Source organism: Palaemon carinicauda, chromosome 42 (assembly GCF_036898095.1).
Source record: "Palaemon carinicauda isolate YSFRI2023 chromosome 42, ASM3689809v2, whole genome shotgun sequence".
In the NCBI taxonomy this organism is placed as follows: domain Eukaryota; kingdom Metazoa; phylum Arthropoda; class Malacostraca; order Decapoda; family Palaemonidae; genus Palaemon; species Palaemon carinicauda.
This window is the reverse complement of record NC_090766.1, coordinates 5,616,697-5,758,512: the sequence shown is the minus strand read 5'-3', so window position 1 is coordinate 5,758,512 and position 141,816 is coordinate 5,616,697. Positions and strand designations below refer to the sequence as shown.

Here is a 141,816-nt window from a genome sequence, read left to right as displayed (position 1 = left end):
ATAGCCGTCGTTACACAAGTTAACGAAAATTACATCTTTATTAAATCCTTCACATTCTAATAATTATATCTACCAAAAAAATTGTTTGTTTAACATTAATCAATCTACGAGTTAACGAAACTTCATCATCATCATCTACGCCTATTAACGCAAAACGACATCTAGCGAAAATTACATCATTATCAAATCCTTCACATTCTATCAATTATATCTAATAAATAAATAGGGTTTGTTTACAAATAATTAACCTACGAGTTAACAAAAATTACATCATCATCATCTCCTACGCCTATTGACGCCAAAGGGCCTCTAGCGAAAATTACATCATTATCAAATCCTTCACATTCTATCAATTATATCTAATAAATAAATAGGGTTTGTTTGCCAATAATTAACCTACGAGTTAACGAAAATTACATCATCATCATCTACTCCTACGCCTATTGACGCAAAGGGCCGCTAATGAAAATTACATCATCATCAAATCCTTCATATTCTACCAATTATATCTACCAAAAAATGTGTTTGTTCACTAATAATCAACATACGAGTCCAAACTTATTATTCTGCAAGAGCAAAAAATCTTACGCTTAACTATCAAGAAATAATTAAATAATATTAACATCAGAAAAAACGTAAAGAATCTACTTTTAAAAATAGCCTGGAAGTAAATTATAGATAATAACACTTTATCATTTGATGGTTTGAGATAATGTCACGCTTTATACACAATGGACATTCTCCTTCCCCCAAAAAGACGATGTGAAAATGTTGAAAAGCAATAGTATTTTTCAGGCAATCTACAGTATACTGATAAAACAATCAAGAAGTAAACAACAGCGTTATTTTCACAATAAACACAACAGGAACTGATTAACTAACCCCTAATCATTAAAATAAATTAACATCGAGTTTTAATACAAAACAATGGACATTTCACAGATAAGACCACAGTAAAAAAAATCTCTTCCTCTTGTTGTGTCAAGTTTTTATAGTTGATATAAAAATATTTATTTTAATGTTACTGTACTTAAAATATTCTATTTTTCCTTGTTTCCTTTCCTCGCTGGCTATTTTCCCTGTTGGGGCCACTGGGCTTATAGCATCCTGCTCTTCCAACTAGGGTTGTAGCTTAGCAAGTAATAATATATAATAATAATAATAATAACAATAATAATAATAACAATAATAATAATAAAAATAATAATAATAACAATAATAATAACAACAATAATAACAATAATGATAATAATGATAATAATAATAATAAACAATGAAAAATTCAAACAGTTCCACCATAACCACGGAGGCATAAAACCAAGACTTAATTGAGTTCTTTGTGCACCGTATTTGTTCAGTGAAATCATAAGAACTTCACGCTGAAGATTCAGCACCTCCCCCCCCCCCTCACCCCCCCATCCCAACCACACCAAACAAATTCACCGAAATTAATGTTGTCTTATCAAACAGATGCTTAATATCTTCCGTTTAATTTCGAGAGGCCGAGACAGGTTGCACGAAACCCGGGTTAAAAGAACTTCTTCTAAAAGATCTGTTTTGCTTGGATTTATAAAATTAGGGAGGTCATTATTATTATTATTACTAGCTAAGCTACAACCCAAGTTGGAAAAGCAAGATGCTATAAGCCCAAGGGCTCCAACAGGGAAAAATAGCCCAGTGAGGAAAGGAAATAAGGAAATAAATAAACGTAAGGAACGGAAATAAGGAAATAAATAAACCTAAGAAACGGAAATAAGGAAATAAATAAACCTAAGAAACGGAAATAAGGAAATAAATAAACCTAAGGAACGGAAATAAGGAAATAAATAAAACTAAGGAACAGAAATAAGGAAATAAATAAACGATATAAGTAATGAAAAATTAAAATGAAAATATTTTAAAAACATTAACAACATTAAAAGAGATTTAATTTATAAATTATAAAAGAACTTATGCAAGCCTGTTCAACACAAAAAACATTTGCTGCGAGTTTGAACTTTTGAAGATCTACTGACTCAACTACCCGAATGGAAATGCAGTAGATAGATTTAGTTATGCCAACAGTGCACCTCCTAAGATGCAAGGATAGCACTAACCTCCTACTTTACCCTATAGAAAAAGACGTCAGAAAATTAACTCGAGTCACATAAGATATTATTATTATTATCATTTGCTAAGCTACAACCCTAGTTTGAAAAGCAGAATGCTATAAGCCCAGGGGCCCCAACAGGGAAAATAGCCCAGTGAGGAAAGGAAACAAGGAAAAATATAATATCTTAAGAACAGTAACATTAAAATAAATATTTCCTAAATAAACTATAAAAACTTTAACAAAACAAGAGGAAGAAAAATTAAGATAGAATAGTGTGTACCCTCAAGCAAGAGAACTCCAACCCAAGACATCACTAACATACTGTACGTTACCGTATAGAAAAGACGTCAGAAAATGAATTCGAGTCACATAAGGTATACAATATACAAGATTAATCAGGCCTGTTAACTTATTTTATAGTTATCATCTCTGCAAGGTGTTAAAAGTTTCTTTTGCTTTGCTGGACTGGAAAATTTTATTGATTAAATATTATGAAAATTTTACCAACGGTAAACATCGTGACTGGCCAGAATTTGTCAAAGCTTGGAATAGAGACATCGAGACAGGGATGACAGACGTTTGCGGTAACAAGAATTCATGTTTCTTTTTTTGGCGTTAAAGAGAGAAAAAAAAACTCCCATATATATATATATATATATATATACATATATATATATATATATATATATGTATATATATATATATATATATACACACACACATGCTTAGTACCGTATCCGCTTGCCTTTTACCTTAATCTGGAGCCTTTAATTAAAACGATCAAGGGCGTGTTGCTCAGAACTCGATGCCAAAATAATAGTCACAAATACTAGCATAAACTAAATCGTAAACATAATAAAAACATATATCGTGCAAAATGAATCCCTATGGGTTGATTTTACACTCATCAAAAGTTTCATGCTAATCGCCAAAAATTAAATAAAAAAGGAAACTCAAAATCCTCCAAACATTGAGTAAACATGAAAAACTGTCAAAATCCCCATAAAATTAAGTAAACATAAAACTGTCAAAATTAAGTAAACATGATAACACTGTCAACAGCCTCCCCCCCCCAAAAAAAAACAAAAAAAAAATAAGTAAATAAAAAACTGCCAAAATCCTCCAAAATTAAGTAAACAAGAAAACACTGTCAAAATCTCCCCCCCCCCCACTCCAAAAAAGATAAGTAAATAAAAATCTGCCAAAATCCCCCCCCACCCCAAATTAAGTATACATGAAAAAACTGTCAACCCCGCTCCCCCCAAAAAAGTAAGCAAACATAAAAAACTGTTAAAATCCCCCCCAAAATTAAGTAAACATGAAAAAAACTGTCAAGTAAATGAAGCTCTCACGAGAAAAATGAACATGATTATTGGTTAATCCTAATGGCTTCGACTGCATAGTTTTCTGATATGTAATGGTATTAGCTACACGGGTCTACCATTGCCTTATTGAATTATACATGAAGAATCACTTGATTACCGGTTAATCCAGTTTGAGTCGGATCTGGACTTCCTTCTACCGGGCTTCAATACTTTGGGATTAGGAAAAATCAAACAAACAAACTAATCAGATTGCAAATATGGCTGTGGGCAACATTCTGGATAGCTAAAAACCATCAAATTGAAACGAACTTTAAACCATAGAGGTGAAGAAGAGATGAGGACCAAGACAAGGGCGAGAAAGAATGAACATTATTCTAAAATTTTCTTATAAATAAACGAAGTAAAATAGTATACAGTAGAACCTCCTAAGAAAATAATCTATTCAACACTACTCTATCATATTTCTATTCCTCTTGTTTTGTTAAAGTTTTTATAGTTTATATGGGAAATATTCATTTTAATGTTGTTACTCTTCTTAAAATATTTCTTAAACGAACTTTAAACCATAGAGGTGAAGAAGAGATGAGGACCAAGACAAGGGCGAGAAAGAATAAACTTATTCTAGAATTTTATTGTAAATAAACGAAGTAAAATAGTATACTGTAGAACCTCCTAAGAAAATAATCTATTCAATACTACTCTATCATATTTCTCTTCCTCTAGTTTTGTTAAAGTTTTTATAGTTTATATAGGAAATATTTATTTTAAGTTAATACTCTTCTTAAAATATTTCTTTTACATTTTTCCTTTCCTCACTGGGCTATTTTCCCTGTTGGAGCCCCTGGGCTTATAGCATCCTTGTTTTCAAACAGGGGTTGTAGCTTAGCAAGTAATAATAATAATAATAATAATAATAATACCACGAAGCAATGGGTGAATATCGACACCAGATTCACTATTACAATACTTAATCAATATTGGGAAGGCAGACATCACAATAGTATACACTAATATCCCTTGACCTAAGTGACAACAATCAACTGACATTAAATGTACATATCTAAACTCTCGAAAGTAAGAAGTAAGGAGGAAATCTAAAAAAGTAAAACTACAGATCAGAAAGCAAGTTCTTTAAAGCAACGTTAATACTGAATTACAAAGCAAATAAAATAAGATAATATTAACTTCCTAAATTTATCAAAATCCTAAGAGAGAGTCTGCCAGAGCCTGTACGACTAAAGGAAATCTACTTTATCTTCTACAATAAAAGAAAATTTCGCGTGGCAACTGTCTGTCCGCTTCATTGCAAATCAGCCAACACAAACCAAAAAGTATGGATATTCATGAATAATCCTTCACAAAGAACAACTGTTTCATGCATTTGCCAATCTGCTTTGTGCATTCGCCATGCAAACTTGCCTGACACATCAATGCCATTAATTATAAAGTCAGACTGATAAAGTTTAGAGAAAATGACATAATGACCCCCTACGAAACCCTATCACAGCTGACATTCTATTATCATTATAATTATCATTATTATTATTTGCTAAGCTATAGCCCTAGTTGGTAAAACAGGATGATGTAAGCCCAGGGGGTCCACAGGGAAAATATACCAGTGAGGATAGGAAACAAGGAAAAATAAACTACATAAACTCATCAAAACAAAAGGATGAGAAATAATATAGAAGTGTGACCGAGTGTATATATACCTCCAAATAGCTTAAGTATCACATCATCTTCCCCAAAGTCGATCCTGCTTGTCAAAGACAATTAAACCGAGGCCACTAAACGCGAACTTGGCGAGTTATACACAGCCCACATGCATGCCAACTCACACCTGGCAACACAGGTAGAATTAATCAGAGCGGGCTTGTCAATCACGCAAGGCAGAGTCCGTCCTCAAAACCACTGCATTGCTTTCCCAACATGGACCCTTAGAGTCGTGGCTTTATGCTTTTGTCATTATTATTACTTGCTAAGCTACAACCCTAGTAAGATAAGTAGGATGCTATGAGCCCAGGGGCTCCAAATGGGAAAATAACCCAGTGAGGAAAGGAAACAAAGAAAAATAAAATATTTTAAGAGCAGTAACAGCAATGAAATAAATATTTCCTACATAAACTAACATTATTATTACTTGCTAAGCCACAAACCTAGTAGGAAAAGCAGGATGCTATGAGCCCTGGGGCTCCAAATGGAAAAATAGCCAAGTGAGGAAAGGAAAAATAAAATATCTTAAGAGCAGTAACAGCATTGAAATAAATATTTCCTACATAAACTTAAACAAAACAAGAGGAAGAGAAATGAAATAGAATAGTGTGTCCGAGTATTATTACTTGCTAAGCTACAACCCTAGTAGGAAAAGCAGGATACTATGAGCCCAGGGGCTCCAAATGGGAAAATAGCCCAGTGAGGAAAGGAAACAAGGAAAAATAAAATATCTTAAGAGCAGTAACAGCATTGAAATAAATATTTCCTACATAAACTTAAACAAAACAAGAGGAAGAGAAATGAAATAGAATAGTGTGCCCGAGTATTATTACTTGCTAAGCTACAACCCTAGTAGGAAAAGCAGGATGCTATGAGCCCAGGGGCTCCAAATGGAAAAAAATAGCCCAGTGGAGAAAGGAAACAAGGAAAAATAAAATATTTTAAGAGCAGTAACAGCATTGAAATAAATATTTCCTACATAAAAAAACTATAAAACTTGAACAAAACAAGAAGAAGAGAAATAAAATAGAATAGTGTGCCCGAGTGTACCTTCAAGCAAGAGAACTCTAACCCAAGACAGTTTAAGACCATGGTACAGAGGTTATGGCACTACCCCTGACTAGAGAACAATAGTTTGATTATCTCCCTCTGCATTGATATGCGACGCTTTTCAAGACAAAATTATATATGTTATTTTGACCTCGTAATTCATGTTCAATTAAAATGTCAAATTAAAAAAAAATATCTATTAGAAAAACCTTGTGTATCTCAATGGCTTTATAATAAATAAATCACATTTAAGGGGTGGAGTCAGCCGCAAATGCATAAGGTTAGTGAACAATGAAGTCCCGTCCACAAAAGTCAGGTGAGAACAGACTTTCTTCAAACCGTTCGACGAACATGCTCGACAACCAAATACCCAGTTCACACGTTCGAACATTACGCCAAACACTTGTCTGTCGAACTGCGTTAGACCGTGTAAACCCTTAACAATCGGGAGCGTTGAACAAATTTAGACTACTAAGTCATCATCATCTACTACGCTTATTGACGCAAAGGGCCTCACTAAGTCATACAAAAAGAAAAAAAAATTCTAATGCATAAAACAACTACAATTGTCAAAACAGTAACACCTACAACGAATTATTTTCATACATCTACCAAAGAGATTTCAATGACATAGATATCTTTTTATTTACCAAAAGAGGGGGAGAGTATTTCGCTCAATAGGTCGAACAGTTCAGAGCAGGCCTGAATAAATTCGGAAAGGAATAATCATATTTAGGTGATAAAAAAAAATTAGATGAAAATTGCTATATATATATATATATATATATATATATATATATATAATATTAATTAAACCTCTTAATCGTGCAAACAAACTAACTCAGAATCCGATGAAAAGTCAAGACAGATTTCTGACCAAAACAAGGAGACCTTAAATCGTCAAAAAAATAAATTTCATTAATTAAAAGAAAAAAAAACTAGATTTACATGATTTCCCTCATTTGTTTATTCAACAAAAGAGGGAAGATTATCTCACACAATAGGTCGAACAGTAGAGCGCAGGCTTGAATAAATTCGAAAAGGAATATACCCATTTAAATGATAAAAAAAAGAGATAATTCCTCTATCTAAAAAAATTCAAATACTTTTCATTAAACATCTTATTCTTATAAACAAATAAACTCAGAAACCGATGAAAAGTCAGACAGATTTCTGACCAAAACAATGAGACCTTAAATGGTGCAAAACATGAATGTCATTAATTAACAGAAAAAAAACTAGATTGGTTTATTCAACAAAAGAGGGAAGATTATTTCGCTCAATGAGTCGAACAGTACAGCGCAGGCCCGAATAAATTCATAAAGGATTATTCCCATTTAAATGATAAAAAAAAAAATAGATAATTCCTATATCTAAAAAATATCAAATATTATTAATTGAATCTCTTATTCCTACAAACAAAGTCACTAAGAATCAAATAAAAAGTCAAGATAGGTTTCTGACCAAAACAAGATCTTAAATGGTCCAAAACATAAATATTTTTTTTAAAAAAGAAAAAGTATTATTCCCATGAAACGTTTGTGAATAAAAACATGCCACTCTACCACTAGGAACTAATCTTATGTGTCGTGCACATTATAAACCCCTTGGTCAATCTCGTGAGGCCAATTGGCTATATTGCTAAAATTACTTGTTATTTTCCATGTTTGGTCTATTCATCAACGATCAACAGTCCATTCATTATAAATAACCAAAATTAAATAGGTTACCTGCATTGTAGTATTCATTATAAAACGAAATTAAATAAGTTACCTGCATTGCAATAATCATTATAAATAACCAAAATTAAATAGGTTACCTGCACTGTAATATTCATTATAACCAAAATTAAATAGGTTACCTGCACTGTAATATTCATTATAACCAAAATTAAATAGGTTACCTGCACTGTAATATTCATTATAACCAAAATTAAATAGGTTACCTGCACTGTAATATTCATTATAACCAAAATCAAATAGGTTACCTACATTGTAGTATTCATTATAAATAACCAGAATTAAATAGGTTACCTGCACTGTGGTATTCATTATCAATAACCAAAATTAAATAGGTTACCTGCATTGTAATATTAATTATATATAACCAAAATTAGATAGGTTACCTGCATTGTAATATTCATTATCAATAACCGAAATTAAATAGGTTACCTGCATTGTAGTATTCATTATAAATAACCAAAATTAAATAGGTTACCTGTATTGTAATATTTATTATCAATAACCAAAATTAAATAGGTTACCTGCACTGTAATATTCATTATAACCAAAATCAAATAGGTTACCTACATTGTAGTATTCATTATAAATAACCAGAATTAAATAGGTTACCTGCACTGTGGTATTCATTATCAATAACCAAAATTAAATAGGTTACCTGCATTGTAATATTAATTATATATAACCAAAATTAGATAGGTTACCTGCATTGTAATATTCATTATCAATAACCGAAATTAAATAGGTTACCTGCATTGTAGTATTCATTATAAATAACCAAAATTAAATAGGTTACCTGTATTGTAATATTTATTATCAATAACCAAAATTAAATAGGTTACCTGCATTGTAGTATTCATTATAAATAACCAAAATTAAATAGGTTACCTGTATTGTAATATTTATTATCAATAACCAAAATTAAATAGGTTATCTGCATTGTAATATTCATTATAACCAAAATTAAATAGGTTACCTGCATTGTAGTATTCATTATCAATAACCAAAATTAAATAGGTTACTTAAAATTGAGACGCGTTCAAAATCTATTTAAACATATAAACGAAAATTGAGAAGAGTCGCCAAATAATGTGTCCAAGCCAAAAATATAAACGGGATTAGTGACGTCACCAAATGGTCCCAAGGATGAGATTTGACAGGTGCCACATGATGACGTCACGACAACGCGTGCTGACGTCACGCAATGATCGCTTCGTAAATTAGGCAAGGAGGTCTATTATAGAATGAAATGCATGATTTTGAATAATCTGGGGTATGCTTAAGAGGGGTTTGAAAAGTGTTCATACATATTCGGTGTGTGTGTGTGTGTATATATATATATATATATATATATATATATATATATATATATATATATATATATCTATACATATATATATATATATATATATATATATATATATATATATACACACACACACACACACATATATATATATATATATATATATATATATATATATACCAGCTAAGATTTCGTGTTTTAATCTACATATTTTCCACCAAAAACCTCGAAAGCTAGACCATACTTTATGGCATCAAAATAGTATAAAAAAAACGCAATCCGTTATTCACCGAAACAAATACGAAAAATATGCCACTGTTATTTTTAACTGGCCGGTCTTTTGAAATCATAAATGCTTGTTAAATGGGTTTTTGTTTTATTTTTGGTCTACGTAGACAATATTAGCTCTTTAAAGAACATTATTTTATTTATCCCAACGTCATTTACTGTCTGATTTTTCCCAAAATGATACAGGATTTATGAATTTGAAGGATACGGCCCAGTGCCTACAGGATTTATGAATTTGAAGGATACGGCCCAGTGCCTACAGGATTTATGAATTTGAAGGATACGGCCCAGTGCCTACAGGATTTATGAATTTGAAGGATACGGCCCAGTGCCTACAGGATTTATGAATTTGAAGGATATGGTCCAATGCCGTTGGCGATTTACATTCAACGCCGATGTGCAAATAGGGAAACACCCCCCCCCCCCCTCGCCAGATGTTAGGAAAGTCGAAATAAAGAAGCAGGTTAAAAAAATAGTAGGGGAGAAATGGACGCTGCAAACATACTCAAATAACGCCTGCAGTGTACCGCATCAAGTGCACTGACGGCATTCAACTCTCGTTTTAAATCAAGACAGGAGCCAACCCTTTGTTGTGATCATCGCATTGGAAAGGGCAGAACCTCGCCAGACGAAAAAGCAGCAGCCCCGAACTATTGTCACTCGGTCAAGGTCAATAGAACCATGGTTACCTTAACACACATGACAGTAATGGGGAAACGTTCCCTGTCCAATACAGTGATTTAAATAGCTTGGTTGCAATAAAATGATCACCTGCATCACGCCATGATTTATTGTTAATTTGTTCTCTTCATTTATTTATTTCCTTATTTCCTTTCCTCACTGGGCTATTTTTTCCCTGTTGGAGCCCCTGGGCTTATAGCATCTTGCTTTTCCAACTAGGGTTGTAGCTTGGATAGTAATAATAATAATAATAATGGAAAGTTTAGCCGCAGTGCTAACTGGATGTGCCATCAATCTGAACCTTAAAGATCATAAACACCTGAACAGGTTTGGAGCCTTTGGGGGGGTAAGGGAGGGGGTAAAGGTAAGAAGAGAGGGGGGAGGGGGGGGGATTAAGTAGGTGGGCAGAATGCGGTCAAAGGTTGAATTATCAGCTGACAACGACGACATTGAATAGATGAGAAGCTAAAACTACCTTTCTTCGTTTTCCTACTAAATGTAATGTCGTTATTTCAAGGGATATCCTACAGTGAGAGTTACAAATTAAAGGAGAATAGGATCCAACGTCCAGGAAGGCCATAAATACTGTAATATAGGTCGCATCTAGGGCAAACCTCATGGAACAATTGGTGAGAATTCGAGTGCGTCTGTGTTCGGTGAATATGTTAGGTACAGAGTAAAATCGCGTTCGTTTAATAGAAAACAAAGCGACCACAATTACTTTGCCTTCACCTGTATTAAGACATAGCATGCTATGACCAATACATGGGCCAATGATGATGAAATATTTAAATACTTAACCCGAGGCGCTGAGTTCAAAGTTGCATTTTTTAACTCTTAATAAAAACTTACCTCGTCGGTTGAAGGGGCGAACCCTTACTGCCACTCGTATTTTATCCATGGCAGATTTTTCTTTTTGGCTTTAAGCACGATAAACACTATACATATAAGTGAAGTTACTCCATGATTACAATCTATTTTTGTTTTTTTTTGCGTCTCACGGCACCACGTACGTCCAACCTTCACACTAGTTCATCGCAAACTGACTGACTCACAACATCCGGGGATCTGGATGGTTGCGTTCATTTACCCAATTGACGACGGAGCGATGTTGTACCTCGAGGTTCTGCGATTTGAATTGTTCGAATCTGTTCATATTATTGGACTTATCATTCCACGTAGTCTTTAAAATGTAATATATTAAATTAATTTACATAATTAAATTACATATAATACTCATAGGACTTTATTATATTAAAATATCAAGGAATTTAGTTCATATTATTGGAAAATATCATTCCACGTAGTCTTTAAAATGTAATATATTAAATTAATTCACATAATTAAATTACGTATAAAACTCATAGGACTTTATTATATTAAAATATCAAGGAATTTATTTTATATTAATTGAAAACTTTCCCAAGCATCAGGTGACTGTTCGAATCTATTCATATAATTGGAGAATATAATTCCACGTAGTCTTTAAAATGTAATATATTAAATTAATTTACATAATTAAATTACATATAATACTCATAGAACTTCATTATATTAAAATATCTAAGAATTCATTTCATATTAATTGAAAACTTTCCCAAGCATCAGGTGACACACAACGGAACATCCCATAACACGAACACTAGATGGCAAAAGGTTAGAATTTCCTCATGAACGCGACTCAGGGAACCACTCGTGTCTCCTCCTGGCCGATGTCCCCGCCCCTCAGCTTGAGTTTTCATATCTCGCCAGAAAGATGTTATGGAAAATGACAACTTTCTATCTTAAATTAATAATAATAATAATAATAATAATAATAATAATAATAATAATAATGTTTATTGGACAAAAGATATTTACATTCAAAGATTTACAAAAAGAAAAAAAAGACTCAGTCCAAGCCCATGTGGAGCAGAGCTCTTCGGGCAGTAATACAAGATAATATCATCAATTAAGTAAAAATAAAAAATAAAGTAAATATGGATATAGATATACAAAATGTACGCATACATATACATAATCATATGTATACAAATAGATACATATAAATGAGAATCTTAGCCTAAAAACAAATGGAAATGCATATTTATATGATAAGGAAAGATGGTATATGAAAGCTAATGGTATATACATTGAAACAATTGTAGATATTAAGCAAAAAACTCAGTAAAAGAACTAGTTTTACAAATAAAAAATTATTCTAAACAATGAAACATACTTGCGTTGTGGTTAGGTAGGCAAGTATAAATATTTATTAACAAAGCTTTACATCATCGAACTTCGAAAGCGTTGTGATTTCAGTTCGCTGTAATAAAACCTCTTTCCATAAACGATAAACTTTCTAAAAACAGACGCGTTTTCTACTGAACCTTACAATAGTAATGGGAGCATGATGGACAGCCGGTGTCTTTACATATCATCTTCTATTCATATTATTAGGATACAGTGGAATCCATGTTGAGATTTCATATCCAATTGTGAGCTTGGACGTCAATAAAAGTCGCTTTACTAGAATAAATGGACAATTGATTGTTATAAACATAAACTTTCTAAAAACAAACACGTTTTCTACTGAACCTTACAATAAGTAATCGGAGCATGATGGACAGCCGGTGTCTTTACATATCATCTTCTATTCATATTATTAGGATACAGTGGAATCCATGTTGAGATTTCATATCCAATTGTGTGCTTGGACGTCAATAAAAGTCACTTTACTAACCCTTTCACCCCCAAAGGACGTACCGGTACGTTCTTGCAAAACACTGTTAATTACATATTTTTACATATTTTTGATAATTTTATGAGAAACTTCAGGCATTTTCCAAAAGAATGAGACCAACCTGACCTCTCTAGGACAAAAATTAAGCTTTTTAGAGCAATTTTAAAAAATTATATAGCAAAATGTGCTCGAAATTTAACCTTATGGTGGGGGTAAAAGGGCCGAATCGGACACATCATAATGATGATCCCATATTAATTATTTAACAAGATGAAAAAAGTTTAGTTGTATATTCAATAATTAACTTGTAAAGGACAAATCTTTATTACAGCAATTGCATCAAGTGAAGGCAATAAATGTACACCTATAGAATAGACCTTGTCTTGGTGCAGTATGCATTTGTTCAATAGAACGAAATGAATAAGATTCACCAGTTACTAAATTATAAATACTTTCGTTCATTTATACTTCTCTAATGACTTTTAATTTCTTTTATCTACAATATTCCATTCCGCGGCCGTCATAAGTACATTTTATAAGTGATTTGATATTGTTTATGGTATATTACTCCGCCATTTCTATTGCCCTTTATATTTTACGAAATACGATATAGTAAATATCCAGAAAGCAGTTAAAAGAATTAAGATATTATCTTAACTATCTTCAGAGGCTACGCCAAACCATTTGCAATGTATCATCGAGAACGTAGGCCTATACTTTGTAATTGCTTGCACTAGTTAGGCCTACCGATATTTCACCTACCCATATATTTTTTTTCGACAAGTTATCGTCACATTCCTTTCTATACTTGCTGAAACCCAGCCCTTGTGTACTAATTCAAGTACCTATGTCCATCACCATATATGGAATCCACTCTCACCATCACCAGCCAACTGGAGCCTTATATCGAATTTCTAATTAATTTTCTAAAGAAAAAAGAAAGTATATAGTGAATTACATTTTGAATATCAAAGGAGGTGGTTAGCTAGACATTTGAATCTATATATGATAACCATCAGGCCTACTATTTAGTATACCAATTTGGAAAAAACGAAAAGGAGGAGAAATAGGCCTAGTATGTCAACTTGATGGAAGTAAGACTCCAAAAGTCTGGAATAGAAAACATAAGGAATGAGATCATTTTGACATTTAGTAGTAAAACGAAAGTGTCACTAAGAACTGCAGATTTCCAGATATAATCTCCTTACTGGGTTTGGATATACCAAGGCAAAGAAATGCCTGGCGGAGGAGGGTTGTGAACCCCATGGTAGCAGGAAACTTCTCGGTTGCTCATCACTGTTTAGTAGGAAAACTCAACATGGCAGTTTCACACGTCAGTTTATACCCGGAAATGATCCTAGTTCGTCAATTCATCATCTTTTCCTTTCCCTACTTCATTTGCAATCTGTGGGGACCCATTTTCTTATTAATGTCCATTTATCATCTGTTATTCTCATCATATGTCATGCCCGTGTCCATTTCTTTTTCTTACATGATAGAATATCTTCTACTTAAGTTTTCCCTCGTGTCCATGTTGCTCTCTTTTTTTCTCTGTTATTCTCATCATCATTCTTTCCATAGCTCTTTAAAGAGAGCTGTAACTATCTGTTCTAAGGCTCCAAGTTTCTGATGCATAAGTCCATATTGGTAAGACCATCTGATTAAATACTTTTCTTATAGAAAGTGACATCTTAATTTTCATAATCTCATTTTGTTATTTTAATTTCGGTCTCATGTCCTGGGAAAACACTTGTCTATCCTTATGTACGATTTGTTGTCTATATTTTCACTGAACATTATCTTAGTTCTACGCATATTAATTTTCAGTCCTACAATTCTGCTTTCTTTATTCAAATCTTTCGACTTTTACAATTCCTCCCATGATTCACTAAACTGAACAATGTCATCTGAAAATATTAAGTTATTAAGGTATTCCCCATTAATGCTAATTCCTACATTTCCCCAATCTAAATTCTTATAAACTTCTAGACACGTTGAGTAATTTAGGAGAGATCGGATCTCCCTGTCTAACTCCTCTCTCAATCAGAATTTTCTCAATATCTTCATGTAGTTTAAGATTTCTGTACTTTCAGTGTAGATATCTCTAAGTGTTTTAACATAAGATTACTTTATTCCTTGTCTTTGAAGGGTTTTCATTACTGCTGAGGTTTTGACAGAATCAAAAGCTTTCCCATAGTCTATAAATGCCATACATAGTGGTTTGTTATACTGTACATTGTTGATTTTTTCCATTAGGTGGTTAATTGCATGGATATGGCCTAATATTGAATACCCGCTTTTAGATCCTGCCTGTTCTCATGGTTGATTAAAGTCTAGCTGTCTTTTTATTAGGCCTAAGTAATTCATATATTACTGAGAGTAAACTTACTGTTCAGTAATTTTTCACGTCTTTTGTTTCTCCCTTTTTGTGAATTAGTACAATGATAATTTTTTTTCTATACTGTAGGCATACAGCATTCTTACAGACATTTTGAGTAAACTTCTGCGAGTTTTACTATTATAAAATCTCCTTCATCTATTATTAAATCACTTTGTAGGCCATCTTCTACTCCTTTGACTCTTTTTAATCCTTTATCTACTTCCGCTTCTGTTACTTTTGGTACCAGCTCAGGCATTTTTATTTCTATTGACAAAATTATTTCTTAATACAGATGTTGTAGAGCATTGTACAGAAATCTTATGCAATTTTTATCACTCCATCTCTTTTTGCTGATATTTCCATTTTAATTATTTAAAATATCTGTTGTCGCCCTATTCCAAGTCTTCTTTTCATCAATTTGATGTTTCTTGCAGAGGCAAGGGACAGTGACATTGCCCTATCGAGCAGGACAATGCCCTAGAACCTGACCATACATACATATGATCAGCGCCCAAGCTAGGACCAAGGACGGCCAGGCAATGGCTATTGATGACTCGGCAGATGACCTATAGGCTCCCCCTCCTTAGCTCACAAGGATGGTGAGGTTGCAACGACCAAAGAAACTAACGAGTTTGGGCGGGTCTTAAACCCAAGTCTGGCGTTCACCAGTCAGGGACGTTACCACATCGGCCACCTCAATTTTGGTCTAACTGTGTTTACGAATGGCTTGGATTTTTAGTTTATTGTTTTGGATAGTTCGGCTAATTCCATTTCATCTCTTTTAAATTTACCCTCATTTCCAATCTTCTCTTTATTAGGCTTTTGATAATTTCTGATAGTTTTCTTTGATCTTGTTTAGGAACCTTTTCACCTAACTCTTGTGCTGATTCAAATACAAATTTTTCTAAATTGCTGTTCATTTATTCTTCACTTGTTTCCATTTCATCATGTAGCTGGGAAGTCATTTTGTACTGCTAAACTAAACCCATCAGATTTTTCTCTTATTGCAGGAGTGTTTATTTTTCTTCTTAAAATTAGTTTTTCTCTATCTTTCCTTAGATATAAAAAAAAATTGCTTCTCACCATTCCAAGTTCACTTGATTTTAACTTGTTTAACGTTGTTACGTCTTCAACTAAATAACTTTTTCACTGGATAAAAATTTATTTCGTTTCTCCATTTGGGCTTCTTGTTCCTTTTTATGAAAGGAAAACAAAATTATTTTTCGATTGTTTGTTTTAGCAAATTCTATTCTTGTACCTACTCCAAATTTACCTACTGCTGATTCTCATCTCTTTTGACCTACTTTAGCATTGAAATCCACCAAAAACAAAGGTAAATTGAGTCTTATGCTTTTTTTTTATATATATCTACAAATCTTCATAAAAAGTTTCTATTTCTTCCTCTGTATTGGATATTGTCAGTGCTTACAACTGTCTACTTAACCACAGTTTCCAGTTATTTTTGAACTGTTTATACTAAATTGACATTGTTCATCCCACAAGAGAGTGTAAGAAAGGAGTAAAGTCTCGCATGTGTAGGGGGTTTCAACACGCTCCTTATGAGCCTTTATCTTGGAGCATCAAGCGCATCTCATGCTGCATGCAGTTCAATGTCGACATTACCCGACGGTATTTGCAGTGTCTTACACACCTTTAATTTAACCTAGTTTCCCTCTGAACCCGTTTTCTTCCATCTAGATGTTCTATTTTTTTTTCAACTTTTACCTCACAGCAAAACTACTGGATTTCCCTTAGACTCTGAGTGGCACTAAGGCACTGCAATGACCTGTCTGGACTGTGCATGTGGTCCAAATTTGTAAATCCAATTAATCCTTATTTGTGTGTGAGTAAAGCCACTAATCTTGTGGTATTTTTACTGAACATGGTAGTCATCTGTTTTCCCCAGAGGGTATTTCCATGTGATAAAACACAGCAATCACTACTACATTCATCCGATAGCTGATGAACTGTGGTTGGATACCCTGTGCAGTAAAAATTCCACAAGATTAGTGGCTTTACTCGAACACAAATAATGATTAATTGAATTTACAAATTTAGGCCACATGCACACTGGGTCCAGATTGGCCATTCCAGTGCCTTAGTGCTTCTAAGGGAAACACAGTAGTTGTGTTGTGAAGTAAAAGTTGAAAGAGGTTGAACATCTAAATGGAAGAAAACGGGTTCAGAGGCAAATTAGGTTAAATTAAAGGCATGAAAGAGACACTACAAATACTTTCAGGTAATGACTACATTGAACTGTGAGGTGCACTGCTGGCACGTCCCCCGTTATACAAAAAGACTCATACGCAGCGCGTCAAAGCCCCCTACATATGCAAAACCATTTACTCCTTAATGTACACTCAAGTGATATTGAAAAACCTTTCCCGAAAATTTTTCAAAACCCCTCTCCACCCCTTTCAAGGTCTTTCCATCCTAACTCTTAGCAATTCTGAATTATATACAGTACTTTTATTATTTCATTAATCTACCATTGTCCATTCTTTCCACATGACCGAAACACCTCAAAATTCTCTTTATCCATCTTTTCACCTACCATTTCCCACCCTATGAATTCTTCTCATACCATTATATAATTCACTACTGTGCTACGCATACAATTCGCATATCCAGCTTCAATCGTTTTTCTTTCGCTCACATTCAGCAGCACGTAAACTACAAAGGAAAGAGTAAGTGCGACCTTCTCGAAGAGGATTGTGAGCTCAAAATGTGCCAGGTTAAGTGTTCAGGATGTCAGCCAGATTTCTTTTAATAGCTTATTTTGGTGAATAGTATCACCAATGAGTTGTATGGAAGATACCGAAGGTTGCTTTGCCAGCAACTGTTTGAACTGCAAAGTTAAACAATGCTGGGTATGGTTGGTAGCTGTATGGGTTACCACGAAGAGACCAAATGCTACTTCTACATAAACTTCATGAGCATCAGAAAGGTAAAACCTCTATTTCATCTATTCAAAGGTATTTGCATTAAAAAAATATGGCACTGGGAAGGCCTTTCAGTAACAGGGTTCAACTAGGGAGAACCTGCTAGATATGAGAGCTTGAACAGCAAGTTGGAAGAAAGGAACAGGACACTATTGGAAACGTCTGTAGGACAGGGATTCGAGCCACGCTTAAGCTCAGTAATTTCTAGTAGTGTCTGTAACCTCCCCATCTTTGGGGGAGCCAATAGGTCTACCTGCTGAGTAATCGGTAGCCTTTACCTAACCCTCACTGTTCCTTGCCTCTGCCGGATGATGCCTGAAAACTTTAAATAATTTATTCATTCATTCTGCCGGATGAGTGACCTTTGAACAGAGTTAAGGTAAAAAGCTAAGTAGTGAGTGCAGAGAATAATCTTAACTATTAATTTATTTCTTGTAAAAAGAGCTCTTCAAAGAGAAAATATGACCTGTCACAGACCAATTCTGTAGTACTGCCTCTTTCACTAATACAACAAACGTCTGCATGTTGACATACCCCACATAGGAAGGCATTCACCTCTCCCTTGCATAAACATGAACAAGAACAAAATTTGATACATCTAGCAGAGAATATATGATAAGATTACACTTACCTTCACAGGCCAAGAAGAAAAGAGAATTGGTGCCATAACTCACTTCTTATTTAATTACTATACTGTAGTTTAGTTATAATAGCACTTTACACCAACATACCTTCCAGTGTCCTTTTCCTAACTGAAGTATACTCTTTAGCTTGGAGACTCAACCTTAATTCACTGCTTTCACACACTTAAATCTGACAAAAAATATAACAATATTAGAGAAGATTTAGTATAAAATCATTTCACTCAGTATTCATAATTCAATTAAAACTGCAATAACATAGTTTGTGCAGTTAATGACCAGTGGCGGCTCATAGTTAAATCAGTTAAAAACAATTGTAGCCTTTGTTTTTAATATTGTGTGGCATTAAACAAACAGGCATAAGAAAGTGTATTCATAAACTTGATAGAATCATAAAAGAACATAACCGAACAATTTTTACTTGCCATAACTTAATGTTCGAGATTGATCCATTCATTAAAAAATTCTATTAATTTTTTTGTTTTAATATGAACAAAAAATTCATTATTTTCTCCTTGATCTCTGGATGACAGACAAGTTACAACTCAGGAATGTTTTTCTCCAATAAAAGTGCTGCAAGTGTATTTAAGTCTTTTTCAAGTTCAAGGTATTATAGTTTTTTCAAGTTCAAGGTATTATAATTTTCCCTCAGTATAATGTATCTCTTAAAGGTTTGTCCTGAAGTGAATGTCCTTCTCTAAAGATTAAAAACAGGATAATCAACTAAAATACCTTTAATATCAATTATAGACATTGCTCGCGAGTGCACACATCAAAACCAAAAGACACGGTCTACCTTCAGGAAAGGGAACTTGTTGCTCCCAATACCGTCTTCTTCCAAATTTGTTGAGAATTGTACGATTACGGAAGTGTAATTTAAGGGCGGAATATTAGCTGGTTGCTCAACTTCAGACTAGGGAGAATGTCAAAAGATGATAAAGTTTACTATATTCTGCTTCCAAGGAATTAAGCCCGAAGGTGTAACCAAGTTGTTACCGGGAACAAGTGTCCAAGAGTTAAAGAAAGCTAAGTTTGCATAACCGTAGACCCTTATGGTGTCAAACAATCACAATCCTACTGGTAAGAACAGAAAAAGAATTACTTAAACTATAGTCCATTTCTTTTAGCGATGCATATTTGCACCGACTCGCGGCGGTGCCCTTTTAGCTCGGAAAAGTTTCCTGATCGCTGATTGGTTAGAATTATCTTGTCCAACCAATCAGCGATCCGGAAACTTTTCCGAGCTAAAAGGGCACCGCTGCGAGTCGGTGCAAATATGCATCGCTAAAAGAAATGGACTATAGATAACAGACAATGGAAGGTCTGTTCCAACCTACAGCTGAAATAGAGTGAATATGTACTCAGTGAGCAAGCAGTGGAACGTTGCTTCCTTGCTCTCGTCCTCCTGGTTAAACCTTGTTAGATAAGTTTAACTGCCATTTACTCCAGCTCTGCTGATATATCTCCTATGTAAATGACCGGGGTTTGTTTTGCGTGATTAACCCTTTTACCCCAAAAAGGACGTACTGGTACGTTTCACAAAACACATCCCTTTACCCCCATGGACGTACCGGTACGTCCCTGCAAAAAAATGCTATTTACAATTTCTTTTTTTATTTTTTTGATAATCTTTTTGTGAAAATTCAGGCATTTTCCAAGAGAATTAGACCAACCTGACCTCTCTATGACAAAAATTAAGGCTGTTAGAGCAATTTGAAAAATATATACTGCAAAATGTGCTTGAATAAAAAATAACCCTTGGGGGTTAAGGGTTGGAAATTTCCAAATAGCCTGGGGGTAAAAGGGTTAAAAATTAATTTCTTTCATGTTTACATAAGGCCTAGGAATACTGCATGGATTATATACAGCCATAAACAAGTTTTTCTTCAGTTTTTACAATTATTATTAAAGTTATTCAACCAGATCACCAAGTTGTTTTTGAACTTTAAGTTGTACACATCATTTGGTTAAAGATCAAATGGAATAAATGAATATGAAGACAGAGAGCAACATGGAGACCAAGAGATCAAGTACTGTCAAGAATTACTTAAGACATTCAAGTTACTTCCATGTAATCATAAAATAAACTAAAAGATCATACCTACAATATAAAAATGATAAGAAAACTATTTACAGTATAAGTTGTCTCCTTTTATTCTTCACTTTCTTTTCAACATAAATTAACAATTCTATATGATACACTCTTTTGTGCCAAAAAATATATACATATTGTACAAAAACTTGAAATCTATACATGTACTTTAATCAGTGTTCTGAAACTAACACTGTAATCAAAACATAGAACTGGTATTAAAAATCTAGTTTATGAAAAAAGTATACATTTTCATACCATTAAACTCAAGGACAAAGACATTGCAATCATGCAAGTACAGCTAAAACAAGTATAAAAGTCGCTGTTCCTTTCCCTCCTTCAGTAGGATGAAAAATCTAAAACTCTGTAAAAGCAGTAATATTTCACATTATTCACATTTACCATGCTGGTCATAGACAAAAAATAAATAGTGTACTGTAACGACAGAGTCCCAATGATATAACCTTGTAAAAGATATACAGAACCTCACTTGAGAGAGAGAGAGAGAGAGAGAGAGAGAGAGAGAGAGAGAGAGAGAGAGAGAGAGAGAGAGAGAGAGAGAGAGAGAGGAGACTAAGCCGAAAGAGAGAGGAGTAGAGAAAGAGGAAGTAGAGAAAGAGGTGAGAGAGAGAGAGAGAGAGAGAGAGAGAGAGAGAGAGAGAGAGAGAGAGAGAGAGAGAGAGAGAGAACTAAGCCGAAAGAGAGGAGTAGAGGAATAGAGAGAGAGAGAGAGAGAGAGAGAGAGAGAGAGAGAGAGAGAGAGAGCATTATTGTTATCAATTAAAGCTATTAGTGATCATAAATCATGAAGTTGGTGAGAATCATAATTCTTAAAGGCGAGTAAATGGAAACCAAATTACAGCATATTTCATGTTTAACATACAAAAGTTGTGCCTTCAAAAAAAAAAAACTTCAACTTATCAGATAAGTGACATCACAGTAAAAATAATAAAAATCTGCTGTAAATCATATATGAAAACAAAGATCTCTTCCACACGGACAATAGCCTCTCCGTTTAAAAACATAACAAACTGTATAAAAACCCTTTCATATTTAGGTCCCCAAATAAACCTCAGGAAAAAGTTATTGTATAAGGGTTACAATTACCTAGAAATATTTTCCAACATGAAAGGCAATTAAAAATTAAATAATGAGCAATTGTTAAGTTATATACTGCTTCAAGGCATGATTAACTTAAGGGGTAAGGTAATACAATACCCCTGAATCCTGAAATAACTTTATGATCAGCTTTCAATTCAGCAAACCTAAATGCGTCTTACAGAAGAAATGCAGTGTGCACTACTCCCGTAATACTGTATGTGCAAATTCAGTTCCACACAAACACAGTTTACCATTTCAATCTTTAAAACAATCCAGGTACAGTATATTATTTCCCATTGTTGATTTCATGCATCAACCATTGATCTACTAAGAGATACACCAGGCCATCTCTTAGTAGATCAATTATTCTTAAGCATTTATTGTGCATGACCATGTTCTTTATCTGTTGGAGGTGTGTTTGAAGACTGGTTAACAAGTGGGCCCAAAGAGCCCACAATGTCTGGTATGGGAAACTAAAAGGAATAGAAGAAGTCATGTGGACATGAAAAATTTGGAGATAATTTGTATTTTTCCTAACCCCTCATAAATAACGTTTTGTATTCCAACTACAGAACAAATAGAAACTTAAAAGTGCTTCATACTTCACAAAATCTTAAGAACCCCATTATAAAATTTTATCCTTTTCAGTAACAAAAAGTATACATTGCCTGTAAGATTACCCAAGATTCATGCCATCTATACTGACATTTCGAAGAATAAAAAATAAAATATCAATATCTCATTTTGACACCACTAAAATCCATCAATATTTAAAAATCTGTGAGAGAAATTTGCCATTAGAATGCCTATCTTTCCTCAAATATGTACTGCTCAGTAAAAATATATTTCTATGATTTTTTCTTTTTCCATGTAGGGCCTGTAAGGGGAAATCATTACTTAAAGAATACGCATTTAAGTTAGTTGAAAGAAGCACTACTATAGCATAGAGTACTGTACAATATGAGGTTTGCTACCTTAAACAAATTCACATAAAAATGGGGCACTGCTGTATATAGAGAGTAGATTGAGTCTAATAGACCAACCTCTCCTGAGGAACATATTATAACAAGAGATAAAAACTGTGCATTTCTTGAATCACCGAAGAAATTTACACAAGATACAAAAATTTGTACAAGTCCCAAAGTCAATTAAAATCATATACTGTATCATAACAACGAAGGCTAACCAAAATAATTATTGAGCTGATCGTCTGTCTACATCTCTCCTGTATACACTAAGTTTACCACCAATAAATACAGCAACCATTTCTGGGATTTCATCTTTGCTCCTAGTAACAGTTTCTTGTACTTTCTCTTTCACTAAGTTCTGTATTCTTTGTAAAATATATTTCTTTCTCCTTTTTCTTCGTTTCTTGTTAGCTGTTGACACTTTTTTATTATTATTCTCTTGATACAAATGTTTTAGAGACCTCTCACTGGGAATCTGAAATGGATGACTTATGGGGATTCCATCAGGCAATTCTACACAATCTACTTCAGTTTCCTCACTGAGGCTTTCCTGGTCTTTTGTCTTCCGCATTTCTGAAATGGCCTTCATCATGGCGAATGTAGGCCTCACATAAAACTTTCCATTGGCACCAATTTTTATTTTTGTGAGTAAATCCTTTTTGGTTTCTTCACTACCGGAGTCTTTTGGGGTTCTCTCCCTCTCACTGCTGCCACCAATTCTCACTTTTGTGAGTACTTCCTTTTTCGTTTTTTCACTCGAGTCTTTTGGAGTTCTCTCCCTCTCACTGCTATCACTCACATTGCTAGCTTTTGGGGTTCTCTCCCTCTCACTGCTATCACCCCCATTGCTAGCCACATTTAACTTTGGCATTTGAGATGTGCTTGGTTGTTGGGTACCAGATCCACTAACTACTGACCCATTTTGGGATTTTACTGTGCTGTTTGGAATAACGTTCACTCTTAGAACCTTCATCACAGGACCATTTGGAGTTTCATTTTTAATGACTATGAGTTTTTCTTGCATATTACTAACTTTGTTTGAGCTACCTACATCTTTAAACACGCTGCGAGTACCATCTTCTATAGGTGCATAGCTGCTACGTAAAGCAGGAGGAATAATGACATTGGAGTTTGTGACAGAAGGCATTTGACAGTCGATAAAAGAGGAACTCTTTAATGATGTCGTGGATGAAGACGCTATGCAGTTAATATTTGTACTGGACAATGATGATGATGATGATGATGATGATGATGGTAATGATGATGATGATGTTGGTATTGAATGGCAAAATGAAGGCTTTTCTATAGAGGTATTGCTTGGCATTGTATGCTTTTGGATTGGATAATGCAACAAATTTGCATTCCCTAAGGCATCTTTACTAAGGTTGGATTTACTGCAAATATGTTTTTGATTCAGGATATTGTTTGCAGGGACAGTGCTAGTACATAATTCTTTAGGTATCTTGGGGGCAGAGAACAGCTTTTCAGATGATTGAATAAATGGTTTATGTAAAGGAGGAGACATAAATTTTGTGTGTGTTCCAACAGGTAGTTTGGGCTGAGAGAGCGCTACTCTCTTTTTCACTGGCTCAGCAAGAATGCACGGAGAAGATGCCATTTTCGCCCAACTTTCTTGTTCTAGTTCTGAAGGGGATTCTAAATTGAGAGTGGAGTCCAATTTTCTCTTGAAACGCATCTGTGGTTTCTTAAATAACCTACTATCAGAATCAGCACTATCCATTCTTAAAACATCTCTGTCTAACATTCTCCTTTTCCTGGAGAAGGCTTCCCGGTCAGTCTCGCTCTCTTCACCGGACCCATCGTAGAAGCTTGTGTTTAGATCAACATTGCTATGAGAGAATCTAGGCTTTCCAATGCTAAGGGCAAACTTCTTCGTTGATGATGAAAACAATCTGTCGCTCATAGAGGTTTCTGAATCGTAATTCTCATCTTCATCTGAAGAGGATGATGAACAGGTTTCAGATGATGAGTCGTAACACAAAAAACTTAGGTTTTTTGCATCCAAAACCTTTTCAATACCACTGTCTTCCGCAGTTGGAGACATTAATAACTTATGCTGTGGACTCGATTTGGTACAACCAAACTTGCTACCAACCTCAAAGGTGAAAGGCATAGAGGATCTATCAGGACTCCCAAGATGTTTTTCATTCAGAGTTATTTTATCCAATTGTTCCAGTGGAGTTTTAGATAGTGTGTTACAATTAACCTTCAGGTCTTCGCATAATTTAAAATTAGTTTTCTTTGATCCAAAATAAAAATTGATATTCTCTGGGGGTTTCTCTGACCAACAATTTTCATCAAACTCTACGAATCCCTTTGCATTAGGACTAAAACAGCTGGAATCATGAACAACAGAATTATCCAGTATGCCACACATTAGATTATAATTATCAATACCAGACAAATCTTTACCAACACCAGTTTTATTATAAAATGAACATCTATCCTCTGTCCCCAGCTCTCGATTAACATTCCTGTCCTCGAGCTTCTTGTCTTTTACGACTTCTTTATGACTAGCTTCTTTAGATGTACCGAGAGGTAGTAAGCAGGGAGGCTCCGATGTGTAGCTTGACGGGGCCAAAATGCCGACTTTAGAATCTCCTCTTAACTCTGGAATATCTTCATTCTGACCAATAGGTTTAGTACTCCTGCTCTTTTCAGTTATTGATTTCTCATTTGGCATTATGATTTGAATTTCATCATCAGAATCTATAGAGATGAAAGGAGTATCAAGCATATTAGCAGGGGTGCTGGCTTTACTATTGCAAGAATTTCCACTTGTCCCATCAGTGTCAGCATACAAAGTTGAGGTAGGCTCTTGCTTAATTCTAAGGAGATTGTCTCTCAAAACCCCATCTTTCTCACAACCATCCTGGTTCCTTAATGCATCGGTACTATTTTGACCAACTCTCAAATTCTTGGCTGACAAGTTGACACCTGAGGGCACCTTTTCCTTCATAGGATTACTAATAACATCCTTTTCTCTATTTAGTACTATGTCACTAGATATTTTGTCTTCAATTAAGCCAGAAGGAGAAGGGGAAAGAGAAGAAATATCTTGAATACTAGGAATTGCTTGATGTAATGACTGAGTTACGGAAGTTGTAGAAGCAGCTTCTGCGGATGGAATTCTTCCTTTGCTAGTAGTTGTGTGCATACCACTTTGAGGAACTGCGCCGCTGGTGGATTTTATACTACAAGAAACATTTAAAACTGGTACATTGGTGGGTGAATTAACAGTTGTCACAGTACTGGACACAGATGATTGATCAGGTACAGAGGCACACACAGAAGAAGCACTGCTACCACACGTCGATGCTCTGGCAACGGAGGTCGACGTAGAAGAACAAGCAGTCTCACCAAAGAAGAGTGAGCTTGATAAATGTTCCCCAAAAGTGGAACTTGGATTTTCAGTTGTGGGACACTGAAAGAACTCCTCTTGGAAATCTAAGGATTCTAAAAGGGTATTGAAGTAGTCGCTAGCTTGGCCTCTTATCTTTCTCTCTTCACTACGACTAAGACGTCTTTCTGGAACGTCAGTATCAATCTTTTCTTTCTTCACCATGACAGGTTTACTTTCCTCATGTCTCATCCAACTTCGAATGTTGGGAGAACTTGAACTCGCAAAATCTAACATTAAATTGTCTGTTTCATGCAAATTACTAAGGTTTAACTCAAATGAGGTATCTAAATGGGAATCACATCCATGTTCGGTTCCCTTCGTGGGTGACAGTTCACTACAATGTACGGTATCTATATCTAACAAAGACTCAGATAGTGGAAGATCTAAAAGTTCCATGCTCTTATCTCTCACATGTATTTTGCTTTCATCACCACTTAATTTACTATCGCCAACACTGGTACTTGTTAAAGTATTAATTTCTGGTCTTTTATTGTTAGAACTCTCTCTTTCTCCTATCATCTGACTACTTGGCAAGTCACCTTTGATGTTTTCTTCTGCCTTTGTTTTATCTATGCATGAATTATCTTTCATCTGACCACTTGAGATATCTACATTTTCTTCTACCTTTACCTCTACTATGTGTGAGTTATCAATTAAATCACTCCTACTGGGAATGCAACTTGTTAAAGCACCATCACAACTCTTCAAAGTTTGCTTCCCCGTTTCATCTTTTTTTAAATGTTTTTCTAGACCTTTTTCACTCGGGGAGCTTTCCCTATCATAAACCTCAGAGTTTTCTTCCGTGTGTGAACACTTCAATCTTTGCAAACTAGAACTATCTTCAGTATTACTAGCACTACTATCACTATAAGGAACTAACACTTTTACAACTGAATCTATTTCACTATCTCTAGTTGCACAACTTTCACTTGAACTATCACCAGAATTACTGTTGTCAGACTCTGAATCACTATTTTCGCGCTCTAACCTATCATAACCATCTTTCGAACAAGATTCCGAACCTTTCGGAGAAGACTGACCTACGTTGCAAGTACTAGGGTTAAGGCACTCCCCGTCCAAAGTGTCGGTAACAGATGATGATGCGCCAGTCTTCTTACTCTCAAGACGCACAGCATTTTTCTTTGAATCCTCAGGCAGCCTGGAGGAATCCCCTTTCGGTGTTTCTTCATTATTTGGGATGGATGTTTTGCTTTCCTTCTGGGAACTGGGGGTATCCCTTCGTCCTTGAACCACAATTTCAATGGACAATTCTTCTAGATATAATTCCGGCACCGACCATGGATCTTCAACAAATGACCCTGAAGAGATACAAAAAGAGGGTAGATGAATTAAAATAACATTTGTAACATTATGTTCAGTACTTACATAGTAACATTGTGGATGCTTAGAGACCAAATTTGTGACATGGAAGATGTAAATATCAGAGACAAAATTATGTCAAACATTTTCATACGAAGATATATTTTGGAGCAGCGAAGGATGATTAACGGAGAACGATATACAAAATTTTTGGAATTAAACAGAAGTAAGATGTATGAAATATGGAATTCACTGTGAGTTAAGATGTTTTGCAACCTTAATATTATTTATGTAGCATAATATAAACAATATTGTAACTGTATCTGTACAATCTGTCTTGCTAATAAAAAAAAAAAAAAAAAAAAAAAAAAAAAATTAAAATACATCATAGAAATATCAAAAGGTAAGTAATTGAAAAGATCACATCTACCACTACTGTACAATTCTGGTGGTATTCAAAAAAATATTAACAGTGAGGAAAAATTCTACACAAATGGACAGACCCTATAATATTTCAAGAAATATTTTTACCTATGACCAAATACTGGACAGACCCTATAATATTTCAAGAAATATTTTTACCTATGACCAAATACTGGACAGACCCTATAATATTTCAAGAAATATTTTTACCTATGACCAAATACTGGACAGACCCTATAATATTTCAAGAAATATTTTTACCTATGACCAAATACTGGACAGACCCTATAATATTTCAAGAAATATTTTTTACCTATGACCAGATACTTTACACTGACTCAAGAAACTCGTTCGATGATTATTTTCTGATCATACAACTTTGCTCATTATGGGTAGCTTCTTCACTGAGCTTGACTCATTTGGGCTGGTTAACCTCTTCCCTTTTAAACCCAAGGAAAGGTTAAATTTCGAGCACATTTTCCTATATATATATTTTTTCTAATTGCTCTAACAGCCTTAATTTTTGTCATAGAGAGGTCAGGTTGGTCTCATTCTTTTGGAAAATGCCTGAAGTTTCTCATAATGTTATCAAAAAAATGCAAATACATGTAAATAAGTGTTTTGCAAGAATGTACCGGTGCGTCCTTTGGGGGTGAAAGGGTTAATAAACTTCACAACTCTTGGTTTAACAAAAAATACAAATAACTCTATCCTTGATTTGTTTAAATACTTATTTAATTTTACTGCAGTAATTTAGAGTTTCAAAGAAATGCAAGACTGGGTGCAAAGGCCTCTCTGAGATCAGTGGTTCTTAATTTTTTCTTTGCCTTATGCCTACCTCAGCACTATGCACAGATTCTGTGGCCTCTTGCCCAAATTTGCTTTTTTTAAGTGTTGCATACGCCTACAATTATATATTTCTTTGGTTTTCATACACTGTAGTATACGTCACCATAACAGAAAACTTTCAGAAAAAAAAAATTAAAATATAATGAAATTATATCATATAACCAAACCTTATTCTCCTGTATCTTTAAGATGACTATTAGTTAAGACAAAAGGCGCAGCAGTTTAATGGGATTGGATTTATTAATTTGGGCTACAAAGTCCAACACTAGGGGATGAGAGGGCTTTCAGCATCCCAGTGCAACTGAGGAAAACCTCACACCTGCAATAGGATGTAAAGGTTAAAGCAGTTGGACAGCAAAACAGAAGGGACGCAGGAACGGAGGTATGTTGTAGTTGATAGCTAAAAAGTGTATACAGCTGAATATCCAAAAAGATGCTGAAAATACTTACAAAAAAAAATAATGCTTAGTGTACCACTTGAGGTGCACTGATGGTATTAGGACCCTACAGGGCACCTTACTTCAAGAGCCCATTTTTTTAGATACCAAGTTTCTCATTCCAACTAGCCGTGGAAAGAATCAAATTGTCACTCTAATTATCTTTCTTCCTTTATGCTCTTCTATACTTCAACTCAGCCCTTCCATTTCACCCATTGCTTTGAAAAGTAAGTTGAAAATTATGTTCAACATTACTTTTAAAGAAAAAATTAATCGACATTCTATTTTCAAACCAACACAAACAAAATTAGTTTGGCATGACGTTCCTCACTGTCTAAAAAACATCAAATAAAAACAGCAGCAAACATAACAAGGATATGAACTTGGTGAATTTCAACAATACAACAACTTCAAATAGCAATTATTACGAAACCAGAGCTAAAACTGCAGCTTTCTAACTGTTAGCGATTATGGGATACTGTATACTGTGTGTGCTCCAACAACAATAAACCAAAATAACTTGAATTTATCACAGCTCCATCAACCATATACAGTACTGTATAGTGTTAACCTGGAGATCAAACGCTCGTTACAAAACCGATTCAATTTTCTGCATAAGGAATTGAAATAGCAATTACTGGTTCCCTACCCAAGGACGCTATTATTGTGGGTAATTTTTACATGAAGTTCACAAGCTTAAAATACAACGCAGTACATAAAAGCACACCACCAATTAATAAACTTATAATCAATTGAATAAATCAATATTAAACCTTACTTTACCTGTAGTGAGGGAAAAGGTCATGAAGAGGGGAAGTGGTGTTTGCCACTTGGAAGGGATGATCCCCCTACATAAACATTTTGGGTAACTATCCTTTTGGGGTCTTTTCTATTTTATGACTTTTTTCCGGCACAAAGTGCGATTCACTTTATGGCCTTTTCACAAATAACTGATCAAGAGAGGTTTGTTCCTGCTCCCCTTGTTTCTGAAATGACTAGATGCACTGCCTTATTTAGATGATATTTTTCAACAAGGCTGTGTAACTCGGCCCATTTTGACAAAAATTTCTTTAATCAGTAAACTAAGTACAGGAGCCCTTCCTTCCTCCTCCTCTGAAAATAAATCCCTTTGGCTATCAGGTACTGCTCATCATGAAGATACTGGAGCTTCTCTGTTTTTAGTGCTGTGCCATGGTCCACCACCAAATCAATATCTAAGCCCATGGACTTGCCAGAAGTTTCAATGTTCTTAACCACAGGCTGAGGCTCAAAGCTTTCAAAGTCACTCTCTGCTACACAGTCTGATCCCAATTTCCTCCAGGCAGAGTTCCTTGTTTTGGAAGACACTTCAACTCAAGCTTCCTCAATGAAGCTCAGAGCATGAAAAATGCTGAAGTAGTTCTTCCAAAAGTTTTCAGGGCTGTGTTAGCCTACTGGAAATGTCCATGACTGGTGATCTACTGGACTGGGGTTCGAATCACGATTAAGCTCGATAGTTTCTTGTAATGTCTGCAACCTCACCATCCTTGTAAGCAAAAGATGGAAGGATGGGAGCTTGGGGGAACCTATAGGTCTACCTGCTGAGTCATCAGCAGCCATTACCTGGTCCCAGTTTGGGTGAAAAGGGGGCTTGGGTGCTGATCATATGGATATATGGTCAGTCTCTAGGGCATTGTCATTATCCCTTGCCTCTGCCATTCATGAGTGACCTTTAACCTGTGTATTAAAGGTGACCTTAAAACACCTTTGGAAACAGGCTTTACTATAGTTACAAAGTTGAAATTTAACTATTGGTACATGGGCGGCATGAGGAGTTGTATTGAGGTCAGGAAACCTCTGACAACCAATTCTCAAATTTGGGAGGACAAGACGGTGCAATGTCTATGGCAAAGGCTGTAAGTGGTCTGTTTCTCCTGGAGACTTTTCTTCACACGGCCCAAAAACTCCATGCATCCACTCTAAGGAGATATGCCTAGTTACCTTGGCATTACTATTGGACCTCAACATCACCTTCGTAGTTAATTATCCCAGGGTTTTCGGGAGGGTAAATAAGTTGGGGCCTTACCCAAATTAATTACCCCAGGGTTTTCGGGATGGTAAACAAGTTGGGGCTTTACCCTAAATTAATTATCCTAGGGTTTTGGGATGGTAAACATGTTGGGGCTTTACCCAAATTGATTATCCCAGGGCTTTTGGGATGGTAAACAAGTTGGAGGTTTACCCTAAATTAATTATCCCACGCAGTCTAACAGAGTAAAAGAGTTAGCCTAATCTTCCTTAGGTTAACCTCAGGAAAAGCTTTCTCTTTCTCTGGGTGATGTAAGTCCACTTTGCATTTTCTACCAAAAGAGGATCATTCTGTCAGTTAAAAACTTGTTGGGGATTACAGCCCTTTGCATTTCCCCCAAACATATTTCTTAACAGTTGCATTGTTTGAACTGGCACTAAGAATGCCATTTTTCTTTAGAAATTTATCAAACCAAGCTACGCTAGCTCTAAAAATGTTAACTAAAATCTGAATAATTATTTTTTCTGGTATGTTTTTAATGATCTCTGAATGTATTTGCTTCGCTTTTTCATATACGATTGTCTGAATCACTTATCATCCTTTAAACTGCTTTTCACTAGCCCACATCGAGGACAATTTCTCAACTTCCTCGACGGTCTTCTTTGCTCAAATAGAAATTAAACTCCCACTGCTCCTTTATTGCTTTAAATTATGCATAGTCTATTTCCATACAATACAGTATACAGTACCACACTCTTTAGAAAATGTTGGATACTTCTTGCTGCTTTTTTATTTATCTTTCTCGAATTCCATAGCACCTTCCTTCTTGGCTCACCACTCCTACAACTAACCTTTTTAAGAGCCATTGGGTGTAGATAAACATTACTAGAATAAAAGAAATTAGCAAAAATGTTAATGGAAAGATATACTTTACGGGTTTAAACAGGGTAATTTGCCTGTCTCAAAAACTGTATTTTACCTTGGCTAAAATACAAATTTCTTTTCCATCTCATTAGCAATTTCTCTCTATCTCTTTTTTTTTTTCTACGAAGTATTACTGTACAAGCCCATATCCGTGGTTCGGAACGTTCCTTAATTCTAAAATCTTTTGCTACCAGAAGTTGACAAATGGGCCAATCCACTACTGTTCTTGAATATTCACAACTGCTAACAGCTGTCTTTAAATCAACAATTCAGCTTATCCCCTCCAATCATTCACTAAATAATTAAAAGATAATTATCCTTCTTTACTGTACATTTATCTGCACTCATTCTAGTGTTTTCAATCTCTTGCATTATTTAGCTCGTTCCATAATTTTTCTCCAATTTTGGTGTTGGGTTCTTAGTTTTTAATGCTACTGAATAAGATATTACCTGGTTACAGCCTTGAGGTATGCATTCATTTTCTTTATTGTACTGAAAATGAAGGGAAAGCTGCCCATCCTTATTTCTTTATGATATTTTTGGATATTTTCTCAATTAGCTAGTATAACCAATACATTACTTTAATGCAATTTGACTTTTCTTGAAAGTGTAACAATTACATCTATAGCATTTACTGTCCGGAATTGTTACTAACATTTTTCATTCCACGCTATTATAGTAATATTCAATAATCCCTTTATATATGACAGCAGCCTCATTCTGTGACCTTTCATTGTCCTATGTTTGGGTACTAGCATGAGTTTTGGCTATGCCTCAGAAACATTTTATACTCTTTTAATATAGTGTGACAGGCGAGGTGGGATTCAATTTCCAACATTCACCTACGCTTCTGTAGGTGTGTGGTTGTCCCCTTCTTCAGGAGTAGAATTGATTTCATAAAAACCACCTGCAGTATGCTGAAAGCAAGCAATACTGATTTCCCTGAGGGGCATGGATGTCTTTACATCCCCCAACGGTTGTTGAGAACTGAAAAAATCTTGACTACATGGGTGGCTGGAGATGGTGAGTACTGCTTCAGGAGGAATGACCTTGGTGCGCTGAAACCAGGTGAACGCATCTCTACTGGTGAAGGGCATGAGCCTCACTGTGGCAGTGTGGACAAAAATGTAGAGGTTGGTATTGGTCATCGTTGGAAGATACGGAAAAGAAAGCAGTAAGGTGGGAGGTGGGCTGGGTGTTCGAGGCACTCCGAATGTCACCAACGTGATGGGAGTGGAGGAAGAGTTAATATAAAGGCAGCTTCCAAACAACCAACTTTATTCAGACAACAAGCATTTATGGGCTGCCACGGGGTCACGTAAGGATGACAATTTCATGTTCAAAGTAAACAGTTTTTGTTGATAAGGTTGGCAGTGGCATAAAAAATAGACAACATAACTACGGAATATTAAGTTTACATTAGCTTGTTGCAGTCAACGACTTTTTTTATGTGAAGTCTGATGTCAGTTGTAGAATTGAAGGAAATGTAGATAAGGCATCTTTTGCATTTGCATGCGTGTTGCTTGCTGTGCCTACATTACAATAACCTGTCATTTCTTAACAGGAACTTTCTGCTCTTGTGCAGCACCTGTTTGTCAGACATCAAGTAAAAAGTGATTGCTGGACCAGTGAGTGTGCTTTACCAAGGGATATAAGATGAGACATTCCTGAAATACTACAGCTTGATGTGTCAGGTTCATTCGCTTGTGGATCACCAAGAGAGTTGTCTTAAGCAGTAATGGCCATGGACTTTCTAGTCTTCCTTATGATGTACAACAACATGCTTTGGCCACTTTGTTTATCAGATGCTATGACTGCCCACTCCTGGTTTGCTAGTCATCCTGATTACTCAACCCCTACCTGCTCAACTTCCACTAAAAACTGGAGATTTTTGCACTGGGTCCATTTGATAAAGAAAACTGTTTTCTTTAATGCTGCATTTACTTCAGCAAAAATAGGCAATTGATGTACCCAACAAGCTGCAGTGACCACAACTTTAAATGTGACTGTACCATAACTCAGGCTTGAAGATATTCCACTCTGCCAATCACCCAGTGAAGTTTAACATTGCCGGACGACCTAAAACAGTAACATCTGAGCTGCTATGCGGGATCTAGAAGAACGTTATGTTCTACGTGAAAACTTAACACTGGAGGTTATACCTTTAATCTAGAGGAGTGTAAGTAGAGATGCCTGCACTTGATCATGCTGTCTTCATCAATCACTTCAAGTCCTCTTCTTGAAAGAGCCGTGGTTGCTTCCCTTTGTCGAGACCAATCCTATGATTGTGACCAAGACCATCAGTAGGATAATGCCTACCTCAAAATCAATGATTATTGACATTACCCCGACTATTGAAATGAGTATCACTACTTACTATAATTTAAAAAATAGTAACGGCATGAAATCAACTACAAACGCAGATCTTGACAGCAATCAATTAAGCGAAACTAACAAATAGATGGTTACATACAATTCAGGACTTGACTGGATCTACTACTTCAGGATGTTAAGGCCAACAAGCATCTCCTACCATAGTATCCCGAGACTCACTGAAAGAAACCACTGAAGAGCATTTGTAACCCAAACACATTTTGTCCCCATACCCTGATACTTACTAGACCATTACTTCAAAGATGGAAAGAAAATGTGTACTTACTTTTTCTCATCAAGGTTTCAGCAGAGACACTGAGACAGACAAACAGAACACACTCACCATTACTAGAGATTCATAGCCCTAATGGTTACTAAATATTTGTATGGCCTTTGTGGATTTTGAGAGGAATTCAATTACTGTAGTCTTTATTCAGACACAAAAGACACCAATGATGTTAGCTGAGGTGTACTCTTTAATCGGACAAAGGATTCTGCTGTGCTCTTCAAGCGCAAGGATGAAGATTCTTTGAGGGAAACCAGGGAAATGCAGGATGATATTCCTAAAATGGTCGTGTGACATCTTAAAGATTGAGACCAAGAAACCCAAAAATCAGCAGCAACTTCAGAACTTGTGAATAAATCTTTCAAAGATAATCCTATAACTAAAATTTTGAACAAAGAAAAACATCCACTACCTCTGAACCCTGTTCAAAGGTCAAACCAACTACAATTTTGTAATTACAAATGCTACATTTCAAGGCTTCTGTCAAGGTATGGGTTTACCATCCTCAAATTTATCTGTCGAGGGACAGACTAGAGTAAAGAGGTGGCACTAAAGATTCCTCAACATCATGACTATCCAATTTTTAACATACTGATGAAGATAAACACTGTCTTGAGTGAGCCTATGTTGCCACTGGGGAGAGGGTATTTGGGAAAACTCTCAGTAACGCCATGTTCCCCTTACACACTAACTGTAAAAACTTTCTACAGATTGAGTGAATAGGAATATGAAAGTACACGACCTGCAGACCAAGTGAACCCATAACAACACCGATATCTAAAATTAAATCTATCCTTATTGACTACTATACAAACTCCACGGTAGCCATGAAGATGAAAGACTATAGGAGAAAATTGAACGGACCTTAGTCACTAATCTTTGGTGTTAAGAGGAGGAAACAGTAAAGGTCCAGTGAGTCTGGGATCACCTCATTTGCCTCTTTCAGTAACACGGCTGGTGATTGACATATGTTCTAAGGTGATAAGGAGTCTTCCTAGCTATAGTAGGATTAGAAAGAGCATTTCCTGACTTGGAAGTTGCATTGGTGGTCTTGTAGGTTCAATTCCTTTCCAATTGTTTGGCCGATTCAGGACTGATAAAAAGATCCAAGGATAGGATATACATAGTTCAGAGATACTCAAGAGCAGAATGCCTTTTATTCAGCTTGTTTGCTTAGTATAACATCAGTTGAATATTGAAGATAGAGGTTTATCCAAAGAGAAAATGATCCTGTAAGCCTCAGTGGCTTTTGCTAATGCATGTTCATAATATCATATTGCCATTCTTATCAGTTGGTTTCCCTAAACAACCGATCTTAATAAAAAACAGCAGGGATCAAAAGAGGCAGGACTGGATGACATGAAAGCAGGCCAATCGTTAGCAAATAACCTTAGTTGCAATGGAGAGGTAATGAAGAGCCTTGGATAGTGTAAAATTTCCAACAAAAAACTATCTACAAAGAAAAACTTGTAAAAAGAAAACCAAATAATGAATGGATTGAGAACTACAGCAAAGATAATATTACCAAAATACAGGGGGTAAAGTATTATAAGGTGGCCCAACAATATAATTGAAAAACATAACCTATGAATCTGAGTGTTCCTGGGAAGAACAATGATGTTGGGTCGTCAACTGTTGTACTAAAAGTGTGGGGATATGTACAGTACTCCAAAACAACTGTAGCACTGCTTTTCCAGCTACTGTTTTAGCTTGGCTATCAATAATAAATAATAACAGAACTAATATGAGTTCAAAGTAATGGCTTCTATATTCTGATTAAATTGCATATGGTGTTACTAGGTTTTCCATGTAATAAGGCAATACAGTACTGTATATGATTAAAGGGGTTGTAAGAAATATTAAATTTCTTGCAAATAAAAAAATCCTTTTTTCAAGCAAACCAATCAATCATATATGCCTTCTTTTACATCCAGATAACATGAAAAAATCTGTAAGGTTACTGATAGGAACCTGTCCAGATAGCAGATGCATTGTGAGACAACACTTCTTGTTTAGATTGGATTAAAATCATGAAATATGGGCCTTGGGACCTGGCTCTAAGGGCAGGGAGGCCATCCTATCCCTAGGTGAAATTAGGAGAGTCCTGCCACTGCACAAGAAATAAAAGCTAAAAACAGACTGTAATACAAGATAGAAATGAAGCAATAACATAGGTAAAGTAGGTTAAAATTCCAACTGCGTGCAGCTTAGTAATGCCCAAGGTGCACTGATGGACTATGGCACAACAGGATCTACTGTCTTTTGAACAAATTATTATTAGTCATTGAAGGCCCTGAATGGAGACACACACGAGACATATATTTGTGTGAAAAGAAATCAAATAACTGTTAAATACTCTAAAGCAGTTACAAATAAACTCAAATGTGGAAGGAAAAAATATTCAATATTTCTAAACTCTTCAACACCTACATGATTGAGAGTTAAACAATAAATATCTAAATCAGAGGGTGGTAGTGTTTAAAATCAAGCATATAAAGAAATATAAAATAATTAATATACATAAGTGTCTACCTGGAATAAAAGGGATGATAATTCAACTTGTAGTGATTTATTTTATTATAACTGTATCAGTAGGGGATTCAGCGTTATGAAGCTTCATCTGTGGTGGATAACGGGGGAGGGTGGGCTGTGGCACCCTAGCAGTACCAGCTAAACTCGGTTGAGTCCCTTGTCAGGCTGGGAGGAACGTAGAGAGGAGAGGTCCCCTTTTTTTTTGTTTCATGTGTTTGATGTCGGCTAACCCCCAAAATTGGGGGGAAGTGCCTTGGTATATGCATGTATGTAGCGAGAGAGAGAGAGAGAGAGAGAGAGAGAGAGAGAGAGAGAGAGAATATTCATGCAGTGTAGGTAGTTGGTTGGGACAAGCATAAACATTTTTAATACTTTCTTAATAGGGAAAATATTGCTCATCTTTGTCTGAAATACGATATTGTGAAATTAGGTTTATGATTTAAGAAATATGATTAAGCCTTACATAGTCAGAAGTGAACCAGGTTGGGAAGCAAACGCAAGGTCGAGACTTAGTAAGCTAAGGATTCGGATGTCTATGAGGTGGGGGTTGCAAGTGGCATTGTCCTCCATTAACCCTTTTACCCCCAGGCTCTGGAAATTTCCAACTCTTAACCCCCAGGGGGTTATTTTTTTCCCAGCACATTTTGCAGTATATTTTTTTTTTAAATTGCTCTAACAGCGTTAATTTTCACCATAGAGGTCAGGATGGTCTCATTCTTTTGGAAAATGCCTGAAATTTCTCATAAAGTTATCAATATGCAAAAAAAAAAAATGTAAATAGCAGTTTTTTGCAAGGGCGTACCAGTATGTCCATGGGGGTAAAGGGATGAGTTTTGTGAAACGTACCAGTACGTCCATTGGGGGTAAAAGGGTTAAGTTAGGCTAGGTGGGGAACCTTAGGTTAGATGATGTTCTTGCGTTAGTTTCCCTATTATTATTATTTTTTTTTTTAGTCCATAGCTTTTGGAGTTTTTAAACAGGTAAAATTTGAAAAATGTGACTTTCCCCCAATTATTTGCATCAGAAAGGTACATATAAATATGCAAGAAACACTTCTTACCTTCTCCACTACATATATTGTGCTATAGTAAATAATTATCAGTGGCGGATCGTGGTAAGTACTGTGGAACTGCAGCAACCCCCTATTTTTATTTGACATTATTAATAACATTCAATATAGTGATTTCTTTAATTCCTTCTTTACACTTGTATAATATATGATTCTTGAGCTTAATGTCAGTAGCAATCCTGCTCTTTTAGGAAAAAGAATTACAGAATCTTTGTATGGAACTGTGCACTTCACAGAGTCAACAGCGTGGTGTTAAGCTGTTTTGCGTATACGCACAGAAAACTTTTTTTACTCAACAGGTGTTAGGCTAGAAAACTGTGACCTATATTAAAAAATTTGATAAAATGTAGAATTAGATTACTATCCTACTACCAGCTACCTATATTCTATTTGATTCATTGCAAAGACAGTGACAGAAAGCTCAACAATAGACTAACATAAATATAAAACACAAATCTTAACATGTAAAGCTGATAACAGAACATCAGTTGATACCAATAGAAAAAATCTATTAAGCACAAAAAAAATGGATGCAAGCAAAAATCAAACCAAAATAAAAATCAGGAGACACAACCACAATCATTAATTTTTTCACATCAGCTATATCCTCGATGCGATTAGACTCCCCTGTCTTGTGGACTATTCACATTTACTTTTTCATCTATGCCTTTGTCTTATACTTCATGTCCCTTCTTTATAACTTCATTTCCAATACTTTTTTGACCAAATGTTACTCACCCATTATCACATGAACAAACCAATGGTAAATATAATTCAAATTCATTAATGGATTGTACTTGATATGTGCACCTTTCAAGCAAGAAATAACACAGGGTCTGGAGAAAAGTACTCTATTCCAGTTCCACTAATGCCTCAAGGATAAGCAAACAGCTTGTTGACAATTTTTCTGTTTTACCAGTTGAGGGGAATCCCAATTGCCTCTAAGATAGATGTGCTGAGAAACCACTTTTCAAAATAGCCTAATTGCTTGGCTAGTGTGTATTCCTCCCATTAACCCTTTTACCCCCAAAGGACGTACTGGTACGTTTCACAAAAGCCATCCCTTTACCCCCATGGACGTACCGGTACGTCCTTGCAAAAAAATGCTATAAAAATTTATTTTTCATATTTTTTTATGATTTTTAGAGAAAATTCAGGCATTTTCCAAGAGAATGAGACCAACCTGACCTCTCTATGACAAAAATTAAGGCTGTTAGAGCAATTTAAAAAAAATATACTGCAAAATGTGCTGGGATAAAAATAACCCCCTGGGGGTTAAGGGTTGGAAATTTCCAAATACCCCGGGGGTAAAAGGGTTAATTCTAAAGGCGGGTTTATATGATCGAAAGGTTCATCGAACGCGGTTCGACAGACAAGTGTTTGAAGTGATGTTCGAACGTGTGAACGGGGTATTCGGTTGTTGAACACGCTCCTAAAACAGTTCAAAGAAAGTCTGTTCTCGCTACACTTTTGTGGGCGGCCCTTCATTGTCCACAAACCTCATGCATTTGTGGCTGACTCCACCTCTTCGAACCGTTTGCCAAGCAGGTTCGTCGACCGGGATCGACGAACCGTTTGATCGTGTAAACCAGTGGTTCCCAACCTGGGGGAAATTTGAAGCTTCCAGGGGGGAAATAATCACACTACCTACTAATTAAAACAAGCCGAAAATGTCCTCATAGTACGTGCGGCAATTTGTTGTTAGCCATTCAATTGTGATATGATCATATCATTTTCACTGACATGATATTCAAGGGGAGAATTGGAGTGTCATGCCCATTTCTGAGGCAGGCGAGTGGGCATGAGGGCTGGGCGGGGCATGAAGGGGGAAATCTGGAGGGTTGAACTGGGTGCAAGGGGAAATGACAGAAAAAAGGTTGAGAACCACTGGTGTAAACCATGCTTTAGAAACAAAAACATTACTCTTTGCACTCCGAGGTATTTACATCCCGGGATTAAGTTTAATCTCACTGACCAACTGAGTGATTCTTTACAAAAAGTACAGTAATAGTTTCTACTTTACTATATTAAATCATAAATTTGTCCCTCAAGGAAAGAAACTTTTGGTAATGAGCAGCGGGCATTCATAAACCTCGTTATAATTTAAACAGCTTTCTATTGAATGCATGTTATCAATGTAAGGTAATTGATTAAAAGGTAATACCATTCAACTGGATCACTCAAGCTACATTTTGTTTACGTTACATACATTGAGATGCTCTAGGCTATTCCTGATGATTTTTAAATCGTGGTTCGTTAAAGAATCGTAGAAACAAAGTGAGGCAGACTGTTTCATACTCTTGTTCCATAACTTTCAGACATCCTTGGTAGGATTAGAAATAAGGGCTTGTAACATTGATTGACATCCAAAATAAGACCCAGAGCAAGCAGTGACACTACATTGAGATTAAATAGAATCTTCGTTGGAAGTTAGAGCAGTGTTGCCATTAGCAGGAAGGCCTTAGATTAACCCTTTTACCCCCAAAGGATGTACTGGTACGTTTCACAAAAGCCATCCCTTTACCCCCGTGGACGTACCGGTTAAGTCCTTGCAAAAAAATGCTATGAAATTTTTTTTATTTTCATATTTTTTATAATGTTTTGAGAAAATTCAGGCATTTTCCAAGAGAATGAGAACAACCTGACCTCTCTATGACAAAAATTAAACCTATTAGAGCAATTTAAAAAAAATATACTGCAAAATGTGCTGGGAAAAAAATAACCCCCTGGGGGTTAAGGGTTGGAAATTTCCAAACAGCCTGGGGGTAAAAGGGTTAAGTGCTAATTTCCACTTTTTATGAGGTAAATTGATCCTAACTTTGATATTAAATACAGTTGTTACACCTGTTTACAGAAATCAACCATAATGAACTGCACCCATCTATTTCCTTAAATTCTATACCTTATATATACATATAATTTATCCTTCTACTAAACAAGGACACCAACCTTTTATGTGGAATTAATGTCAACATTATCACCCTTAGTGTATTTCTATTTTATAGAATCACAGCAATATGCAAACAATCTTTACTCACACAAACTCCGCCAAAGGATGAGCATTCCCGTGGTTTCTAAAGTCTATCAAAACCATTCTGTATTTGCAGGAACAAACTTAGAATCTTCTTGATTACACTAAATTGCATTTCCAAACTTAAAATCTTAGGACGTACCTCAAATATGGGATAGCCAGAGGAATCCCCAACACTTTTATATGGGACGACGTGGTTCAGAGTAACTGTGACCCGAATATTATAAACTTCACTAGCTTCATTGGCCAAGGAAAAACCATGCCTTTAATTTAGTTACTAGAAAGCTTAACTATAGTCCATTTCTTTTATCGAGGCAGATTTGCACCGACTCGCAGCGGTGCCCTTTTAACTCGGAAAATTTTCCTGATCGCTGATTGGTTAGAATTATCTCGTCCAACCAATCAGCGATCAGGAAACTTTTCCGAGCTAAAAGGGCACCGCTGCGAGTCGGTGCAAATCTGCATCGCTAAAAGAAATTGACTATAGTTACCATAATACAGTAGTAAAGAACACAACAATTGTAAATCAAAGTCTGAATGCACCACAAACTTCATCTTGAAAATTATTTACAAAACTGTCAAGAATTTAGAGAAAAAGGTTTATTCATACAAATAATTCAATTTAGTATTATCTCATTGCCAGGCATTGAACATTACAAGACGTAATTAATCCCAAAGGGTTTGTAAGTAAATAAAAGTGGGGCAAAAAAGTGTACCAGACCTTTTTTCTTTTTTTGCCTGGGATGTGGCACCTTAACTATTTAGGGTTCAACAGAAATCATTGCAAGCTTTTTCCAAGCTGCATCAAAAGCCAGTTTTTTCATAGACACAAAACTACTAATATTGTACACATACTGTATACGAGCCAGTTCTAAAAATATGATATACGTGCGAGAAGGTAAAAATGCCATTCAAAATCACTATAAAATTTAATGGGTTTGTTTATTCTCATTCACATATTTTTCACAGATAGTACTCTATTAAATATGAGCTTCTGAAAAATAAGAGCTTAAGACAATTATTATGAAGGCCATTACAGATTATATATTGGCAAATATACCATACTCATGGTTCAGGAATAAAATTATAAAACAATATGCACAGTAGAACATTTGACAATTTTAAATACTAATATCTTCCTATATGGTATAAAGGGGTCCCTCACTGAAAAATTATTTGCTAACATAATGAGTACATATGCGTGTAACATAAACATTCCTAGATGGAACAGAAAACTACAAAATTTTACCCTAATACTAGTGAAATGAGACATCGAAATTAGTGTTATGACAAACAAAACCTAATAAATTACCTGACATACCCCAAACACAATCTAAAATATATATAAAAAATGTATTCCTGCAATACAAACCAAAGAATTTACCTTAGTCTTCCCTCAGACATATTCCAAAAAGAAACATCCCTCTCCCCTAATCGGGTATAGATCCATGAAAACATTGCCCTTTAGAGGTGGTTACTTAATTGTCTGGACTGAGTAAAACTACAGGCATGGGTGGCCATGGCCCTTTGGCATACCAATCAGTTAATAATAGCCTAGCAAGCTTTTTTTAGGGGGATAGTCTTCTTGCTACAAGTACAAGCAATTGTGCAAGTGTATGCCACAGGAAAACACAAGACTCCGAGTAATGAGGGATTTTGACGAAGGAAAAATCTATTTCTGGGGAGAGACCTGTGATGCCCGGTGAAAAGGGTCCTTCTTTACACTTTTCTGATATAAATCTTCCAAATATACCAGAGAAAGATAAAAGCATGGAATGCAGAGGTTAGCGCCCCTGATGTATACACGACACCCACAAGGTGCTCGCGCGAGGGTAGTAACCTCTGCATTCCATGCTTTTATCTTTCTCTGGTATATTTGGAAGATTTATATCAGAAAAGTGTAAAGAAGGACCCTTTTCACCGGCCGTCACAGGTCGACCCAGAAAATGGTTTATCAAGGTAGCCGATCATTGTTAGTTGAATCAATATTAGAAAGTGGCCAAATTGATGTTTACCAAATACCTCCCAGGCTAAAATAAGAAGCCTATTATCCTGCAGGAAAGGGAAATGTATATGAAGATGAACAGATATCAAAGATATATCCCCATTTTCTGTGGGCTGAAAACCTTGCCCTACAGAAAACAGAAAATGAAGTAAAAAATTAGTTAAATTTATCTAACAAGGAAAGCAATGTTGACAGACTACAATAGTCTAAAGAGAAGCTAAGTAGCTCAACCCGATAATCAATGTCGGGATTTCCCAATGGATAAAGTACACTATAAATTAACTAATGTTAGTTAACGGTCAGAGCAAAATAACTACACTAGATAAGTGATTAGGTATGAAAAAATGCAAAAGTAATTAGAAATATTTGCAAACACAATGAAAGTAAGTGATTAGCAAAGTAGCCTCGTTTTCAATTACAGTACAGCAAAATTAAACCTACTCAGAGGAAAAGCAATGAGAAAACACAGTCCCATGATGATATAGAAAATAAGGATAGAGTGACTATTCAAAAAAATATATACTTTCAGAAACTGACAACAGAGTTAAAACACACTTATAGCACTGCTGTCCATTGATCAAATCAATAAGGAATAAAGAAAGGAAATATAGATTCTAGGGGAAAAATTAACATCAGCCAATACCACACGATGTAAAATGGAATTGGACTGAAAATTGCCAGAAAAAAATAAGAGTAAATGGGAGAGAAATTTAGAGAATGTATTGAAATATGGAGAGAAAAACAAAATTTCTATCAAGCAAAAGGAGTGAAGCAATTGGACATTCAAGGAGAGAAGCAATCAACCCTAGGGGAGGCACTGATTTCCATGAATGCATACCAGACAATGTGCAAGAAATTGTTTTCAGAGCATCTCGGGGAGCTACTGACAGCAAGGAAAGCTACACAGTAGTTTGCAATAAACCTTATCTAAAAGTGAAGCCATGTATCATCATATGGTAAAACCATTCAAAAAATTTCTATAGTAATTTCATCACTTACTAGCCACACATTTGTGGTTATATGAAATATTTCTATTTAGTTAAAAGCTATTTTATAAAGAGTTAAATATGAATGATATCCATTGCAGTTTTCATAAAAGAAAGAAAACTGTAAAATGTTTCACTGGCTACATATAGCACCTTGAAAACTTAATGAATCGTGCACTCTCGTTTTACACTCAAGTGCCTGGGAAACTTCAGCTGGCTTTTCCTCGTAAACAATAAAAAAAAAAATTACCCATATTTACCTTTCTCCAAAATCTAGCTGTTGACTGAAGGCAATCAATATGACTCAGGCAGCTTTCATCCACAAATAGATTTTGTCAAGTAATTTTAAATTCAGAAAACTTAAAATACCAATGAAAAATTTCCAAAATAACAACACCAAACTTAATCATTGAGGATTAACAAAAACATCTTGAACTAAAAACTTCCTTGCCGAGTACTGAAAAACACGAGCAGCAACTTTCTTTAAAGGCCTTGAATGATAAATCTTCATTTTATATGAAAGAAAATCCACCTCTAAATTTTGGATATATATCAAATAAAACACCTCACATTTCTACTTAAAACTCTTTGTCTGCTGTAGTCTATCAGTATTCAACTTTCGTGGTAATGTTACAGGATGGTTTGAGTGTTGAATTTCTCTTTACAACTTCCTAAATCCAAATAGAATTCTAAATGCCTTACAACCAAAAAGTTGAAACACCAATAATCACATAAAAAAGAAAAACCTTTAAGTTAAATAAAATTCAATGCTGATCAATCATAAAGTCTAGTCATCTCTAACACAATGATGGTAAGTGATTCTTGCCCATAAACATATGCTACATTACCTCAGCTAACTTAGTCACATCAGACATTCAAATGAAAAAGAGGAGGAATTATCACATTTGTAACAGAAGTCTCCTTTCTAAAAAACAAAATACCGAGTAAATCAATGGAATAAAAAATACTACATCCAAGCTATTTCCACGGATAATCTCAACCCTCTTATGGCAATTGCCATTCAAACTGGCATAGCATACTCAGCTCAATCTGTTACCAAAATGGATGAAGTATGGTAAGAAAGAGAGATAGAGAGTGAGAGATGGTGCTCTCTTGATGGCTGAGTCATATGATGTGTTGCCACTGCTGCTGAATTGCAGCAGCTTAAGCCTTGTGTTCATGTCTGCTTCACCTTTCTTGTCTCCTTTACAGAGTGAAACTGTATTTCACTGAAAGGAGTGAAAGCAATTCAATCAGGATGACACTCTCCATTCTCCTTGCATCTTTTTAATACACTTTTTAAGCCATTAAATCTAGTTATTTCTTACGCCTACTTATAAACTTTACATAGCCTCTTCCAAAAGGTAAAAAAAACTATTACAGTACATATAATTAGAAATCATACAAATAAATTCATAGCATACAAACCAATGAGTTCCAGGTGGTTGTACTGTCAAATTAGCCATTTAAACTGATTACTGAGTTTGTGCATAAATTTGAACAGCATTCAAAATTATAAATGTTTTTACCACAGCTCTTCTCTCAAAGGGGTTAGACGTAATACAATGAATATTTTGTGGGTGTTAACCAACCTGTTTTGTAGCAACCAGCCACTATGTGCAACAGAAAAGAAATAACAAACATATGTTGTGAGGCTAAATATGTGCATTCAATGGGATTCCCACTTTACTACTTATATAATCTCTGTATTTCATGACTTAGCCCATTTCTACTGTCTATTTGGATATGACAAATTTGTATTTTTCCTGGCATACAAACACAACACTATTCATACTGGGTATATTGTTTTCGGCTAAGCTGAACTAGCCATGACAATTTTAGTGAGGGATGACTACTGCACCTGCTAGTTAGCGGGTGAAGGTGGGGTAGCCCGGCTACCCGTTCACTCACATGCGTAGGTTGAGTAACCACTTTGCTTACTGGCAGGATTTCTGGGGGACAGGATGGCAGGCCAATGTGTATAAATAGTGTTGTGTTTATGTGCTAGGAAAAAATACAAATTATTACAAATTTGTCATTTGTTCCAGCACAAACACAAACACTTCCTCTATTTATATTGGGTAGACTCACTCTTAGGAAGGAGGAAGTACTTTACCAATTGGCTTTAGTATTGTCCAGGGGTTTCTTAAGTAGGGGGAATCCTACCCTCGCTAAATTTCGTGCTATGCCCTATAGGAGCAAGCTCTCTTAGCTACCCGCAGAAGTTTGTGTTCGTGAAACTAGCAACACGGCTGGTCTTTAACGTAGGAACCCCAATACAAACCCGAGGTTGCTTAGACTTTACCCAATACCCTCCCTTGAAAAGGTGTTGGGGACACAGGAAAGTATTATTTCTATAGTGTACTTAGGATACACAAGAAAAATGAATCTTACCTGCAGAGAGGAAGGGTCAGCTTGTGCTGAGGGACCACGATGCTCTTTTCCCCAAGAGGGAGAAGGTGAAAAGGAAGGAACCAGTCATTCTACTCATTCACACCAGACTAACCTGGGTAACCATAGCCCTTAGACCTCTGCTACTTGTCCAACAAGGAGCTTGAGGTGTTTTAGACCATTTGTTGTGCAGCCATCAGAGGACCTATGGGAAACATGTCCAGGTTCCCGTGGGTTACATCTTGTGGGTAGTGGGTGGTGTACGTTGTTTGACATTTCCACAAGTCTGCTTGCAATACCTACGCCATGGAGTAGTTCTTTTTGAATAGCAGGGACAGTTCAATGCCCATGACATTATGAGCTCTGGTTCGCTTGGTAGGAGGAGGGTATGGATTGAGGGCGAACTCAATAGTTTTCGTTATCTAGGAGGAAATAGATTCTTAGCGACCCTCCTCTTGACCTTCCCCGTGTTGACAAATAGTGCCTGTACACGGGGTCGAGCTACTGCTGTTCTTTTACTGTAACACCTCAGACACCTTACTGGACAAAGTAACAGTCTGGATGTTCGGTTACAGAATGAAGACTCACTATCCTAAATGCAACGAACCTAAGGTCCAGCACACCCAGATTTTGAATCTTTGCAATAAACAGGGACGTAATTGAGAATTACTTCCCCCCATCTCTGAGTGGGAGATGTCAGAGGATAGACCATGGAGTTTGCAGACTCTTTTGGTCGAGGCCAAGGCGAGTAGAAACACAGTCTTCCATGTGATGTGGCGATCTGTTGCCTGGTGTAATGATTCATAAGGTGGGGCATTCAGAGGCTAAGGGACCTGAACCACGTTCCAAGGAGGAGGTCTAAGTTCCAACTGGGGACAAGTAATATCATTACTCCGTATCAGTAAAGAAAGTTCCAACAAGGCAGAAATATTTACTCCTTTCGGTTTAAAGGCGAGACTCAAGGCTGAGCGGTAGCCTTTGACTGCCGAAACCGAGAGAAGCATTTTTTCCCAAAGGTGTAAAAGAACTGCGTTATGGTTGGAATAGTGGCATCGCAAGGAGAGAAACCCCTTCCACGACACCAACCACAAAACACTGACCACTTTGCTTGGTAGACTGACGCTGTTGAGTGTCTGAGGTGTCAGGCCATCCTTTCTGCAACTCATTGCGAAAAGCCTCTCTGTATGAAGGACAGTCTCCAAGCGAGAAGGCGAAGTGAAGCTAAGGTTCTGTGGCAGATGTTTGCGTGTGGTTGTTTGAGTAGATCGGGTCATGGAGGGAGTTCTCTTGGGGTCTCCGTGAGGAGTTGTGGAAGGTCCGGAAACTATTCGACCACAAGTATCTGCATATAAAAATGTAATTTTTCTTATACAGCGCAGTTATAAACCGTATGAATTAAACATGTATTGAGAATGTGTCGCTGATTTACTGTATGACGAACAAAAGCGGACAGCATTCCGGAAGCCATTCGGGGGTAAAAAAAATTGAAACAGGTACTCACAGCATAATGAAAATGACCATGATTATTAAGTATTAAAGTAAACGGAGGAGATAAAAATGGCTTAGCAGCTCAGTGTAGTATAGCATTATGAAAAGATGTCTCCATTTACAAGTGATGAAGGTAAAAAGGCCGAGGCTTGCCGACAAAAAAATCAAGATGAAACGAAAGATAACCCTGATGTGTTAACCTTCAGCTTATTTGTTATAGACCAAAAGGAGAATGGGAATATCAGCATTTGGATCTACTCTCACACACATACACATATATACATAGAAATATAGAAAAACTATCTACATCACAGGGTGCGGTTCTGTTTAAATAAAATAAGATTCTATCAATAGGAAAGTACAGTAATGCAGTACAAAATTAATTGGTTCTGTAGTGGCTTTCGTACAATGATTTTTTCATTTAGTAAGTCACCTTTTACATGTAAATAGCACAATTTGTTCCAAGTCCTACAAAAACAACACATTAAATTTTTATATGGATAAACTCTACTAAACACAATGTAATACAAAAATTTGGATCATTCAATAATAACCTAACTGTTAATAATCTCGATAGTAAATGTATAATTTGAACAGATAATACAACAATGCAATTATAAATGGAAAATACATTAACAACAATCGGGAACCTTACCTTTGGAGTGAGGCGATGTCCGACAAACAGCAGAAATCATAAGCAGATAACGTAAACACTTAACTTTACAAAACACATTAATAAATGGCAGAAAACTTTAACACCACTTTACGAAACACATTAACAAATGGCAGAAAATATTAAAACTTAGCTTTACGATAAATAAAAAAAAACATTCTCTCATTTTCTAATTTTTTTACTTTGTTTTATATTTTCTAAATTTAATGATTTTCTTCCTCTCTGCAACTTTTCTTTCGTTTTGGATTACTTTCAGCTTCCTCTTTGGCTACCTACTAGTATCGAAGGCCTCTATAATAAAAAAAAAACAAGGAAGCTTGTTTCTGCATGTTTCTTAAAATGACTCAGGCAAACGCCATTAACCTGCTCAAGAAGATGACCTGTGAAAACTTTTTTTGGGTGTGTTTTTTCTGCAAGAGCCACCATTTTATGGTAACCAGCTAGACACTCCATAATTTATGCCATTGTCAGGGGGTCATCCTCGTCCTCGTTGCCAAAGAACAATTCCTGAACTTTGCTCAGTTGCATGGCCTCCAACTCCTTCGGGTTGTCCGTCATAAGTTCCTCTTAGTGCTCCTCGAGAAGCTCATCAATGACGTCCTCATCAACTTCCAGACCCATGGACATCCCGAGTCTAACAATCTCGGCAACCCTAGATTGAACAACAGGTTCAGGATCATCAACTTTTTTTACCTGCTTCGGTTTGGCCTACATTGAAGCCCTAGAAATCCCTTGCAGAGACGGCATCAGGCCACAGCTTCTTAGACGCAGAGTTCAAGGTGCGCCTCAAAACCTCCTGCCAAGCTGTATCGATGAGTCTGTGGCATTTGCACAGAGTGCAAGGGTAAGACTGTCCTTTATAGGCGTATGTCCAGGTAACTTCTTTCCTTCCGCTGTGATGTATGTGCGACGAGACTTTTCCTTCCGAAAAAGCCAGGTTTTGTCACAGTTGAAGACTTGCTGAGGACTGTAGCCTTCCTGGAGTCAACTCATTGAACGTCTTAGCAAAGGCTTTGGCCGCTTTCGTGTCCAAGATGGCCGCCTCCCAATGCCGCACCATCGAATGAACGCCAGATCGTCTCCTAAATTTTTCAAACCACCCCTGAGAAGCCTTCATCTCTGGGGTGCCCACTTCGACGTCCCTTCTGCGTCGTCTTCGGCCTGAGCACGCATAATACAGTATCACTGAGAATGGCGCTAGCCTTCTGGCAGATTATAGTCTTGGTGATAGTGTCTCCAGTGATTTCTTTGTCCTTAATCCAAATTAGCGGCAGTCTCTCCATCTCATCATGGACATGGCTCCTCTTGCTAGAGAAAACAATCACGCCCTTCGGTGTTGCTGCTTTGATGACTTCCTTCCGTTTAGGGATGGTTCCTATCGTAGACGGATTTCGGTCACATTCCTTAGCGATCACACTTAACCGCATGCCAGCCTCGTACTTCTTGACAATCTCAAGCTTTGTCTCCATAGAAGGTATCCTCTTCTTCTTTCCCTGCACATCAGCAACTTTCTTGGGACCCATGGCTAATAACGTACGACTTGAATAACGCAACATGATAAAATTCAGTACATAAAAACACAAAAGCAAAATCACAAACACGAATTCAATCTAAACAACAGCGCTGGCGAAACAAAGAGCGAGGCACGCCGCTACGTAGATGCATGATGGAATAGATGCCGACCAATAGGAGAGTAGGATCGTATGGTAGTAACTAGCATCTGAGTAAGGAGATAACCCATGGGAGCGCGGGAGGATGGCGGCGAGTTTACGGCTGGCGGCGCCCTAATTTTAAAATTAGCCTAGGCGGTCGGGCGAATCATGTACCGTGACGCATTTCGTACCATGAAATTTTTTTTGTAATATGAGTGGCAAATTCTTAGCATCTCATTTCGCAGATTGAAAATTTTTTAAGCAGAAGCTTTCGTATTGAGAGGTATCACTGTACAGGTAACTATTAATATATGATAATACAAAAGGATAAAAAGTTGAAAGCTACTGAGAAATAAACTAGCAGCCATTTTCTACTCCCATCTGCTAATTCCCCTCAGTTTTTTATAGCAACTTTGGTTAACTTTATCCAATCGCTATTGGTTTGCAAATTATACGCTACGTATTTGGAATGCATTCTTATAATTTGCAATATGCATGTGGTAGGTACGCTAAACATTCAGTATACATACACGATACATACACTCCCATTCCGCTTTCAACACGCAATTACCTGTGAGTTGCGGATAAAAGCTGAACATAGAGAATAACAATGGACCTATTAGGTATGAATAATGCATACACTATATTGTGAATATATTAAAAACTCCCAACCACAACAACAAATTTTCGCAGTTCAAATATCTCGGAGCAGAAGAAACACCCAGTGCAGATGCATTGGGAACACGTGAAGGTTGGGCAATTGATTCCAGCATGAATCACAAATACAGAGTATGTTTGGCAAATGCCAGCCAATATCATGAACAATTGTCATAATTCACCAGCAAAGCCTGTGGGACAGGACCTTAAGGAAGGTGACAGAGCACCTCTTACAAGGATCATGTCTACAACGGTTAACAACTGGAACTTCATTCGTGGTGGACAGGGGACCACACGAGGAAAATTGGGTAAAGGCTATGGCGCCCGTTTCCTATCCCAAACCTGAAAAGAAGAATGATCTGAAACAAAAGGTCTTTGACATTTCGTAGAAAGTGTAAATTTTTGAAGCATTATGAACAGTAGGCAATGTACTAGCTTGCGTACGTTATGGTAAAATAACAGGTTTGTATTAATCACAAATACAGAGTATGTTTGGCAAATGCCAACCAATTTCATGAACAATTGTTGTAATTCACCAGCAAAGCCTGTGGGACAGGACCTTAAGGAAGGTGACAGAGCACCTCTTACAAGGACCATGTCTACAACGTTTAACAACTGGAAGTTCATCGGTGGTGGACAGGAGACCACGCGAGGAAAATTGGGTAAAGGCTATGGCGCCCATTTCCTATCCCAACCCTGAAAAGAAGAATTATCTGAAACAAAAGATCTTTGACATTTCGTAGAAAGTGTAAATTTTTGAAGCATTATGAACAGTAGGCAATGTACTAGCTTGCGTACGTTGTGGTAAAATAACAGGTTTGTCATTCGTATGACAAATGGTTGTTGGATTTAAACGAGGTAGTTATGGTCTGGAGGTATAAGCTACCTGATAGTCCGTCTTAGTTGACAAAGGAACTTATCCATGAAGATTTTCCAATTGCTTACATGTTTGGGCAGTGATAGTACGTTCAGAGCATGAGTCTTTGTGTGACATGACATCACAGCCATTGTGCAGAGGAATAAATTTAGGAAATTTGAAGTGGTGAACTGAAAAACAACGTTCCTTTGGTAAATGGCCTAATGTGCATAATTGAGGTCCACAGCTTATAATTAGTGACTATAATTTTGGAGTCTAAGAATATTTTAGGTTCACAGTATTTTATGTTTTATTCCAGCTGTGGCTAGATTCTGGAATGATCTTCCTAATCTGGCAGTAGAACCTGTTGAACTTCAGAAGTTCAACCCTACTGCAGATGCTTTTATGTCGAACAGGTTGACACAAATCTCTCTTCACAGTTTACATATAACAGATCTATTTTAGCGTTACCAATCTTAAAATATTTTATATTCTTTATCGATTATTCCCATGAATAGCTTATTTATTTCCTTTCCTCACTGGGCTACTTTTCCCTAAAACTAGGGTTTTAGCTTATAAAGTAATAATATAAACATATCTTGCACTGAAAATACAAATAATTATCAGTGAAATTAAGTACTTTGCCTTGTTCAGTCTACAAATTTATCAAACAAAACAACAATCCAAGATAATTGAGAGCATTTGGAAATTAGGGCTCCTAAATAATTTCCCTAAATCTGCAACTGGTAAGGCATCTTCTCTAAATGCACATGTTTATGAACTAAACATGACATGATTTTGATATTCATTTGGATTAAATGTTGTATGCCCGTTAGCTTACGTATAAAAGAGACGCCAGGCAGAATTCTAATTTCTGATTAACGCAATCCCAAAATCACTAAGATATCCATAAGACACAATGAACAAACAACCAAAAAACACTACAGTACTCACCATTAAGACGGTTTCGAAAACTGAGGGTAGTTATGCTGTAAAGAGACGGGGAAAAAAATTAAAATGCATAATTTAATAAGCTATCTTTAAAATAGTAAGAGAAAGACTAGATTGGATTGAGTTTTATTTTTTTAGGCCAGGGAAAGTTACTGATGAGGTCAATCAGGGCCATCGTAAATAGTTAACTCGCTTTAAAAATATAGAGCCTGATTAAAACACAATTTGAGAGAGAGAGAGAGAGAGAGAGAGAGAGAGAGAGAGAGAGAGAGAGAGAGAGAGAGAGAGAGACTCCCCTAAGGTATTTGTACATTTCCTTGACTTTTCTATTCATAATAACTATTTTCTTTATTGTGAGCAAGAAAGGATAGAGGTTATATGAAGTCCAGGTAACATAATATACAAAAGCATTCTCATATTTAAGAATAAAACACTGGCCTACCTACTTTAGTTGTCTTCAATATCATGAAATGATGTTATCAATACTGAAATGTATCACAGAACAACATCTTTACTGCATCACACTACTAGTTCCCTTTTGGGCATAAATTACCAATTTCCTTTCAAGTTATATCAATTCAAATCCCATTCTTTCCAAAGGAACCTGTTTCTTCATATACTGATATATGTTTACTAGTTTACAATTTAATGATTTTCATTTGTAGCCGAGATAAAATACATTACCTCCAATTTCTCTATTAATCAATATCATACAAAAATTAAATATAAGAGCATCTAACTCTAGAATGCTAAGATTCCAGCATGGCAAAAAGGTCATATTACAAACTAGGAATTGGACGATAAATGGGAGTGTCTAGACAGTGGTTCCCAAACTGGGGGAAAATTTGAAGCTTACAGGGGGGAAATAATTACACTACATACTAACTAAAGCAAGCAGAAAATGTCCTCATAGTACGTGCCCTGATATTAATACACTGGTGCAAAAGAAGCAGTCTCACTCTTCTCACTAATTTAATTGTAAAGTAGAAGAGCAAACAAAAGTCCTTTTATTTTTTATTAACCGGCTCTATGGTTACGCTTAGCTGTTATCAACTGCTCTCTATCCAATTTACTCTGTAATTATATGTTTATCAGTATTTTTACACATTTGATAAATAAATTAGTAAAGCTCAAGTGTGTTTTAACTACTCTTCCCCTCATACACATGAAGGGGGAAATCTGGATGGTTGAACCAGGTGCAGGGGGGAAATGACAGAAGAAAAAGTTTGAGGCCCACTGGTCTAGAAGCTATTACAGTAAAAATAAAATTGAAAAATCAAAGATTGAGATGATTTGGACACATAAGTAGGAAAACCAAGGAATTAGACAAGATACATGAATTTGGGCCACAAGGTCCCACACTGGAATTTGGGAGTTCATTCATCACTCATGTGGGGTTAAGGAAAATCATTCCCACACACTCATTATTACGAAGTAAAAGTTTTGAGAAAGGGCATCAAGATGGAAGAGCTGTAGTTGGAACTTCACCAGTTCAAACTTGCAGGGAATGATTTTATGTTGAACAGGCGGACTGAAGTACCTTTCTACAGTTTATATGACAGTTGTGGGGAATGAAAGTGATGGAGAGACAGAAATTGAATGTGTTTGAGATGAAGTGTCTAAGGAGTATGGCTGGTGTATCTCGAGTAGATAGGGTTAGGAACGAAGTCGTGAGGGTGAGAACGGGTGTAAGAAATGAGTTAGCAGCTAGAGTGGATATGAATGTGTTGAGGTGGTTTGGCCATGTTGAAAGGATGGAAAATGGCTATCTGCTAATGAATGCAAGAGTTGATGGGAGAAGTACGAGAGGAAGGCCAAGGTTTGGGTGGATGGATGGAGTGAAGGAAGCTCTGGGTGATAGGAGGATTGATGTGAGCGAGGCAAGAGAGCGTGCTAGAAATAGGAATGAATGGCGAGCGATTGTGACGCAGTTCCGGTAGGCCCTGCTGCTGCCTCCGATGCCTTAGGGGATTCAGCATTATGAAGCTTCATCTGTGGTGGATAATGTGGGAGGGTGGGCTGTGACACCCTAGCAGTACCAGCTGAACTCGGTTGAGTCCCTTGTTAGGCTGGGAGGAACGTAGAGTAGAGGTCCCCTTTTTGTTTTTGTTTCTTTGCTGATGTCGGCTATCCCCCAAAATTGGGGGAAGTGCCTTGGTATATGTATGTATGTACTCATTACTTCTCCTAAATAGGCTATTTCCTTATTTCATTACCTCACTTGGCTCTTTTACCAATTTGGAGCCTTTGGGCTTGTAGCATCCTGATTCTTGAATTAGGATTTTAGCTCAGTTAGCAATAATAAGAATAATTAGTTGAAGGGTAAAAAGTAAGTGCACCTAGAGGTCAAGGGGATGTTGCTAAGACCTTCAAGTAATGCCTACAAGGCACCACTTGAGATGGTAAGACTCAGGAAATCATGGAAAATGGTGATAGATGAAGACATAAATAACAGACTTTCAGGAAGATAGAATACATGGTAGAAAAGAAAGAAAAATCTTGTTCCAAGTTCAAATTAATAAAGGAAAATGTTTTTTTAAAGGTATTAACCCTTTTACCCCCAGGCTATTTGGAAATTTCCAACCCTTAACCCCCCGGGGGTTATTTTTTCCCCAGCACATTTTGCAGTATATTTTTTTTAAATTGCTCTAACAGCCTTAATTTTTGTCATAGAGAGGTCAGGTTGGTCTCATTCTCTTGGAAAATGCCTGAATTTTCTCAAAAAATTATCAAAAATATGAAAAAAAAAAATTTTATAGCATTTTTTTGCAAGAACGTACCGGTACGTCCATGGGGGTAAAGGGATGGCTTTTGTGAAACGTACCAGTACGTCCTTTGGGGGTAAAAGGGTTAATCGAGTAATCCTATCTACAGTATATGCATTCAGCATGCATCGAACAATAAAATATATTAAACATGATCATACTTCCAATTACCATCAAATTATAATCGAACCCTACCATAAACTCTAAGAATCCCTTCCTTTATTATTATACTATGATTTAATCATACTTCCCAAGATGTGCAATAAAATCATCCAAGTGCAAATAAGGTAAGGGCGAATGAAACTTACTTGTGATGATTGTGATGGCGAGCTTCATCCTTTCGAACATAAAACGAAGGGGACTGTAAGACAGATGCCAATCCTTTACTTAGACTTGCACTTCCCGGCGCACTTTCTTCTCTTTTGGCTATTACCCTGCGACGTTTGCTCACTCTTTTGGGATGCACAGGATTGGCATCTTTCGGGGGTCGACCTCTCGGTCTCCCCGATTTTTTGACTGGCGGTGGTTTGACTTGACATAATTCAGAAGCTTTGGTCTGAAGAGAACTATCACTATTGCTTGTAGGCTCCTGAAGTGCACCAGCAGTATTGCTGTTAGTCTTTGCAGATGACTCTGAGGAACTTAAACTTTTGGTTTTGCTGGCAGAGATGGAATCCTCGAACTGACTAGAATTACACAAAGTTCCTGAAGTGGTCGCAGATGGCTTAACATCGTTCTGTTCAGCATCACTACGAGAGCATCTCTTCTCATCTGGCTTTGCATTAGAGGAATCCTCATCATTCATTACCACTGATGGTTGAGTAAAAAGCCTTGGCGATGCAGATGTTGGAGGAATGTTAGTTGCCGGCACAGAAGATCCCGAATTCTCCAACCCACTACCCCGCAACTCTGGTAACTCATTCTGTTTTTCACATGTAACTTTTTTCCCTAAATTAGGAATAGCAGATGGTAGGAGCAACATAGAATTAATCTTAGAAGCAGGATCATCATAACCACTATCATCGCTAACTATAGATGTCGCAGGAGACAGAAAATTAGCCTCGTTAAATGATAGTAAACAATTTTTGGCTGGATCAGAAGCTTTCTCAACAGCGGCAATGCTTCTTTCTGGGTTTCTTTCTGTTATGGCAGCGTCACCATCTACTAAACTGCAGCTACTACTACTCTGACCAGAATCGTTCTTAGGGGAAACTTGTGAAAATGCTGAACTCCTACTTGGAATGTATAACCTATTATTTAGAGAATCTTTAGTTGCTGCACTTTCCGTATCCTTGGCATCAACGTTTGGACTTGGGTCTTTCTTGTTGGATGTCATAGGAGATTCAAAACCCTTCATCCAAGACTCTAATTCGGAGATTACAGGATCAAGTTTCTTGTCCTCACAGACAGAGGGAGCAGTCACAGGGATGCATTCCTTACTTGATTGCTGATCTGTACTTTCCAGATCTAAACTGTCAAGCAACTCGAAAAATGAGGAAAAATTGTTCAGCTCAGATGTTCTTTTATCATCAGAAGGCTTTGGACAAGACACAGGGTTCTTTGCTGCAGTTTTGGGTCTATTATTTATATATCTTTGAAGAAGGTTTTCTACTTCTCGGTCAGTCGCGGAGTCAAACGAACGAGCTGGACTGAATCCAGGACTTCGAACATCACTTTGGATTCCGCTACTACTGCTGCTACTTCGACTCCAATGTTGAATGTGTCCTGAAAAATAAGAAAAACATATAAAAAACAAAATCCTTTAGAATACCATTTACAACCTTCAAATTCTTATTTAGTTTAAGGAAAAGTCAAAGCTAATTAACATTGAATAAAATACTTAAATTAGGGTCTGTAACCCAACACCAAATACAATCCAGTACCTGACATTGAAAACTTGCACATTCAATTCCTTACAAAATAATATGTATTGGCATGGGATATCAGTGTTACTGTTAATGTTCACGGGACCAAATTTTCTTATCAAATTCTAAGATCAATTTAAAATACAATACACTTCCATTGAAGTACCTTGGTATTCATAGGATGAGTTTCTGGCAAAAGCCAAAGAACTGGGATAAAAAAGGTCCTTCAGTGCTAAGACTTACATGGAGGGATATCCTTAAGACAAGAAATGCAACATTTCAAATGATCTTGCCTATGTTTGAAATAAACAACGTATCTTTAATCAACAAAATAAAACGTAACTTTATTCAACAAAAAATTAAGCATTATATAAGTTATTTGATAACATTACTATATTTCAAGAAATATTAAATTCATACAACCACAAACATAAGTTTAGATGGTAAATAAAAAATTGGCCAAATTAACCAATATTTCATTATGATACCTCATAAGATTACATTTTGATTTGATTGAAGGATATAAACATAAATCTTAAAAATCTCAAAATTGTTACAAATATTTAAAGTATCTTGCATTTTTCCCAAATACACAAACCTGCGTCTTTTCATAAAAGTACAATTTAGCTTGGCTGCACCAGCTAGGACAAACATGCATAGAGTACTACCTTGAGCACCACTCATAATCACAAGTATGAAAGAACACAAAGAAAGAAAAGCAAAAAAATGTTAGGCACAACACAGCGTAGAGTGATCATAGCGGATGTCAATTCTATAGGACGACCACGAACAAACAAACGAGAGAGAGAGAGAGAGAGAGAGAGAGAGAGAGAGAGAGAGAGAGAGAGAGAGAGAGAGAGAGAGACTTATATTTAAACCAAATGAGGGAAAGGCCAGTGGTAAAAAATAGAAACTTACTTTGATTTGATGCAGGAAGATAGACTTGACTTATATTACGATTAACAATACAACTCCAAGGTGACACATCTAGGTGAGAATCACAGTCTTCATTGTCACATGTAAGAACAGCTTCGTCATATGAAAATTGAATGGGCCTAATGTGACCCTGTCCACAGTGCTGGCACAAGTACTCGAAACTCTGAAAGGGGGAAAGCAATTTGTTAATAGATTCAACTAAAAAATAGAAAAACTTTCTATAGATATTGAGCAGTAAAAATTATTCTGTACAGTATACAGTACAGTGTACAACACAAATTTTTTTAAATTGCAATACAATCTCTTCCAAAACTGCCATATTTAATAGATCAAGCCTTTCTAAACAAGAGTTTTGCGGCACAATACATCTCTAGGGCGATAGAAAAGCCTTATCCATAATGAAGCAAAAATTACTTGTATTCTGCTTGTACTGAACTTTTGATATCCATAAAAAATCTTTTGCTACCTCAAGTGAAAACTAAAATGACATTGATCCCAATACATAAGCATCATCAGTACTTGTAACAAGCCAAGAATTTCCTGCTAATTGCAATATCATACATATATATACCAAGACACTTCCCTCAATTTCGGGGGGGGGGGGGGGGGGGGGTTAGCCAACATCAACAAATCAAACAAAAATAACAAAATAATAAAAGGGGACCCCTCCTCTCTATGTTCCTCCTAGCCTGATAAGGGACTCAACCGAGTTCAGCTGGTACTGCTAGAGCGCCACAGCCCACCCTCCCACATTATCCACCACAGATGAAGCTTTATAACACTGAATCCCCTACAGCTGGTACCCCCATGGTCATCTAAGATTCTAAGGCACCGGAGGAAGCAGCAGGGCCTACCGGAACTGCGTCACAATCGCTCGCCATTCATTCCTATTCCTAGCACGCTCCCTTGCCTCTCTCAAATCTATCCTCCTATCACCCAGAGCTTTCTTCACTCCATCCATCCACCCAAACCTTGACTTTCAAGTAAGATAGATTCATAGATTAAAGTTTGACAGAAAGACAGTGCAATACACTTGGTGGTAATGGTTCGAGTGGTCCAAAGAAAGTTTCCTTATATAATTTAACAGTTTTGATATGCTTAAAAAAAATGAGAATCCCTACTACTAACTAAAAGGTCACTCCAAGATTATCCCCTACAAAATTAGGCAATCAAATCAACGGATATAAATGGATATCAAGGGCAAGGTTAAGTACCAAGATGTTGCTTCTAAATACCCAAGCCTGTCACTCAATATGCAACTACGGAGTGATCATTACCAAAAACTTTCTCTACCACATTAATGTAACTCTAACATTCTCCACCTTATTTTATCCCTAATATATTTCAAAATGTCATTACAGTATTTCAAAATGAATTGCCCTTTTCTTAGCTATATAAACTTGATATATTTTATATGGATATACTTTCAGTTTAAGATTGCCAGCTTAATTAATTTTGTGGTTTCTGTCAATCAAACAATCAAGCTTGCTAACAAGGTAATAAAATGCCGGTCACAATTTCAGTGCCTTGATAGCAAGCTTGATTAATTGAGCTAGCTAACAAGGCAATAAAATTCCTGCCACAATTCCACTGCTTGTTAGTTAGCGAGCTGGACTGATTAATAGGCTGAAACCCAAAAATCATTCAAGCTTGCCAACAAGGCAATGAAATTGTGACAAGAATTTTCTGGTAGAGGGGTTATCACCCACCATTAACGAGTAGATAAAATGAAGACAGTTTAAAGTAGCTGGTTGACATCGACCCATAATAATACTAAATACTAAATGATAATGAGTGCACAATTATCATCATTCTTTATATGCATATAACACGAAAAGATCTAGCATCTAACTTCCAGCCACCCCTAGAGATACTACCGCTAGAGAGTTATGGGGTTCTTTGACTAGCCAGACAGTATTAAATTGGATTCTTCTCTCTGGTTACAGTTAATTTTACCTTTGCCTACACAAACACTGAATGGTCTAGCCTATTCTTTACAGATTTTCCTCTGTTCTCATACACCTGACAACACTGAGATTACCAAATAATTCTTCTTCACCCAAGGGATTAACTATTACATTTTAATTGTTCAGTGGCTACCTTCCTCTTGGTAAGGGTTGATGAAACTTGAGCTATGGAAGCAGCTCTTCTAGAACACTCCAAAATCCAACCATTGTTCTCTAGTCTTAGGTAGTGCCACAGCCATTGTACCAGTTTTCCACTGTCTTGGGTTAGAGTTCTCTTACTTGAGAGTATACTCGGGAACACTATTCTATCTTATTTCTCTTCCACTTGTTTTGTTCAAGTTTTTCTAGATTATATAAGAAATATAGCATCCTGCTCTTCCAGCTTAGCAAGTAATAATATATGCATGGTATGGTTAAAATTGTAATTATTTTCAGATTTCCCAGATGTTGCAATACAGACCTGAACCTTGTAAACCTAAATGTACATTTTGCATGCAGCGATTGTTGCGATCATCGCTGAGCACTAATTACATTTATTCCTATGTACAACCCACGGCTAATTAGCTGGGGGGAGAGGGGGCAGACGAGCCACCCAGCTTACACACAACGGTGACATGAAATCACTTTTGATTGCAGGTAGGACTTACAGGGGATAGGTGATGGCAGGCCAGTATGAATAAAGAACTCACAGTTTGTATACTGTAGTTAGGAAAGATACAAATTACTTACACTTTTGTCATTTGTTCCAACACCTAAAACAAACCCTTTTGCCCTTTACTATGGAGACTCACCCTTTGGTGGGTGGAAATCCTAACCAACTGTATGATAATTTGACCTGGGTTGTGACTCTGTAAGCATTGGAATTGACCCTGGTTGCAACTAGAGTTAACATTCTTGTGAACACTTTAAGAGATTGAGTAAAGACAGGAACCTCGCACCCCACGCTGGCAAATCATTTCTCATAGAATAACTAAAGCAGGAGCGATCCCAGACTTCCACTTGCTCTTAGCGCATGTGGTGCCATTGACTTCACTCCCTCAAGCGTGATCCCCGCATGCTATAGCTCGTAGCGTGACTTGAAGAAATTGGGAGACATTGTACACGGAACTTTGGATCTACTTCCCTTCTGCTGTTCCCGGGCAGGATATGGCTTCTTGGACGAATCTTTGAACAAGCCAGAACTCCTGCTTCTCGTTTCTGGTCCGGACACTTGTGGTTTCCTTGGTGGAGGAGCCGGTCTGAAGGACCTAGAGCCCACTGAAGGACAAAGTCTTGACTCAACTTCCTTCATCAGTCAACAGCCCTCTCGACGTCTTCTGAACTGAAGAGAGAAGGACCCTCCAATGTTGAGTTCCTAAGTCTCCTCACCTATGACTTCGGAACATACTTCAGACTCACTGCCCAGGGAAGTTAGTTGTCATTTCCGGTATCATGGTCGTCATCCAACTACGAGCTCTCACCCACAGGAGCCCAGGGTGGGTCGTAGTTATCATTGTGATGCCTGGAAGATAAGCTCAATGTCGTAAGAGCCTCCCTCGCCGTTGTTATTACCGTTCATGTCGAAAAACTACGAGCCTTCTTCTAGATCTTGAATGAAGCTCTAAATGTGTGGTTTTTAGGGATGGTCTTTGAATCCTTACTCTCACTAGGGAAAGTAAGGAATTCTATCAGCAGGGAAGATTTTATGTCCTCCCTGCTCCTGGAGGAATCGGAAGCATCCTTCGGTGAAGAAACGGGAAAAGGTCGATCCACTACTGCCGATATAGTGCGTTGTCCTGGGGTGGCAACCTTGACGGAAGACAGGCGGTAGGTTGACATCAGAGAGATCTCGGACCCCAGCTTGTATGGGGATGAAGGGTTTCTCCTAGAAAGGGAGTTCTGTTCTGCCTTCTCCTTTTCTTAGTTGGCATCACCAATGTCATCTCAAGTTGGGAAAAGTCTTGTTGCACTATTTCCGAGGCTCCAAAAGGGTTGTGCAAATTGGATTTGATCGGCGACACAATCATCGGGGGCTGATGTTCCTAATATGTAACTGGAACAGCAGTCCCCCGCCTCGTGTCAGACGGAAGAGAAGAGAATTTCAAAAGGATCGAAGTCTCCAACGGGATACGCGGTGTATTAGTAGAGGCTGCTAGTACCTGTGGGTTTAGCACCGGCCACCTGCCAAGCTAACTGGTCTCACAAAGGTGTTGAACCAGGGGGTGTCTTCAAAGGTCAGCACTGTACAAGTTACCTTACTGGGAAGACCATGGGCTGGAGATGGCCTATGGGGAGTCCATACCTTAGCATCTGTATGGGAGAGAGAGCTCTCTTAGCTGATCTCAAGGGACTGGCATGGTGTCTCACTCTAGTTTGTTAGAGCTAGCTAGAGAACGAGAGTATCTGGGAGAAAGCTTCACTGGATCCCGGGCTGCATTCCTGTGATGTTGCGGGAGGGCGACGGGATGGAAAACTTAGCTCTTCTGGGCGATTGCTCGCTGCTGGGAGGTCGAGTGGTACTGGGTGTTCACACTCCGCTGAGTGGCTGTGCGCTGATGAGTGGTCGTGAACAGCTGCTTAACTACTCGCTCATGGGCGATGTGGAAACACAAACAGGAACTGGATCATGAGCTGACACTGAAGACCTGGAAAAGGAAGTGTCGTGAACATGGGTAGGTGGGCGATCATGCAATGACAGGTATTCGCATTCAGGAAGTCTGGATCGTGAAGAATCACGAGGACCATAGGCGAGGAGTCACGTACTGAAGTGCACCCACAAGCTAGAAACTAGTTGAGCTTTGAAAGGCAATAGTGAGCATGATCTTTGGCATGCGCTGAAGCCGATGGCGAGAAGTTGACTGCTCTCTTGCTGAAACGTAGTGGAGCGCTGGGGCTGGGTCACGTGCTGAACCACTTTGGAACCTGGTAGATGTCTCTGGATCGTGGCGAGCGTTCTTCGTGATCCCCCTGTCTCCGCTGCGAGAAGAGGGTGAAGAGGTGGGGTCTGTGCTTTGATGAAGAAGGAGCGATGGTCTGGACTCCCCGGGGGAGTGACAAGAATTCTTGGACTCTGAAGCAGGAACAAGATGCAGCGAGGTTAGAGCGCATCGAACTGGGGGGGAAGCAACATCAGATGGTGAACCACGGTCGAAGGGGCGAGAGAAAGGCAGTGACAAAGTCGGCCGCCTTCTCAAAGTCCCATGTGACAGAGACTACTCCTTGGAGGACATAACCTAAGGACAGGAAAGGTGATTCTCAAAAGGAACAGGAACATGCCTTGGACTTTGGCCCCCTCCAAAGGCTGACCGAACTCAGAACAAGGAGGAGAGCAGTCGTCGGCGGCTGGAACTGCAGCAGGTGAAGCTGAAGTACTCAGGTCTGGAAAAACTGCGCTGGACACAGATGCAGGGAACTCCCCTGGTACGAAACCTTCAGAGAAAGATTCACGTTCACCTCTGAGGAAGCTGGTGTGTGCTACCTCCCTGCTACCAACTGCAGCAGATCAAATAGGCCTTCCCTTGACAGAGGAGCAACAACATCAAGGGAAGGCCAAATCTGCAACAAGTCATCAACAAAGAAAGACTCTCCTAAAGAGAAGGGCGGCTCTGCTTCGCTACAGGAAGCAGCAACGTCCTTCAAACCTTAGGGTTGTCCTGGGATTAAAGGGTCAACACTTTTACTTGATCGATCCCCAGGGGAGACAGCGAGAAAAAGCTTCTGAAAGAGATTGAGGGGTGAAAGAAGAAGTACGAGGTTTCTTCAACTTTGAGGACTTCTTGCGCCATCTTCCAAATCTCTCCCACTGGAAGGATGACTGCTCCCGATTCCTCACAGGTGCCGTCCTGATTACATGGTCATCCTCAGCAGGCTGGACACAGCGAATAGGGGTAGGTCTCAACCACATACATGAAGGTGCCGCATTTGTGCCCTTCAGGTGTAGGACAAATCCACATGATGACCAGAAGAATGAAAAAGAGAATAATGGCAATCAGTGTGGGTGGTGCAGAGAGACAAAAGCTCACTTTCAACAGAGCCAAAAGTAAAAGTGACGAGACAACACTGGTGTGTGCGTGTGAGAGCAGGGTGACTGGTACTACCCTCCCTATATCCACTATATAACTAGTGGTGGAGTAGTTACACCTCGCTAAAAGTCTTATAGCTAGTCTTCCAGCTTCATCAAAAGTATATTACCTAATAAAGAGAAAGTGTTTGTATCTAGTGTTGGAATAACCTAACATTCCTCACAAACAGAACCTAACATTGGGTCCTTTAACTGGCCAGACAGTACTACATTGAATCCCTCTCTCTGGTTATGGCTTCTTTTTCCTTTGCCTACACATACTCTGATTAGTCTGGCCTATTCTTTCCGCATTCTCCTCTGTCCTCATACACTTAACAACGCTGAGACAATCAAACAATTCTACTTCGCTCAAGGGGTTAACTACTGTACTGTAATTGATAAGGGTTGAAGAGAGACTTTAGTTATGGCAAGCAACTCTTCTAGAAGGACACTCCAAAATTAAACAATTCTTCTCTAGTCTTGGGTAGTGGCATGGCCTCTGTACCATGGTCTTTGGGTAGTTCTCTTGCTCGAGGGTACACTCAGACACATTATTCTATCTTACTTCTCCTCTTCTTGAGTTTTTACATTTTTTAGTTTATAAATGAAAGATTTATATTAATGTTGTTATTGTTCTTGAAATGTTTTATTTGTTCATTACTTCTCTTGTCCTATAGTTTATTTATTTCCTTGTTTCCTTTCCACACTAGGCTATTTTCCCTGTTGGAGCCCCTGGGCTTAAAGCATCCTACTTTACCAACTAGGGTTGAAACTTAGTAAGTAATGATATTAATACGCTACCACACCTTAGACCATTAGACTGTTAATGACAACCTTGAATTAACAATAAGGTAGAGACACAGAGCCATTGTGGGCAGCTACTCCCCGTAAGGACAAATCCTAACTTAGGTTAGGTTATATTCTAGTTCTCATATCCACAGCGAAATATGATCAGTTCAGGCATGAAAATATATCTTGAATCACAAATGGCAGCTATGTCATAATGCTAAGGATAAAATCACAAATTATTAGTAATTTGTATTTTTCCTAACATACTTACCGAACCCCACACGATTTCCCGGCCCTAGGCCCAGGACAACGGCAAGTATGCTCCATCGCACACAAACACAATACCGCTAGACACAGGCACGAAGCGGAAAAAGAATGAGAACACTAATAAGCACAAGCGAAAGCACAAAGGAATTAAAAAGCCAAAGCACAAAGTTAAAGCACTAAGCACGAGGGAGAGCACAACGGACCATGCGGTAACCACGTGGCCACGAGACACAAAGGGTCGCACTGAGATCAGAGGAGCGTCGAGATGATATCACGACGCGACCAGAGAACTTACTGGAGATCACGACCCACGCGCACATGTGGCATACCTCGGGTTTGCCCTCAGGGCACGTATCCTTCCGCTAGGCCTACCATTACAGAAAATGGGAGTAGGGTAAACTACACAAAACTCTGGTCGCTTAAGAGGAGGTTCCAGGTAACTCCTAAGAAAGTGTTTCGAGGTAAGTCTCTGTGTTGGAAAAATGAGAAATTAGAAAAATTAATTCAGGGGTAAATTACCTGTTTGTGATAAAAGTTAAGAGCATTGAGATGATGCGAGTACATGTATCATCATCATATATGCAGGCGGTGTTTGCGTCCATACTCGACAATGTACAGGGAGAGTAAATAGTGTACGTTTGGGTAACATAAGGGAAAAATATATGGTACTCTACTAGTTCATGTACTGTACTTGGAAAGAAATTACTGTAACTCTTCAAATAAACAACCGCTGCTCTGCAATTCCTCCTATCCCTAAAGAGCAACATTCAGTTCAGTTACTGGGCAGAGGGATTTGCCTTTCTATCAGCACATCCTTAGCTTTCTTCTCTATTCCAATTAATTTATTTTCTTCTCTTTTTTTCACATCTGATATATATTCTTTTCTTTTCTCAATTCCTTCTTTCTTATACAGGACGTTTCCTATTATCATCTTCGTATGGCTGGCGTAGTTCTATTATTTTCCTTCTCTTATGGCTACCAGCACTGAGGTAATCCAAGGACCTAACATGTCACCCTAAGCAGGTAAATCATCTTCATATCTACCTTTCATCTCCTAATCCCGCCATCTCCTATGGTAGAATGGCATTCAATTTATAACTCAGTACTGTACTGAAGAACTTTTGGCTTCATTATAGAAGTGCAATATTATCTAGGTCACTGGAACTTGCATAATCTAATAGATATATTGCCAAGTGTACTGTATTTTGAATCCCATATGCTACAGGTGGAAATATCCATTAACGCAGTTATAGATTTTAATAAAAAATCCAGGTTTTACTACTTTAGTCATCTTAGCACATACCAAAAGAGCTTCTTTCCACAATGTAATTTACACAAAAACTGATAGGAGGTGCTATCATCATCCTCGCCTCCTACGCCTATTGACGCAAAGGGCCTCGGTTAGATTTCGCCAGTCTTCTCTATCTTGATCTTTTAATTCAATACTTCTCCATTCATCATCTACAGTACTTTGAGCTTCATAGACCTCAGGCATGTAGGCCTGGGTATTCCAACTCTTCTAGTGCCTTGTGGAGCGCAGCTGAATGCTTGGTGAACTAATCTGTTTTGGGGAGTGCAAAGAGCATGCCCAAACCATCTCCATCTACCCATCATCCTGATCTCATCCACGAATGGCACTCGAGTAATCTCTCTTACAGTTTCATTTCTAATCTTGTCCTGCCATTTAACTCCCAATATCCTTCTGAGGGTTATACCTTGTTCTTTTGTTAACTTTGTATAATTGATAATTACGTCGAAATACTAGCCCACGGGGCTAACGCATGTAGCGTAGTATGTTCAGCTTGCAATAACACAGGAGCAAAGAGATGTTTAATCGCAAGTGAAGTGAGCATTCGGCAGAACAAAACTCATTAAATTATTAGCTAAATTAATTGAGGAGGTATTTATAGTACAACGAACACTACCGCGAACAACTCCGTAGAAAATAGGATGGATAATTACGTTTTCCAAGCGTCCAGAGTCCTAGTAAACAAAAACTCCAGCCTTATGAATGTGTTTCATTGCTAATACTCGATTTTGATATACAGGTAATAAATATTTTTCCCTAATTATGATGACTGGTTGATGCCTGGTGGGAACAACAAAGTTTAAAAGACCTAACTTAACTATCAGGAGCCTTTGTATATCAGCGGCCAGTTCCTCCTATGTACATAGTAAATGAACACCAACTAACCTAAACTACCCCCCCCCCCTAACCTACAAGCATTGTTCTAACCTACTTACCTAGTGGGGTAGGGGGAGGAAGACGCTCTATCACCTGCATTAACACTGCCGAATTCTTTGCCCAGTCGTAATAAATACAGATGTTCCAGCACCCCTCCCCCATACCCCTAACTAGGCCTACCGGGGGGAGGGGGGGAGGGGGGTAGGGCCCCCCAGCGACCCCCCCTTAAAGCCACAGTAATTTTCAGGGCACCACAGAACCTAACAAACCCACCTAACCTAACCTAGGGGCCCTGTACCCCTACCGGGGGGGGGGCTTCGCCCCCCCTGCGACCCCCCCTTATGGCCAAAGTAATTTTCAAGGCACCACAGAACCTAACAAACCCACCTAACCTAACCTAGGGGCCCTGTACCCCTACCGGGGGGGGCTTCGCCCCCCCTGCGACCCCCCCTTAAGGCCACAGTAATTTTCAGGGCACCACAGAACCTAACAAACCCACCTAACCTAACCTAGGGGCCCTGTACCCCTACCGGGGGGGGGGGGGGGCTTCGCCCCCCCTGCGACCCCCCCTTATGGCCACAGTAATTTTCAAGGCACCACAGAACCTAACAAACCCACCTAACCTAACGGCCCTGTACCCCTACCGGGGGGGGGGCTTCGCCCCCCCTGCGACCCCCCCCTTAAACCAGGGGTAAATTTGAATATATATATTTTGTTAAATCACTTCTTACCTTAAACGGAAGATGACGATGAAGATGTGGAAGGTTGTGGTTGACCCTCTTCTGATTCATCAAGTACTGGAATACGTTCAGATTTGGTACAATACCACACATGTCTATCCTCACGAAAATGTAAAGGCGAATCACATTTACCACACTGGACACTTAAAGGTAATACGGAATGCTCCCTTAGAAAACGATTCACTACTTCAGGAGTTCCATTATAATTCCCATGAAATCGGCCGATCACATCAAAATAGGAATAACGACATATTTCACACAACCGTACCGGAGGATCCATGACAGTAAAATGACGTGTGATGAAAATATAGAAACCGGAACTTTTGAAAACCGAAAACAAACGACAATCACGGGTTTCTCCCATAATGAAATAGGGAAAAAAACAAAATAGTATCGTTTACAATGTTATATTGCACGAAAAACAGATCCTTGAAAAAAGACTGAGAGACCAATGAATCGTCCAATAATAACCCTTGAAAAGAACCCAGTAGTATTTTGATTGGAGGAGCGACATTAGTGGGAGGAGCAAATGCGCATTCAAGTAAATATTGTCACATTACGCAATGGGGCGGAGCCAAGTAAGATGAAAACAGACATACAAACGAACAAGAGCTACCTTGCGTGCCCATGGAAAGATATACACTAAACTTAGAAAAAGTCAAGACCTTCAATTCCTGAAATATTTTTTTTCTCTGTAAGTATGCATTAGCGACAATAATGTATTGAGAAGAAGTGTTTTGTTATCACGTGCTTTACTAGGAAAATATATTAATATAATACATTTCCCAATTTGGTTGAATCCAAAACTTTACCATAAAATTTCATTATATATATATATATATATATATATATATATATATATATATATATATATATATATATATACATATACACACCCAGTGGGAACCTGGGGTTTTGGGAGGGGAAAACAGTATATAATGGTAAAACATACCCTTTTCATCACTTTACATAATTTTCTTGGACGTATGACGGCAGAACAAAAACCATTAGAATTAGAGTAAAACATTGTTGCTAGCGTGCGCAGCTCAATATTACCGCTTGTCAATACATACGGACTTTAATGTTCTTATTTTCTAGAGAGCGCACAGCGAAGCAAGAACCATTAGATTTAGGGCAAATCTTTTTGAACAGAAAGTATATTTGTCTGTAGTAAATAATGTGATTTCACTAAATTTGACTTCACTTCAAGTACCAGTTGTAGCGAGTGTGTAGGGGGGAACGAAGCAGTCGAACTGGTTGTTTTGTTTGTTTCCGGTTAAAATGAAGGTCAAATTTGGTTAAATCATGTTATTTACTACAAGAAAACATATTTTCTGTTTGAAATATTTCCCCGTCCGTAAATATAAGTTTGGGGTGTATGCATGATAGCGGCCACCTGTATGTATGATGACAGCTGACTTAGAATTTGGCAGTGATGGGGGGGGGGGAGGGGTTTGCAAGGGGGCGTTAGCCCCACGTTAGGCAAGTAGATTAGGGGGGAAAGTTTACGTTGGTCGACGTCCGTTTTTTAAACATGCTGGAGAAACTGGCCGCTGACATACAAATGCTCTCATAATTATTATCATTACTACTTGCTAAGCTACATCCCTAGTTGGAAAAGCAGAATGCTATGAGCCCAGGGACCCCAACAGGGAAAACAGCCCAATGAGGAAAGGAAACAAGGAAAAATAAAATTTTAAGAGCAGTAACAAAATATTTTTTTTACCTAAAAAAGTCCAAAACACCAAAAAATATATTGAAATCTAGTCTTACTTTCTACAAACCATTTATTGCATCGTTCTCTAACTTCACGAGATCAACAGCCCAACCCAAACGTAGGTGTAATCATAGGTTAAGCTAGAACAAGTCTAGCTATGACATACTGATCTCCACAGATGAGGATAACGCCACAAAATGGGAAAACGGAAACCCTTGTATCATTTTTTGTCTATATTTCGTAGATTTCCAATGACGGTGACGTAATATACATAATGTTTACCATCCTAGGCCTAGTCCCATATCGACAACACATCACTTTAATCTCTAAAACAGCACGAAATTAAACGACAAAATGAGAAAACGGAAACTCTTGTATCATTTTTGGTCTATATTTCGTATATTTTTAATGACAGTGACGTAATATACATAATGTTTACCATCCTAGGCCTAGGCCTATATCGACAACAGATCCCTTTAATCTCTAAAATAGCACGAAATTAAGAGAAACTTACCTTTGGAATAATGTTCGGAGCCATATCCTCCCAGATAAAACCTCAAAGAGGCAGATAATTAACGGAAAAATAGTAATATACATAATGTTTACCATCCTAGGCCTAGGCTTAGTCCCATATCAACAACACATCCCTTTAATCTCTAAAACAGCATGAAATTAAGAGAAACTTACCTTTGGAATAATGTTCGAAGCCATATCCTCCCAGATAAAACCCCAAAGAGGCAGATAATTAACGGAAAAATACAAAAAAAATCCATAAGTTTGGGGTGAGAGTTGCCGGTACCGTAAGATAAGTCGAGGCGCCCCGCCGCTCTCTTCACTCAAGGATTCCTTCACATACAACACTCCTTCTAACCGTTTAAACGCACTTGGGGCCACAAATACGAACGTTTCCTTACCATTGTAGTAATAGGAGGATGTTAAGAAGCTCGTTTCCCACCATAGTGACGCAGGAACAGATCTTTATAATACGTTTTGCCGCCGTTTGCGTTCTATCGCCATATTGGCGTGTGACCCATGCGCTTCTGCAGATCGGCCTTGTCCGAATGCTCGGCGACTTAATATTAAACAAATAAGAGCTATATTAATCAAACCTAGCTAAAATCTATATGAATTATATAGATGAAATTATTTAAAATCAATATAAATATCTAAATGTATGGATAAATTACTTTAAAACAATAAATTCAATTTATTAAAAGGATAATTTCGGAAAGATTGCTGCTCGCCAACTTAATATTAAACAAATAACAGCTATATTAATCAAACCTAGATAAAATCTATATGAATTATATAAATAAAATTATTTAAAACCTATATAAATGTCTAAATGCATGGATGTATTCCTTGAAAACAATAAAATACATTTATTAAAAGGATAATTTCGGAAAGATTGCAGCTTGGCGACTTATTATTAAACAAATAACAGCTATATTAATAAAACCTAGCTAATATATATATGAATTATATAAATAAAATTATTTAAAACCCATATAAATATCTAAATGTATGGATATATTGCTTGAAAATAATAAATTCAATTTATTAAAAGGATAATTTCGGAAAGATTGCAGCGATACGAAATCAAACCTAGCTGAAATATATATGAATTATATAAATAAAATTATTTAAAACCTATATAAACATATAAATGTATAGATAGATTACTTTAAAACAATGAATTAAATTTATTAAAAAGATAATTTCGGAAAGAATGCAGCGATTCGAACACATGTAAACAGTGCAACACAGCTTGGATTGAGCATCTTGGATAAACAAGACCTGGTGAGAGGGATGTTGTTTACACAGAAAATTGCAACCACAGCAAAATTTGGTTGTCTACAGCACATTCCTTTGACCACATGACGTTGGTCGAGTCGAAATTGTCACGGTATCCCATAAGTGAACTCTAAGGGTATGAAGAAAAGATGGTTTTTGGAATTATGGTACCCTAGGCCTATAATTTTATTTTTCCTTGTATAGCTTAACCTAGTCTCATATAAGCAGTCCTTTATGTAGTGTAATTTAGATTGATTCAAGATTGTATTCTTTATGTTAATTTAAATTCAATTACCAAAATCACTAACCAAAAGTAATCATATTTTTGGAATTATACCTTAGGCCTATAATTTTATTTTTCCTTGTATAGTCTAACCTAGCCTCATATAAGCAGTTCTTTATGTAGGGTAATTTAGCTTGATTCAAGCTTGTATTCTATATCTTAATTTAAATTCACTTACCAAAGGTAATCATGTTTTTTGGTATGATACCTTAGGCCTATAATTTTATTTTACCTTGTATATCCTAACCTAGCCTCATATAAACAGTTCTTTATATGGTGTAATTTATCTTGAGTCAAGTTTGAATTCTTTATGTTGGTTTAAATTCACTTAACCAAAGGTAATCATGTTTTTGGAATTATGATACCTTAGGCCTATAATTTTATTTTTCCTTGTATAGCCTAACCTAGCCTCATATAAGCAGTTCTTTGTGTAGTGTAATTTATCTTGAGTCAAGCTTGTATTCTTTATGTTAATTTAAATTCAATTACCAAAAGTAATCATGTTTTTGGAATTATGATACCTTAGGCCTATAATTTTATTTGACCTTGTATAGCCTAACCTAGCCTCATATAAGCAATTCTTTATGTAGGATAATTTAGCTTGATTCAAGCCTGTATTCGTTATGTTAATTTAAATTTATTTACCAAAGGTAATCATTTTTATTCATCAATAAAAACTATTATATTTTAGAAAATTTATTTACAAAGAGTTAACAAAACATTAAAATTTTATTTTTTATTTTCAAACTACAGGCTTTTTACTTATCTAAATAAAGAAATTTTTTTTCATTTATAATATATCAAACTATCCGAATAATATCCAAATTATACGATATTGAATATTATAGCCGACACTATAATTAGTCCTTTATGTAGTGTAATTTAGCTTGAGTCAAGCTTTTATTCTTTATGTTAGTTTAAATTCACTTACCAAAGGTAATCATGTTTTTGGAATTATGATACCTTAGGCCTATAATTTTATTTTTCCTTGTATAGCCTAACCTAGCCTCATATAAGCAGTCCTTTATGTAGTGTAATTTAGCTTGAGTCAAGCTTGTATTCTTTATGTTCATTTAAATTCATTTACCAAATGTAATCATGTTTTTGGAATTAGGCCTATAATTTTATTTTTCCTTGTATAGCCTAACCTAGCCTCATATAAGCAGTTCTTTATGTAGTGTAATTTAGCTTGTATTCGTTATGTTAATTTGAATTTATATACCAAAGGTAATAAATTTTTTTTGGAATTAGGCCTATAATCCAGAATTTTAATTTTATCTTGTATAGCCCAACCTAGCCTCATATAAGCAGTCCTTTATATTGTGTAACTTAGCTTGATTCAAGAATGTATTCTTTAATTTAATTTAAGTTCACTTACCAAAGGTAATCATTGTCGTGGTTTCTGAGCCCAAACCTATGACTAGGTCTATATCGTCTAACTAGCCTTTACGTGCCATCGTCCTTGTTATGCTTATCTTTGGGGGGGAATATAGGGTATTATTATAGTTTACGATGGGAAAACTTCCTTATTGTGTAATTGATTTTATTTATGAGTCGGTACGATAATATGAATCTAGTTTTATGATTTACCAAATATTATGACTTATGTGTTACCTTGGGAAGAGTGAAGCAAGTTGAGAAAAAAACAGAGGGTTGAGACTCGGGGTGTATTTATGGTAGCGGCCACCTGTATGCATGATGACTGCCGGCTAAGATTACTAGTCTTTAAGTAAGTTTGTAAGGACCTGGTTGTAGGTTAGGTCAGGTGGGGAAGTTTAAGATAGATGGTATACTTGTGTACAGGTTTTGCAGAAAAACGTCTTACGAACGATTAGAAAATCTAAAGAAAATTCACATTTTCTATGCATTCAGGAGGCGCTGGCTGCTGATATACAAAAGCTCCAGACTTAGTGTTAATGTAAGCTAAGAATACGGCAGTTGAAGGGGTAGGCAAGGATATGGTTCCTATAGTCAATTTTTTTATTGAGGCATATTTGCACCGACTCGCAGGGGTGCCCCTTTAGCTTGGACAATTTCCTAATAGCTGATTGGTCGGAAGTATTTTTATCCAAATACCATCATTGTTTTCAAATGATTACCAAGTAATGTGAATTGAAACTTATTTATTAATCTAAATTTCTCTCTTAGATATAGGTTTTGTCAATAAATAATATTAAATAAATAGATATATTACAAAGTATCATGATGGTAAATCTAAATTTAATAACAACACCCGCCGAAGTCAAGGACAGGAGCTTGTTTTCAGATGCACGCTGCATAATTTTGTGACTTTTCATATATTTCAACACAAATTGAGACATTTTCAATATTAAACTTACCCGATAATCATGTAGCTGTCAACTCCGTTGCCCGACAGAATTCTACGGGAGGGATACGCCAGCTATCACTATACTAGAAGGGGGTGTACTCACAAGCGCCACCTGTGGCCAGGTACTACAGTACTTGTTGTTGACGCCACCTCACTTTTTCCTCTGTCGTGCTTCCGGCAAGACGTTCTTGGATACGCTTATGATTTTGGAGTATTGTTCACGGTTTGGTGAAGTATTTCTCTAAAATTTGCAGCTATTCGCTATACTGGAAACTTCTATGTTAGCTTAGCTAGCTTTTGGAATTAATTTAATTATTATGGTGACGAAGAGAGTATGAACTCTCTTTCACCTTTAAATGGCCGACCCTTCCCTTAGACGGAAGTGTTGGTGTCTAAGAGAGTATAGACTCTCTTTCTTAATTTTGTTATGGATTTATTTTATATCTCTCCGCCTTTTATAGGCCTCTTCGATTAACTTCCTTTTTTTTTTATAAACTTATTAAAATTAATTTTTATATTTGTTTATATTCGACCTTTCCTAATAGTAGGCGGTCTTTTCTTGGTACCGAAGTTAATTAACATTGAGCCCGTCATTTCGGTTTTACCTGTTAACATATTATGCTATTTTAATGTTTTTGAAAGAATTTCTTTGATAGTCTCGTACTGTTTTCAAAGTTGAACTAACGTTTTGTTTTGTCTCTGCAGTTGTTGACGTTCAGAACGTTCAACTTGCGTTCTATCGTTACGATAGAGAGAGAATTTTCACGGTGTCACGTTGCAGTAAGAGTAACCGTGTCTAGCGTTTTGTTCATTCTTTCTTAACTTAATGGTTTTAATTCTAATAAAGGAACTTTTCATTCTGAGAAATATTTTCCTTTAACAATAATATGTTTTAACGATATATATGATTGGGCTCTTCTCTCAGGTTCTAAGTCAAGAGAGAGAGAGAGAGAGAGAGATAGAGACGGAGGGAGAAAGAGGAGGATAAACGTTTCGTTCAAGCGAGTAACGTTGTTATCGTTTTTGCTCTTCTCCCTAATCTCTTTAGGGGAAGAAGGTAAACGTTTCTAGAGAATTTAAACGTAGTTTATTTGATCTAGTGTTTAGTCTCTTTCCAGCCACTGAATTATTTATCTTTCATTAGATTTTTCTGTTACATTGTAATTCTGTTTTCGCAATTACTAACTTTTGAGAAAGGATAGAATTGCGTGTTTCAGGTACAAACCACTTAAAGTTTCGAGTTCAGTGAAATAAGTGCAAACAGAAAATCAAAAGTGATAAGTGATTAGCGCAAAGTGTCAGTGTTGTGCGTGAGGGTACTTCTGTGCGTGCCAGTCGTCCTCCCAGTCCGGGACCTCTTGCAAGCTCCCAAGCCCAGGGGAGAAGCAATGTCGAAGGGCAAAAGGATTCGGCAGGCCTTGATCGGCGCACAGAAGTATCCTCGGTGGTTGCGGGCGTGTCTTACAGAGACCGTCACTCCCACCCGCAGACGATTGAGCCCTTATTTTGCTCGTCTGCAGAAGAAATTTCGGGGAGAAAACGCTGGTCTCAGGTCTCAAGACCTCTTAAACGTAAAGTCCAGACCTATGCCAGACGTACGAAGTTAGAGTTCTTCAACCCGGATGCAGTCATTGGGTTAGCTCTGACTCTCCGCAGTCATCAGGTGACTGCACACCTCCTAAGAGAGGTAAGGTGATGCCGTAACAGACCTCATCTTCTGTTAAGGCTTTGCCTCAGCAGACCTTAGCGTCTGCCGACCCCAAGATGACTTTGCTGCAGTCCATGCAGTCACAGCTTGCGGTCTTAATGCTTGAGTGTCAGGCTGAGAAGGTTACACCTCCTCCTGCGATCGCTCCGCCTCACCGCAGTCCAGTCTGCCAGGCGTACGATGTTGAGGTTCCTCAGGATACCTTACCGCGTACTGAGTTGCCAGTTACCAGCGGTGTGCAGCAACCTCCGCCTTCCTTAAGGCAACCTCAGCAATGGGAGCAGGAATCTTATGCCTTACTTCCTCCGCTTCCGCTTGCGGTTCCACCAGAGAGGCAACAATCTCTTGAGGTACGACTACCTCTTCCATCAATGAGGCAGCCACCTCAGCACTCGCTGCAGCTTAGGCTAGCTCCTCAGGAACCTCAACTCGCGAGACAAGAACTGCGTTCTGCGCAGCCGCTACATCAACTCTCGCAGCTCACACCTCAGGAACCTTAACTCGTTCCTCAGGAACCTGCTACTGCGCTTCCGCAACCCTTACAGCAAGCGCAACTCTTGAGGCAGCAACCTCATGCTATGAGTCAGCCACCTCAACGCATGCATCTGCCACTTTCTCCTCAACTTGAGAAATTACAAATGACAATAATAACACCTCATTACTTTCATAACTTGCATTTGTAATCATATACATGTATGCCTACACAAACATTATGATAATGGAGGTTATTTGTCTTACTTATATAAAAATATATATGTATTCCTTGCAATATATTTTTAACAATATCGCAAAATATGGCAAAAATATCTTCAAAACAAAAATGAATCATGAGTTATGAATGTAAGGTTAATATTATGTTGATATTAAAACCCCTTGCAAGCATGCATGAAGCACTCTAGCACTGGTCATGGAATTTCTGAGAAATGTTAAACGCCATGCAACACGCTCTGCTTACCTTACAGCATGCTCTACATACAGCATGCTCTGCATACAGCATGCTCTGCATACAGCATGCTCTGCATACAACATGCTCTGCATACAGCATGCTCTGCATTCAGCATGCTCTGCATACAACATGCTCTACATACAGCATGCTCTGCATACAGCATGCTCTGCATACAACATGCTCTGCATACAGCATGCTCTGCATACAGCATGCTCTGCATACAACATGCTCTGCATACCTTACCGCATGCTTCTCAGGCATACATCTTTGGTTGTTGCCAACTCACTAGACTGTCAAGCAGTTTCATAACGTTGCCTTCTAGTCTGCTGCTTTTGCACCATTGAAACCCTCACTGAGAGAACTTAACTTTTCTCGGATATGGTCCCTGTAGATGAGAAAGTGCTTTTCTCCCTCCTTCTGATATTCCCTTGAGGACTCTGTCATTTGGAGAGGAGCCTTTAGCTGCGTAGCCTCCTATGGACTTTTATTTAAGCATAACATGCTTCCAGGGAAGGTAATGGTTCCACTTCAGTCACTAACCCCGTCTGTTACCACACCTGCTCCCTTAGACCTTGAGCTGTGTTGCAAGACATGCAGTCCAAGCTTAGTCCTTGTTAAAGGATTTTTTGTTTACGGAGTCAGTGTGTCACTGGGAAGACGTTCAACAACCAGCAGAAGTGACTTGTTGTGACGCAGTGCGGCAACCTCAGCAACCCGATAAGGAGTTGTCTGTATGACCCAGACAGTCTAGACAGCTTCGGGTTGTCACTGTACTTCCTCGCTTCCCCATGGTTGACAGTTCACAGACTGTGCAGCAGTACCATGATCTTGTGTCCGGCTCCGTCAGACGACTGGCTTTTAAGAGCTCCCACAAGTCGTCGCTGTCTGGAGATTCTCAGATGGACTATGGATTTGACCAAGGAACTGGGCCTCCTGGTCAATTTTGAGGAGTCTCAGCTCATCCCATCCCAGACCATTGTCTCCCTGGGTATGGATCTTCAGAGTCGAGCTTTTCGGGCTTTTCCGTCGGCCCCAAGGATCTTCCAAGCCCTAGAATGCATCCAGAGCATGCTGAGAAGGAACCGATGCTCAGTCAGGTAGTGGATGAGTCTAACAGGGACACTTTCATCGCTGGCCCTGTTCATCGTGTTAGGGAGAATCCTCCTCCCCCCCTTCAGTATCATCTAGCTGCTCACTGGATAAAGGACATGACGCTAGAGACGGTCTCAGTTCCTGTTTCCGAAGAGAGGAGGTCTTCTCTCGCGTGGTGTAAGAACAGCTTTCTTCTCAAGGAAGTCTACCTTTGGCTGTTCAGAAACCCGACCGCCGTCTCCTCTCGGACACATCAGACACGGGCTGGGGTGCGACTTTGGACGGACAGGAATGATCGAGAACATGGAATCAGGAGCAAAGGACACTTCACATCAATTGCAGGAGTTGTTGGCGGTTCTTCTGGCCTTGATAAACTTCAAGTCCCTCCAGCTTAACAAAGTGGTGGAGGTGGACTCTGACAACACCACAGCCCTGGCTTACATCTTCAAGCAGGGAGGGACTCTTTCGTGAAGTTGTTCTAGATCGCAAGGGACCTCCTCATCTGGTCTAAAGATCGAAAGCTCACGCTGGTAACGAGGTTCATTCAGGGCGGTATGAATGTCATGGCAGATCACCTCAGCCGGAAGGGTCAGGTCATCCCCACAGAGTGGACCCTTCACAAGAATGTTTGCAGCAGACTTTGGGCCCTGTGGGGTCAGCCAACCATAGATCTGTTCGCTACCTCGATAACCTAGAGACTCCTATTGTATTGTTCTCCGATTCCAGACCCAGCAGCAGTTCACGTGGATGCTTTTCTGCTGGATTGGTTCCATCTCGACCTGTATGCATTCCCGCCGTTCAAGATTGTCAACAGGGTACTTCAGAAGTTCTCCTCTCGCAAGGGACACGGCTGACGTTGGTTGGCTCCGCTCTGGCCCGCGAGAGAATGGTTCTTAGAGGTACTGCAATGGCTGGTCGACATTCCCAGGACTCTTCCTCTAGGAGTGAACCTTCTACGTCTACCTCACGTAAAGAAGGTACACCCAATCCTCCACGCTCTTCGTCTGACTGCCTTCAGACTTTCGAAAGACTCTCAAGAGCTAGGGGCTTTTCGAAGGAGGCAGCCAGAGCGATTGCCAAAGCAAGGAGAACATCCACTCTCGGAATCTATCAGTCTCAAGGGGAAGTCTTCCGTAGCTGGTACAAGACCAATGCAGTTTCCTCAACCAGTACCACTGTAACCCAGATTGCTGACTTCCTGTTATATCTAAGGAAAGTAAGATCCCTTTCAGCTCCTACGATCAAGGGTTACAGAAGTATGTTGGCAGCGGTTTTCCGCCACAGAGGCTTGGATCTTTCCACCAACAAAGATCTACAGGACCTCCCTAGGTCTTTTGAGACCTCTAAGGAACGTCGGTTGTCCACTCCAGGCTGGAATCTAGACGTGGTCCTAAGGTTCCTTATGTCATCAAGATTTGAACCTCTCCAATCAGCCTCTTTTTAGGACCTCACATTAAAAACTCTTTTCCTCGTGTGCTTGACAACAGCTAAAAGAGTAAGTGAGATCCACGCCTTCAGCAGGATCATTGTTTTCACATCTGAAACGGCTACATGTTCCTTGCAGCTCGGTTTTTGCTAAACGAGCTTCCTTCACGTCCTTGGCCTAAGTCGTTCGAGATCCCAAGCCTGTCCAACTTGGTGGGGAATGAACTGGAGAGAGTACTTTGCCCAGTTAGAGCTCTTAGGTACTATCTAAAAAGGTCTTAACCTTTACGAGGACAATCAGAAGCCTTATAGTGTGCTATCAAGAAACCTTCTTTTCCAAGTTCTAAGAACTCAGTTTCTGACTATTCAGGCTTCTGATTAGAGAAACACATTCTCATCTGAAGGAAGAAGACCTTGCTTTGCTGAAGGTAAGGACACATGAAGTGGGAGCTGTGGCTACTTCTGTGGCCTTCAAACAGAGCCATTCTCTGCAGAGTGTTATGGATGCAACCTATTGGAGAAGCAAGTCAGTGTTCGCATCATTCTATCTCAAAGATGTCCAGTCTCTTTACGAGTACTGCTACACCCTGGGACCATTCGTAGCAACGAATGCAGTAGTAGGCGAGGGCTCAGCCACTACATTCCCATAATCCCATAACCTTTTAACCTTTCTCTTGAATACTTTTTATGGGTTGTACGGTCGGCTAAGAAGCCTTCCACATCCTTGTTGATTTGGCGGGTGGTCAATTCTTTCTTGAGAAGCGCCGAGGTTAAAGGTTGTGATGAGGTCCTTTAGTATGGGTTGCAGCCCTTGATACTTTAGCACCTTTGAGTTGATTCAGCCTTCCAAGAGGAACGCTGCGCTCAGTAAGGAAGACGATCTTATTAAAGGCAGAGTAACGGTTCAAGTCGACTTCCTTACCAGGTACTTATTATTTCATTGTTATTGTGGATAACTGATTATATGAAATACGGGATACTTAGCTATCCTTTAGTCTTGTACACTGGTTTTTCACCCACCCCCCTGGGTGTGAATCAGCTACATGATTATCGGGTAAGTTTAATATTGAAAAATGTTATTTTCATTAGTAAAATAAATTTTTGAATATACTTACCCGATAATCATGATTTAATTGACCCACCCTTCCTCCCCATAGAGAACCAGTGGACCGAGGAAAAAGTGAGGTGGCGTCAACAACAAGTACTGTAGTACCTGGCCACAGGTGGCGCTTGTGAGTACACCCCCTTCTAGTATAGTGATAGCTGGCGTATCCCTCCCGTAGAATTCTGTCGGGCAACGGAGTTGACAGCTACATGATTATCGGGTAAGTATATTCAAAAATTTATTTTACTAATGAAAATAACATAATTATACTAAGAATAAAAGAAAACATGTTAGTATAAACTTACTGTACTTTGAATACCAGAATCTACTAAAAACGTGAAATTGATGAAATTAACTCATGGTGAAAATAGCTGTTCGGTTAAAGCAAGACTCGCGTAGAGTGGGTCCTGGGTAAAACGAGCATTCTACTATCAAACACCAAAGAGGGAATGGAGGGGAGAAATTATGAATTTGTTTAATTGTGATTTTTATGCAATTTATGCAAAACTACAGTATCCTCAACCGAAAAGATTGCTATTATAATTTGATTTTGCTGCATAAGTGTATTTCATATCACCAATCTTACACTTTCTACATGGGCCTGAGAAGTCACTCAGCAGTTCTTTTTTCTATAGATATGAATTAAGCTCCTTATGAAAGGCAACAAATTTCATAATGACATGTATTTTAGGGTTTTTGAGGTTATCGAATATAACCTACTTTTCTTGCATCGCCCAGGTTAAATTTTCAAGTATTGATGTCTAATTGTAAATAAAAAATGCCTTTGAGCAATTGGGGTCCCACTGAGACGTTTCAAATTACCCTCTCGTCTGGCAGTTATTTGAGCAGCTTACTGCTAAGGTAATCAAAATGTCATCTAAAGCGATTTATAGGAACTACGCAAGCATGAGAATCGTGTCAAGGGAATGAGTTCTGCCTGACGCTTGAAATTTTAGTTTTTTTTTTAGAATTAATCATTTAGGTAAGTACATATCCCGAAGTTGTAAAACACTGAACAGTTATTCTAAACATGATTGCGATATGGTTGAGAATAGATGAGTTATGCCGCTCTACCAAACTACAAACCAACCAAACATCATTGCCTAGCCTAAACTATCAAATAGATTATATGATGTACCCAGTCCACTACAAATTACCCACTTTAGGTTAGGTCATATCCCTGTATTTCCCTTGTGAAATAGGGTTTTTCGGGTGCGTATAACTTGGAAAATACAGGTTTCGGTAGTTATTGTCATCAAAATTAAAATGCCTAAAAATACATCAGGAACACCTCTTATGTTCTCCAAGTGGATTATGGGTGTCTCATGCAGGGTAGGCTGAGATGTACACTTATTACTTAGGCCTCTGATTTTCTCTCATATGCTTGTATAACTATTTGTCTGTCCGATGAGAACCGGATAACTTTACCTTTGCAACATTCAGGTAATTTGTTGAATGTTAGTAAGAATATGGCTTCGTAGGTTAGCTTAGTTAAGCAATGGATGCGGAGGCAAAATGTCCCTTGATTAGTAAGGACGTAGCAGTCTAGTTTAGGTTACATGGAAACTATTAATTCTTTAGGTTTATAAGTGCTGGCACATACTTTACCTTAAGTGTTGCTTTTCTGGTCCTATACTGTAGGGGAACCCTGCTCTCTACAGAACCTTAACAGTTATTTGTTCCGTAACTGGAATATAAACCACGCTATTTAATAGGGGTATTACTTTCGGCGTAGCTGAAATGACAAGCCATTAGTTTTTATTGAGGGTTTACTACCCACACCGCTAGTTATGGAGGGGGTAGGGAAGGGTAGCTTGCTACCCCCTCTCACACACCTGTGCTTGAGCTCACTTTGCTCTCGGCTCGGATGGTGGTCGGATGTGTCCGCTCTCATTCTCACCGTCATATTGGCAGCCATTAACGTTTTTTTGTTCTTTCTTTTTCTAGTTACTGTGTACGTGAAGTTGGCCTCTGCGACCATGCGCACCTGCCCTGGTTTTCCCAACTGCCCCTGTGGAACGTTCATGTCGGCGGTCGAGACTGATCCTCACGCCCTTTGTCCTTCTTGTATGGGCCAACGGTGTGATAGTGTCAACAAGCGTAGGTAGTGGTCTGCCTCCCAGTGGGAGAAATTTTCGCGACAACGGAAGAAGAAGTCCAAGCGGGATATTTCTCCTTCGAAGGTTGCTTCAAAGGAAAAAAAAAACCCAAGGTCTCTTCTTCCGTTGCCCAAACCTCCCTCAAAGCTCCCACTCGGACCGTCGAGTAGTAACATCGACCGAATTATTTCTAACCAACCTCGGGTCTCGAGAAATGACGTTGCTTCCCCTAGCGAAGCAGCTCCACCTCTCCCCCCGGGGAGGACATGTCACTAACTTCCCTTTTTCAGCTTTGGTCCTCCTTGGGGCTTACGGGTTCGCCCTCCAAGGAGGTTTTGCTTGATTATATCCGCCTGGGTGCTGCTGTCAAGCAATCGTCGTCACCGTCAGAGGTTGATCCTCTGCCTCTTGTCGACGTTGTGGTGTCAGAGGTATCCCATGCGGTTTCACCCATCTCCTCTTCCACTCCTGACTCTACGGTAGCTGACGGCTTAGTTTCCCCCGTTCCTGATCATCCTATGAGGAGGAAACTAAGTCCATTGTCAGTCTCTCCTACTAGTGTTTCTCCCCCTCAGGGGAGTTCACTTACAGAGACTCCTCTTCGGAGGACTGCTGAAGGTCAGCTTACTGATCCAACAGTCCCCAGAGGGCGCATCCGCCGGAAGGCTCGCCTTCCTTCACCTGCGGTGAGGAGGCGTCTCTTTGGTTCAACGTCTTCTATGCAGTGAGGGGGAGCCTCTAGACCGATCTTCCATCACTGCACCTGCGTTGGTCTTGGACCTCTCTGCAGATCGTTCGCGATCTCCTTCGGTGGAAGGTCGTCCTTTTAAAGGACACGTCGACCTTCCACCCGACAGACCTGCCGACTTGCCGTCACCGTTCCTGCATGGACCAACAAGGCTCCACACTCCAAAATCAAACCATTGTTCTCTAGTCTTGGGTAGTGCCATAGTCTCTGTACCATGGTCTTCCACTGTCTTGGGTTAGAGTTCTCTTGCTTGAGGGTACACTCGGGCACAATGTTCTATCTAGTTTCTCTTCCTCTTGTTTGGTTAAAGTTTTTATGGTTTATATAGGAAATATTTATTTCAATGTTTTTACTGTTTTTAAAATATTTTATTTTTCCTTGTTTCCTTTCCTCACCGGGCTATTTTCCCTGTTGGGGCCCCTGGCCTTATAGCATCCTGCTTTTCCAACTAGGGTTGTAGCTTAGTATTTAATAATAATAATAACGCGCTATTGCGCGCCAACAATCCACGCGCCCATGCAACCTGACAAGCGCTCACCAGTAGCTCGTCAGGCCCCATCACTACAGCGCGCTGCTCATCCTGCTCGTCCTAACACAGGGCATCATCCTAAAGTGCTTACGCGCCAACAAGAGCAGAGCTCCACCATGCGTGTGCACATGCACCAACGATCTTCTGTGCACACTGCACTCACGCGCCTACACGCCAACGATCTCCTACGCGCCAGCGCCCACCTGCGCGCCATCACTCACCTTCTCACCAGCACTCACCTGCGCGCCATTGTTCTCCTGCGCAACGGCGCTTTCCCGCGCGCCAACATTCTCCTGCGTGCCCTACATCATGCTCTCCTGAGCGCCATATTGCACGTCATCCTTTGCATCAGGTAAAACCTGCGTACCAACGTTCTCCTACAAGCAATTTGGTAGATGAGGCAGCTATGCTGCCCTCACCCACGCACCATCCCTTACCAACGCGCCAGCGCTCACCTGCGCACCAGCCTTTCCTGCTCGCACTTACAAAGATATGCATGCGTGCCATGCTCACGCACGCCGACATTCTCCCGCGCGCCCACACACTAGGGGACAACCTGCGCGCGCCCCATCAGTCTCCCGCGTGCGAGCTTCAATATTTTCCCTCACGCGAGCGTCAATATTCTCTGGTGCGCGAGCCTGCGCATCACAAGGAACAAAGTCCGGCAAGGTCACCATCGCCCCATTCCCCTCCCCGCAAGGGCATACCACCGTGCATTGTGGGAGAAGGGATACTTCCACAGGGGTTCAGGATCCCAAAGGTACCAAAGGCAAACCCACCTATTCCAGTGAATCCTCACAGGGATCCTTCAGTCCCTTTCCTTTCAGGGGGTATGTTTGACAGTGCGTCTGTCAGCCAACAGCCCTGGTTCAGAGCCGTAACTTAGTCTTTCAAGCCTGTCCTCTCTGAGCTTCGACACGGAGCCATGGCTTCCTCTACCCCTCTGAAGAGAAAAAGAGGAGCTCTAGATGCGGTCACTTCCCCAAGGGAGAAACTGACTCCATGCAGACCTTCTAGGCTGGTTCCTCCTATTCCTCGGACCGACTCTCCTTCCCTTTCAGACAAAGATCTCCTGTCACCAAGGGAACCACGCGAAGAGCTATTTTCCCCTATCGCACCAATGGAGGAAACCTCTCTTCACGCCGAGAGTTCAACACAGTCCGGGATTAGAAGGAACCTGCCACCCTCATCAATGTTGGAGTCTTACATCCTTCCCCGAAAGGAATTCAAAGACTCCAAAACATTGCCTAAGTCCTCCACTAGGGCTAGGATGGATCCAGCCAGCTACTCAGGGAATGTCCGGGATTCTCCCCAAGAAGAGTCTTTGGGGATAGGAGGTGACTTCACTGCAAGTTCTACAACAGGAGGAGACTAGCAGGAGTCAGAACATGCGTTTTGGCAGGTTCTGACTCTAATGAGGGCTCTCAATGGGTTTTCCGACCAAGAGATCCCCCATCGAGAGGGCAAAGACACGGTCCTAGATTGCGTCTTTGATACTCAGAAGCCCTCTAAGACCAGTGCAGCCCTGCCCTGGTCTCAAGGGGTAAAGAGTACCAGGGACAAAATCGCCCAGCAGCTCTCCGAGATGTCATCCTCCAACCGTTCCGGTACCACCAACAAGCTTCTCCCCAACTCCTCGCGTACAGCAGAGGGACTTTGAGATCCTGGAGGATCATTGTGTAGCTCTTCCACTTCACCACTCACTGGAAGAGCTAACCAGGGGAGTCCCTCTTGAGAGACTTTCCGACCGGCAGGTCTCGTTCTTGGCAGCCGAGATCCTCAACAAGGAGAAGGTTGCGAAGTGTGCAATGCAAGCCACTTCGTGGCTCGATATCTAGTTGGGGACCTTAAGTATCCTGATACGTTCTGAAGATTTCTCCAAGGAACGTACCAGGAAATTTATGGAAACCTTCCTCCTATCAGGTACTCGCACAATCGAGTTTCTGGCCCACCAAGTCTCGAACTTGTGGGAAAATACCATCGTGAAATGTCGGGATGCAGTAGCTGAGGGATTCCACCAGAAGGTCCCTAGCACCGCGATCAATAGGCTCAGACATTCCTCCATGGAGAGGTCTGTTCTATTCGAGCCTAAGGATATGGAACATGCTGCTGAGAGGTGGAGGAAGTCACATCAAGACTCCCTCCTCCATAGGGCTTTAACATCTAAGCCCTATAAGCCTCCAGCACCACAGCAGTCCCGTCCAGCCAAGACCACTACGACGACAACTGCAGCGAAGACGATTGTGTCTAAGCCCTTTCCTGTCAAAGAAAGGAAAGGCAAAAAGTCCTCCAGGGGAGGCAAAAATCCTAGAGGAAGCAGCCGAGGCTGCAAATGCTAGGATAGGCAGTACCCCTGCATTTCCACCAGTGGGGGATGCCTACAAAGTTGCGCAAACAGGTGGAAGCAACTCGGGGCCGATTCATGGACAATCTCTGTGATCAGTCTAGGATATCGCATCCCGTTCATAACATCTCTACCTCCCCAGTGTCATTGAACTCCCTTGCCATGGGATCGGCAAGGGGGGCAAGCCCTTCGGGCAGAAGTCCAGACCCTGTTGAAGAAGGGCGCTCTCCAAGAGGTCCTCGACGGATCCCCAGGCTTCTTCAGTCGACTCTTTCTTGTAAAGAAGGCATCTTGAAGCTGGAGACCAGTCATCAACCTCTCAGCTTTGAACAAGTTTGTCAAACAAACTCTGTTTAGCATGGAGACGACAGACACGGTCAGACTAACACTAAAACCGCAAGACTTCATGTGCACACTAGATCTAAGGGACGCGTACTTCCAAATCCCAGTCCATCCATCTTCAAGGAAGTACTTAAGATTCAGCCTGGACAACAGAAAATACCAGTTCAAGGTGCTGTGCTTCAGTCTTTCCACAGCAACACAAGTCTTCACCAGAGTGTTTACCCTAGTATCATCTTGGGCACACAGGATTGGCATCCGTCTCCTCCGTTATCTGGACGACTGCCTAATCCTAGCAGACTCTGTGTCAACCCTTCTTCAACACCGAGACAAACTTCTGAGACTTTGCCAAGATCTGGGGATCATGGTAAATCTCGAGAAGTCCTCCCTGCTTCCCACTCAAAGACTGGTATACTGTACTTAGGCATGATTATAGACACCACTCTCCACAAAGCCTTTCCATCAGACAACAGGATAGCAAGGCTGAGGAAGGTCACAAGACCTTTTTTCAGACGAGAAGAACTTCCAGCCCAATCGTTGTTACGTCTCCTTGGTCACCTTTCATTGCTGGCCCGTCTAGTTCCCAATGGTCGCCTCAGGAAGAGATCCCCCCAGTGGCGACTCAAGTCCCGGTGGAATCAAGCTTATGACTCCCCGGACATCCAGATCCACATGGGACCTGCGGAACTGATGGACCTCCAGTGGTGGGTGGCAGACGAGAACCTACGAAAGGGAGTGGATCTTTTCGTCCTCCCCCCCGGATTTGATGCTGTTTTCAGACACTTCAAAAAACAAAAGGGTGGGGGGCCCACGTGCTGCACCACATGACCTCAGGTCTTTGGTCAGAGTCAGAAAAGTACCTCCACATAAATCTCCTAGAGATGAAGGCCGTCTTTCTAGCCCTTCAACAGTTCCAACAGTACCTGGCAAGTCACTCTGTAGTGGTGATGAGCGACAACACCACAGTAGTGGCCTACATCAACAAGCAAGGGGGTACTTTTTCGTAGCAACTATCCCATCTAGCAGTAGAGATACTGAGATGGGCCGAAATCCACTCGATACCACTATCGGCACGCTTCATTCCGGGCAAGAAGAATGTGCTCGCCGACAATCTGAGCAGAGCATCTCAGATAGTGAGTACCGAGTGGTCATTGGATCATCTAGTAGCCAACAAAGTCCTGACTTTGTGGGGTTCTCCGACTGTGGACGTCTTCGCAACGGCCCTGAACTTCAGGCTCCCTCTGTACTGTTCCCCATTCCCAGACCCCAAGGCTCTCTGGCAAGATGCTTTCCAACAACGGTGGGACAACATCGACGTTTACGCCTTTTCCCCGTTCTGTCTGATGAGGAGGGTACTCAACTAGACCAGAACATTGGTCAATCTTTCAATGACCCTCATAGCTCCGCTATGGCATCACGCAGAATGGTTCCCGGACCTTCTGCAACTCCTAACGGAGCCTCCAAGAGAACTCCCTCTACGACACAATCTACTCAAACAACCACACGCCAACATCTTCCACAAATCCATAGCTTCACTACGACTTCACGCCTGGAGACTATCCAGCATCTCCTCTCTGAGAGAGGATTTTCGCAACAAGTTGCGATCAGGATGTCTGGACATCTGCGCAAGTCATCAGCAGCAGTCTACCAGGCAAAGTGGAAAGTCTTTTATGGTTGGTGTCGTAGAAGGGGTATCTCTCCACTCGATGCCACTATCCCAGCAATAGCGGAGTTCCTTGTTTATTTGTGTGAAGAAATGCACCTTTCAGTCCCGGCAGTGAAAGGCTATCGCTCAGCCTTAAGTCTCGCCTTCAGACTGAAAGGAATGGACATTTCTTCATCGCTAGAACTTTCTCTACTCATACAGAGTTATGAACTTACCTGCCCCCAGTCGGAAGTGAGACCTCTCCCATGGAACGTGGTTCGATTTCTCAGGTCTTTTAAGAGATCTCCCGAGAAACCATTACGCCAGGCATCAGATCGCCACCTAACTTGGAAGACGGTGTTCCTGCTAGCTTTGGCCTCGGCCAAGCAAGTCAGCGAACTTCATGGTCTCTCGTATGACATCGCCCATTCAAGGGATGGGGAGAGGTAACGTTCAGCTTCGTCCCTGAGTTTATTGCTAAGACTCAGAACCTGGGAGTAGTGGATCCTCGATTCGACTCCTTCCGGATTTCTAGTCTCCCCACTGTAACAGATGACCCAGACCATCTCTTACTATGCTCAGTGAGGAGCTTGAGGCTGTACCTCATGAGAACAGGCGCAGCCCGTCATTGTGTGCCAGCACAGGAAGGACTAAGAGGGGGGTCACCAAGAACACCATGTCTGCATGAATTCGCAGGGTCATTGACCTGGCACTGAATCCAGACCCTCCTCCGTCACGTGGCCCCAGAGCACATGATGTCAGGGGCATAGCTACGTCCCTAGCCTTCAAAAGAAATTTTTCAGTGACGCAGGTTCTTCAAGCTGGGGTGTGGAAAAGACAGACCTCGTTTACATCACACTACCTGCAAGACGTGACCCACAGGAGACTCGATACTTTTTCTATCGGTCCTGTGGTGGCTGCACAACAGCTGGTTTAAAACCTCAAGCTCCCTATTGGACAAGTAGCAGAAGGTTGAGGGTATTGTTACCTGGTTTTAGTCTGCATGAATGAAAAGGTTTGAATGGCCCGTATTCTTTTCTTCATCATCCCCTCTCTTGGGGAAAGCAACATCCTGGGTTCTCTGCATAGCTGACCTCAAACCACTGCATGTAAACCATGCTTCCTTGTGTTCCTAGTATTAAGATTAATACTGTTACGTCCCCATACCCTAACAAGGTGGTATTGGGAAAGCCCTAGTACTGTATACAAGTTTTCCATCTAAAGAACTTCAGAACAACTTTCTAGGATGAGTCACATTTCTACATACCTTCATACACAGCTTGCGTAGGCCGCAGACCTTGCGTAGCAAGGTTTTAGCAAGGTGCAGGGGCTCCCTATTTCTTGAGTGCTAACACACTCAGATAAGGAGCCCCCGGGCAAAGCCAAAAAGCCAGACTGGCTGGGACGTCCACCCTTCCTAATGGGTGAGTCACCCCGTATTAAATAGCATGGTTTGTATTCCAGTTACGGAACAAATGACAAATTCGTAGATCATTTGTATTTTTCCCAAATATACAAACCTTAGCTATTTAACCTAACTTGCCCGCCAGCCCTATCCCCCTTGAAGTCCTACCTCCAAGCAGAGTGGGCTCAAGCACAGGTGTGTGAGGGGGGGTAGCAAGCTACCCTCCCCTACCCCCGCTAACTAGCGGTGTGGGTAGTTAACCCTAGCTAAATTTTGATGGCTCGTCATTTCAGCTCCGCCAAAAGTATAACCCACTAATGAATAGCTAAGGTTTGTATAGTTAGGAAAAATACAAATTATCTACGAATTTGTCATTTTTATGGATGCCATTGCTCTCCCCAAAACAATAATAGTTACATAATGATGTATATTTAGAATATTTGTTACAGAGGTGTACAAAAGATGTGAACACTTGTAACATACAGCATCTTTAAAGTAAATAATTATATGATATTTTTTCAGTATTCCAAAAACTTATGTGTTTTTGTACTGTCATAATAAGACTGTTTAACAATGTTTTTGAAGGAATATCTTATTAATCTATCATGAATTGACATTAATTCCTATTTTTTTTCTTTTCAGTTGAAACCTCATAGTAACAGACTCCAATTCACTTTCAAGGACGGTATCTTCAGGAACATCGCGTCCATTGAACTACATCACAGACATTGTATTTTACACAGAGGAAGGTCCCTTAGTAAAATGTACGGGTAAAATTTCGGAGACAGTTTTCTATAATTTTCGTCTAATCAAAGAGGCTAAATCAAGTGGTTGGAATTTTTGGCTTGTCATTCTCTTCTCGCTAGAACAAAATGTCGGAACGTAAAGTTTTAAACAAGTATTATCCTCCTGATTTTGACCCGTCAAAGATCCCAAGGGCAAGATGCCCGAGAAACAGACAGTTTACTGTTCGTTTGATGGTGCCCTGCAATATCAAGTGTCATACATGCGGAGAATATATTGCCAAAGGAAAAAAATTTAACGCACGAAAAGAAGACGTAGAGGACATGACTTATCTAGGAGTTCGCATATACAGATTTTACATAAAATGCCCTGGTTGTCTTGCCGAGATTTCCTTTAGAACTGACCCAGAAAGCACAGATTACGTCATTGAAGCAGGTGCCCACAGAAATTTCCAGGCGCTGAAACTGGCCGAGGAGCAGGCAGCCAGGGAAGAGCGAGAGGCCAAAGAAGAAATAGAGTCCAATCCAATGTTACTGTTGGAAAATCGTACACAGCAATCTCAGTATGAAATGGAAGTTCTCGAGTCTTTGGAAGATCTTCGGGACATGAATGAGCGACATGCTGGCATCGATTTAGGGAAGATAACTGAGAAATACGAGGAGGAAAGGAAGATGACACAAGAACAGCGGGAAGAAGCTGAAAAGTTGGAGGCATTGAGAGCTTTGGGTTATGAAATGATCGAAGGAAAGATGGTGAAAAGAGTTGCACCTGAAGATTTGTTAGAAAGTCAGCCTTCAAAAAAAATGAAGTCATCCATTGAAAATACTATTAGAACACATCAGTTCACACCAGCAGAGAATTTTGGTGCCCCCAGGAAGAATACAATGAAGTCCAAACTTATTGGACTAATAAAAGTAAAGAATGATAAAGAATCAACAAAAGGTGAAAAAAGTAATGACATATCAGGGAGTAATTCAGAAATCAACAAAGAAGCAGACTCAAGTAATGAAGTGGCAAAATGTAGTTCTTCAAATTCACCACAACCGCAATCAGGATCAAAGCTTTCGGAAAAGTCTGTCGCAACTCTGTTATCGAGCAAAGCCAACAATACGGACAAGGACAAACCCAATGGCATTGTTGCCTCAAAGCCATTAAATGCATTGTCATTTTTAGGGGCTTATTCTGATTCAGAATCAGGAGAAGAGAGTAACTGATTAAAAAATAAGGATTGCATCTTGTGTCCTTGAAATTTTTTGTTGCTGGAAAGAAGAAATTGGTTGTTTATGGCAGATTAATTTCATTACTTTCTATATAATTTATAAAGATGTTACTTTGTTTTCTGTTTTTATCATTACATTCTTTATATTGTTCTGTCTTCTGCTTAACAAAAACAAACTGAACCAGTGTTAGGCATTATATCTTGAGAGTAGAATTGTATGAATTAAAAAAAAGAAAAAAAAAATACTATATTTACAATCTTAGGTCGCTGAGTTGTGTCAGCCTAATGCCCAACATTATAAAGGCAATCTTAGAGTTAGCCTGTTAACTTTGCTTATTTCACTCTGAGGAACATTAATGGAATTGATTCAAGACACTTTAGGGCTCCTTCAGTATTTTTTAGCAATTCCTTTAATTTATTTTCCAAGATGTGATATTTTTGGGGTTAGTGTGCTGTGTGGTCTCAATGACTTTCCTGACTTTTGTCTACTGTATATTATTTATTTTAATATATTGGGTAATTCAACTATATCATCAAGGCCGTATTGTGGCGTAGAATAGTTTTAACACGGGCCTCCAAAAACACAAAAATAAAATAAAAAAACTACTGCTGTGCTGCACAAGATACATTACATACCTCCGTATGTTTTATAATTGTCGGTAACCATTCTAAAGCCTACAGTCATACCCATCATGTTAATTGGCACCGAGATTAGAGAATTACCTGTAAGAGAAACCACAAATTATACTTTCAAAATTCAGTCTAGACACCCTTTTGATCTGTATGAACAGCCACCAATCATTGTTAAGTATAACAATCATACTTTAGTTCAACTTTTTTTACTCTAGAATAATGTTGCATTTTAACTGTAAAGAATTTTATGTGAATTACATTTATTTTTTCAATATTAAACTTACCCGATAATCATGTAGCTGTCAACTCCGTTGCCCGACAGAATTCTATGGAGGGATACGCCAGCTATCACAATACTAGAAGGGGGTGTATTTACCAGCGCCACCTGTGGCCAGGTACTCAAGTACTTCTTGTTGACACCTCCTCAATTATTCCTCTGTCGTGCTTCCGGCAAGACGTTCTGGGATACGCTTATGTTTTTGGTGAAGTATTTCTCTTTGATTTCGGCTGTCGCTTTACTGGAAACTTCTATATTAGCTTAGTTAGCTTTTGGAATTAATTTGATTAATTATGGTGACGAGAGAGTATGAACTCTCGTTCACCTTTCAATGGCCGACCCTTCCCTTAGACGGAAGTGTTGGTGTCTAAGAGAGTATAGACTCTCTTTCTTAATTTTGCTTAACAAAAGTTATAGATTTATTTTATATCTCTCCGCCTCTTATAGGCCTCTTCGATTAACTTCCTTTTATTATAAACTCATTAAAATTAATTTTTATATTTGTTTATATTCGACCTTCCTAATAGTAGGCGGTCTTTTACCGAAGTTAATAAACTTTGAGCCCGTCATTTCGGTTTTACCTGTTAACATATTATGCTATTTCCGCCACAGAGTTTGAAAGAATTTCTTTGACAGTCTCGTACTGTTTTCAAAGTTGAACTAACGTTTTGTTTTGTCTCTGCAGTTGTTGACGTTCAGAACGTTCAACTTGCACTCTATCGTTACGATAGAGAAAGAATGTTCACGGTTTCACGTTGCAGTAAGAGTAACCGTGTCTAGCGTTTTGTTCATTCTTTCTTAACTTAATGGTTTTGATCCTAATAAAGGAACTTTTCAGTTTTTTCCTTTAACAATAATATGTTTTAACGATATATATGATTGGGCTCTTCTCTCAGGTTCTAAGTCAAGAGAGAGAGAGAGAGAGAGAGATAGAGACGGAGGGAGAAAGAGGATAAACGTTTCATTCAAGCCTGCCAGGCGTACGAGTAACGTCGTTATCGTTTTTGCTCTTCTCCCTAGTCTCTTTAGGGGAAGAAACTAAACGTTTCTAGAGTGATCTAGTGTTTAGTCTCTTTCCAGCCACTGATTTATCTTTCATTAGATTTTTCTGTTACTTTGTAATTCTGTTTTCGCAATTACTAACTTTGAGAAAGGATAGAATTGCGTATTTCAGGTACAAACCACTTAAAGTTTCGAGTTCAGTGAAATAAGTGCAAACAGAAATCAAAGTGATAAGTGATTAGTGCGTGAGGATACTTTTGTGCGCGCCAGTCGTCCTCCCAGTCCGGGACCTCTTGCAAGCTCCCAAGCCCAGGGGAGAAGCAATGTCGAAGGGCATAAGGGTTCAGCAGGCCTTGATCGGCGCACAGAAGTATCCTCGGTGGTTGTGGGCGTGTCTTACCGAGACCGTCACTCCCACCCGCAGACGATTGAGCCCTTATTTTGCTCGTCTGCAGAAGAGATTAGGGGAGAAAATTAAGGCAGAGTAACGCTGGTCTCAGGTCTCAAGACCTCTTAAACGTTAAGTCCAGACCTATGCCAGACGTACGAAGTTAAAGTTCACAACCCGAATGCAGTCATTGGGTTAGCTCTGACTCTCCTCAGTCATCAGTTGATTACACTCCGCCTAAGAGGAGTAAGGTTCTGCCACAACAGATCTCTGCTGTTAAGGCTTTACCTCAGCAGAACTTAGTGTCTGCCGACCCCAAGTTGACTCTACTGCAGTCCATACAGTCACAACTTTCGGTCTTGATGCGTGAGTGTCGGGCTGAGAGTGTTGCGCCTCCGCCTCCGCCTACACTCCCCCCCGCCTATGATCGCTCCGCCTGATCGCAGTACCACCTGCCAGGCGTACGATGTTGTGAACTCTACTACAGTCCATGCAAGCACAGCTTTCGGACTTGATGCGTGAGTGTCGGGCTGAGAGTGTTGCTCCTCCGCCTCCGCCTACACTCCCTCCACCTACACTCGCTCCGCCTGATCGCAGTACCATCTGCCAGGCGTACGATGTTGTGGACTCTACTTCAGTCCATACAAGCACAGCTTTCGGACTTGAGGCGTGAGTGTCGGGCTGAGAGTGTTGCTCCTCCGCCTCCGCCTACACTCCCTCCACCTACACTCGCTCCGCCTGATCGCAGTACCACCTGCCAGGCGTACGATGTTGTGGACTCTACTACAGTCCATGCAAGCACAGCTTTCGGACTTAATGCGTGAGTGTCGGGCTGAGAGTGTTACTCCTCCGCCTCCGCCTACACTCCCTCCGCCTACGCTCGCTCCGCCTGATCGCAGTTCCACCTGCCAGGCGTACGATGTTGAGCCACGTGCTGAGTTTGCTGTTCCCTGTGGTGTTCAGCCTCCGCCTTCCTTAAGGCATCCTTTACATTGGGATCAGGAGGATTATACCTCTCTTCCTCCGCCTCCACTTGCTGCTCCACCAGTGATGCAACACTCGGTTGAGGTACAACAACCTCTCCCGTCCATGAGTCAGTCTCCTCAGCTCTCGCTGCAGCGAGCTCAACCCTCCACAAGGCAAGCACCACAACACCTTAGCCTTGCGCCTCAGGAGCCTCAGCTTGCGAGACATTTACCTTGTTCTGCGCAGCCTCTTCCTCATCGCGCTCCGCTCACACCACAGGAACTGGAACTTGCTACTCCGCTTCCGCCAACCGCTCAGCAAGCGCAACCCTTGGGTTCAACCACTCATGCTAGGAGTCAGCCTCCTCCACCCATGCGCCTTCCTTCTGCTTGTCTTTTATTCAGCCTTTGCAGACTGAGCCTCAGGTGTTCCCTCAACGGAGTCTTGAAGAGGAAACCACAACTATTGTTGTTCCAGCTCGTTCTGACTCTGCTGTTCAGCATACCTTACCTCCATTTTCATACCATGGTTTAAACCCCATGCAAGCATGCATAAAGCACTCTAGCACTGGTCATGGAATTTCTGAGAAATGTTAAACGCCATGCACACGCTCTGCTTTCCTTGCAGCAGGCTCTGCTTACAGCAGGCTCTGCTTACTACATGCTCAGCATACAGCATGCTCTGCATTCAGCATGCTCTGCATACAACATGCTCTGCATACAGCATGCTCTGCATTCAGCATGCTCTGCATACAACATGCTCTACATACAGCATGCTCTGCATACAGCATACTCTGCATACATCATGCTCTGCATACCTTACCGCATGCTTCTCAACACATCTTGGGTTGTTGCCAACTCACTAGACTGTCAAGCAGTTTCATAACGTTGCCTTCTAGTCTGCTGCTTTTGCACCAGTGAACCCTCACTCAGAGAACTTAGCTTTTCTAGGATAAGGTCCCTGTAGATGAGAAAGTTCTTTTCTCCCTCCTTCTGATATTCCCTTGAGGACTCTGTCATTTGGAGGGAGCCTTTAGCTGCATAACCTCTTATGGACTTTTATTTAAGCATAACATGCTTACAGGGAAGGTAATGGTTCCACTTCAGCCGCTAATCCCGTCTGTTACCACACCTGCTCCCATAGACCTTGAGCTGTGTTGCATGACATGCAGTCCAAGCTTAGTCCTTGTTAGAGGATTTTTTGTTTACGGAGTCAATGTGTCACGGGGAAGACGTTCAACAACCAACAGAAGTGACTTGTTGTGACGCAGTGCGGCAACCTCAGCAACCCGTTAAGGAGTTGTCTGTACGACCCAGACAGTCTAGACAGATTCGGGTTGTCACTGTACTTCCTCGCTTGCCCATGATTGACAGTTTACAGACTGTGCAGCAGTATCATGATCTTGTGTCCGGCTCCGTCAGACGACTGGCTTTTAAGAGCTCCCACAAGTCGTCGCTGTCTGGAGATTTTCAAATGGACTATGGATCTGACCAAGGAACTGGGCCTCCTGGTCAATTTTGAGGAGTCTCAGCTCGTTCCATCCCAGACCATTGTCTCCTTGGGTATGGATCTTCAGAGTCGAGCTTTTCGGACTTGTCCGTCGGCCCCAAGGATCTTCCAAGCCCTAGAATGCATCCAGAGCATGCTGAGAAGGAACCGATGCTTAGTCAGGCAGTGGATGAGTCTAACAGGGACACTTTCATCGCTGGCCCTGTTCATCGAGTTAGGGAGACTCCACCTCCGCCCCCTTCAGTATCATCTAGCTGCTCACTGGATAAAGGACATGACGCTAGAGACGGGCTCAGTTCCTGTTTCCGAAGAGATGAGGTCTACTCTAACGTGGTGGAAGAACAGCATTCTTCTCAAGGAAGGTCTACCATTGGCTGTTCAGACCCCCGACCACCGTCTCTTCTCGGACGCATCGGACACGGGCTGGGGTGCGACACTGGACGGACAGGAATGCTCGGGAACATGGAATCAGGAGCAAAGGACTCTTCACATCTATTGCAAGGAGTTGTTGGCAGTTCATCTGGCCTTGATAAACTTCAAGTCCCTCCAGCTTAACAAGGTGGTGGAGGTGAACTCCGACTACACCACAGCCTTGGCTTACATCTCCAAGCAGGGAGGGACTCATTCGAGGAAGTTGTTCGAGATCGCAAGGGACCTCCTCATTTGGTCAAAAGATCGAAAGCTCACGCTGGTAACGAGGCTCATTCAGGGCGATATGAATGTCATGGCAGATCGCCTCAGCCGGAAGGGTCAGGTCTTCCCCACAGAGTGGACCCTTCACAAGAATGTTTGCAGCAGACTTTGGGCCCTGTGGGGTCAGCCAACCATAGATCTATTCGCTACCTCGATGACCAAGAGGCTCCTCTTGTATTGTTCTCCGATTCCAGACCCAGCAGCAGTTCGCGTGGATGCCTTTCTGCTGGATTGGTCCCATCTCGACCTGTATGCATTCCCGCCGTTCAAGATTGTCAACAGGGTACTTCAGAAGTTCGCCTCTCACAAAGGGACACGGCTGACGTTGGTTGCTCCCCTCTGGCCCGCGAGAGAATGGTTCACCGAGGTACTGCAATGGCTGGTCGACGTTCCCAGGACTCTTCCTCTAAGAGTGGACCTTCTGCGTCAACCTCACGTAAAGAAGGTACACCCAAACCTCCACGCTCTTCGTCTGACTGCCTTCAGACTATCGAAAGACTCTCAAGAGCTAGAGGCTTTTCGAAGGAGGCAGCCAGAGCGATTGCCAGAGCAAGGACGACATCCGCTCTCAGAGTCTATCAGTCTTAATGGGAAGTCTTCCGAAGCTGGTGCAAGGCCAATGCAGTTTCCTCAACCAGTACCACTGTAACCCAGATTGCTGACTTCCTGTTACATCTAAGGAACGTAAGATCCCTATCAGCTCCTACGATCAAGGGTTACAGAAGTATGTTGGCAGCGGTTTTCCGCCACAGAGGCTTGGATCTTTCCTCCAACAAAGATCTACAGGACCTCCTTAGGTCTTTTGAGACCTCAAAGGAACGTCGGTTGTCCACTCCAGGCTGGAATCTAGACGTGGTCCTAAGGTTCCTAATGTCATCAGGATTTGAACCGCTCCAATCAGCCTCTTTTAAGGACCTCACATTAAAAACTCTTTTCCTCGTGTGCTTAGCAACAGGTAAAAGAGTAAGTGAGATCCACGCCTTCAGCAGGAACATAGGTTTCACATCTGAAACGGCTACATGTTCCTTGCAGCTCGGTTTTTTGGCTAAAAACGAGCTTCCTTCCCGTCCTTGGCCTAAGTCGTTCGAGATCCCAAGCCTGTCCAACATGGTGGGGAACGAACTGGAGAGAGTACTTTGCCCAGTTAGAGCTCTTAAGTACTATCTAAGAAGGTCAAAACCATTACGAGGACAATCAGAAGCCTTATGGTGTGCTATCAAGAAGCCTTCTCTACCAATGTCTAAGAACGCAGTTTCTTACTACATCAGGCTTCTGATTAGAGAAGCAAATTCTCATCTGAAGGAAGAAGACCTTGCTTTGCTGAAGGTAAGGACACATGAAGTGAGAGCTGTGGCTACTTCAGTGGCCTTCAAACAGAACCGTTCTCTGCAGAGTGTTATGGATGCAACCTATTGGAGAAGCAAGTCAGTGTTCGCATCATTCTATCTCAAAGATGTCCAGTCTCTTTACGAGTACTGCTACACCCTGGGTCCATTCGTAGCAACGAATGCAGTAGTAGGCGAGGGCTCAGCCACTACATTCCCATAATCCCATAACTTTTTAACCTTTCTCTTGAATACTTTTTATGGGTTGTACGGTCGGCTAAGAAGCCTTCCACATCCTTGTTGATTTGGCGGGTGGTCAATTCTTTCTTGAGAAGCGCCAAGGTTAAAGGTTGTGATGAGGTCCTTTAGTATGGGTTGCAGCCCTGTATACTTTAGCACCTTTGAGTTGATTCAGCCTCCCAAGAGGAACGCTGCGCTCAGTAAGGAAGACGATCTTATTAAAGGCAGAGTAACGGTTCAAGTCGACTTCCTTACCAGGTACTTATTATTTCATTGTTATTGTGGATAACTGATTATATGAAATATGGGATACTTAGCTATCCTTTAGTCTTGTACACTGGTTTTTCACCCACCCCCCTGGGTGTGAATCAGCTACATGATTATCGGGTAAGTTTAATATTGAAAAATGTTATTTTTATTAATAAAATAAATTTTTGAATATACTTACCCGATAATCATGATTTAATCGACCCTCCCTTCCTCCCCATAGAGAACCAGTGGACCGAGGAATAATTGAGGAGGTGTCAACAAGAAGTACTTGAGTACCTGGCCACAGGTGGCGCTGGTAAATACACCCCCTTCTAGTATTGTGATAGCTGGCGTATCCCTCCATAGAATTCTGTCGGGCAACGGAGTTGACAGCTACATGATTATCGGGTAAGTATATTCAAAAATTTATTTTATTAATAAAAATAACATTTTTCAATTATTTCCTAAGTAGAAAAATTCAACTGTACATACAATATTATCATTATTATTTTTATAACAATTTGGACAGTTTACTATACATAATTATTATTATTACTAGTATGGTGATAATTATAATCATCAAATGGTCAAAAGAACATCTTGTTTTGCGGTCATTTCATATTGTATAACCAATGTAAGACCTTTGAGGTGGTGAAGGCCAGATCAGATTTGGATATAAAGCAATCTCTCCCAAGGTTGGTCTTGTAATATTTTATCATAGTATAGTGATATATTTATCAAATGTTTGAAAAAACATCTCATTATGGGGTAATTTTATGTATACTGTATAACCAATGTGGGAACTTCGAAGCGGTGAAGGCTGGATCAGATTTGGGTATTGCACAATCTCTCCCTAGGTTGGTCTTATAATATTTTATCATTTGCTTACTGTGTGCTGGCAGTAATGTAGTACAATACATGTACTGTACCAGGTTGATGTATAATTACACACAGTAAAGCTTTACCTAAATGTGTAGGTTGTCATGGTGGTAAAGATGTGTTCCTTTGCAAAAAATTGTTTGCTAACAACAAGGTTTGTAAATCTTGCTATGTATGTACAGTTCAATAGCGTTTATGTCTTTCATTACTTATTGTGAAAGCTTTGCGACAGGGAGTAATTCATTATGATTGATTGTAGCCCCAGAAAATTGGCACTATCTATATTTAGCAAAATATATCTTTGTCCTTCCTCTCCACCAGTGTGGTCCTTGAACAATCTTTCCTCAATCAGATTCAAGAAATATTTTTTCTTCCTCATTTTTGTATATAGATTTTCACCATCTTCCTTCTCCCTTGGCTTTCCAACCTCTCTTTCCTCTGGTTTGCCAATTAAACATTTTCTTTAGATGCCTGAGCTTTATCATTCTGCTCACACATTCAGGCCACTACTGTTGGTCCCTCTCAGTAAAAATCCGCAAGGTTGCCTTCGGAAACATTGTTACAACTTCTGTTTATTTGTTGTTAAAGATTTTATGAATACAGTACAATTTGAATATAGTTTCTGGTCATGTAAAATTATTAAATGATTACTTAAATTTCAAATATAGTGTAATATTTTTTTAGTCATCCTTCACTCATCCTTGTCTAGTGTGATGCTATTTTTTGTGGTACAAATAATTTTCATGGTAAAGCTTACAGTACTGTATAATGTATTAGCTTTCAGGGATAGCCATCTTTCTGTAATGTATAACTATTACAGTACTGTACTCTGATCTGAAGGTAAATTAATTGGGAAATAGAACATGAGGGTAGATGGGTAAATGAATGTTCAACCAGCATATTTTAAGACATACTCAAGATTTTAGAAAGTCCACTATTGTTGATTAACAAGTTAGCTGTAATAACACATTATCATCCCTGACATGTGTTTTTGAAATAAAATTAATCAGCATTCTATCAGAAAGGAAATTCCAAGAAGGAAGTGTGTCACAAGTACAGTAAGTGCTTAGTGTAAATTTGTTCACTCAAGCTGTAAAATGAATATCTTACATTATTCTGAGTTGAATTCTCCTCGCCCATTTTGTAGATAACATATACTGTATCTCATTTAAAGGAGTAAAAAGGACTTTAGGTGAAAGAAGATTACAGCTCTGCAAGGTTCCCATTATAAAGTGGGCAATGAATTACAGTACAGTATATTACATTTTTGACAAAATACATCATTCAACTTTGTAGCATTCCTAGAGAACACCCAGGTCCTGATATTTTCAAATGAGGAAACATATTTCTCGAGGAGGAAAAAGTTATTTGACCCCAGACTAACTACAGTAATTCATTTCAGGGTTCTGAAAGCCAAATATTTCAGAGGGTTAAACACTTGGATAGTGTTAGAAAGCAACTTCTCTATCAGGAGAAGAGAGACTCAACTGTCCTAAGGGGTAAGAGGCATACTGTACCTGACTTCATTTATAGGTAGTAGGTTGGTCTGGGCACCAGCCACCCGTTAAGATACTACCGCTAGAGAGTTATGAGGCCTTTTGACTGGCCAGACAGTACTACATTGGATCCTTCTCGCTTGTTACGGTTCATCTTCCCTTTGCCTACACACACACACACTGAATAGTCTGGCCTATTTATTACATATTCTCCACTGTCCTCATACACCTGACAACATCGAGATTAGCAAACAATTCTTCTAAATCCGAGGGGTTAACTACTGCACTGTAATTGTTCAGTGGCCACTTTCCTCTTGGTAGGGGTAGAAGAGACTCTTTAGCTATGGTAAGCAGCTCTTCTAGGAGAAGGACACTCCAAAATCAAACCATTGTTCTCTAGTCTTGGGTAGTGCCATAGCCTCTGTACCATGGTCTTCCACTGTCTTGGGTTAGAGTTCTCTTGCTTGAGGGTACACTCGGGCACACTATTCTATCTTATTTCTCTTGCTATTGTTTTGTTAAAGTTTTTATAGTTTATATAGGAGAAATTTAATTTTATGTTACTCTTCTTGAAATATCTTATTTTTCCTTAAGTTTCCTTTCCTCACTGGGCTGTTTTCCCTGTTGGAGCCCCTGGGCTTGTAGCATCCTGCTTTTCCAACTAGGGTTGTAGCCTAGCAAGTGATAATAATAATAATTGAAGGGGGTATTGTATGTTCTCATCAACAGAGATAGAGGAAGTTCAGATGAGTGCCGAGATGGTTGACGCACAACATCAAGATGGCGGGGTGTACACTTATGCTCATTGCACAGAGAGCACAAAGGAAAGATTTCTAGAAAGTATTCAGAAAAATCACTGAGAACCCATGTGAGGGATAAAGAGCTGCTTCAATTAACCCTTTTACCCCCAAAGGACGTACTGGTATGTTTCACAAAAGCCACCCCTTTACCCCCATGGACGTACCGGTACGTCCTTGAAAAAAAATGCTATAAAAAATTTTTTTTTCATATTTTTGATGATTTTTTGAGAAAATTCAGGCATTTTCCAAGAGAATGAGACCAACCTGACCTCTCTATGACCAAAATTAAGGCTGTTAGAGCAATTTAGAAAAAATATACTGCAAAATGTGCTGGGAAAAAATAACCCCCTCGGGGTTAAGGGTTGGAAATTTCCAAATAGCCTGGGGGTAAAAGGGTTAATCAAGAATGCTCATATGATGATATGGCCAACAAGCAGGATGAGGTATCTCGGCTAGTAACCAGCGAACATCAGTGGGAATAAGATCAACGGCTGGGGTTAAATCTAAAGTTAAAGGATCAGAGACGAAGGTAGAATCCTCACCCTCATGTTGAAGGGCAGGAGGAACTACTCAGCTGAAATCCATAATAAACTCGCGGACACCATCATCCGTTACCGTGAAAGATCTGATAATGAAGGACCAGGCAGGGGAAAATATGGACTCAAAAGGGAAGATCTATACTTCTTATTCTTCTTCGAAGCCGAAGCAATGGAAGGAGAGTGATCGTGTTTAGCCTTTTCCCACTGAGAGAAGAGAACAAATGCTCGGAACTGAAAAAAGCTGTCAAAACAAACTATGGTACTTAACATTGGTAAAGGTGAAGTAGCAGCGTCAGTCATGATGAATTAACGCCAAACACGGGAAAACACACCGAGAGCACAAACAAAAACGACTTAGCGAGCAAGTCCAAAACAGAAGGATGTCCTAGAGGGCGTTCGTGTTAGGTGACGGTGGCGTGGTCCAAGTGTGTTTTCTAGGGCCTCTGTTACGGCCCTTCCCTTTGATGAAGGAATTATCTAAATGGAAGACAGCCTGTGAATAGTGGTTTTCACACGCCCTTGATGTATACACGACACCCACAAGGTGCTCGCGCGAGGGTAGTAACCTCTGCATTCCATGCTTTTATCTTTCTCTGGTATATTTGGAAGATTTATATCAGAAAAGTGTAAAGAAGGACCTTTTCACCGGCCGTCACAGGTCGACCCAGAAATGATATTTTCATAATAAAATAAATTTTTGAACATACCCGGTGGATATATATATATAGCTTAAGTCCCTACGTCACAGCAGAAATTCAAAACTCGTGGCAATCGCAGATTGGGTAGCTAGGTGTACTACTAGTGCCACCACTCACCAGGTAACTGTAACCATTCCATGAATCCTCAGACCTTCCATGCCCATAGGTCTCTAGAGGGGAGGAAGGGAGGGAGTTTAATTATATATATCCACCAGGTAAGTATGTTAAAAAATTTATTTTCTTATGAAAATATAATTTTTAAACATCTGACTTAGCCGGTGGATATATACTGTATATATCTGATTGACACCCTTGGTGGAGGGTCAGAGACAGCCAACATTGTTGGAATATTACTCAAGAGTTTTTAAAAAACAAGCTTAAGGGTTCGTACCTGATAAGGAAGCTGACTTTTATGATTCTCTGCCTCATTAGTCCGCTATCCTTATGAGATCCAGCGATCCTCTCAGGGGGCTGAAAGACCTCTAGGAGCCGTCAAAACGGTGTAATTACCTCACTATGACAGGACCTCAACCAATACCCTTGTTTTGGGCGCTTTCAAGGAACAAGTTTGACCACCTGCTAAAATCAATGATTGTGGAAGACTGTCGACCAATCTCCACAAACAACCATAAAATACAATAGTTCCAAGAGAAGAAAAAAGGTATTAGGATTAGGGGAATGTAGTGGTAGAGCTTTCACCCACTACTGCACTCGCTGCTACGAATGGTCCCAAAGTGTAGCAGTCCTCGTAAAGAGCCTGGACACATTTTAAATAATGTGAGGCGAACACAGATTTACTCCTCCAAAAGGTTGTGTCCATAATGCTCTGTAAAGATCGATTCTGCTTGAAAGCTACAGAAGTTGCCACAGCTCTGACTTTGTGTCTTCACTTTCAGCTGCTTGAGGTCTGCCTCACCGCAGTGACTTTGTGTCTTCACTTTCAGCTGCTTGAGGTTTGCCTCACCGCAGTGAGCGTAAACCTCTCTTATCAAGAGCCTGATACAATATGACAGGACGTTCTTTGACATTGGTAAGGATGGCCTCTTGACTGAACACCATAGAGCTTCTGACTTGCCTCGTAATTCTTTAGTTCTGTTTAGATAAAACTTAAGTGCTCTTACAGGGCACAGGACCTTCTCCATTTCCTCACCAACCACATCGGAAAGGTTTGGAATCTCGAAAGACTTCGGCCATGGATGAGATGGGCGTGTGTTCTTGGCAAGGAAACCAAGTTGTAAGGAGCAGATAGCTTTGCTATTCCTGAAGCCAATAGTCTTGCTAAAGGCATGAACTTCACTGACTCTTTTAGCTGCCGCTAGACTGACTAAGAAAAGAGTCTTTAAAGTGAGATCTTTAAACAAAGCCGAGTGTAAGGGCTCAAACCTGTCATTCATGAGAAACTGCAGGACAACATCCAGATTCCAGGCTGGTGATTCAAGTTGACGCTCCTTAGAAGTCTCAAAGGATTTGAGAAGGTCTTGAAGGTCTTTGTTGCTAGAGAGGTCTAAGTTCCTGTGCCTGAAGACAGCCGCTAGCATGCTCCTGTACCCTTTAATAGTAGAGGAAGAAAACTTGCGTTTTCTCCTAAGGTCTAAAAAGAAGTCAGCAATTTGGGTCAGAGAGGTAGTGGAAGAGGATACTGAGTTAGCTCTGCACCAATCTCAAAAAACCTCCCATTTTATTATTATTATTATTATTATTATTACTATCCAAGCTACAACCCTAATTGGAAAAGCAAGATGCTATAAGCCCAGGGACTCCAATAGGGAAAAATAGCCCAGTGAGGAAAGGAAATAAGGAAATAAATAACTGAAGAGAACAAATTAACAATAAATCATTCTAAAAAAAGTAACAACGTCATAACAGATATGTCATATACAAACTACTAACAACGTCAAAAACAAATATGTCATATATAAACTATAAAAAGACTCATGTCCGCCTGGTCAACAAAAAAGCATTTGCTCCCACTTTGAACTTTTGAAGTTCTACTGATTCAACAACCCGATTAGGAAGATCATTCCACAACTTGGTAACAGCTGGAATAAAACTTCTAGAGTACTGCATAGTATTGAGCCTCGTGATGGAGAAGGCCTGGCTATTAGAATTAACTGCCTGCCTAGTATTACGAACAGGATAGAATTGTCCAGGGAGATCTGAATGTAAAGGATGGTCAGAGTTATGAAAAATCTTATGCAACATGCATAATGAACTAATTGAACGACGGTGCCAGAGATTAATATCTAGATCAGGAATAAGAAATTTAATAGACCGTAAGTTTCTGTCCAACAAATTAAGATGAGAATCAGCAGCTGAAGACCAGACAGGAGAACAATACTCAAAACAAGGTAGAATAAAAGAATTAAAACACTTCTTCAGAATAGATTGATCACCAAATATCTTAAAAGACTTTCTCAATAAGCCAATTTTTTGTGCAATTGAAGAAGACACAGACCTTATATGTTTCTCAAAAGTAAATTTGCTATCGAGAAACACACCTAAAATTTTGAAAGAGTCATACAAATTTAAAGAAACATTATCAATACTGAGATCCGGATGTTGAGGAGCCACTGTCCTTGACCTACTTACAATCATACTTTGAGTTTTGTTAGGATTCAACTTCATACCCCATAACTTGCACCATGCACTAATTTTAGCTAAATCTCTATTAAGGGATTCACCAACCCCAGATCTACATTCAGGGGATGGAATTGATGCAAAGAGAGTAGCATCATCTGCATATGCAACAAGCTTATTTTCTAGGCCAAACCACATGTCATGTGTATATAGAATGAAAAGTAATGGGCCAAGAACACTACCCTGTGGAACACCGGATATCACATTCCTACACTCACTATGGTGCCCATCAACAACTACTCTTTGAGATCTACTACTTAAAAAATCAATAATAATGCTAAGAAACGACCCACCCACTCCCAACTGTTTCAGTTTGAAAACAAGGGCCTCATGATTAACACGGTCAAAGGCAGCACTAAAATCAAGGCCAATCATACGAACTTCCCGACCACAATCAAGGGATTTCTGTACTGCATTGGAGATTGTAAGAAGGGCATCACATGCTCCAAGGCCTTTACGAAAACCAAATTGCAAACTAGGGAATAGATGATTACCTTCAGCAAACCTATTAAGACGTTTTGCCAGAAGACGTTCAAAAACTTTACATAATATGGGAGTTATGGAAATTGGGCGGTAATCAGAGGGACTTGAGCTACCACAAACGCATTTACATAGAGGAGTAACATTACCAATTCTCCAACAAGTGCTAAAAGCTCCTCTTCTTGCTAACTTGCGCAAAATAACAGATAACTTTGGAGCTAAGAAATCTGCTGTCTTTATAAAAAACAAAGGAAAAATACCATTTGGGTCTACACCTCCATAAGCATCAAGGTCCATCAACAGAGCTTTAATCTCACGAGATCGAAAAGCTAAACTAGTTAGTTTAGCCTCAGGAAAACAGGAATGAGGAAGTTCAAGTTTTTCATTACTCTGTTTACTGTCAAAAACATCAGCCAAAAGGGTTGCCTTTTCCTTTGGACAGTGAGTGACTGAGCCATCTGGTTTAAGTAAAGGAGGAACTGTTGCATCTACACCAAAGAGTGCAGATTTAAGGGTAGACCACCATTTATGTTCCTGAGTTGTACCAGAAAGTGTTTCTTTTATGATTAAATTGTACTCCTTTTCAGTTGAGGCATAAACTCTCTGAGCAAAAGCTCGAAGCTGAGTATAGTTGTTCCAGGTCAAATCTGATCTGTTACCCTTCCAAAGGACTGGTAGACCTTGATAGTAGAGGTCCTCCTTGCTCTAGCGATAGCTTTAGCTGCCTCCTTCAAAAAGCCTCTAGCTCTTGCGAGTTTTTCGATAGTCTGAATGCAGTCAGACGTAGAGCTGGTAGGTTTTGATGGAACCTTTCCAAGTGCGGTTGTCTGAGTAGATCTACTCGTATTGACAGACTTCTTGGTATGTCCACCATCCATTGAAGTACCTCTGTGAACCATTCTCTCGAGGGCCAGAGGGGAGCTACTAGAGTCAATCTGGTTCCCTTGTGAGAGGCAAACTTTTGTAATACTTTGTACAGGACTTTGAATGGAGGGAACGCGTACAAATCCAGGTGAGACCAGTCCAGCAGGAAAGCGTCGATGTGGACTGCTTCTAGTTCTGGCACTGGGGAGCAGTAGGTCTCTAGCCTCTTCGTTTTCGAGTTTGCGAAAAGGTCTATGGACGGACGACCCCAAATCCGCCATAGTTTCTTGCAAACTTCCTGATGCAGTGTCCATTCCGTGGGAATAACCTGGTTTCTCCTGCTGAGGCTGTCTGCCATCACGTTCTTCTCTCCTTGGATGAACCTTGTGAGTAAGGTTACATTCCTTCTCTTTGCCCAAACTAGAAGCTCCCTTGCAATCTCGTAAAGGGACTTTGAGTGTGTTCCGCCTTGCTTGGAGATATAGGCCAAAGCTGTGGTGTTGTCGGCGTTTACCTGCACCACCTTATTTAGAACCAAACTTTTGAAACCTTGAAGGGCCAACAGGACAGCTAACAGCTCCTTCTGGTTGATGTGGAGGCTCTCTTGATCTTTTGTCCACAGACCCGAGCTCTCCAGCTTGCCCAGTGTTGCTCCCCACCCCGAGTCCGAGGCGTCGGAACACAACACAAGGTCTGGGCTCCTTTGCTCCACCGAGAGACCCTCCTGAAGTTTGATTGGGTCGTTCCACCAACGGAGGCAACTTTTTACAGACTCTGGAAGTGGAATACTTTCCGTCTCTAAACCCTTCTCCTTGTCCCAATGGTAATTGAGGTGAAATTGAAGAGGGCGGAGATTTATTCTTCCTAGGGAGACAAACTGCTCCAGTGAGAAGAGTGTTCCCAGCAGACTCATCCACTGTCTTACCGAACATTTTCTTTTCTCTAGGAAGAGACGAAGCTTTAGGAGGACTTGTTCTATCCTTGTGGGAGACGGAAAAGCCCGAAAAGCTAGACTGTGAATCTCCATCCCTAAATAAAGAATCTTCTGGGATGGAATCAGTTGGGACTTCTCTGTGTTGACAAGAAGACCCAGTTCCCTTGACAATCTCAGTGTCATTCGTAGATCCTCCAGACAGCGATTGAAGGAAGACGCTCTGAGTAACCAGTCGTCCAAGTACAGGGAGGCTCTGATACCTATTGAATGCAGGAAGCTCGCCACATTTAGCATCAGCTTCGTAAAAATGAAAGGAACGGTGCTGAGGCCTAAACACAGGGCTCGAAACTGGAAGACTTCCTTCCCGTAAACGAACCTCGGGTAACGTTTGAAAATCGGATGAATGGGGATATGAAAATAGGCATCCTGGAGGTCTAACAAGATCTTCCAGTCACCCTTTCTTACTGCTGCTAGCACAGTTTTTGAAGTCTCCATCGAGAACTTTGTTTTCTGAATGAAAGCGTTGAGAGCACTTACATCCAGGACTGGTCTCCATCCCCCCGAGTTTTTGGGGACCAGGAATAGGCGGTTGTAAAATCCTAGTGACTGTAAGTCCTGCACCCTCTCTACTGCCCCTTTTTCCAACAAGAGGGACACTTGTAGCAGCAATGCCTGCCTCTTTGAGTCCTCTCGGTATCTGGGAGAGAGATCTATTGGATCTTGAACTAGCGGGGGTTTCTTTATGAAAGGGATCTTGTAACCCTCCTTCAGCAAAAGAACGGACCAAGGGTCTGCTCCCCTTCTCTCCCAGGCCTGCCAGAAGTTGTTCAGTCTGGCTCCTACTGCTGTCTGAAGGCGAAAGCAGTCAGACTCAGCTTCGCCCAGCTCTAGATACCCTCCTTTTTGCTCTTCTTCCATCGGGTCTGGAGTTACCCCTACTGATGGGTCTACCTTGAAAGGGCTGTGTAAACTGAGGCAAAGGCGTTTCTACTTTAGGTTTATGGCTAGTAAAAGAAGTTGGAAGAACTTTCCGTGCTGTCTTGGCAACCAAATCATGGGTGGCCTTCTTAGTTAAAGAAGAAGCAACCTCTTTCACAAGTTTCTGCGGAAACAGAGATGGAGACAGAGGCACAAACAGCAATTCAGACTTCTGACAAGGGGTGACACCCAAGGAAAGAAAAGAACACATCTGTGCTCTTTTCTTAAAAACTCCAGCCGTAAACAGTGCTGCTAATTCATTAGAACCATCTCTAACAGCTTTGTCCATACACGACATTATCTAAACAATACTGTCTGTGTCAGAATTCTATAAAGTCAAAAATTTCTTCCCCAAGGCTCCCAGAGTCCAATCGAGGAAGTTGAAAACCTCGAAGGCTCTGAAGACACCTTTGAGAAGATGGTCAAGTTCAGAAGTCGTCCAGTAAATCTTAGTCCGTCACATGGCCAACCGACGAGAAGAGTCTACAAGGCTTGAGAAGTCTCCCTGGGCAGAGGCAGGAACTCCCAAGCTGAGAACTTCTCCAGTCTTGTACCACACGCTTGACCTGGAAGCTAGTCTTGCTGGAGGGAAAGAGAAAGAAGACTTACCAAGATCTTTCTTGGACTGCACCCAGTCTCCCAACAGTCTTAAGGCTCTTTTCGAAGATCTGGAAAGAACCATCTTGGTGAAAATAGGCACCTGAGCTGCCGACCCCAGGGTAAACTCCGAAGGGGGAGAGCGTGGAGCAACAGGAACGAAGTGATTAGGAAAGACTTCCGTAAACACTTTCATGATTTTCCTAAGATCCAAAGAATGCTGTGTGGTCTTAGGCTCTTCTCCCTCCGAGAAATCTTCCAAAAGGTCAGCCGAGGAAAGGTGGTCATCAACCTCTTCCTCCGACAAGACTCCAACTGAAGTAGCGATGTCTTTGCAGGCCTGACTTTTGACTGCGCAATCTTGACGCTTGGCGTTACGTTTGACAGCTTGACAATTGGCATCAACTTGACGCTTGGCGTCACAATCAACTTGACGTTCGGCGTCACGTCTAACTTGACGTGCGGCGTCACGTGATTGGCGCTCGACGTCACGTTTAACTTGACGTTCGGCGTCACGCTTAACCTGTCGTTCGGCGTCATGTTTAGCAGCAAGGCGAACGCCTTCACACGCTTCTACGTTCGCTTGAAGCTCAGCTTCACACCTGGAAGCTTGACGTTAGAGGTTAAGCTTATCAGACTTTCGATGTCCAAGCTGCGAAGCGTCCTGACGTTCAGGAATTTGTTGAGTTACTCCTTTATCAGTAGAGTGAAACGACTGCATAAACGAGGAAAGCTTAAGCTCCATGTCCTGTAACAAAGACAACTTAGGATCAACTTGCGGTAAAGTTGAAGCGGGAACGTCAGCAACAAAATCGCCTTCTTCATCGCTCGCGTCACGCGACGATCCCCCAGAAGACGCCACCCAGTCAGACGGTAGCGGCGGAGCATGAACAGACGGAATAACAGATTCAGGAACTTGTTCAGTAACAGGCTGGGCTGGACGCTTAACAGAACCAGACGTTCTAACAGGACGTTTGGCAGGAGAACCTTCTTCAGAAGAAGGAAAAGGCTCTGGACTGTCCCAATGACTACAGCCAGGCGCTTCAGGCGATAAAAGGCGACGCTGATCCACTGCAACCATTTTCCTCTTGAGAGGTCTAGAAACCTGATGCCAGGCACGATTCGATTGCTTGTTGACCACTGCATCATCCAACGATGAGGTAAACTTAACCTCACCTTTCCCATGGTGAGGGCAAGCATCCTGTGAAAAGTTATCAGGTACGCTCGAGGGGACATCTGCTCGAGCGACTATGCCTCTCGTTCCCTTTCGCTGATCGACATTCCTTCTCCCAGGGGTTGGGGAGCTTGGAAGAGGTTTAAGGCTAGGTGAACGACAGGTTCGAGCAGACGCACCCTCCACAGCACTGAACACATTAACCGCACTTTTGGCACTAACACTGGAACTTTTAAGCTGATTAACATCGGACATAAGTTGATTCCTGTCCGTAGCAAGCGACTCAACCCTAACACCAAGGGCTTGAATCACGATCATCATGTCCTTAAGTGTAGGCTCAGCGGTAACAGTAGGGGGATCATGAACTACCACTACAGGGGAAGGAATAGGTTCAGTGACATGGGAAGAGGATAATTTTCTAGATCGAGAAGAACTACGTCTAACTCCATCTCTCTCTAACTTACGAGTGTAGCGGTCGAAATCCAGCCACTCACTCTCAGACAATAAAAGGCATTCATCACATCGATCCATTAATTGACAAACTTTACCTCTACATTTAGTACAAATGGAGTGGGGATCGATAGAGGCTTTAGGAAGGCAGATTTTACAGCCTTTCATACACTTTCTATAAACTGGGGAAGGGTCAGCCATTTTGGAAAAATTTAAGACAGATCAAAAACAAGCAAAGGTCAAAGTTAATCCAAATAAAAAAAGGTTCAAGAGAATCCAAAAGCAAAATCCAATCAAGCAAAAGCCAATAACCAAAATTTGTACATCACCAAATATACAGCAAAAATCCAGGTTATGAGCGAATATTCCAGTGATGCCGCCAGCAATGGCGGCAGGGAAGATCTGAGGATTCATGGAATGGTTTCAGTTACCTGGCGAGTGGTGGCGCTAGTAGTACACCTAGCTACCCAATCTGCGATTGCTGCGAGTTTTGAATTTCTGCCATGAAGTCAGGGACTTAAGCTATATATATATCCACCGGCTAAGTCAGATGTTTAAACGCTTACTGTATACAATATAAGAAAATTGGAGGCCAGTAACTGACGTCCCATCGCTTCAGCGGCCAGAAGACGAGGGTGTTATGAGCCACATACTATATCACAAGGGAGGGTAATGCAGCCATATCAGGCTGCCAGCCACTCAATAATTCTTCAACTTGCCGTAACTGGCTCTGCCCAGTGTAACCCCATTTAAATGACTTAGTTTGTGTCTGCATAGGAACAAATATTCATTAGAAAACCCAAAAACACAGCAAATATTATATCCAGTAATTGGTACAATGCAAACATCCAGCTAATCACAGGAGTCTAAGGAATATTGCGTATTCCTGGTTGAAGCAGGAGAATTCTATTATGATCATCACCAGTCCTTCATACTTCTAAAAGTATATGTAAAAAAAAAATCGTGTTTAGAAATTAGAAGTTTAATTTTGCAGTTACTGTATTGATTAAAAGTAATTTTGTTAAAGAAAGGCTACATTAATGTTAAATGGAACATGCTGAGTATAACACAGATACAGTACTAATTTTATTTTATTTTATTTTCAAGACTAAAGAGAACAGATAAAATTTTGAAGCACACAACAAAGTAAGAAGTCTTGCAAATACTTCAAATTGACATCCTCATACAGAATATTTGTACCTAGAGAGCAGAAAGTCAATTTGCAATTGATACCCGTAGCGTTGGAGTAACAGGTAATAAATGTTTTGTCTACTTGAAATTGCCATAGGGGTGATGTACAGTATTACAGTATTATTATTACTTGCTAAGCTATAACCCTAGTTGGAAGAGCAGGATGCTATAAGCCCAAGGGTGCCAACAGGGAAAATAGCCCAGTGAGGAAAGGAAACAAGGAAAAATGTTACTTTTATAATAAAATAAATTTTTGAATATACTTACCCGGTGATTATATAAGCTGCAGCTCTGCTGCTCGACAGAAAACTCTACGTTCAAAATCCGCCAGCGATCGCTATGCAGGTAGGGGGTGTACATCAACAGCGCCATCTGTCGTGCAGGTACTCAGTACTCAATGTAAACACAGAACTCAATTTTCTCCTCGGTCCACTGGGTCTCTATTGGGGAGGAAGGGAGGGTCCTTTAATATATAATCACCGGGTAAGTATATTCAAAAATTTATTTTATTATAAAAATAACATTTTTCAATATTAAACTTAGCCGGTGATTATATAAGCTGATTCACACCCAGGGGGGTGGGTAGAGACCAGCAATAAATGTTTACATTATTATGAGCTAAGGATTTTTTATTTCATTTTAGCAGTTATTCAAAATAACAAACATAAAATAAATAAGTACCTGGTAAGGAAGTCGACTTGAACAATTACTCTGCCTTTTTAAGTACGTCTTCCTTACGGAGCCTCGCGATCCTCTTAGGATGCTGAGCGACCCCTAGGAGCTGAAGTATCAAGGGTTGCAACCCATACTACAGGACCTCATCAAAACCTCTAATCTAGGCACTTCTCAAGAAAAGAATTTGACCACCCGCCAAATCAACCAGGATGCGAAAGGCTTCTTAGCCTTCCGGACAACCCAAAAACAACAATAAAAAACATTTCAAGAGAAAGATTAAAAAGGTTATGGAATTAGGGGAATGTAGTGGTTGAGCCCTCACCCACTACTGCACTCGCTGCTACGAATGGTCCCAGGGTGTAGCAGTTCTCGTAAAGAGACTGGACATCTTTAAGATAAAAAGACGCGAACACTGACTTGCTTCTCCAATAGGTTGCGTCCATTATACTCTGCAGAGATCTATTTTGTTTAAAGGCCACTGAAGTTGCGACAGCTCTAACTTCATGTGTCCTTACCTTCAGCAAAGCTTGGTCTTCCTCACTCAGATGGGAATGAGCTTCTCGTATCAACAGTCTGATATAATAGGATAAGGCATTCTTTGACATAGGCAAAGAAGGTTTCTTAATAGAACACCATAATGCTTCTGACTGTCCTCGTAAAGGTTTAGTTCGTCTTAAATAGAACTTAAGAGCTCTAACAGGGCATAAGACTCTTTCTAGTTCATTTCCAACCATATTTGAAAGGCTTGGAATATCGAACGATTTCGGCCAAGGACGAGAAGGTAGCTCGTTTTTGGCTAGAAAACCAAGCTGTAAAGAACATGTAGCCGTTTCAGATGAAAATCCAATGTTCCTGCTGAAGGCGTGAATCTCACTGACTCTTTTAGCTGTGGCCAAGCAAACCAGGAAAAGAGTCTTTAAAGTGAGATCTTTAAAGGAGGCTGATTGTAGTGGCTCGAACCTTTCTGACATAAGGAATCTTAGTACCACGTCTAAATTCCAACCAGGTGTAGCCAAACGACGCTCCTTCGTGGTCTCAAAAGACTTAAGGAGGTCCTGTAGATCTTTGTTGTTGGAAAGATCTAAGCCTCTGTGACGGAAGACTGATGCCAACATGCTTCTGTAACCTTTGATAGTGGGAGCTGAAAGAGATCTTTCTTTCCTCAGGTATAATAGGAAGTCAGCTATTTGGGTTACAGAGGTACTGGTCGAGGATACTGATACTGACTTGCACCAGTTTCGGAAGACTTCCCACTTCGACTGGTAGACTCTAAGAGTGGATGTCCTCCTTGCTCTAGCAATCGCCCTGGCTGCCTCCTTCGAAAAGCCTCTAGCTCTAGAGAGTCTTTCGATAGTCTGAAGGCAGTCAGACGAAGAGCGTGGAGGCCTTGGTGTACCTTCTTTACGTGTGGCTGACGTAGAAGGTCCACCCTTGGAGGAAGAGTTCTGGGAACGTCCACTAGCCATTGAAGTACCTCGGTGAACCATTCTCTCGCGGGCCAGAGGGGAGCAACTAACGTCAACCTTGTCCCTTCGTGAGAGGCGAACTTCTGCAGTACCTTGTTGACAATCTTGAACGGGGGGAATGCATATAGGTCTAGATGTGACCAATCCAGTAGAAAGGCATCTATATGAACTGCTGCTGGGTCCGGGATTGGTGAGCAATATATTGGGAGCCTCTTGGTCATCGAGGTTGCGAAGAGATCTATGGTAGGCTGGCCCCATGTGGCCCACAGTCTCTTGCACACATCCTTGTGTAGGGTCCATTCTGTTGGAATGATTTGTCCCTTCCGACTGAGGCAATCTGCCATGACATTCAAGTTGCCTTGGATGAACCTCGTTACTAGAGAAAGGTTTAGATCTTTTGACCAGGTGAGGAGGTCCCTTGCGATCTCGTACAACGTCATAGAATGGGTCCCTCCTTGCTTGGAGATGTACGCCAAAGCCGTGGTGTTGTCCGAGTTCACCTCCACCACTTTGCCTTGAAGGAGGGACTTGAAGCTTTTCAAGGCCAGATGAACTGCCAGTAGCTCCTTGCAGTTGATATGAAACGTTCTTTGATGCGAGTTCCAAGTTCCCGAGCATTCCCGACCGTCTAATGTCGCACCCCAGCCCGTGTCCGATGCGTCCGAGAAGAGAACGTGGTTGGGGGTCTGAACAGCCAGGGGCAGACCCTCTCTGAGGCTGATACTGTCCTTCCACCAAGTCAGGGACGACTTCATCTTCTCGGAAATGGGGATCGAGACCGCTTCTAGCGTCTTGTCCTTTTTCCAGTAAACAGCTAGGTGAAATTGAAGGGGACGGAGGTGTAGTCTCCCTAACGAAACGAACTGTTCCAGGGATGATAACGTCCCTATCAGACTCATCCACTGTCTGACTGAACATCGTTCCTTCTTCAGCATGTTCTGGATGCATACCTGGGCTTGACTTGTTCTGGGGGCCGACGGAAAAGCCCGAAAAGCTTGACTGTGAATCTCCATCCCTAAATACACAATAGTTTGGGATGGGACCAGTTGAGACTTTTCCATATTGACCAGGAGACCCAATTCCTTGATCAGATCTAGAGTCCACTTTAGATTCTCCAGACAGCGACGACTGGAAGAGGCTCTTAGAAGCCAGTCGTCCAAATAGAGGGAGGCTCTGATGTCCGCTAAATGAAGGAATTTGGCTATATTCCTCATCAGCCTCGTAAACACAAGAGGAGCTGTGCTTAGGCCAAAGCACAGGGCTTGAAATTGGTAGACAACCTTTTCGTAAACGAATCTCAGAAAAGGTTGGGAGTCTGGGTGGATGGGGACGTGAAAGTATGCGTCCCTTAGGTCTAAAGAGACCATCCAGTCTTCCTTTCTGACCGCTGCTAGAACGGACTTTGTGGTCTCCATGGCGAACGTCTGCTTTGTGACAAAGACATTCAGCGCACTGACGTCTAGCACCGGCCTCCACCCTCCTGTCTTCTTTACCACTAAGAAGAGACAGTTGTAGAAGCCCGGGGATTGATGGTCCCGGACTTTGACTACCGCTCCCTTTTCTAGTAAGAGAGACACCTCCTGCTTCAAAGCTCGTCTCTTGTCTTCCTCTCTGTACCTGGGAGAGAGATCGAAGGGACACGTTGCTAGAGGGGGTTTGCGTACAAACGGGATCTTGTACCCTTCTCTGAGCAGCTTCACAGATTGTGCATCTGCGCCTCTTTTCTCCCAGGTCTGCCAGAAGTTCTTGAGTCTGGCTCCCACTGCTGTCTGAAGAAGGAGGCAGTCAGACTCTGCCTTTAAAGGACTTGGTACCTTTCTTCTTCCCAAGTCTCCCTTCGGCACGAGCACCTCCTCTGCTGGAGGCTATGCCACGAAAGGGCGGAATGAATCTGGACGCTGGAGTGTCCATCCTGGGTCTTGACAAGGTAGGCAAAGGGGTGGCTTTGCGGGCAGAGGACGCCACCAGGTCATGGGTGTCCTTCTGAATCAAAGAGGCAGCAATCTCCTTAATCAAGTCCTCTGGAAAAAGGCACTTTGAGAGAGGAGCAAAAAGAAGTTCTGATCTCTGACACGGTGTTACTCCAGCTGACAGGAAAGAGCAAAGGTTCTCCCGTTTCTTGAGGACCCCGGATACGAACGAAGCCGCAAGCTCACTAGATCCGTCACGTATGGCCTTGTCCATGCAGGACATTATGAGCAAGGAAGATTCCTTGTCAGACGGGGAGATCTTCCTGCTCAAAGCTCCCAGACACCAGTCCAAAAAGTTAAAGACCTCGAAGGCTCTAAACACTCCTTTCAACAGATGGTCTAGGTCCGTAGGAGACCAGCATATCTTAGAGCGTCTCATGGCTAGCCTGCGGGGAGAGTCTACCAGGCTTGAGAAGTCGCCCTGGGCAGAGGCAGGAACTCCCAAGCCGAGAACTTCTCCCGTGGCATACCAGACGCTCGATCTGGAAGAGAGTTTCGCAGGGGGAAACGTAAACGCTGTCTTCCCTAGGTTCTTTTTGGACTGCATCCAATCTCCTAAAACTCGTAAAGCTCTCTTGGACGAGCGGGCGAGGACGAGTTTCGTAAAGGCAGGCGCGGGTGACTGCGTACCTGAAGCAAACTCTGACGGAGGGGAGCGTGGAGCCGCAGACACAAACTGGTCCGGATACATCTCTTTGAACAGAGCAAGAACTTTTCTAAAGTCCAAAGAGGGTTGCGTGGTCTTGGGTTCGTCAAGGTCCGTATGTGGGTCATCAATGTGTGCCGCGTCGTCATCATCAGAGAGTCCATCATCTGAGAATTGAGGAGGAAGCGGCAAAGGAGTAGGAATCGGCTGGTCAGCTGAGTCCGGCAGCACGGGTGCACGCGTGACTGAACCGGACGCAACGTCATGGAACAGTTGCCCAGTCTGTGAACTGGCAACAACCATAGCAGCGCGGGGACGCATAGCGTCTACTCCAGACTGTTTAGTCTGATGTGGGCGAGCAGAGGTAACCACACTGGGTTGCGGAGGTTGACGCACCGCGTCAAAACAAAACAACTTAGACTGTTGTTGTACCTCGCGAACGTCAACGGAAGGTTCCGTGCGTCGCTGAACGTCAACATGCGGCTGGCAGGGTACACTGGAACGCATGGGTGGCGGGACTCTCTCAGCTGGAGTGCGGCAGAAGGTCGCCTCAGCGTCCACAGGACGCACAACCGTAGGTGGTTGTAGGCTAGAGGTTGGTGCAGCGTCAACCTTCTCCGCACGAAAGTCCTGCATCAATGACGTTAACTGAGACTGCATGGTCTGCAGCAAAGACCACTTAGGGTCTACAGGAGCAGGTGCGGCAACAGACGGTGTGACTGCCTGATGCGGTACCGCTTTGCCTCTCTTAGGAGGTGAGCAGTCGTCGGAAGACTGCAGCGAGTCCGAACTGACCCAGTGGCTACAACTGGGCCGTTGGACTTGCGCGGAAGGGACCGACTTGCGCTTAAGAGGCCGCGAGACCTTGGTCCATGGTTTCTTACGAGAAACCTCTTCCGCAGACGAGGAATAAATGGGCTCTCTCGTCTTTGTGTGGGTGGGGCGATCTTGGGTAGATACGCCCGAAACCACGGAGGGAACGTCTGTTCGCTGATTAAAGCCTCTCGAACCCTTTGGTCGTACGACATTGCTTCTCCCCTGGGCTTGGGAGCTTGCAAGAGGTCCCGGACTGGGAGGACGACAGGCACGAACAGACGAACCCTCAAGCGCAACACTATCCACAACACTATCACTCACTTTATCACTACCCACTGCACTCTTACACTTCAGCTCCTTGACGTCTGCCATGAGCTGGTTACGGTCACTAGCCAAGGACTCGACTCTCTCACCCAGAGCTTGGATGGCACGCATCATATCTGCCATCGAAGGTTCTTGAGTGCTAGAAGGGGGATCAGGAGCAACCACTACAGGGGAAGGAATAGGTTGTGGGGCATGAGGAGAGGAAAATTCAACGGAGCGAGACGAACTTCTCCTGACTCTATCTCTCTCTAGCCTACGTGTATATTTCTGGAATTCGATAAAATCGAATTCCGAAAGCCCAACGCATTCCTCACATCGATCTTCCAATTCACAGGTTTTATCCCGACAATTGGAACAAACGGTGTGAGGATAGATAGAGGCCTTCGGAAGACGCCTTGAACAGTCCCTAGCATTACACTTCCTGAATTTAGGGACTTGAGAAGGGTCAGCCATTTTGAATTAGTCAAAGGGGAATTCAAAAACTATCCAAAGTCATCAACAAATAATCCGATATCAACAAAAGAATGCAAGGATGTATTGAAGATAAAGCCTGCAAAGCGAAAGCTCAAAACTAGAAATGTGTACTTCACCAAAAAGATGTGAAAACCAATCCAGTTAGCAACAGCGAATTAGTAGGTCTTGCCGGTGGCACGACAGAGAGAAAATTGAGTTCTGTGTTTACATTGAGTACTGAGTACCTGCACGACAGATGGCGCTGTTGATGTACACCCCCTACCTGCATAGCGATCGCTGGCGGATTTTGAACGTAGAGTTTTCTGTCGAGCAGCAGAGCTGCAGCTTATATAATCACCGGCTAAGTTTAATATTGAAAAATAAAATATTTCACTATCACTCAGAAAACTGTTTTCCTATAGTTTATATCCTTTAATTCACATTGGAAGTAGGCTACAAATTAATGTAAACAAGGGATTTATACACAGGACAGGCTATGTTACAAGGAGTGTACCTTGCTATAAGCAAGAAACACTTCAATAGGGGTGTTAGTTGGATTAATATATGTTAGGATGGCATGACATTCACAACAACGAATAAATGTGTAAAACAATGGCCTATGGGCCCAAGCTAAAACGGGAGAAGCCCATAATTCATAATACTGTATATCCACGGATTTCCTAATGTAGTGAGTCAGAATTTTGATTTACAGCAAACTTACTTGGTCTACTGTAAGCATAGAGCTTATGGTGTATGATTCATACAGAAACCTTCCAGCTTATACCATTAGGGTTGTGGTAGCCTATTGGAAACATCCTTGCCTAGCAATCTACTGTCACAAACCTTCTTTAAGCCTTAGATGTATGGACTAAAGTTCTGAGTCACAATCTACTAGTCAATGTAATCTTTCTAGACTATGCCAAGGCCTTTGATAAGGTCTCCACAAACATTTGCTAGGTCAGATTGGGACCTTTAGCATAAAGAACAGTACACTGGAGTAGATTTCCTACCTCATGACATCAAGACAAGAGCATGTCTTTGTGAACAGCAGCTTCTCTTAATGGGGTAATGTCAAGAGAGGTGTGCCGCAAGGCACAGTGATGGGCCCCCTCTTCTCGCTGTACATTTGCGACATCCCAGACCTCCTGCAGAACTAATTTCCATATTTGTGAACGACACAAAGATCTATCAAGCTATTTCAGATATGCACGAAGCCCATCAGTCCAACCTTCAGCAGGATCTCAACCAACTGCTACATTAGACTCACGCAATGCAAATGCTCTTTCACACAGAAAAGTGGAAGGCAAAGCAACTTGGCTCAAAGAACCTTAGACACGACTACACCATGCAAACATTAGAGGAGGAGGTACGCACTCGGTAGGATGGCGGAAAAGAAGGTCTGGGGAGTATCATTGACCTAAAGCTTATGTTCTCCGAGTACATACAAGCTCAGATAAATGAAGCAAATCGAGTTCTCGGTGCACTGAAACACACATTTTCAGCCCTGGACAAGTCCTCCTTCCTCAACCTCTGCAAGAATCTCATCTGCCCACATTTAAAATATGCTTCTGTGATCTGGTCCCAGAAGCTTAAACAGGATAAAGAAGCACTGGAGGGTGTGCAACGGCAAGCCATCAGATTAGAACAGGGGGTATCTTTGCCATCATATGAAGAGCGCCTCACAGCACTAGATCTACCAACCCTCGAGTTTAGGAGACAGAAAGTTTACATCATCCAGGTCTACAAGATCTTCAAGGATCAAGGCCATTTTGAAAAAGAGTGCAGCACTTGTGGGAAGTACGTTTAAGCCTTCAATCAGCACTGACAACCAAGGCCACAGCATGAAGATTGAAGTGCAGCGGCAACCATCGCCAAGGAATTCCTTCTTCGCAGCAGGAGTAAGGAATCCTTTGAACAATCTCAATTAAGAAGCAGTATAAGGTCCCTCCGTAAAAGAAGTCAAGCCCATATTGACGAAGGAGTGAAGAAATCTTCCACATCTGTACAGTTACATGATCTCATTTACCGCTCGGTTAATCGCATAACGCTCTACCAAGTGACTGCCTTGGAAATCAGAAGAGGACCAAGATAAGCTTTGGTATGGGCCTAGTTACCCTATTCAGATACCAAAATAACCATATTAAAGGTAAATTACTATTATTAATTTGTTTCCAATACTGTCTGGGGTAATATTACGGTAGAGACCCACCCAGCGCTATTATCGCTTGCCAGTACATAGGAGCTTGAAGTTTTTATTTTTACGCGACCGAACCGAGCGCACGGTGAAGCAAAAACAATTAGATTTAGCTTGATATTTTTTTGTGAGTGAAGCGAGCGCACGGCAGAGCAAAAACGAATAGATTTCGGTAGTATTTCAATAGAGTTCAATGGTTTTGCTGCGCCGTTCGCTCGCAATAAAGAAAAACATCAAGTTCCTATGTACTGGCAAGCGGTAATGGCGTTGGGTGGGACTCTACCATAATATTACCGTGTCTGCAATGTTACTATCCTTGTGAGCTAAAGATGGGGGTGTTTGGGAGAGCCTATAGGTCTACTTGCAATCATCAGCAGTTATTGTCTGGCCCTCCCTGGTCCCTGCTTGATGGATAGGGGGGGGGGGGAATGTTAGTCGCTGATTATATGTCTATATGGTCAGTCTCTAGGGCATTCTCCTGCTAACTTGGGCATTTTTCATTCTCCCTTGTCAGTGTCATTCATGGTATTTAAAAGAAGGTTGGGGATTTTAACATAGTGATAGGGGTATTAGGCCGATAGTCACTGATAGATGACATGAAATAACACTACCAATAACCAATTACAAACCCTATGATGCAACACTCTCATGGTTATTTATAAAACTTGAACAACCAATAACCTTGGTGTGAAAATCATTCAAATTAGTCCACGAAAAGCACAGGCAAATGACACATACAGTATTTGTTGACATATTAAGATAACCTCAGGTTAGCTTACAATTGAAAAATTAGTTTGTTTACATTTGTATCCTTTAAGTTTATTGCAATTATTACTCTGGGTCATAATTAGTCTGGAAAATGGAACTCCCATTATTGGTGCATAGTTTCCTATTCAGCTATCGCCAAGTTTGATTTAAGTGTTAAAATGTTTAAAATAGGTAATTCAGGGCTGCCGAAACGTGGAATTTACGTCATAGATACGGTTAATCTGCTCCACATCTTAATAATAATAATAATAATAATGTTTATTGGACAAAAACATATTTACATACAAAATATTTACAAAAAAAGATTCGGTCCAAGCCCATGTGGAGCAGAGCTCTTCGGGCAATAATACAAATAAAATAATATCTTCAATTAAAAAAATTTATAAAAAGTAAATATTGATATAGATAAGCTAAATGTACACATACATATACATAAGTATATACATATGCATACATATACAAATACATATACACACATGTACACATACATACACATATACACATAGAATGTGTTAATAAATTCCACACTTTGTAAAGAGATGATGTATGTCGATTAAAATGCAATAAAAAGTAATAAATAATTAATAAAAGTGTTTTATTATTTATTTTCCCCGTGATATCTATATAAAAATTACAATCATTATGAAAGTGTAGATGCTATGGTAATAAATTCCACAATTTGTAAAGAGATGATGTATGTCGAATAAAATGTAATAAAAAGTAATAAATAATTAATAAAAGTGTTTTATTATTTATTTTCCCCGTGATATCTATATAAAAATTACAATCATTGTAAAGTCTATGAAAGTGTGGAGTTCAGCGTTTGATGTTGCCGACTCACTGAAAGACTGATTCTTGAATCATTGTTGAGGGAATTCATTGCAATTGCCGCACACCAGTTGCCTTTTGACGTTATCCGTGTGTGTATTAGGTTATATTGTAAAATTGTGAGTATTATAACATATACACAAATCATTTAGTATGATAGCACATTCCTCCTCAGTTCAATATAGTGTAACTGACAAACGTTATCAAGTGAGACTTAGAGAGGTGAAACTGGGACTAATCAGCGACACCGCTGAGCGACGTTTGTTTTAAGTGTTAAAAGATTTAAAAAAAAGGTTCTTTTAAAGTGACCACATATAGAAATCTATTGTTTCAATCGTTTTCTTCTGGTGTAAGAATAGTTTAAATTCGTAATGTATTGACGATCTACGTACTTAAAGGTTAAAGTCGTCTGTGTTCAATTCTAGTTTTATCAAGAAATACTCACCAGACCGTCAGCCGGGCAAGCTCAACACCCAACTGTGGTGCCCAACCTTATCAGTTGCCACCACAGTAAACAGTTTAAACTCACGGTCCCGGGCTGGGATCGATCTGCTCTCATGTGAATGCTAGGCAAACACGCGACCGACCACTATAGCCTACTAGCCTGGAGGCTTTAGACATTGATGAGACATTGCTGCCTAGACCATGCCAGGTGGGTAATTTTGTATTGTATTACAGGGTGTGATTTATAACAGAAAATATATGTTTTCCTATAGTAAATAACGTGATTTTGTATCATTGTAGTGTATTACAGGGCAATGTAACCTAGGATACCAACTACTTTTTCTTATAGGAAAAATTACGCTCCCTTCGAAAATAACACTTGTTCCTGTCGCAAATGAATAGTTTCAGAAATATATATACATCTATATCCTCCAATAATGGGGGACCCCCAGTGGGAACTCCGGGTTTTGGGTGGGGAAAACATACTGGGGATCGATATATAAACGTAAAACAATCCTTTTCTTCTCTATACATTACCTTCTTGTATGTATTATAACCGTAGGAAAATACAAAGCAGTATAACTGGATATATTTTGGAGGAGCCGTTTCAAAGTTTATTTCATGAAATAATACAGTAACCAGTGCTGCCAACGCCTGATGTAGATCAAATGTTATCATTCCATGCCTGATGTAGATCAAATGTTAGCATTCCATGCTAACATTAGCACCCATTTGTACGTACGTTCGTTCGCACCAGTTTTCGGTCTGCGCTTATATCACTCCCCTGCGCAGAAGTTTCCCCTCCCCCAATTACTCGTTTTATTTCCGTATTATTTTCTCATTTTATATTCCCATTCAATATTATTTATCATACATTCCATTTTACCTTCCTATATTGGGTTTATTTGTTTGGTTATTTCCTTTTCTCTTCCCGGTTTCACATAAATACTTACTCTGGACTAATTTCCCTATTTAGTTCATTCTCGGTATAATTATCTCATTTTATATTCCCATTCAATATTAATTATCATTCATTCCATTTTACCTTCCTATATTGTTTTTATTTATTCTCTTTGGTTATTTCCTTTTCACTCCTCTTTGTCCCATAAATCCTTCCTCTGGACTAGTTTCCATATTTAGTTCATTCATGTTTACCCGCTAGTGTTCTTTGTTTTTCCCTTAACCAATCATCAACCTAGGCCTATTCAGGTATCTCCCTACCCCCCCCCCCCCCCTTCCTTTATCTCTTTGAGCGGTCTGTTCATATCCTTTGTTCCAATGCCTTTTCCGTTGTAACCTTTGACCTGGTGAGACGTTCGACATTCCTAGTGCGGTTTCTTTTTTCGTATTTTGCGATGGAGGAAGTTATAGAAACTTGTAGCGGGTGCAGTATTCCGTACCTAAAAGCAGTGGCTAAATTCCATGGTGATTTTTTTGATTCTTCAGGTAATGTTGAGGATTTCCTTAAATCTCACAGCGTTATTCCTCAGCGTTTAAAGTGCCCCAAGTTCCGTTCTGTTTTATCTTATAGGGAAGACATTCATGTGTTTTATTGCAATTCTGAATCCATCATACGTAAAACTAAGAAGAAACGTCGTTGTGGTTATACTGTTACTTCCTATAAAGGTACTCTTTTGGACAAAAGTCGTCTACCCCCATGGAAGATAATATTAGCCTATGTGCCAACCACTTTTTGCATAAACATTCGGACCATGAGACCCTCATGGATGGTATCGACATATCTTCGAAAACTAGTGTCGATTGGAGAAGTTTCGGTTCCGAGGTTACCGAATACTTCTTCGATAATCAAGAGGCGATTGGTGGTGATGGAGTTACAGTTGAAATAGACGAATCTCATTTTTGTAAAGCTAAATACAACCGTGGTAGACCGTTAAGTGCCATATGGATCTTTGGGGGTATTGAACGTGTATCCAAGAAATTTTTCATTATCCCTTTAGTTCCCCCCCTTTCTACTAAACGAAATGCTGCTGCTCTAATTCCCCTCATCCAGAAGTATATCAAACCTGGTAGTGTTATTATCAGTGATAAGTGGTCTGCATACAACTCACTATCGGAAATTGGTTACGTTCATAAGTCTATTAATCATTCGGAACACTTCGTTGACCCCCTAGACCCAACCATCCATACTCAAAATATAGAACGTCTCTGGAGAGAAGTGAAGGAGTGGGTTCAGAGACCTGGAATGAAAACTGAATATTTCAAACAATATTTTTCCAGGTTCTTTTTTACCCACTACTACCCAGAACATACGTTACTCCACCACTTCTTCATTACTGCCAGTCGCCTCTACCCTCCTTTACAACAATAGACAATGGACCCCCCGACCCACAAGACCCCGATCCCATCCACATCCCAGTCATAGAAGTTAATCCGTCAGTCTCTTCCTCTCGTGACCCACAAGTTTCGACGTTTTCTTCATAACAGTAAGTCATTCCTCAATAGTCATTATACGTGTTTTGTGACCGGGGTACTTCTAGGCAAGGTTAGGTGGGTTTGTTGGGTTCTGTGGCCTTTCTGTACTTTTTATATATTGTGTAACAGTTATATGGAAAAATTATTTAATATACGTATGGAAATATTTAGCATTTCTACCACTAGTAATGACATCGTGTCATTGGTAGCTCTGTGTACCATTCGTTACCGTTGGTAGTACTGTGAATCAAAGCAAGTCATTCCCCAACAGTTATTATATGTGTTTTGTGGCCGGGGTACTTCTAGGCAAGGTTAGGTGGGTTTGTTAGGTTCTGTGGCCTTTTGGTACTTTTTATTTATTGTGTAATAGTTATATGGAAAAAAAAATTATTTAATATACGTATGGAAATATTTAGCATTTCTACCTCTAGTAATGACATCGTGTCGTTGGTAACACTGTGTACCATTCGTCAACGTTGGTAGTTCTGTCAATCATTGGTAACGTTACTAATGTTACCGTCCTCAGTACATCCGTAAGGGAAGTGACAACGTTGAACAAGTTATGTTTAAATATTTTAACACAATATATATGTCAACAGTGTTAATATTTACATGGTACATTTGTATTGTATTACTGGGTGGGATTTTCGCACAGGAAATATATGATTTCCTATAGTAGATAACGTGATTTAACAGGTTTTCACCTTCATTTCATCCGTAATAACATCAACCAATTCGTCAACTTAAAGTTAGTCGGGTTGGTTGATCTGTTTGTTTCCGGTTGAAATGAAGGTCAAATTCGGTTAAATCATGGGTAAATTTGTATTGTATTACAGGGTGTGATTTCTAACAGAAAATATATGTTTTCCTATAGTAAATAACGTGATGTAACCAAATTTGACCTTCATTTCAACCGCAAACAAACAAATCAACCAATTCGGCTAACTTTAAGTTGCCGAATTGGTTGCTGTTATTACGGATGAAATGAAGGTGAAAACTGGTTAAATCACGTTATTTCCTACAGGAAAACATATATTTTCTGTTAAAATGGTTAAATATAATCACTGATGTCATATATGTTGTGTTTAAATATTTAAATATAAGCACTTGTTCAACGGTGTCACTTCTCTTACGAATGTACTGCGAACGATAACATTAGCAACGTTACCAATGATACACAGTGCTACCAACGTTGATGTATGGTACACAGAGTTACGAACGCCACGATGACATTACTAACGATAGCAATGCTAGATATTTCCATACGTATTTTGAATAATTTTTCCATATACCTGTAAGTTTTACTCAATATATAAAAAGTACAAAAAGGGCACAGAACCTAACAAACCCACCTAACCTAACGTAGTAGTATGACAGGTCACAAACCTCAGGTATTTACTGAGAACAGTAAAATTCTCCATATTACGAATGATACACAGAGTTACCGACGGTACGGTGACATTACTAATGATAGTAATGTTAGATATTTCCATACGTATTTTGAATAATTTTTCCATATAACTTTTACACAATATATAAAAAGTACAAAAGGGCACAGAACCTAACAAACCCACCTAACCTAACCTAGAAGTTCCACGGTCACAAAACACATATAATGACTATTGAGGAATGACTTACCTATATGAAGACGACGACGAAACTTGTGGGTCACGGGAGGTTGAGACTGACGGCTTAACCACTATGACTGGGATGTGGATGGATGAGGGGCATCGGGGTCTTGTGGGTCTAGGGGGTAAATTGGTTGTTGTTGTATCGGAGGGTAGAGGCGACTGGCAGTAATGAAGAAGTGGTGGAGTAACGTATGTTCTGGGTAGTAGTGGGTAAAAAAGAACCTGGAAAAATATTGTTTGAAATTTTCAGTCTTCATTCCAGGTCTCTGACCCCGCTCCTTCACTTCTCTCCAGAGCCGTTCTATATTTTGAGTATGGATGGTTGGGTCTTGGGGGTCAACGAAATGTTCAGAATGATTACGTAATAGTTTTATGTTCGTAAAAAATTTCCGAAAGAGAGTTGTAGGCAGACCACTTATCACTGATAATAACACTACCAGGTTTGATATACTTCTGGATGAGGGGAATTAGAGTAGCAGCATTTCGTTTAGTAGAAAGGGGGGGAACTAAAGGGATAATGAAAAATTTCTTTGATTCACATTCAATACCCCCAAAGACCCATATGGCACTTGACGGTCTACCACGGTTGTATGTATTTAGCTTTACAAAAATGAGATTCGTCTATTTCAACTGCTACTCTATCACCACTAATCGCCTCTTGATTATCGAAGAAGTATTCGGTAACCTCGGAACTGAAACTTCTCCAATCGACACTAGTTTTGGAGGATATGTCGATACCCTCCATGAGGGTCTCATGGTCTCAATGTTTATGCAAAAAGTGGTTTGCAAATAATATTATCTTCCATGGGGGTAGACGACTTTTTCCCAAAAAATGTACCTTTATAAGAAGTAACGGTATAACCACAATGACGTTTCTTCTTGGTTTTAGGTATGCTGGTTTCAGTATTACAATAAAACACGTGAATGTCTTTCCTATAAGATAGAAGGGAACGGCACTTGGGGTACTGTAAGCGTTGAGGAATTGCGTTGTGTGCTTTCAGGAAATTATCAACATTGGTTGAAAAATCATAAAAATCACCATGGAATTTAGCAATTGCTTTTAGGTACGGAATACTGCAGCCGTTACAAGTTTCTATAACTACCTTCATTGCAAAATACGAAAAAATAAATCTCACTTGAAATGACGGACACCTTACTAGGACAAAGGTTTCAAGGGAAAATGATTTGGTGGAAGGGGTGTGAACAGACCACTCAAAGAGATAAAGGAAGGGGGGTAGGGAAATATCAGTTGACAACCCCCTTGTGTAAACATTGAATACGTATCGGTTCGTGATTGGTTAAGGGAAAAACAACGGAGTCTAGAGGGTAAGTATTAGTGTGCTACTTTTATAAGCACACATTGAGTATGTGTTGTTTAAGATGTTAAGTCTGGATAACGAAGTTCATCTTATTAGCTTTAAAAAGTATTTATTCTCTAAAAAAACAGAGTTAAACATCTCCATCATAGGAGTTTGAGCTGGTTTGGTCGGATGACCAATTCAGGTGAAGTATAGATATGAACTGCTTAAATTATCGATATCACAGATATCGTATGCTTAGTTGTCATAGCATTTAAACACAATATGGAAACTGTTACATTCTTTCTCGGAAGACACCTGCATCCGGTGACGACACAATCTTTCACACACTGATGCATTGGTGTTGACGTTTCAGAAAAATGTTACATTGCCAAGGCTGCATAGTGCATCCTGTTTATGATTTTATATGACTACAGCAAATCTCACGCTAGCATCTTCATCCAAAATGACATTACGTCATGTGTTTTAAACATGTAATAACAAACTTTCATTTATTACATAAGCATGAATGAACTAAATAGGGAAACTAGTCCAGAGCAAGTATTTATGTGAAACTGGGGAGTGAAAAGGAAATAACAAAAGAAATCAAAACAATATAGGAAGATAAAATGGAATGTATGATAAATGATATTGAATGGGAATATAAAATGAGATGATTTTACCATGAATGAACTGGATAGGGAAACTAGTCCAGAGCAAGTATTTATGTGAAACGTGGAGTGAAAAGGAAATAACAAAAGAAATAAACCCAATATAGAAAGATAAAATGGAATGTATGATAAATAATATTGGATGGGAATATAAAATGAGATGATTTTAAAAGGAATACGATAATAAAACGAGTAATTAGAGGGTGAAAAGCTTCTGCGCAGGGGGAGGGATTTTTGCGCAGGTCGAAAACTGGTATGCACGAACGTACGTACGTGTGGGTGCTAATGTTAGCATGGAATGCTAACATTTGATCTACATCATACGTTGGCAGCACTGGTTAGTGTATTTTTTCATGAAATAATCTTTGCAACGGCGCCTCCAAAGTTTATCCAGATATACTGTTTTCTATTTTCCTCCGATTATAATACATTCAAGAAGGTAATGTATAGAGAAGAAAAGGCTTGTTTTACGATTATATATCGTTTCCCCAGTATGTTTTCCCCACCCAAAACCCCGAGTTCCCACTGGGGGTCCCCCATAATAGTAGGATATAGATGTATATATAATTCTGAAACTATTCCTTTGCGACGGGAACGAGTGTCATTTTCGAAGAGAGCGTAATTTTTCCTATAAGTAAAAGTAGTTGTTTTCTTAGGTTACATTGCCTTGTAATACACTACAATAAAACCGTTTTTAAACTCTCTACGCATGATGTCATATGGTGAACATTGCCAAGATCAGTATAATTTTAGCCGGAGATCGAAAATATGCGATGACCACATTTATACCCATAAAACGACTCTATGCTGTAGTCTAACACAAAATCTGACACCAAAAATTTTGGGACATTATCTCTGACCCTGGCCCTTACTCGATTCGGACCCAAAAATAGAGCCCTTTTTCAATAAAAACTCATATATCTTCTATAATTTTAGCCGGAGAGCGAAAATATGCGATGACCACATTTATACCCATAAAACGACTGTATGCTGTAGTCTAACACAAAATATTACACTGAAAATTTTGGGACATTATCTCTGACCCCGGCCCTTACTCAATTCGGACCCCAAAAATAGGGCCCTTTTTCAATAAAAACTCATATATCTTCTATAATTTTAGCCGGGGAGCGAAAATATGCGATGACATTTATACCCATAAAACGACTCTATGCTGTAGTCTAACACAAAATCTGACACCGAAAATTTTGGGACATTATCTCTGACCCCGGCCCTTACTAGATTTGGACCCTGAAAATAGGGCCCTTTTTCAATAAAAACTCATATATCTTCTATAATTTTAGCCGGAGAGCGAAAATATGCGATGACCACATTTATACCCATAAAACGACTCTATGCTGTAGTCTAACACAAAATTTGACACCGAAAATTTTGGGACATTATCTCTGACCCCGGCCCTTACTCGTTTCGGACCCCAAAAATAGGGCCCTTTTTCAATAAAAACTCATATATCTTCTATAATTTAAGCCAGAGAGCGAAAATATGCGATGACCACATTTATACCCATGAAACGACTTATGCTGTAGTCTAACACAAAATCTGACACCGAAAATTTTGGGACATTATCTCTGACCCCGGCCCTTACTCGATTCGGACCCCAAAAATAGGGCCCTTTTTCAATAAAAACTCATATATCTTCTATAATTTTAGCCGGAGGGCGAAAAGATGCGATGACCACATTTATACCCATAAAACGACTCTATGCTGTAGTCTAACACAAAATCTGACACCGAAAATTTTGGGACATTAATTCTGACCCCGGCCCTTACTCGATTCGGACCACAAAAATAGGGCCCTTTTTCAATAGAAACTCATATATCTTCTATAATTTAAGCCGGAGAGCGAAAATATGCGATGACCACATTTATACCCATAAAACGACTCTATGCTGTAGTCTAACACAAAATCTGACACCGAAAATTTTGGAACATTATCTCTGACCCCGGCCCTTACTCGATTCGGACCCCCAAAATAGGGCCCTTTTTCAATAAAAACTCATATATCTTCTATAATTTTATCCGGAGGGTGAAAATATGCGATGACCACATTTATACCCATAAAACGACTCTATGCTGTAGTCTAACACAAAATCTGACACCGAAAATTTTGGGGCATTATCTCTGACCCCGGCCCTTACTCGATTCGGACCCCAAAACTAGGGCACTTTTTCAATAAAAACTCATATATCTTCTATAATTTTAGCCGGAGAGCAAAAATATGCGATGACCACATTTATACCCATAAAACGACTCTATGCTGTAGTCTAACACAAAATCTGACACCGAAAAATTTGGGGCATTATCTCTGACCCCGGCCCTTACTCGATTCGGACCCCAAAAATAAGGCCCTTTTTCAATAAAAACTCATATATCTTCTATAATTTAGCCGGAGAGCGAAAATATGCGATGACCACATTTATACCCATAAAACGACTCTATGCTGTAGTCTAACACAAAATCTGACACCGAAAAATTTGGGGCATTATCTCTGACCCGGGCCCTTACTCGATTCGGACCCCAAAAATAGGGCCCTTTTTCAATAAAAACTCATATATCTTCTATAATTTTAGCCGGAGAGCGAAAATATGCGATGACCACATTTATACCCATAAAACGACTCTATGCTGTAGTCTAACACAAATCTGACACCGAAAATTTTGGGACATTATCTCTGACCCCGGCCCTTACTCGATTCGGACCCCTAAAATAGGGCCCTTTTTCAATAAAAACTCATATATCTTCTATAATTTTAGCCGGAGAGCGAAAATATGCGATGACCACATTTATACCCATAAAATGACTCTATGCTGTAGTCTAACACAAAATCTGACACCGAAAATTTTGGGGCATTATCTCTGACCCTGGCCCTTACTCGATTCGGACCCCAAAAATAGGGCCTTTTTTCAATAAAAACTCATATATCTTCTATAATTTTAGCCGGAGAGCGAAAATATGCGATGACCACATTTATACCCATAAAACAACTCTATGCTGTAGTCTAACACAAAATCTGACACCGAAAATTTTGGGGCATTATCTCTGACCCCGGCTCGATTCGGACCCCAAAAATAGGGCCCTTTTTCAATAAAAACTCATATATCTTCTATAATTTTAGCCGGAGACCGAAAATATGCGATGACCACATTTATATCCGTAAAACTACTCTATGCTGTAGTCTAACACAAAATCTGACACCGAAAATTTTGGGGCATTATCTCTGACCCCGGCCCTTACTCGATTCGGACCCCAAAACTAGGGCACTTTTTCAATAAAAACTCATATATCTTCTATAATTTTAGCCGGAGAGCAAAAATATGCGATGACCACATTTATACCCATAAAACGACTCTATGCTGTAGTCTAACACAAAATCTGACACCGAAAAATTTGGGGCATTATCTCTGACCCCGGCCCTTACTCGATTCGGACCCCAAAAATAGGGCCCTTTTTCAATAAAAACTCATATATCTTCTATAATTTAGCCGGAGAGCGAAAATATGCGATGACCACATTTATACCCATAAAACGACTCTATGCTGTAGTCTAACACAAAATCTGACACCGAAAAATTTGGGGCATTATCTCTGACCCCGGCCCTTACTCGATTTGGACCCCAAAAATAGGGCCCTTTTTCAATAAAAACTCATATATCTTCTATAATTTTAGCCGGAGAGCGAAAATATGCGATGACCACATTTATACCCATAAAACGACTCTATGCTGTAGTCTAACACAAAATCTGACACCGAAAAATTTGGGGCATTATCTCTGACCCGGCCCTTACTCGATTCGGACCCCAAAAATAGGGCCCTTTTTCAATAAAAACTCATATATCTTCTATAATTTTAGCCGGAGAGCGAAAATATGCGATGACCACATTTATACCCCTAAAACGACTCTATGCTGTAGTCTAACACAAAATCTGACACAGAAAAATTTGGGGCATTATCTCTGACCCCGGCCCTTACTCGATTCGGACCCCAAAAATATGGCCCTTTTTCAATAAAAACTCATATATCTTCTATAATTTTAGCCGGAGAGCGAAAATATGCGATGACCACATTTATACCCATAAAACGACTCTATGCTGTAGTCTAACACAAAATCTGACACCGAAAAATTTGGGGCATCATCTCTGACCCCTTACTCGATTCGGACCCCAAAAATAGGGCCCTTTTTCAATAAAAAAAACTCATATATCTTCTATAATTTTAGCCGGATGGCGAAAATATGCGATGACCACATTTATACCCATAAAACGACTTTATGCTGTAGTCTAACACAAAATCTGACACCGAAAATTTTGGGACATTATCTCTGACCCTGGTCCTTACTTGATTCGGACCCCAAAAATAGGGCCCTTTTTCAAGAAAAACTCATATATCTTCTATAATTTTAGCCGGAGAGCGAAAATATGCGATGACCACATTTATACCCATAAAACGACTCTATGCTGTAGTCTAACACAAAATCTGACACCGAAAAATTTTGGGCATTATCTCTGACCCCGGCCCTTACTCGATTCGGACCCCAAAAATAGGGCCCTTTTTCAATCAAAACTCATATATCTTCTATAATTTTAGCCGGAGAGCGAAAATATGCAATGACCACATTTATACCCATAAAACGACTCTATGCTGTAGTCTAACACAAAATCTGACACCGAAAAATTTGGGGAATTATCTCTGACCCTGGCCCTTACTCGATTCGGACCCCAAAAATAGGCCCCCCAGATGCTGAAGCGTTGATGTGGATGGGGGGCTTAGGGATTAGCAGCTGGGTTCCGATGTTTGGTGGGAATTGCTTCCCCACTGGTCCTTAGTGCCAAGCTGTTGATCCAACTAAATTAGTCAGCACTATCTCTTTTCCTTTTGTTTTTTCCTTTTTTCTCCCATCTCCAACTCTTGGACATGAACTTGTTATTGACTTTGGCTTATGTTTGATTATGGTTTGGCTGCCTCTTTGGATTTGACGCAGGTGGGATGGACGGCATGCCATCTCAAAAGAACTCGAGTACCTGACGTGACCGAGCGAGGGGAAAGTTTTATGTCAAACCTTTCCCTCAGTGCTGGGTCTGACGTTGACGGCCGTCATGACGCCTCAAGTGCTGAGGGCGGGGTGTATCTCTGGATATTGCCCCTAGGGCGGCCCTAATTGTAGGGATGAACCCGTCCTCTAAGTGTGGCTCCTTGGTGGGTGGGGGGAATATCCAGATGAAATTGATCTTCTCGTCATTATGGCGAACCCACCGAAACCCGTTGACGACCAATCCGCTTCCTCTCTGGTTGACTCTTCCAGGGAAATAGTTCACTCGATGGACTCGCATTCATCCAGTGTTATTATTCTGGAACCTTTCATTCCAACTTCCCCCAGATGCCAGAGAAATAAAAACTCTGGCAGTTTAAATGAATATTTAAGGGTCCTATATTGTGAGGGAATTACTCGCAATGGGAATTATGAAGAATTATTTGATGTTCTGAAAAAGTTTGGAGATATAACAAGAATGAAACTGCAGCTTTCCAAAGATAAACAAGAATTTGAGGCTTATGTCACTTTTAGTAACACATAACAAGCTACAAATGCTTTTCATGAAATAAGAAATGGTAAAGTTTCTGACCTTTCTTGTCGAGTGAAATTGCATAGTATAAAAAATGTTTTAGACTCGGAATATGACTTTATACCCAAATGCTCTGCCTTGCATGAAGAAGTTCTGGAAAATACCAGAATAGTACCAGAACCAGTCTGGTATGTTGCTTCATACAAGGAGGGATGTAATAATCTGATAAAGGGGTATGAATGTATTGAAAAAAAGGTAGGCTGTATTCCACAGGGAAATTTAACACGCTATGGCCGTTGTCTGCTTATTAAAGCAGGTAACGAATCTCAGGCTGTATTATTGAATAATTTTAAAGCTTCCTCGTCAGATATAATCCAGAGAGTCTCTCCTCACCACTCTTACAACCACGCAAGAGGAATTATTTATAGTAGGGATCTAAGTGAATTTTCTGATGAAGATATACTGAAAAGATGCCCAGCTACCGTTCTTAAAGCTAAAAAACTAAAAGGGAATAATAATGCAATTTGTTTAATCTTTTCATCACATTACCAACCAGATTACATCAAGATCAGACACTTAAACATTCCGGTCAAGAAATTCCACCCACGACCAATGCAATGTTATAAGTGTTACGAGTATGGCCACATTAATGTAAAGTGTACTAATAAGAAAAGATGTTATATTTGTTCCGAATTTCATGATCCCAACGAATTCCATGATACCTCCGCTGATTTTACTCATGAAAAGTTTTGTTTCCATTGTGAGGGAGCTCATTCTCCCAATTCTAAACTGTGTCCTCAGTACAAACTGGAGCAATCAATAATTGAGACTGCCAATAATGAGCATATAACTTTTGGCGCAGCAAGGAAAAAACTTAATGGTTCTAATCCAACATATGCCAGAGTTTTGTCCAATCCCGTAAAGTTAAATAATAATTCAAGGAATACTTACCCCACAATTACTGCTGGATCTAAATATACTGAGATTTCACCTTCTTCATCAACAAATCCCTCAAGGCCCGACAAGATTTCCAATAATTCCAGCAAGCCACAGAACTTTCATCCAGTTCCAGCTATTCTGGAAAACAATAATAGCAGTAGAATAAACAAAAAACCAAATAACAAAGTAGGCCAAAATGGTCCCTTAAAGCAAGAAGACCGTATTCCACTGCAAAACCGTTTCAACACACTTGCCAGAGACAGTGCCAGCAAGGCTATAGAAAACATAGGAGAAATAGAGATGGTTGATATCGAGCCCCATAAATCAAAATGCGTAAGCAAGAAAAGAGTAATTGAAGATACAACACCACCCAAACCCAAAAAAACAAATAATATAGAATTTATACCAGATGCAATTGAAATGGATATCGAAAAATTACTAGAACTCCCAACCTCTGGACCCGAACCTAACACAGTCAATAACCACATCACTAAACAAGTGATAAACGTTGAAGTCCATAGGAATCCCAATAACCCTCAAGGAAGTGAAAGCAAGTCAAATAATAATGCACCCATTAAAGAAATAAGCCCTTCTCCAGTTCTAGGTATGACTGGAAAACTAATGCTTTCACGTAAAACAATGGCAGAAAATACAACACACAATGTTTCATGTGGTTGTAATGATTGCTTCATGGCAGAATTCAATGACCCTAAAAATCTAAATGTACATAAGATGAATAATATAATAGATAATTTTACTAAGAACAAAAACAAAAACCAGTATGGCAAATTAGAAAGCCACAATGCTGGTTGTATGTGTGTTGACCATCTAATAAAGAAACGTGCAACAGGCACCCTCCAACTGGAAAAATTTATAGAAAAACTTAACCTTAATCCAAATGACACCCAGGAAGCTAATACAAACAAGGGTAAAACCCAGGGAGCCATACCCAAGGAACCAAATCTTGATTCAAAAACTACAACTAGCGTAGTCAAGCAGAAACCCGTCTCCAACAGAATAAGCAGAAATAATGCCTTACCCAGTGGAAATTTATCTTCTTTGCCGTAACTTTCAATCCTTACATAATTCAGTGGAATATTAATGGTCTTAAAACCCGTTTACATTTAGGGGAAATCCAAAGACTATTGAAAAATTATAACCCTATTGCAATATGCTTACAACATACTAATGATACTGTTCCTTCAATAGGAAACTACAATTTAGCATCTCGCTCAATCCCTTCTCCCAATGCTTTAGGGACTGCAGTATATGTTCATAATAAAGTAACTTATGATGCTTCAATATTCAACACATCAGAATTTCAATTATCTGGAGTTAGATTACATCTAAATAACGACACTTTTAATATCTATAATATGTACAATCAACCCTCTTTCAACTATGATATACAAAATCTACCTAAAGTACTCCCAAATATGCAAGAGGATATACTATTACTAGGAGACTTCAACTCCCATAACTCCATATGGGACACCAATTGTGTTGATGTTGACATAAATGGTTCAAAGGTTGAACAGATGATGAATGATCATAACCTCTGTATATTGAATGAGGCAGAAAGTAGCACTTACTATTCAAAAGCTCATGGAACCTATTCGTCAATAGATTTAACTCTGTGTTCCAATAATATTGTTGATAGGTTCGAATGGAATGTCTTAGACGACCTGTTTACCAGTGATCATTTTCCTATTTTGATTACCATATTAGGACATACACCAACTTCTTCGATTCAACGATATAATACAGATAAAGCTGACTGGGATAAGTTCAAGTTTTACACTAAGCAAGTGCCTCCCTTTGATTACTCCCAAGATCATGATAAAACAAATGATGACGTTGTGAATTTTATCACACAAGCGGCTGATAAATCGATACCTCTGACTGGCACCCGACAGTTAAAACATTCAGTCCCATGGTGGTCAGAGACATTAACCCAGCTGATAAACGAAAAGCATGCAGTTGGAAGAAAATTAGAAACCCTAAATAAAAGATTCAAACATTTGAGCACTGGTCCCCTAATGTTAGGGAATAAAATAAACAAACTGGTTGACATAGCAATAGAAATTAGTGTGTTGAAACCATATTTTAATAGGGTTTCTGCTAAATTCAGAAAGGAAGTAATTAAAGGCAAGATAATTTCATGGCAAAGATACGTGTCAAGCATATCGGATAATACTTCTGTGCAGAAGGTGTGGCAGAAGTTTAGGAAAATTAATGGCTCTTACAGCAAACCAGCGAGACACGCATTAATGCATAACGGCTCGTTAATACATGATACTCAGACAATCTCTAATATTATCGGCCATAATATTGAAAATATAAGCAGCATTGATAATTTAGATGCCCACTTTCGAGCCATTAAAAGAAGAGATGAAGCAACACCATTGAACTTTGATACTATGGAGGATGAGGATATATATTACAATAAAAGATTCACTGAAGAGGAGTTGGAATTTGCCTTGTCTAATTGTAGGTCAACAGCCCCGGGTAAAGATAAGATAAATTTCGATATGATTAGAAATCTAGCCCCTTTAGCTAAAGCATATCTATTGGATTTTTACAATCATCTTTGGACCAAACACCTATTTCCAAAGGCATGGAAACATGCAATAGTAATACCAATAGTAAAGGCAGGGAAAGATCCAAGTAATCCAAACAATTACAGACCAATTTCATTAACCAGTTGCATATGTAAATTACTGGAAAAAATGGTAAATTATAGACTAAATTGGTGTTTACATCGCAATAATATTCTATCAACTTCTCAATTTGGCTCACAATCAGAACGATCCTCTTTGGATTCACTTTCACACTTAGAAAATTATATACGTAGAGGCTTTGAATGAAAACAGATCACAATAGCCATATTTTTTGATATTCAAAAGGCATATGATACAACGTGGAGACACTTGATACTAAAATCCTTACATCAGAATGGTTTTTGAGGACACCTTCCTATTTTTATTAGAAATTTTATTGGTGGAAGAACGTTTCAAACTCGTATTGATAACATTTACTCCGAATCTTTTAATCTTGACAGTGGTGTACCGCAAGGCAGTGTTTTAAGCGGGACTCTTTTTGCATTGGCAATTAACGACATTGTTAATACAATGCCACAAGGAGTGCAAAGTAGTCTATATGTAGATGACTTTGCAATTTACTATTCCTCCAATAGCCTGCGTCATTTACAAAGGATTCTAAATAGTGCCACTAGAAAAATACTAGAGTGGACCGCATCTGTTGGTTTTAGACTTTCGGCAGAAAAAACTCAAGCCATAATGTTTTATAAAAACAGTAGATGGAAGCAAAACCAAGATATCAATCTAACATTGGGCAACGTACAAATCCAATTTCAAGATAAGGTAAAGTTTTTGGGACTAATTTTTGACACCCATTTGAATTGGAAAGCACATGTATCGTACATCAAATCCAAATGTAACAGTGCTCTTAATTTAATGAGGAAATTATCTCACACAACCTGGGGTGCAAGGAGATCAACTTTACTAATGATGTATAAAGCATTAGTATTATCAAGAATTGATTATGGTAGCCCAATTTATGGTTCAGGATCAGAAGCAACTTTGAAATCTTTAGATCCAATACACACTCGAGGCCTGAGAATTTGTAGCGGAGCATTTAGATCATCCCCAAATCTCTCAGTTTTATATGAAATTGGAGAACCCCCATTGTCTTTGCATCGGGATTTTGTAACAATGCGGAGTGCATTGAAAATTTTATCCACTAATTCTCCAACAAAAAAGCTTTTTAATGAGAGGGACATATTTATAAACAACCATGAACCACCATTCCCAATTAGGGCAAACAGACTGTTACAATCAACAAACGTTAAAGTGAATCTTATCCAACCATCTTTATTTCCCCCACCTTGGATTATGAGAAGGACAAGAATCTGTTCTCATCTGTTTTATTTATCAAAAAAATTCACTTATACTCCGAGTCACCACAAGCAAATTACCATAGAACATATTCAGAGAAAAGGTCCTCACTATGCAATATATACTGATGGTTCTAAATCCCCAATGGGTACTGGATGTGCTGCAGTATCTTTAGATGGAACACAACAATTATCGTTGCCTAAAGAATCATCAGTATTTACATCAGAGTTATATGCCATTTTACAAGCAATCAATATGATTAAAACCATTGAAGACAGGAAGAATTTTAAATTTGTCATCTATTCAGATTCTCAAAGTGCCATAGTGGCCCTTAAAAACTATACTCATAGGAACCACTTGATCCTAAGAATTAAAGACCTTATAAGTAAATTATCTTCTCATTGTGTAAGTGTCGAGTTATGCTGGATACCGGCTCATGTTGGAGTTGTTGGTAATGAAAAGGCGGATGCTGCTGCTAAAGAAGCCATTAAATTACCACAACAAAACATTAACCTCCCAGTTGGAGATTTGATTACATTATTAAGGCATTTCATATTGGAAAAATGGCAGAATGTTTGGAATAATGTGCCAGAAAATAATAAATTAAGGCAAATTAAACCGAAGGTTGCTCCTTGGGATTCCTCGACACAAAAGAACAAGAGAACAGAAGTAATTTTAACCAGATTACGAATTGGGCACTCGAGATTAACCCATGAATTTTTAATGAGTACACCTCACGGCACTGTTCCAATGTGCAGTGAGTGTGATACTTTTTTTTTTTTTATCTATTAAACATATATTTTCGGTTTGTAAAGTTTTTCAGCGAGAGAGAGATATGTTTTGGTCAGAAAACATTTTCTGACATTTTAACTGAATCAAGTAATTTTTCTGTTTCTAGAATTTTAACCTTTTTAAGGAATTCACGTATTATTGATAAAATCTAAATTTTTACCTAAGTTTTTTACTAATTCATTTTAAATTACATAGATTTAATATATAGTTAATTATTTTTATCACTCAGATTTCATATATATATATATATATATATATATATATATATATATATATATATATATATATATATATATATATATATATATATATATATATCTACTCATCCATCTATTCACCCATATTTAGAATATTTAAAGATTATAAGTATATACTGTATATACATATATATTCTTTTTTTTTCATTTATTTATTTATTTTTTCCTTATCAATTGAATTTTTTATAATCTTATAATTCTTTATATCCCGATTCTTTTTTCGGGCCAGCCCTGTGAGAGTCAAGCTTGACTCATTGGGCTGGTAAAACTCCTTCTTTTAATAATAATAATAATAATAATAATAATAATAACTTTACTGGGT

At 39.6% G+C, this 141,816-nt stretch overlaps 2 protein-coding genes across 3 annotated transcripts; one reads left to right on the top strand and one right to left on the bottom strand.

Annotated features, from left to right (window-relative positions):
* Nucleotides 1–22,592: 22,592 nt before the first annotated feature.
* LOC137632806 (serine-rich adhesin for platelets-like) lies at nt 22,593–71,715 on the bottom strand. Of its 2 annotated transcripts, none has more exons than XM_068364906.1 (5): nt 71,560–71,715; nt 58,924–59,104; nt 56,449–57,865; nt 53,379–53,413; nt 22,593–27,783 (listed from the first exon to the last, which is right to left on the bottom strand). In XM_068364906.1, exons 1-5 carry the CDS (start codon nt 71,560–71,562, stop codon nt 23,267–23,269), a joined length of 6,153 nt encoding a protein of 2,050 aa, XP_068221007.1. In that variant the 5' UTR covers nt 71,563–71,715; the 3' UTR covers nt 22,593–23,266. The 2 variants fall into 2 exon arrangements, with proteins under 2 accessions (XP_068221007.1, XP_068221006.1); XM_068364905.1 differs by lacking the exon at nt 71,560–71,715 and adding an exon at nt 71,333–71,544.
* Nucleotides 71,716–72,391: 676 nt separating this feature from the next.
* Nucleotides 72,392–92,518, top strand: LOC137633284 (splicing factor YJU2). The gene is made up of 2 exons (XM_068365497.1): nt 72,392–72,575; nt 91,079–92,518. The coding sequence occupies exon 2, from the start codon at nt 91,309–91,311 to the stop codon at nt 92,392–92,394; it is 1,086 nt and encodes a 361-aa protein (XP_068221598.1). The 5' UTR covers nt 72,392–72,575; nt 91,079–91,308; the 3' UTR covers nt 92,395–92,518.
* The last annotated feature ends 49,298 nt before the right edge of the window (nt 92,519–141,816 follow it).

Excerpts from the sequence above, each read along its gene's own strand:
- LOC137632806 (XM_068364905.1), bottom strand. The coding sequence starts at position 71,356 with ATGGCTTCGAACATTATTCCAAAG. Across the intron at positions 57,866-58,923 it reads TCTTCCTGCATCAAATCAAA|GACACATTCAACATTGGAGT; the intron begins GTAAGTTTCTAT and ends CTTATTTTTCAG. Across the intron at positions 27,784-53,378 it reads TTTTCGAAACCGTCTTAATG|GGTCATTTGTTGAAGATCCA; the intron begins GTGAGTACTGTA and ends GTATCTCTTCAG.
- LOC137633284 (XM_068365497.1), top strand. The coding sequence starts at position 91,309 with ATGTCGGAACGTAAAGTTTTAAACAAGTATTATCCTCCTGATTTTGAC.